The 124,044-nt window shown below is 40.0% G+C and overlaps 4 protein-coding genes across 6 annotated transcripts; 1 reads left to right on the forward strand and 3 right to left on the reverse strand.

The window, feature by feature from the left end:
- Positions 1 to 4,671: 4,671 nt before the first annotated feature.
- On the forward strand, positions 4,672 to 14,829 carry txndc5 (thioredoxin domain containing 5). Its single transcript, XM_037757464.1, has 10 exons — positions 4,672 to 5,040; positions 7,306 to 7,458; positions 7,960 to 8,065; positions 8,166 to 8,262; positions 9,131 to 9,246; positions 10,252 to 10,338; positions 10,683 to 10,841; positions 11,820 to 11,902; positions 12,040 to 12,169; positions 12,668 to 14,829. Exons 1-10 carry the CDS (start codon positions 4,850 to 4,852, stop codon positions 12,788 to 12,790), a joined length of 1,245 nt encoding a protein of 414 aa, XP_037613392.1. The 5' UTR covers positions 4,672 to 4,849; the 3' UTR covers positions 12,791 to 14,829.
- On the reverse strand, positions 14,653 to 67,822 carry bmp6 (bone morphogenetic protein 6). The gene is made up of 7 exons (XM_037757472.1): positions 66,603 to 67,822; positions 35,733 to 35,925; positions 30,738 to 30,886; positions 30,326 to 30,523; positions 19,257 to 19,333; positions 17,675 to 17,785; positions 14,653 to 16,460 (listed from the first exon to the last, which is right to left on the reverse strand). Exons 1-7 carry the CDS (start codon positions 67,039 to 67,041, stop codon positions 16,311 to 16,313), a joined length of 1,317 nt encoding a protein of 438 aa, XP_037613400.1. The 5' UTR covers positions 67,042 to 67,822; the 3' UTR covers positions 14,653 to 16,310.
- A 1,831-nt stretch (positions 67,823 to 69,653) lies between these two features.
- Positions 69,654 to 93,771, reverse strand: zgc:101569 (uncharacterized protein LOC449822 homolog). 2 transcript variants are annotated; one of them, XM_037757485.1, is made up of 8 exons: positions 93,552 to 93,771; positions 91,000 to 91,170; positions 85,281 to 85,378; positions 84,650 to 84,794; positions 73,691 to 73,840; positions 71,966 to 72,081; positions 70,626 to 70,762; positions 69,654 to 70,113 (listed from the first exon to the last, which is right to left on the reverse strand). In XM_037757485.1, the coding sequence occupies exons 1-7, from the start codon at positions 93,664 to 93,666 to the stop codon at positions 70,658 to 70,660; spliced, it is 900 nt and encodes a 299-aa protein (XP_037613413.1). In that variant the 5' UTR covers positions 93,667 to 93,771; the 3' UTR covers positions 69,654 to 70,113; positions 70,626 to 70,657. The 2 variants fall into 2 exon arrangements, with proteins under 2 accessions (XP_037613413.1, XP_037613412.1); XM_037757484.1 differs by having other exon boundaries at positions 69,654 to 70,762.
- A 1,503-nt stretch (positions 93,772 to 95,274) lies between these two features.
- pdcd6 (programmed cell death 6) lies at positions 95,275 to 117,867 on the reverse strand. 2 transcript variants are annotated; one of them, XM_037757499.1, is made up of 6 exons: positions 117,644 to 117,867; positions 111,479 to 111,540; positions 99,235 to 99,279; positions 98,068 to 98,238; positions 96,817 to 96,926; positions 95,275 to 96,171 (listed from the first exon to the last, which is right to left on the reverse strand). In XM_037757499.1, the coding sequence occupies exons 1-6, from the start codon at positions 117,724 to 117,726 to the stop codon at positions 96,073 to 96,075; spliced, it is 570 nt and encodes a 189-aa protein (XP_037613427.1). In that variant the 5' UTR covers positions 117,727 to 117,867; the 3' UTR covers positions 95,275 to 96,072. The 2 variants fall into 2 exon arrangements, with proteins under 2 accessions (XP_037613427.1, XP_037613428.1); XM_037757500.1 differs by having other exon boundaries at positions 98,080 to 98,238; positions 117,644 to 117,863.
- Between the last annotated feature and the right edge of the window lie 6,177 nt (positions 117,868 to 124,044).

Consider the following 124,044-nt stretch of genomic DNA (forward strand, 5'->3'; position numbering starts at 1 on the left):
GGGCTAAATCAGAGAGGGAATATGATCATAGCAGTCATAACAGTTCAGACAAGAAATACCTTTGATGTGAAATGGAAAAAGCTCAAGAAGGCAGCACTCAGTGTGTTCTTTCACACAGCGGCACTTACGGGTGTTGAACTTTTTGAAAGGAATAGATATTTTGAGTGGGGTTATGTGCAATTTATTTCTTGGAAATAGTTCTGACCCCCTTAAAATGGCAAATTGTAATTTTTACACTTTGATTTTCCAACGGATTAAATAAACAAAATAAAACGTGTTAATTAGTGTTTTCCCCTGTCTCCAGTCTTAAAGGTACAGTGTGTAATGGTGTAGTTGCAGATTGCAGCCAAGTGAGTACCCCTCCGCTCACTCAACCCCAAGACTGCGGTAATGTGAGCCGCCGAGCGCAAAACCGTAATAACGCTGTTCGCCTCACCCAGAGGCCGTCCTTACCATAATAACACTACTTTAGGTGCAACAGAGGTCAGACAGTGGCTGGCGGTTCCATGGTTTTGCACTCTGTGGCTCACGTTACCGCAATTTCACAAGCTTGTCGGAGAACTTCTGAGAACTACGGGGGCATTCAGGTAACGTAAAAACACAAAAGGCTCTCAATAAGCCAGTGATTGGTTTGTTCGTTCTGGGCTACTGTAGAAACATGGCGGAGCAACATGGCGGACTCCGTGAAGAGGACCCGCTACCTATGTAGATATGAAGGGCTCATTCAAAGCCAACGAAAACACAATGATTCTTAGTTTCAGTTGATTATATACTAAAGAGAATATTATATTCCATTTCTGATAATTGATCTCCCGAAATGTTACACACTGGTCCTTTAATGCTAAGCTAAGCTAACCAGTTGTTGGCTGCAAGTGAGGTCATGGCCAAAAGGTAAGACATCTCAAGTCCTTCAAAGATAAAGTACGTTTGAGCTTTTACAGCCGAAGGGTTAAAGGTCGCCTCCTGTCAGCCTTGAGGTCAGTGTAGCATCATCTATCTCTGCAAGGGAGTCTCTTACAAGTATATTGCTTCTCCATTGAGTGTTCGTACTCCCTGTGGACAGAATAATCTGTGTGTGTGTGTGTGTGCGTGCGTCTTTAACAGTGGAATTTCAATGGTTGTCAAGGGAACAGCAGGACAATCTCCTGACACAAGTTGGTCTCAAAAGTACCGAAACACACATTCACACAGCGAACTTCATAAACACCTCAGCCTCCTGTAGCATATGCATCTAACTTTAGACACTGACTGTGCATGGTAGGATCATTTTCACCCACTTTTTAGCATAAAAACATTCAAGGCCTGGTTTTATGAAAGAGATGCGACAGTCTGGAATAGTGTTATAGTGCTCTCTGGGCGACACCTCTGTCGGTTTCCATGCTCTAACCTCTTCCTTTCCTCATCCCACTCTTCCTGTTGTCTGGATGAAAGGAAAAAAGGGGGGATGATTAAAGAGAAATACTGTAGTACATATGAAGGCTGTCTCCCTTTGGTTTCATAAAATCATGACTGTGTTAAAAGTGAAATGGAGAGGAGAAGGGAGGACTTGCCAAAGAGCTGTCAATCCATGAAGCCAGCAGGTACTCGCTACTCTGGGAACAGACTCACACGAACACACTCATAGATGGGAATAGATGCATGATTTATATACACTGTCGCCATTACGCGAGGCTACAGCCCCCACGAGAGGCACTATTTACCCAGTGTAATAAATTGGATTAATTATATTTGCCTTAAAATGTTCTCACTCTCAAGCATCGTTTCCATCGTTGAGGAGGCAACTCTGACTCATATCTGACCATCGGTGTAGAAAACCAACAGTCCATCTGTCACCTGAACCAGCGGTGATGTGACACCTGAGCAGAGGTGCCCATATTTTTACAGTTTAAGCAAAACGCTAACTTTGTCTTCACTTCATCCTGAGTCTATTTTCATAATATTTCATCTTTTCATGGATGTTTTAATAGATTTATACCAATAGGTAATCTAAGAGTGGCCAGTTTGTTCTAGAAAGACAGCCTTAGGTGTGAAGGAAACTTCACACTGCCTGCCAAAGCGGAGCAGTCGACCAGAACTTACTGGACCATTTATAATAAACTAATTTGGCTTTTCCTTACTCTACCAGAGGTGAAGAAACTCTCAAATGTCTCTTAAATTATATCCTAATGACATTCACTGAGCCTCCTAGTATGACTCCATTGGCCTTCCTTTAACATTTAAAGTGATATTTCACATTTGAAATTTTGTAAACGTCATATTCATCATCCTAAATATGGCGCTGCACTGTTAACCTTGTGTCTCTCTGTCTATAAAAGGTTCCATATGGTTACCCATAATGTAAATGGGGATGAAGGGATGTGGCACATCTATGTCACCCAAAATTTTGAAACATAATTATGTAGGGGGATGCTGCCTTCACTCAGAATAATGTCAAATTCTGTAAAGTCAATTTTATTTATATAGCCCAAAACCATAAATCACCAGTTTGCCTCAAAGGGCTTTACACTCTGTACAGCATATGACACCCTCTATTGGTAGATCCGGTAGATTTTCAGGTAGATTTATTTTCTTTAACATCACAAAGCAAATATATGATATTCTAGTGGAACCACAATTGATAAGAAGTTCTGTATTGTACTGTTTTCTTTAGACCACACCAATCAAAGTAAAAGTCTGAATTCCTGTGTTGGCATTAATAAGACTACTATAAGTACTATTTTAGCTCAGTTTAGATTTACCTATATATTCATTAGAATGAGCTATACAGACATGCTCCTTCATTGTTATTAAATCATTGACCTCTTAACCTTTCTGGATACTTTCCCAGAGGTGTGAGTGACACTAAATGGGTTACTGCAAATAATAAACACAACACAAAAAACAATAGTATAATAATGATTCTAATTATTATTGTTCATGGAGACATTAAACCTGCAGTAGGCAGAATGTTTTTGGCATCATTGGGCAAAAATTCCATAATAACCTTTCAGCATATTGTAATTCAAGTGTCCTGAGAGAAAACTAGACTTCTGCACCTCCTCATGGCTCTGTTTACAGGCTTTAAAAAATCTAGAGACTTTGGCCAATCACAGGTCATTTCAGAGAGAGAGAGCATTCCTATTGGCTGTTCATTCAACAGAAGCAGCTGTCAATCACTCGCGAACTCCGATCAAATGGTCAAATTAGGCAGCGCTGATCAAATATAAATCAATATTCTGTAACTGTAATGCCTGTGAAATCTTAAAGATGTCATTAGGAGCACTGGAGGACATCGTAGGAAACAGAGGCACATTTTTTCAGATTATTTGTCTCATGCACTACTGTCAAGATATAGTGACTGTTTAATAGAAATAACTTCTTTTAAAGTGACTGTTTGTAACTTCTTACACGTATAAATCACCCGGGTCGGTGTCCCATGCGCGCTTGCGTGTGGCTACGCTGCTCAGAATCAGACTCCAACACAAACTACACGGAAGCACCAAAATCGCAAAGTTATATCTAGTGAAGCCCGTCTTGCAAAACAGTGTTGGCCGTGGTCGGAGGATGCGGGGGAGACCATAGCTTTGGTCTCCAGGGCCGGAGTCTCTGCTGTACTCTGCTCCCCTGCCTGCTTGCCTTCACTCACACGCCGTTCTCGCTATTTCACTCCACTCTTACGTGCATGCGCGCACACTACACCCTGCAGAAGAGTTAGTTTAGCTCTGAGAATATCTAGTAAACGTACAGTGGATGTTTGTGCAGAAATAACTGCTGCAGCTCCTCCAGACCGACAGAGGTTTCCCGTGTCTTGTGAAGTGACGGGGCTCCGCAGCGAGAAACATTATCGTCTCCGACCAAAACTCCGGTGTCTCCCCTGTTCCCTTCGGCCACGGTCGTGAGGCTGAAGCAGGAAAAGCCAACACTAGGATCAGCAGTGATTCATGGAGAGACCTTCGTCTGGTCAGCTAACATTACTGCCAAGCAGGTCAAATATAGAGTGATATTGTGGTTTTAGTTGACGTGTGTCGCCACACTGTTTTGAGCAATGCTCGTTCATGTCTATGTAGAGCGAGCACAAGCGCGAGCAACAGGACGTTGACTTTCGTTGACTTAACGGCCACAGGTGTCGCTGTTAACAAGCATTTCTGATTCTTACAAACAGTTCCCTCTTACTTTTCAGTTCAGACTCATGGATATTTCTGGCACTGAAAGCCACATAGCCTAGGGCTTTAGTTTTATGTAATATCTCAATAATAAGTCAAAGAAGTCCGTACAATTGTGCATACTGTCCCCTAATGAATACAGACACAAAGAATGTGAATCGCAGACATTTGAGAGATGAAACCTCTTGGTAATAACACTGCTTTGTTGCTGTACTGAGCTATTTAGGCCACATGTAGAGAAGGCAGAAAGACACTGCATGCAACTCTGCAACAGTCCCTTTTAATAAATACCTTATGACTATTTCAGTCTATCAGGCAGTAATAAAAACCATGGTACAAATGCATGCATGCATGCATACACCATTGTAGGAATAAAGCACTGTATCTTCTTTAGTTTTAGTGAGATACAGTATTTATATCTCCCCTCCAGTAAAGTCGCTTTTAGGCTTCCATACTTCTTCAAAGAATGGCATGTGTTTGAACCTGTCAGCTTGTGCAAGAGTTGCAAAGCGCTTTCACAAGCTTTCACAGATCTACACAACATCACGTTAGCATGCCCGTCCTGCAGAAACAGGACTCTCCATATACACGTGTCCCATCCACAGTTTGAGTCTGTCAGAGGGGGCGTGTGCACTGTAGAGAGTCGGTCTCTTCCAGCAGCAGCAGGGACACTGAGACACCCACTGAGAGAGAGACAGAGATTCACCATGGCCTCAGCACTGACTTGCACACCCTTCCTTATGTTGTCTTTTATTTATTTCTCGTTACTGTTTGCCAGCGTGTTTTGCGACACTAATACAGAAGAAGAAGATGAGCACGCCAAGCACACGTACACGGTGGAGATGTTCAACGAGGCGGTGCCCACTGCTCCACACTTTGTCATGTTTTACGCCCCATGGTAAGTGTGAGCTAAGAGCTAAGTGTTAGCCAAGAGCTAAGTGTGAGCTAAGAGCTAAGTGTTAGCTAATAGCTAAGTGTTAGCCAAGAGCTAAGTGTTAGCTAATAGCTAGCTCACAAGTTTGTTTTCTCAGACGACGTTGAATAAATGAATTGGCAATAACCTTTGTCTTTTTTTACATCTCTCAAATACACCAAAAAAATAGTAAAAAAGGTTTATGGAGAGATGTATTAGAGCTAACCGGCAAGTTAGCAAACAAGCTAGTTAGCATTCATGCTAGTTAGCATTAATGCTAGTTGGCTGCCTAGCAACGTTCGTTTAAACGACCGGCGGGGTTAGCTTAGCATGCTAGTTAGCTTAGCATGCTAGTTAGCTTAGCTGCTAACTAGCATAGCCAGCAAACAGTTATCCAACTGCACTTTTAGTGGAGCACTTTTCACAGGGGCCTTATAATGCTAGTACTTCACTAGCCGGTGACATTTAGTTTGCAAACTTTCTATTGAATGTTGAACTTTAATGTGAACACAGTTTGTGGTGTTATGCTGATGCTATTTGTGCAGAAACAGTCAGTCACAGTTCATGGTTGTAGTTGGGGTTGCTGTGCTGACGTGGCAGGCACTGATTGACTGATGCTGCATGTCAGAAGATAAGATCAGATGTTCAACTTTTCCCTTTGTTATGTCACTGCTAAAGTGTCCATTGTCTCCCATGGGTGTCCCTAGGATCAAATCTGGTATTTTTTTGACATGGGCTATGTAATATTAGAGTTGCATGCAGTGTCTTCTCCACATTTGGCCTAAATAGCTCAGTACAGCAACAAAGCAGTATTATCACCAAGAGGTTTCATCTCTCAAGTTTCTGCCACTGAGACTTTTCTTAGCTGGATTCACATTATTTGTGTCTGTATTCATTAGGGGACAGTATGCACAATTGTACAGACTACTTTTACTTATTATTATAAGCTGCTATATGATACAACTTTATTGTCAGTTTGCACTGAAATTCATTTTGCATCCATAGGCAGCTCAGTTTGAGAAAAAGTACACATACAATAGACATACTGTTACCATAGACAGACAGACAAGTAAGACCCATCAGACAAAAAACAAAACACAATTATTCATACATAACCCATTACAAAATTACCCTCTGTCCTCTGGATTTACATGTCTTTAACAGCACATTAATTATTATTTAGCAACACGATGGACTGATGGACAAAAGCGTTCTTTAGCCTGATGCGGTTAAATGTAGGGACTCTGAATCTCCTCTTGGAGGGCAGAAGTTGATATTCCCCATTTAAAACAGGAATCAGAAGAGATGCTGTTGGCAAGTCTGAGCATACTCTTGTTGTGAGCTGCTTGAAAGGAGGCTGTCACAGGTTGGCCAATGATCTTCGCGCAGATTTTGATTTGGCTATAAAGTTTAGTTTTAAGTTTTACAGATATACTACTGAGCTATGTGGCTTTCAGTGCCAGAAATAACCAAGAGTCTGAACTGAAAAGTGAGAGGCCTGTTCCCTTAATCTTTTTGATCATTCAGAGGAGAGTACAGTAGTAAGCCACCATCCACATCATGGTATTTCTAAGAATGCAATGCCTCAGATACACCACTATAAACCTTCATATCATCTTCATCAGCCCGTAATGCTTGTAATTCCACATTTCCTTTGTAAGTGTGGTCAGTTCAGATAAGTCGTGTGCAAATGATGGCTTCTAACCAGGATCAATACAGGCCCAATGTGTCCTGCACCATTGGCACTTGCCTGCCTGTGTCAGAGGCTTTCTGGCCTGTCGGTGAGAGAAATTGCTCTGATTGGCTGTTCATCTTTTACGAATCTGTGCACGAGAAGAGAAACAGAAGTGAGGAAAGCAAGCCAACAAGTAAAGTAAAGAGTGCACATACAGAAGGCTCTTCTCATTTTTCATCTTCATCTCATCTGATCAGTCTAATACATAATATATATTTTCATATTTTTGCTTGTATATCCGCCGTCCGTGAATGACGATTACAGACTACTGCGACCTGCTGGTAGGTAGAGTTATTTAATCTCACGCAGACGCAGAATGAACGTGGTAGTTGGCCGTCGGCTGTAGTCTTTGCGTTGTGTTCGAGTGCAACTTTCTGGCCTAGACACAGGTGACGTGAGGCGATGCTACAGTCGGCCTTCACCACCGCTAGTTCTTTGATGTTTGTTTGGTGCGTCTGGCCTTAAGAATACCTCGTGTTAGACACTGACTGTGTTTGTATCACTGTTGTGTCCAGGTGCGGCCATTGCCAGAGGTTACAGCCGGCATGGAATGAACTGGCAGAGAAATACAACAGCATGGACGAGCCCCCAGTGTATGTGGTAAAAGTTGACTGCGTTCCGAACACCAAGTTCTGCTCCAATGACCACGGGGTCAGGGGCTACCCCACGTAAGTATTCATCTCCCGAATTCTTGAATTCATCCATTCATATTAATCCTTTGGCATGTATTAGATCAGCCTAGATATTTTACATTTGTAGATCAACAAACTGAATCAAATCGCTAAATTGAATTGGCTGTTGCATGTAGGATAAAAAACAACTCTCACAACATACAAGTGAACAGTCTTTTTCATGACTGATTAACAGAGAGGTGATATATTGGCCTGCATTTAGTTGAATATTCTGCCCATATCTTAATGACGTCCTCTTAAATCTTGGATGTTGCTGACAGCATGCTGTAGCTGCAAACACAGCAGTCACTGGATAATGATTGATAGAAGTTTTATAACCAAAAATGACAGGTTCCTAGAGCTTGTAAGGGTGAGACTAGTTAGAAGTTGCATACGTCATTGAGTTTTAGTACACTTTTGTTGCGAAGCTTTAGACTTGAACCAAAAGTCGACCATGCCACAATTCATTAAATAAAAAAAGAAATGTGTTATCTCTAGGCTGAAGTTGTTTAGGCCAGACCAGGAGTCAGTTAAGTACGCGGGGCCCAGAGATCTACAGGCTCTGGAGACCTGGATGCTGAAGACAATCCAGGAGGAGCCTTCGGTGAGTTGTGTTCATTCAGTTAACATCTCATGTTTATAAACCCTTACAGTGCAAGAGCGGTGGTGTTCATAGCTGCTTGTTGTTGTTGTGTGTCCTCCAGGAACCAGAGAGTGAACAGGAGCCTCCTAAAGCCCCAGAGCCCAAACAGGGCCTGTATGATCTCACTGCTCTCAACTTTAAGGCCCACATAGCCAAAGGTAAAGATCTAGTTGAACATATGCTATTTAATGCTTAATGAAAGTGCCGTTGTACCACTTAACTCAAGGCAAATTAATAGATAATATCATCTTGTGTATTTATGCAGCTGCATCCTGCCTGAAACAGATAACTCGTTTCTGTTTCGTCTCAAATTTTAAATGTCCTTTCAGTTTTCAACCACACTTAGTAGTGTTTCTGGATCCCTCCTTAGAGAATGGAAACACCTCACTGCCGTGATTGACACAAGTGACATTTCAACACGAGCACCTGTGCCACAATCCACAACGTCAGTCAACTCGAACCAACTGTATAACACTTGTCTGCTGTCACCTCACGTTTCTGGATTTTCAGACACTATAATCGTCTCGTTGAAATTGTGGCTCTTAAGCTCCGCTGAAGTCGAGTGTTTTGGTTTTGAAGAAAAATAAATGATTTCTTGTTTGGAGACGAAAAAAAGGCAGGATATGACGTAGGCATTTTTTTTTTTAAAACAGTGTTTATAGGTCCCACCTTCACATCTTGGCAACAGAGCTCCAATAAACGTTGTGTAATTGGTTGCGTATAACCTCTGTATAAGAGGTGTATATTTTCATTTACAGCAGACTGGGTTGAGTTTGTTGTGGAATCTTTTTACATTGCTCCATCAAATCAAAAATCTGACAACACAAACTTGCTCAGCCTAGTACATAATTGTGCCCTTGTGTTTAATTATGTCCACGTAGAAATTGGTATACACTGCACAGCATTTTACTTTCTACTTATTCTATGTATTATTTTATGTTCTTTTTTCTTTCCATTTGTGTTTAATTTTCTTTTTGGTTATCTGCAGTTTCTTTTTCTAAAATGCCTTTCCCCCTCTTGCTACAGGTGCCCATTTTATTAAGTTCTTTGCCCCATGGTGCGGTCACTGCAAAGCCATCGCCCCAACCTGGGAGCAGCTGGCCACCACCTTTGAGCACTCTGATGACGTCAAGATAGGAAAGGTGGGTCCCTCAGATTGTGTACAGTCTTCTCGGGTTCATGATCCAACTAGTCATACATCATTTTTTTTGTACCCATCCTGCAATATGAGCTGCCTTTGTGACACACCTTTGATAAACTGTTATTGCAGTGCTACATTTGCTCCCATCATTGTTAAGTTAAGTTACTTTACACTACTGGCATGGCATCATTCTGTTACCCGTTTGACAGAACAGGATGCTGGTCACATGAGAAGCTACCCGTTTGCATACTGTGTTATTAAACACACACCTCTTAAGCAAATTTGCAGGGTCAGTGTTTGCATCGATGTTTCATTGTAGTTTAAAGTCCAAAGGCCCGCTGATCACAGCCTCATGAAACTATACAGCCACAAACTAGAGACCTAGGGCATTCAGAGGATGTTCTGAAAACTGTTCAGTAATCCCCTTATTGTCTATATACCTAAAGAAGGCATACATCCATCGCCAAAAAATTTAATTGTTGCAGAAATTCCAAATGTCAAAGATTTTGATACAAATCACAGCATGGCTTTTTCTATGGTGTTTCTCAAGGTCTTTGTGTCTTATTGTGGCATTTTGGAGGGATTTTGGTCATTTTTCTAAATTCTCGAGTGGTAAAAAATAGTTGAATTTAGCACCAAATCTGTGTAACAAATTGCAACAACCCAAGAATTGCTGCAAGAACGTATGAGACATAATAGAGCAAGGGAATGGCCATCATATACTTCTATAATGTTCTAAACCCTTCTACACTCTCATAATTTATTTTAATCAATTAATTCATTTTTATTTCTAGTTTTTGACTAGAACAACGTGACACACAGTGCTGCATCTCAAATTAATCTTCAGGTTTCCAGCTTTCAGATGATGTACACCCCTTCTATGTGACATTAACTGTTGACCTGATATCTCCCCTAAAGACCCCCTGTCCCCCACCTCTAACCCTCTTAAAAAAGGCGGTGGAATGGTAAGAGGTTAATAACACATGTCCATATATTTATGACCTAGGTGGACTGTACACAGCAGTATGAGGCGTGCTCTGAGAATGGCGTTCGGGGATATCCCACACTGCTCTTCTTCTACAATGGACAGAAGGTACGGAAAAAGTTTTTGACTGTTACAGACTTTCCATTCCAAATGATCTCTTCATGCACAGCCTTTTGACACACTCTTTGGCCACAGCCTGCCTGCATCTGACCTGCTGCCACTGCGGCTGTCATGTTCTTTCTCCTCAACACCTTCTAAGATTTACTGCAAACCATAACAACCTCCATGACATTACATCATACTGGGATAATTAAATACATAAATATTAAAAAAACGGGCATGTTAATCACAACAGCCATCATACGATTACATTGGCACCGCTTCAGATCTGAGTTAAACAATGATTGAAACGGTTAAGTAAGGTATTAATTCTAGTGCGTGTCTTTTTGTAGATAGATCAGTACAAAGGAAAAAGAGACCTGGACTCCTTCAAAGACTTTGTGGACAGCCAGCTGAAGGCTGCCCTCGAGCAGGAGCAAGAAGAGAAACCAATTGAGGAAGAAAAAGCAAATGAGATTCCCACTGAAGAGCCAGTCAAAGAGGAGGTTAAGGTGAGTGTGAGCAACAAAAAGAAGAAAAGCCATACAAAATAAATATATGCTACAGGTGTTCATACATTCAGAAACAATCTAAACATATTTTAAAATCAATTATTCAGTTGCTTTAATGTGTTGAAATTATTCTGCTGGCACTTGAAAGGCTTTAGACACCTGACCATACTTATAAAACTGGTCTGACTTTAACACGGTTTTAACAATACTATGTACTAAATGCTGGTATCCAACCAAGCTACTGAAGCGTTACTGGCCATATATTATGCCTTTTTACATAATAACTACTAAAAATTACATTATTTATCAATCCAATAGTATGTTGAAAAAAAGTCATAGTATAGTATGTTGAAAAAATATAAAAGTCATAGTATAGTATGTTGAAAAAATATAAAAGTCATAGTTTTGTATGTCGAAAACAAAAAAAACAACATAGTATAGTATGTTGAAAAATAAGTCATAGAATAGTATGTCGGAAAAAAAGGTCATAGTATAGTATGTAGAAATAGTCATAGTATAGTATGTAGAAAAAATAAAATAAGTCATAGTATAGTATGTCGAAAGAGTCATAGTTTTGTATGTCGAAAACAAAAAAAACATAGTATAGTATGTTGAAAAATAAGTCATAGAATAGTATGTTGGAAAAAAGTCATTGTATAGTACGTCGAAAAAAATATAAGCCATAGTATACTATGTCAAAAAAATAAAATAAGTCTTAGTATAGTATGTCGAAAAAGGTCATAGTATTGTACGTCGAAAAAAATAAAAGTCATAGTATTGTATGTCGAAAAAAATTTAAAAAAGCCATAGTATAGTATGTCGATAAATACCCATAGTATAATATGACAAAAAAAGACAAAGTATATTATATAAAAAATAGAAAATAGTGAATAATAAGTTTTTCAAGCAGAAGGGCTCTTGTTTATGATCATCACAATTCAGCACAGTTTAATATCAGATTTTCTTTCCTCTATGCAGTCCAACGTGTTGGAACTCACAGAGACCAACTTTGACGAGACAGTGGCCAAGGGCTTGACCCTCATCAAATTCTACGCTCCATGGTAAGATCGTCGTTTTACCATTCTTTATCTTTAACGTCCTGTTTGAAGTAACACTGACTCTTAACTTCCGAATGTATAAATATGTCTGAGTCACTTGAAGTGATGTCATTCCTGTGTTATCCTGCTGTCAACTGTAGGTGTGGCCACTGTAAGAACCTCGTTCCAACATGGGAGGATCTCTCCCAGAAGGAGTTTCCCGGCCTCACTGACGTCAAGATAGCCAAAGTGGACTGCACTGTTGAGCGCACGCTCTGCAACAAGTACTCTGTAAGTACTGTAAGACACCATCAAAACAGAGCAATGCAGCACTCTGTATCTCTCACGTTACCCTTCTGTCAGCTTTTTTAATTTCCTCAAGATTAAGTGTTATACAGGATATAATAAATCAAAAAAATTGCAGTTTTATAACAGAGCTATAAAACAATATGACTGCTATGTACTTTAATTAGATGCTACAGACTGTAATCCTAAAGCAGATCTAGCACTGTCATGGGCAACAGTTCAGTTATCTTTCGGAAGAACTGATGATTCACTCTGATAAAATGTGCCCTTTTTTTGTGTTGTGTTAATATATTAAAGATATCTTCTCGTATAAAACGTCACATCTCAAAGTCTGACTGCTTTTCCCACTGTCCGTTGAGTCAGCAACATATCTCAAAATCATGACTGTTTCCATGAAGTTTGGTGGACAGATGGGACATTAAATGGTTTTGAAAGATGACAAAGCACATGAAATAAGCCCCTTGTTCTTCCCTCTTCATTCAGGTTCGAGGTTACCCCACGTTGATCATCTTCAAGGCGGGGGAGCAGGGCGACGAGCATAACGGCGGGCGGGACCTGGAGAGCCTGCACAGCTTCGTGATGAGGCAGGCGAGAGACGAGCTGTAGAAACAGTCAAGTCGGCGCTCAACTGTCCACCACTCTGCTCGTCCACACTGCATATCTGGCCAGTAGGACACCACTCTCTCTCTCCCACAGTAGCCAAACCTCTCTCTATCTTTCTCTCCACTCGGGTTCTCTTCAGACAGGAGTCGGCTAATGACGGACTGTTCTTTCTCCTGTGTTCAAGGACAGAATGATTCAGTAGAGTGTTTGGGATGTGAATGTATTTCTCATTGCTGTCGCCCAGAGAATACCATCGTATTGGTTGGGTCTGTAATTGAAGTTAATATGTTGGACAACCACTTTACAAGCACTGCTCTATCAATCAGAACCAGAATTCCTCGCACAGATAAAAATGTCTTTTATCAAAACTGGTAGCACTGAAGGACACATGTCCCAGTTTCTGCCTGTTCAAAAAAAAATTGTTTCTGATGAACTTCTGAAGCCATTTGACTTTTTTTTAAATGCTTAATTTTATACACGGGATCTGTTGTTAAAATCACAAGCCATTACTGTTACGGTACTGTGAGTCAAAAAAATTTGTAAAGTTTGTGTCACCCACATGTGAAGTCGAGTGTTAAGTTGATGGGTACTTCCTTTCCATGCCAGAGTGACTTAACTCTCAGGGAAAACGCCCCGCAGACTAGGAGAAGTTGTGATGGATGGCGATTGTTATCACAGGTCTGATCATGGCACTGTTTTCTCTTAATGATGAGGATTTTTAGAACAAAGTGAATTAAAAGTCATCATCTCAATTCATTTTCGGACTCCTGTGATCTCAATGAGCCATCCCTCTCTACTCCTCCTAGCATTCAGGGTCTCAGGCCTGGACCATGTTGCCCCCATATCTCCATTACTGACCATCTGTAGACTTCTCGTCATTGCATCCTACAAATGTAGTACAAAAGGTGTGAATGTAAAGTTTTTTTCTGGTATATCTCTCAGGCTAGGCCCAATGTTCAAAGAATTTGGGAACCAGTAGGTGGAGCAGGAGAAGACAGTTGGGTCACTTGGTATTGAGAGTAAAAACATGCAGCAGAAGTTCAGGATCTTTTTGCATGAGAAATTGAGCTCCACTTCAGCTTTTACAATCTTGCTTCTGTGGTTGGACATTTTTTTTGTAATTCTGCTTGTGAGGTTGGAACTGAAACGAACATCCACTGCAGCTCAGGGTCAGGTGGGCTAGCTAGCATCATATCACCTTTCTGACTTATGATTGTGATCTATACTTACCTTCGTGGTTGTACTGGCTGCATCTGAATGGGTCTATAGAATTCACTTTTCCTGCTCCCAAATAATGTTTCTAGATGTCAATTTTCTGACTATGGAAAATCATGCTATGATGCCAGCATCTTAAGGCACCCAAATCTATGGACTGAATAGATGAATTGGTTTAACTCTGCTACATGGATAGTGGGGGTGATCTGGTTGTAAGATATAGCTGCAGTCTCACTAACCAGTAACATGATCTGGAAAAAGAAGCATCCTTTATCGATTGCAACCAAAAATAAACCATAACTTGGCTGGTTTTTAATTTTCTAAACACTGGTGAGATTGTTTAAACTGAAAGTCTGCTGTATCATAACCATCAACCTACAAATCCAACCTGTACAGAAGGTTAATCGGTGTTTGAAGATTCAACAGTCGCAGGCCAAGAAAGTCATCTGTCACAAACCTGGTTCTAAAAGCATTTCTTTTCAGCGCACTTCTCTGTGACTAACTGTGACTTCACCCACCCGTTCAGCAATGCCCATTACACTGCAAATGCTCTTTGACCCATGTTACGTGAAAAGTATGTGCTGCATGATGCAGGGCACCTTTTTATCGTCTTAACCCAGGTACACAAAACAGTAAGAGAGACGCAGCAGTTTTTTGTCAGTAAAAGTTTTTATGGATAGCACATGGTCTAAGGAACTCCAGTGACAGAAGTATTTTTTTCCTTGTGAGTCATGGGTTGTGCACTACCCATGGATTTTGTACAAAAAAAGTGAATAATGGCAAGTTGTAACATGAGATTTCATAATAAAAAGATTTTTCAAAAATAAGTTTGTATTTTCATTTGTCCTTGCATCTGTCTCTGTTAATAAGGTATGTGATTTTTTCTTTTTAATAAAAGGTGCAATAAATAAGCTGAGAATGTACAAGTATTTACAAAAAAAAAACAGTCTAAACATGATCACAAATGTAAACAGCAGCTTACCAGAGGTATATTTTGTAATTTATGATTGGTTAGGCACGTAAGGTATTTTGATTCTTGTTATTAGTTTTTCATTAAAATATGTTCTCTAAAAAAAAAAAAACCTCCATGTCATTCAAAGCTCACAGTAACTTGTTCAATTGGAAAGACGTTGCCACTGGACACAAATCTCGACACAATTTTTACCCTCGGCGTTGAAAAAGCAAAAGGGCTAATTTCAGAAAAGCTGGCACTGGACACCGTTCTGCCGGCTGTTTTTGACTCGCTAAATGTTTTTCCACAATCTCTTGATGGGTTGTCAGGGGTGGAAGCGTTTGTTAACTTTGCGAGTGCAGCAACATGGAAATGGCCATTTGCGGTATGTCGCAGGGATAAGGCTGTATTCTTCGCTTCTTTGGAGAAAAACATCAGTTTAGCCACAACATGCATCATGTTGAACCAGCCTGGTGAATCGCAGCTCAGCGTGAGCCCGGCAAATATTGACACGGAGGGGATATTTGGAGCAGCGCGCTACTAAAATAGCCTGCGGTCACTTTGGTTCAGTCCATATTATATTTTAGGAGGGCAAATATGGCTTAAGAAGAAAATACATTGGGAGAGAGAGGAAGGGAATATGAATCTACTGACTCCAATGTATCATTTAGTATTAGATTGTTTGAGTTAGCTCTGTTAAGGAAACTTGAGTTTGTATTTTCCCATCTCACTCAAACCATTTATACACTTGTCATTTGACCAGGTGATGTCACTGAGTCAACTCTCCAGGGGTCACGCTCTGTTGGAGAAGTTGTTCATTAGTAATTATTCGAGCCCCACTCTGAGAACTGATCCACCGTGTTCATTGTCAGAGAGGAGAAGGGAAAGAAAGCAGCACTCGGACTGGTCCCACAACAGTTCAGTTGCCCTCTCCCTCTCAGCGAGGGAAAAGGTGCAGTAGCCTCTTCGGCGTTCATACACACACTTCCATAAACACATAATATACAAACTGAAACACTCCAACCTCCACACACACACATTCACTCAGTTGCAGACCCATGAAGTGAAGACTCCACAGCTAATAGAGAAGGTGATTGACTACTTGGTGGCTCAACACTGTAGGGTGAAGTTGCCTATAGATGACACCCATAATAGTCCTCTCTTCGTTTGATGAATGGATGGATGTTTTAAATTATCTTTCAGGGTTGGACATTCCTTGCAGGCTGAGGTTATGGGCAGGAAAGCTGGTGTCTAGTTGAGGTCAACATCATCCAGGAGTCACTTGGTGCAGTTGCAGCCCTTTGCCAACCCAACTTTTAATCGCTCATTATTAGCCCCTCGATGTCGGTGTCGGTGTCAGTGGCAGCCGCAGGCCCGTACCACCATGTTCTTGTATTTCTTCAGGATGACGTTGGAGTTGTCGTCGAAGTAGAGCACTGAGATGGCGTGGAGCTTGGTGGGGGCACAGCATGGCTTTGGTACGTTCTCTGGGTTCATCAGGTGCACCTGAAAATCAAATTAAATTCTTTAAGACCCTTTCAGCGCCAATCAAAAATTAAAGTAGTTTTTTAAAAAACAGGTAAGAGAGAGCAGCTATAATGCAACTCAATAGTGTCAAAAGTCATACTATATTATGTAATAAAAAAAAATCATAAGTCATAGTATAGTATGCCATAAAAAGTCCTAAAAATGTCAGTGTTGTATGTCGTAAAAAAGTCAATAAAAGTCATAGTATAGTATGCCATAAAAAGTCATAGTATAATATATCGAAAAAAAAGTCATAAAAAAGTCAGTTTAGTATGTCGAAAAAAAGTCATAGTATAGTATGTCGAAAAAAAGTCATAGTATAGTATGTCGAAAAAAAAGTCATAGTATAGTATGTCGAAAAAAAGTCACCATATAGTATGCCTAAAAAAGTCATAGTATAGTATGTCAAAAAGGAGTCATAATATAGTATGTGGAAAAAAAGGTCACAGTACAGTATATAAAAAATAAAGTTATAGTATAGTATGTCGAAAAAAATATTCAATAAATAAGGCTTAGAATAGTATGCCATTAAAAGTCATAGTATAGTATGCCGAAAAAAAGTCATAGTACAGTATGTCGAAAAAAAGTCGTAGTATAATATGTCGTAAAAAAGTGATAGCATAGTATGTCAAAAAGGAGTCATAAAATAGTATGTGGAAAAAAAGTCATAGATGTCGTATGTCGTAAAAAATCATTAAAAAGTCATAGTATAGTATGTCGGAAAAAAAGTCATCGTATAATATGTCGTAAAAAAGTCATAGTATAGGCATAGTATGTCATAAAAAAAGTCATAGCATAGTATGTCGAAACAAATGTCATAATAGTGTGCCATAAAAAAGTCATGGTATAGTATGCAGAATTGCCACCTCGCGATTGTATGCCTCCACCAACTAGTCAAGTTGCAGTTTACATCTATGTCTGTCCAAAATGTCATCACTTCATCATTTTATCCTCTCAGCCATTTGTGTGAAACTGTCATAATTACCATATGAATTCTTGATTTATGGACAAAAAATGTGATTTGTGAGATCCCAGTGACCCTCTACCTCTGACCACCAAAATCTAATCAGCTCATCCTTGAGTCTAAGTGTACGTTTGTGACAAATTTGAGGAAATGACTTAAATTTAAAACAACTCCTACACTGTGTTTAAAATCTACTGAGCATGGCACACTCCTGTGGGGTTGGCCTTACCAGGGTCTGTACAATGGCGTGGTTGGTGGCGTTCATGTGGGCATTAAGCGGGAAGGAGCACTCTCCATCACAGTAGTTGGCTGCGTAGCCTTCAGGAGCAATGATCCAGTCCTTAGAGAAACACATTACAGTAAACGTTAAAAGCAGCATAGTCAGAGCAGATGAAATCAATCAAATCGAGTCAATAAAACATCCTAACATATCAATGCCTACTGCGTTAGAGAGGTGAGACTATGTCTTTGTTTTGAAACACTAGAAAGGTCAGGTCTGGCTTTATAATTCCACAAAACTAATGTTCTTATTTTGCAGCGTTGCCCTGTAACAGAAGCCCACCTGTTGGTAAATTCTGTGTTAATCTCGTTTTTGAGGACGTCCCTGCTCAAACACTCCTGTCTGTGGAATCGCTCACGGAAGCAATACTTCTCCCCGTCCTTCCTTCCTTCCTCTCTGCGTCTTACTGTTTTTCGCTCCGACAAATTCTCGGCATGTTTTACCTCTTTCTAACTTGTTTTTGTGTTTTTTATCTAGTGTACCTTCCTGTCGGTGTTAATAATCTCTCTGTCTTTCTCTTCTGTGTCTGTCCAGCTCCATTACTGCATGCATGTGTGTGTGTGTGTGTGTGTGTGTGTGTGTGTTGGCAGTCTCCCTCTAGATGTCAGTGCTGTGTTAACAGCTCACAGCTTGTTTGGAAGGATGTACGTAACTCCTGCCCTTCTGTTTCTTCCTTAGTCTGTCTCCTTGTAAACACACACACACATACACACTGTCTTCAGTCTACTCCCACCAAGCTACGTTAACTGACGTCTTCTCTTTTGACCAGCCTTGCTTGGCAGTACTAGTTCCATATCAGCCTGGTGTTTACAATGTGAGTTATAAACAGTAGAATATTAGAAAGCGGAGATTTTAAGTAAGCAACTTTTAAGACACCTGTCTTGAGGTAGCTACTTGATACACCAGCTGGAGGAAAAGTTATTGACACTTATTGTTGGTTAACCGTCTAAAATAACTCAGTCCTGAATCTTAATGACTATTGCACATTGAAGAAGACATAGCCCAAACATCTGCGCATTTTACTCCCTCGTGTTAATCCTGCAAACCTTTTTGTGTGCCTGCAAGATTTGTATTTATGTATCGACAGAGACTTGATTATGCAAGAGATCCACAACCGTCCCTATTATGTGTAGATTTACATCCAATATTGTGTGTTTATGGATCCTCAGTGAACCAAATTCCACATTTAAAAGGTCCAGTGTGTAGGATCTGGCGGTAACTAGCAGTGAGGTGAGGAGAATTGTAACCAAAAAAGAAGCCTCTCCCGTGTGCAAAGCGGGTTGGAGAGCTACGGTGGCCGACGCGAAAATGCGAATGACCCTCTCTAGAGCCATCTGGAGCAGAGCCAGTGCATAGAGTGTGTGTGTGTGTACATGGGAAGTGAGTGGTGAAGCGAGAGAGAGAAAGTGGCGGCAACAGGAGCGAGTAACGTTATCGACTCCAGCCCAATCACTACTACCTTACCTGTTCACCACACGTGTGTATGTATTAAGACGTGTTTGAATGTATTGAATAAGAAAACGTTGTCTACCTGCCAGCCCAGCTCTCTGAAGCTGACGTACAGCTCGTGTCTTCTGCATGCCGTCTTCTGATCGCTGCTGTTGTAATCTGCAACAGAAGAAACAGAAATCATCAGGAAACAGGACCTTGCACACATACTTCATGTATATTTGCCCCAAATAAGAGAGGGCGGTTAGATCCGTTGTGACATTTGTAACATCTATATTATGTTGTTCACGTCTTTCTAGTTGTCCAACATGACTAAATGTGTCCCACTACATGACTGATGGGATGGTAAAACCCAGTCAGCTAAAACCCTTCCCTGGGTAAATGACTCCCAATTAAACCTCATGAAAGTGACTCATGACATTCAGAATCTGAGAGTAGAAGAACAACACAATACGCCTCATGTAATGCACTGGGTGGAGACGCATGCGAGGGCGTAGGCCAGAGCACAGGCACAAATGCTCGGTCACTGCGCTGTACGTGCTTCACATTCATCTGCTGTTTAATTCGTTTGAACGCACGCCTAATTGAATTCATCAGCATTCAAATATTACTTGGCGCGAGCAGCGAGTGGTGACACGGTGACAAGCGTGTTTATGGACTCTCCTGCCCTTGCGGTTCGTTCTTAATTATCTCTGTTCCATTCTGCAGCGGCGAGGCAGACGGCTGCAGACAGTCCCAGCCAGGTATAGGTTTGGTTTTTCACAGTCGAGGAGGTCATTGCTGGCATCGGTCGCCACGCTGAAGTCAAGACGGTGACACTGACTTTCCACTGACGCCCTCTTTCTCTCTCTCGTTCCACTCTCCCTGTCTCGCCTCATTGATTTTATTGTTGTGATTATTTTTTTTCTTCACAGACCTCCCAGAGAAAGACAATGAGAGGGGGAAAATGCAAGCTATGGCGACGGTTAAGAGTCCTGTATTTTCTAAAGAGCTTCATCCAGATGATCCAAGCGGTAGCAGTTGTCACTTCAAATCCCCCCGAACATATAAGCAAACTGAGCTTGGCTTCTTGGTGGCCCTACAATGTCTTAAGCCAGTGGTTCCCAACCTGGGGTCCGGGACACCCTTTGGGAGGTGCCAGGATTTGTTTGCTAGGAGGTTGTCAAAATTAGATTTGCACATGTATAACATATAAAAGATGTATTTTTTGCTGCTTAGTTGGTCACATTCTGTTTAAACCCGGATATTTCTGCACAGTTGCAGATAAAGATTAGGCTAGTATCATTAGTAGTATACTATTTGTAGAATTAGATTCTAGTGGCGGCTGCATAGGATTGTTTCCGACTCCTGTGACACAAACATTTCCAACAACTCCAGAGTGTTGTAAAGTCCAAAAGTAAAAAATTATTGGAAAAAGACTGATGTAGTCATTTCCAAAATCTGCGTTTTTATCTAATGAAATATCCATATTTGTTGGTGTTTAGCTGATGATTTATATTCATTAAAGAAAGTTGATTTAATAAAAAATGTATTTATATTATTCTATTTTATTTAATCCTCATTATAATTAATGACGTCAGGGGGCTCAGCTTTTCTTAGATACAAGCAGGAGGGGCTTCGAGAAAACTAGGTTGGGAATCAGTGCCTTAAGCAACACTTCAGCCTGAAGCCTGCAAGTGATTTTAATTGCAGTTGGTTGTTGGTCTGCACATTCTCACATTGCAAAGTTAATTATAAAACTGTTAACCAACTGTTTTGGCCCGAAAACTTTCTAGTGGTTGCCTATTTTTACAATACTGGTTTCTGACTCCATGTTTAGCCTTGTAGAGTTAGTGCTGGGGATATTTAGGCTGCAATAACTTATTCCATATTCCAAGAAAAAAAAACAATTTACAGCTTTGTGTTTATCTGCAACTGGCTCTCACATTCAAAACGGTCATTTGTTAGTTTTTCAGATTTTCTCATTGCAACGTCAGCCTGTTTGGTGGAGCTACTTATCCTGTCAAGCCATGCAAACATGGCTATTTGCTTCTCATGGGCAATAAATAAGAGAGGATCTGTTTGCCTAAAGAAATGCACTTAACTGCAGTTGTGCAGTTGTGGCATTTACAAGAAACAATTGCCATATGATATATAGGTGAGTGTGCGTGTGTCAGTGTGTGTGTGTGTGTGTGTGTGTGTGTGTGTGTCAGAGAAAAAAGAGAGGGAGTGAGTCAGACTGCAGACGGGGCTTTGTCACTCAGTCACAGCCACTCACCTCACTTACTCACCAACAGCAGCCTTGTTTAGTCAGCTGGAGTTGGAGGGAGACACACACACACACACCTCAATTATGTAAGGGTCATTGATGTTGGGTCCTTACATCTCTGTGTCTATCATTCATTACCACTGGCACTTACTGTTCATACACAAATACACACAGTCACACTCACAAATGACCTGATGTTTATCTGTTTAACAGCCAAATCCACTTAGCCACTCGTTAAAAAACGAAGAGTTGTAATTTAAATTCACCAGCGCTCGCTAGTTGCATTAACATTTCATCATCACATCAAATTTCATTTTTGAACAGACGCACTGACCGCACTGCCCAGACTTTTGACCGTGTGTTTTAGCTGGACTTGCCTCAAGTAAGAAAAAGAGACCGACAGACAGACAGAGAGAGAGGGAGAGAGTGAGAGCAAGTTGGATTTGTCACTTGGATTCATGTCAGCTTGAAATAAATGAGGAGCGAGAGAGAAAGAGAAAAGTGACAGAGAAACGCTGCCTGAGTTCAGTTTCTACCATCTGCACTGAAACTGCAGGTGTCCTAATAACAATAGCTTCTTTTTATTGCAGCAGAACATGAATATGTCATCTGATTAGGCGGGTTAATTCTGTAACAGACAGGAAATGGAAGGTGAGGCTGGTCACAGCGGACGGCGGCGGGGTGAGGTCAAACGGTCATCCGTAACCATCAAACACAGTCAGGTGTTTCCCCAGTTTACGGTTCCTTCCTCTCCAATAGGAAGGGCAGTTTGCTAATGTGGAAATACAGAGTTTATATGCGTGTGTCTGCATTCAGGCACGCATGTTTGGTTCTGCGTGTGTGCAGATGATACACATGGATGCCGGGGGTCACATGTGCTCGTCCTGCCTCCCCTGTGGACTGACTGATCTGCCAGAGTCTTCAACAACACAGAGTGTTCGGATTTAACTAATTTACTATATGGAGACCTTCACAAATGAGGAAACAGGCTGGTCCTAGACCAGCTGCTTTAGTTTTGTACTGATTTTTCCTATAATTAATACAAACTTGTTTTTTGTCCCTTGCATTGTAAGGCACATTTTGCAGTGTGTACAGTGTTTATACACAGGAAACATCCAAGGACAGAGGAAAAGTGCCATTGTAAGCACTAAGCTGATTGGCTAAGTGACTTGGCTGACCTGATGTGAACCTGAGGTGATGTTTATAGAAAGAGGAATTGACACATTACAGTATAATAGGACGTTCACACGGTTAATGTGTAGAGATTTATGAGTGGTATTGGTATATGGATCGCTGGGGCTTTAAAAACTCTGGGCTTGTTAGTTCTATGCCAGTCAACATGTCTCTGTAAATAACTGTATTATACCTGTAGTCAATGCTTCGAAACACTGACATATACGCACTGGCTCAAACTGAACACACGTATATATTATACACACACACACTCAGCCCCTCCTTCATCCAGGTTTAGTTTATGGTGCGTGACATTCAGCTTCGGGTCAAATCACAAGCCCAGGGTGGAGGGGTGAATGAAGCTGCCTGCGCCATAGTCAGACTTCTACACCAGTAGCCATTAATAAAGTTCCTCATGGGGGTTTCTATGGTTGCAAGCAGGGTGGCAAAATCTGATCATCTCACTTGATTTCTTTCTCTAGACTCCAGTCTGCACACAGCTCCTTGTTACTACTGTATCAAAGTAATTACTATTAGTGCAGATTGTGCATGGTTGGATATGGATGGAGATATTGACGTATTATCAGCTGATGTAATTCCTTTAATTTAGTCAAAATCTTCTTAAACTCATTATATTGAACGGGGATGTGGATATCAACACGCATTAAAACAATATCTTGCTTTGCCGTATGCTCTACAACAACATATTCCCTTTTCCTCTCTCTCTCTCACACACACGCGCGCACACACTAATTTTCCTTGCACCTCTTGGCCTTCAAAGCCATCTGCATTTACAGTCTGTGGGGCTCTTTAAGAGGAATAAAGCTGATATTTACTGTGGGCTTTCATTGAGTGTAAAGGCCCAGATTTGTGGTGCCCATAAACCACATCTCCCCTTCCTGCCTGTAAAAAGTTAATGCCACACAGCTACCGCTGAGCACCGGCTCCCATGAGCCTTCCATTCATTTCTTTTTTCCTTTTCCTTGACAGAGAGCAGAGGTGAGAAGGACAACGAGAAAAACTCACTCTACATATTATACTCATTGTACTAATTTGTATACTTCTATTACTAATTAAAAGTCTGTGCCAACTGCACTAGAGGGTATTTGTGAGTAGTCCAGTAGGTTTTAGTTGTATATTGGAGTAGTAGGTCTGCACAAATAATACACAACATAATTCAGTTGAATCTATGACGCTTATTCAGTAATGGAATAGTTTGACATTTTGGGAAATATGCTTACTTGATACCACTCTTGTTTTCGTTAGCTTAGAATGAGCCGTTCATATCTTCATAGGGAGCGGGTCCGCCGTGTGGCTCCGCCATGTTTCTACAGTAGCCCAGAATGAACAAACCAAACACTGGCTCTGGAGAGTGCCTTTTTAGCGTTTTTACGTTACCTGAAGGCCACCGTAGTTCTCCGACACGCTTGTGAAACTGCGGTAACGTGAGCCGCAGAGTGCAAAACCGTGGTAACACCAGCCCCCGTCTGACTTCTAAAGTAGTGTTATTATGGTATGGATGGCCTCTGAGCAAGGCAAATGGCGTTACCGCGGTTTTGCACTCGGCGGCTCACGTTACCACAGTATTGGAAAGGGAGGAGTGAGCGGAGGGGGATTCAGTTGGTTGCAATCTGCAACCACACCGCTATATCCCACAAATCCTACACACTGGTCCTTTAAATCAAAAACCAAATGTAAAAAACAACAGCTAAGCTAACCAGCTGCTGGCTGTAGCTTCATGATTAACAGACAGACATGAGTGGTATCAATCTTATCCAACTCTCGACAAGAAAGTGAATAAGCATATTTTCTAAAATATCAAATATTTCCTTGAAAGCATCGGCAGCACCAAAAGAAGCAAACCATGACCTCTAGTTTCACCATGCTTCATGCACTGGCGTCAGGACCAAATATTTGAATATCAAATGGAAACAGGATTTCCTTTACTGACACAGTGATGTGAATGGAGCCAGTGGCACTGAGCTGTACTCCCATATACTGTAACAGCAGCTTACTTAACACTGTTTAACCTGGAAATGTTTTTTCTGTGAGTACACAAGCATCCATATGACCATGTGACACTAAATCTCTCCACTGAAGCCAACTGACATTGAATTTATTGAGGTGGGGCAGCGGCTGCCGGTTCCCCACCCTGTCTATTCAATAGCAGGGGAAACACTGCTCCTTACTGAGCGTAAGCACTGTAACTCTTAGACTTTCAATACTGGGCTGATATTAACCCCTCACTACACTACCTGCCATTCATTAAGCCCCCAAAACACTTTCCCCCAGCACCTATGTCGGGAGAAAAAGGCTATAAGTTATATTTATCACATGTTGATCCAAAAATACAAGAATTAAATGGTGCCAATTCAGACTTTTTAAGTCAGGGTTGTTTAGTATAGGAAGTGTGTGTGTGCATGTGAACTTAAAAAGTAATTTCCACCCCAGCAGGCCACAATCTCTCGAACCGCCTCGCTGTAATTCTATAGTTTGCTCCGGCAATTTCTCAAATCAAGAGCGAGAAAAGAATGCAGCTTTTACAGTATCAATTACATGAAGTCCCACGGAGGTGGTGGTGGTGACAGAAAACATATATATATATATATATATATATATTATATGGATCCAATGTTTATGATCAAATCTGGGTCGCTAACCCAGAAGAAGGAAGGAGAGAGTCCCGACGGCCTCATTCCTTCCTGAAAGGCGAGAGGCCAAGAACAGCGACATGAAAGGAGAATGTCACTGTTGTCCCTGACGTTTCTCCTCTCTTTCCCCTTCCCGCCCACCAACCACTACTACTGAAGTTTATCTTTCTTCCTGTCTTTCATCACAGAGGTTATTAAACCCTGCGAGGGAGCGCCGCCATTTCTAATTACTCCAACGGTAAACAAAAGGAGGTCAGGGTGGGGAGGGAGGCGAGGAGAATGAAGGAGGTGGAGGGAGGAGAGGAGAGACAGATGAAAAAACACTGCTGGCCCAGTGCCGTGTTATTATAATTCTTTAAGCGATACTGTTAGAGCGGTCAGTCTTTTAGCTGTGCAGCTAATGACTGGCTAGGTCTAATTACAGGCCGCCTGTGCTGTGCCGGGACGTGATATTCCTTCCCCGGATGGTTGTTAACTTCCCCCACAGCCAAAGCCCAACCCGACTCCCATTACCTCCCCGACCTTCTTCGCCCACAAAACCCCAAATTACCTTTAAAGGTGTTGTATTGTTCTTTTGGCAAGATACACAGCAGCATTTTTCCACTGTGCACACCCAGAGGGGGCGGAAGCATCATGCTGTCAAAACTATTCATGCATCCAACGCATAACTCAGAATTTAAGACAATATGTAAACTACAAAGACTAATTTGCTCAATAAATAAGAAAAAAAAGACTTTAGTCTGCCTGGCTTGCAAAGTGTCTGCTTTTGCGACTAAAATGTGAAAAACAAAGATGATTTATTACACATATAATCACACTGTTATTTCAAAACTAATGCTGCAGAAATTTATTTGGCTGAATTTCTCCTATTTTGTCATCTGGAAGACATTTAATATCACACGTTGTATTAAATCCAGCTTGCTAAAATTGTGAAAATGAGGAAATAACAAGGCCCAAGGCCTCACAGGGAGTACAGTAGGGGAAATAAAGTTTCACAGTCAAAAGGTTGTTTTATATCCTTAGCAGACTGAGGAAGGCATTTTAGTGATTTACGACAAAGCAAAGCAGCACAGCCAAATGTATAACATCTAAATGAAAATTGACAACAATAGCTCACAAGGTGTCAGTTATCACAATATAGGTAATATCTCTATAATAATGTATGTATATATCAGGATATAGCATGTTTTCTGGTTATTCAATAAATAAACAGTCTATATGAAATGATAAAGCCTATTTTTGTATACTCCTGTGTGAATTAAATACTTCACAAATGATGTAGTAGTATCATGAGTATTTTCTCATTTTAAGAACTTGAGTGCAAAATGAACATTACTGTTTTAAGTGAAATATAGAGAAAAAATGTATAAATAGGCCTAGCCTATATCCCGTTAGAAACGATATTGAAAAATATATACGATAGACATTTTTATACCTTTTGACGATATATATATATCATTATATTGTCCAGCCCTATACCAAACTGATAGAAAAGATGCAGTAAAATCAGTGCAGTGGTTGACCACAAAGGTCAGGGGGGTGCAATCTGGGCAGAGGAGGGAAGCTATTTTTAGAAAACACACAGAGCAAAGGAACTCATGCTGAAAAAGAGTTTTTAAAAAAGCCTCTATGTGGAAGTTAGTGCACACGAGAGCAATTAAAAACAAACACATTGCTGTTTTCCGGCCTTAGATCTCGTGTTTTTTCGGAAAAAGGGTGAATTATCGGTGAAATGCTCCTTTTAGTTGGAGGCCTGAACTGATGTACTGTAGCGCTGCGCCAAACGCAAACTGGGGGAGGGGACAACGTCCACATTTTGTTTCTCCCCGTGAGCGCTCCACAAGACGGATGCTCTCCCCATCCATCCTGTCCTCCTCCCTGTCTCTGGAGTGAGTGATGCGGTATTGAAACCATATGCCCTCCTGAATTCCTCGCGGATCCTCCCATCCCAGTCCAATCCCAGCAGTCCTCTGCTGGCCACGGACACTCGGCTGTCGCGAGGGGGGCCTCCCCGCTTCCTGTGTAGGATCTAAATATTTACACTCCCCGTCGTCCCGAGTGGCGAGGCGGAGAGGTCTTGATGTTTTGGGTTATGTAAAGTCCAATCCTCCAGGACGCATATTTAACAGTTTGTCCTTGTTAGAGCAGATTTTTGAACAGATTCACTTCAGAGAAAGTATTCTCAACCCATCTCATCATAGTCTGGGACACAAAAGCAGACAGCCAACCTAAGAGACGGTCTATTGACATTTAACTATTTCTTTAAATTGTGAATTTATTGACAAAAATATTCCTTTATATACTGAAAGAGAGCAGAGATGACATCCGTTACAGAAACGCAAATTGTGAGCACATGGTGCGCATCTTAGTCCCTCTGATTCACTAGTGTACCCCGGTATCAGTATCATCTTCAAGACATCTCAACTTAAAGTCTTAGGACATCTTAAGCCAAAGACAGCTGGGTAGAAGAGAGTACAGGTCTGGAGCCAAAACTGAACATGTGGTACACTCCAACTGTCCTGTAGCATAACAAATGATGAGTCTTTGTTCTCTGTTATGTCAGCCTAAGCTTTCATCTAATGCAATTACTGAGACAAAGCCCTGCAGGAATTTAACTTACAACCTGTTGTGTTAACAGCGGCACACTGATACCTACTGAGAAAGTGAAGGAGATGCACTGAACAAACAGGAAATAGAGCCAAAGAACTCTCAGCGAGGGTTTTTCAGAATCGTAACGAGAACAAATCCAACTTGTCCCACAAATACTCCTGTATACCACGCAGATGGTAGAGCCATTAAACGGGGCAGCAGTAGAAGCAAAGGTAAATCGCTTCCCAGGTGCAGTAGCCAGCCAAGTGGGGCCGTTTGCAGCTGTGTGTCAGTGCTCTAATCTGTGTTCTGGCACCGGAGAACCAAAATGTGAGCCGGCTCTGGCCCAGATTTAGCCTTGTTTGTGGGGAGCAGACTTGAGCTGTTTTGGGCTGAGAATCAGCTCCAGTTAGCGGCTAATTTTGGGGAAGTCTCGGCCCCTGGAGTCGGCTCAAGTGGGCTGATTCTCGCACGTCATTTATCACCAAGTCTCACATGAGATCAGCAAGCAGGTGTGCAGAGCTCAGGCTGCTGTTGGGCCAAACAATTTTTGGCTACCTGAAGCTCAGCAGATACACAGCCCTATGAGATATTTAAATACAGCAATACTATATGCTATGTAGGCTGTGCTACAGCATGTAAACATTACTGTACACATTTTGACATATCTTTCTATTTGTGGAGTTTCAGTTTACCTGGGTTTCAGGCTGACAAAGATCCATGGTAGACTATACAAGTCAAGTATTTTCTGACTTATTAAAGTGATTAAAGTTATATAATTTTATGATCTAGGGCTGCAAGTGACGATTATTTTCATTGTCGATTAATCTGTTGATTATTTTTTTGATTAATCGATTAGTTGTTTGGTCTATAAAATGTCAGAAAATGGTGAAATATGACGATCAGTGTTTCCCAAAGCCCAAGATGACGTCTCGTTTTGTCCACAACTCAAAGATATTCAGTTTACTGTCATAGAGGAGTAAAGAAACCAGAAAATATTCACATTTAAGAAGCTGGAATCAGACAATTTTGACTTTTTTTTTCCTTAAAAAAATGCTCAAATTGATAATCAAAATAGTTGGTGATTAAATTAATAGTTGACAACTAATCCAATAATTGATAATTCGTTGCAGCTCTATTTTGATCCTTCAAGCGAATATGCACCTCACAATTTATGTCCAATGGCAATGTTCAGTGCCAGTGCAGGAAGCAGCGTGCTAACCAAGTGTCTTAGTCACCAAACCTTAACCACACTTTAACCATAGTTTATTTGCCACAACCATAACCTTTCCATTACCTTAACCATACAGTAGCTGCCATGCGCAGATCTTGTAGAAAGCAATAATTTTCAAAAATGTAGAGCAGAAGAAAAGTTGAAATATATTAACTCTTAGGTAGATCATCATAAATATATTGAGGTGGTTGCCTGATGGAGACATTTTATTTACAGCTGTATTCGGGGCTCTCAAGTCAAAGCTTTGAGCCATGAAGGCTTAATATTAACATAATGCTCATCTGTCAAATTAGCCGAGGATCAGACCGATATTAACGGCAGGCTCCCTGAGCGCTAGCTTTATGTACTGCATTAGTCACACAATGAAGCCTCACAGGAGCAGCTTAGCTTCGAGCGCTGTAAAGTCTGGCCAGAATTACACGGCAGGTGAAAGGTGGGCGGATTAGGGTTTGATTTAATTTGAAAAGTTTGCAGAGTTCATAACATCAGGCTTATACCTGCTCATTACATCATACTGCTGGGTTGGAAGAGAAGCGGGGACGACTAATGAGGAGGTTCAGAGGATGAGGTCACCTGTCAACATGGATTCGCGTCTGCGTCCTAAATCACTGAATATTCACTAGTCCACTATTTTGTGTTTCTTGCCATTTCGCTGTGTTGTCCAAAATCTTGCAAGAACTCAAATTACTCCACAGTGCAACTCAGAAAGTCTCAAAAATCTTCTCTTCTTATCACGTATATGATTTTTCTTTCAGTTTGACCACCCACATATTTCATACTCTAACCTCTGCTCAAGTCTTTATAGCTAAAACATCTAGCCAATCCCTCCATACAACTCTCTGGCTCAACCTGTCTGGAGAGGAGCCACAGAAATCCCCTTCATAAATAAAACATTGTATATTGCTCTGAAAAACACTACATTCTCTGCTCTATATGCAGGTTTCAGGATACACTTCACTACCCTTCATCCACACTGAGAAACTACAGTAAAAACAGACTTTGGACATCATCCATGGGCTAGGATTCTCATCTGATGGGGGCTGATTAGAGAGAGATCCGGATGAAGTCAGGTCCAATTTATCAAGTGTCTCGAAGAGGAACACTTCAAACAAAATGCTACACATCAACAGGTTAAGAACATCAGTTACGGATGTAGTAGAGGTCGAGGTCAGTTTTGTGTCTGATTGTGTTCACGGTTGTATTGTTTGATGAGGTCAGTTAAGGTTCAGTGTTTGTGCAGCAGACGTCAGACTGACCTGCTGGGCCGAGCCCTCTGGATCCCTCCTGTGGTTGTGTGGATCGGTTGCGGTTCTGCTGGCGACGTTTTCCGCCAGTGGAGCGGGCCGTGCGGATGTGCACTTCGCTGACTTTGAAGAACGCCACCATGAAAGGCTGCTTCTCCAGCGCGCCGTCACGTCCTACGAGCCCTGCCTCCTTGGAGCTGATGCTCTGTCCTGTTTCAGAAGACACAGTGCTTAAAAACTACACAAGGCAAGATTTACCGTAATTTGCATAAGTTTCCTAAATTACATTCTGTTGTCAGTTACGGTTATTTTGTCGAACACAGGAAGAGACTTATTTTAAAAGTTTCTTTCAACCACGGATTTATGTTGTAAGATTGTGTGCGTTAAAAGTAAAACAAAACGTATATGCGATGTAATCTCTTACCGCTGCTGGTCTCCACGCTGACCTGCAGGCCCAGATTGTGCACCGGGCTCATCACCCACAGGTTGCTGGTGGCAGTGATGTCAAACTCCAGCCAGCCTTCCTCAGCCGCCCACAGCCTGCGAGACTCCAGCAGGAACAGGTCTGCCTCTCTGGGAGAACATGAGGGATGACACAAATGAAAAATGAATGCTTAGATCATAGATAATAATAGAAATATGTTTTATGACTCGACTGTGTCAGGGGTGGTGAGTGAATCTGATTAGGGAAATTAAGTAAACTTGTTTTGAATTTTACAAGGACTTTCATCTAATGAAATAAAACAGGATAGGTAGGAAAGAAATAAGCCGATGGTATCAAGCCTAGCACCTTAGCACTAACTGGAAAAGATGTAGTCACACCAGTCATAAATGTAGATGTAGTCATAAAAAAAAAAAAAAAAAATTATAAAACGGTCAGTATATCCTGACAGAAAATCTTAAAAACAAAAAAAAAAAAAGAAGATGTTTCTCTGTGTTCCTAATTGGCCATTTGCAAGATTTCACAGCACAAAATGAGAAAGTTTGCTCCGGTCGATGGGCGATGCTTGGTTTTGGCTCGACTGTTTTCAACATGGCGGCCAGGTCACAAACTTTCTCATTGCGTTGTTACTTAGTTTGCCCGTTTGATCTGAGTTCAAACGAGTTTCCCGAGCAGTGATTGACAGCTGCTGTAGAGACTGCTCGGCTCCAGCTCGACTCTGATTGGTTGTTTTGGTTTGGGCACGGTGAAATCTTACAAATGCTATTAGGAGCAGTAAGAACATGATTTTTTTTTTTTCACAGACTGTCTCGTGCACTACTGTAAGGATATAGTGACCGTTTTATAAAAATAACTTTTTATCATATTTTCTCAAAGTTCCCAACTGCAGCTTTAATGTTCAGAACAGCCAAGCTACTTGATACACATGTTGGCTTTTTGCTGATACATTTTTAAAGTCTTTCAAGTTTTTCAGACCTAAACTGTTTCTTTATTCAGTCGCAGGTAAAAAATAGTTAAATATCTGGCAACGCAGTAAACATGTTTAGTTAACTGGTAATTCCAAAAGATATAAGGAGAGTCCACGGAACAAAAGAGAGGCAGACTAATTTGAAAAACGACTGTAAGTACACAACCTACATGGAGAGAGAAAAAGAGAAATGAAGAGTTGCTGCACATGAAAACACACTGTCAAAAAAAGACTGCAGGAAAACATTTAAAAGGTTTCTTGTGTGCTTGACTCTAATAATTACGCTCTGTATAGTTAGTACATTGTATTTTATTGCTAGAGTCAATCGATACAGAGGTATTATACTGCAGCACAGAGGACTTTATCTATCTCTTTAAGAAACGGAGGGAAACACAGGAGCTGTTGGTTTGTATCAGGGTAACCGTATCATAACAAAATGACAGGAAGATGAATAGCTGTACTTAACAGAAAACGCTGGGATACACTCTATTATACTCCACTGTAGGTTTGACCACACAGTCTACCTCTCTCAGGGACAGGAAAAAAGGCCGGTATTAAATCTTCGGTATCAGGCTACAGGTATGTTTATATCATTTACAATATTTTGTGTGAACGAAATCAGGCTACAAAAACGGAAGAACGTGTCAAGCAGGGGGAAGAAAAAAACAACCCACGTAATACGACTGTGGACGAAATTAATGAAAAGAGAGCACAGGAGTTGTAAAGAAAAAGACAGAGTGTGAGTGATAAGAGGGCCTGTCCTCCCACCGTCCCATTACAGTAGTAATAACACAGCGTCGGGTCTGTCGGACCCTCCTCCAGAGCCGACATCAAAGCCTCGCAATCATCCAGGTGTTCAGAGAATGCCCCTGCAGTCATGCATCAGCAGCCCTTCTTTATTGGTCGTTAATGAGAGTGTTTCTGACAGTTTCCGTATGAGCCCTATATTCCCCTTTTTCCCCTCACACACACTCCACCCCACTGCTAAGTTCACACGTTTGTCACAGCGTGGGCCAGTGTACCGATGTTTCCGCCTCGTCGTCACAGCCGCTGTCGGGTTGACGAAAGGCGGCGGGGGTCCATCAGAGAGTCGCCTGCGGGGCGAAGGCTACTGAGAGCCTACTGTAAAACTTCTTATTGACTGACTGCTTAAATGAACTGGAATAATAAGGTCAAAGGCGACAGTTGTGTTTTTTACTACAATAAATCTCCTTTATAAGTCTTGTCAGTGAACGCTGTTAAAAATGTAATGCAAGGTGGGAGAGTGTTGCTCACAGCTGGCCTGGTTACTTCATGTGCTTTCATCTTTTAAACTGCTGAAAGGGCACATTTGTAAAATTGTAAAAGCAATATGTAAGTCATTTTCAGTATAAGAAGGAGAGTATAACTCTGGATCTACATGCCAGTATAGCTAAGCAACATTTTAATAATTAAAATAAAGGCGATATTACTGAATTGAAATACTTGTATATGGGGGAAAAAGGAATGAAATCATCTACAGTATAATAGCTGGTAAAATGGCCCTGAATTGGTTCGGGTCAGTGAAAAACAGCCTTCGCAGCAACCTGCCCTTTCTCAATACGATGTCACATTTCTGGCATTGTAATCTCACACATTCCTCGCCTGCTGTTAGCGAAACCGCTCCAATCAAATGAAAAGTACAAAGGGTGTCAGGCTAATTAAGCGCTCTATCATTACGGCTTAGAGTCAAAACAGGAGTCAGGTTTTTACGGGAAGGAGGGGCTCGGGAAAGTTAATAGGCTCCCCACTGATTGGGCGATTACGAAGGTGCGGTTTTTGCAAAAGGCAGAAAATGAGGAAAAACAACAACAAAGACTCAACAGCATATAAACCGTCAAACCTCAGACGTCACAGTCAGCACTGACAGTTACGACTTTAACGTAGAACATAGACGTTGACTGATTTCATTAGTCGATGCTCGTTGCACCTTGAATTCACTTCTACAAAAAGCACAAACACAGCGGGAGCAGATTTCCTCCACCTGATAGCACACCATCCAGGCTGTAATTTTCTTCAAGGTAAAAAAAACCTACAATAATACAGAAATCGGAGATATAAGGGCCCTTTAATCTCCAAATATCTCCAAAAATAAAAGGCTTTACCTCCAGGCTGGAGAGCACAAACCACCCATTGTAGGGATAAAGGAATGCAGCAAATAAGTAGCTCTTGATACCCATAGAAACCTTTTGACGGACAGAAAAATATACTTTGCCAACATCTATAGCTACTTTTTCAATCCGCGGACGTCAGCGTGGATCAGCTTTAGCTTAGGACTGTAGTCGGAGAACATTGGGTGTTAGAGACCCCACCTCAAGGTGTTTTGTTTCTTGATGATATTCAACCCAAAATAATATATTAATTAAGGATAATAGCTCTCCATACACCAAGCTTTAAAAGGAGAAAGATACTTTGATGTGTATTCATTGAGAAACAAAATATACTGGGCGATATATAAAAATGTATATCAGGAATTCTCTTCATGTTCTCGCTGGGCGGGCTTGATAAAACACAAATATCATTCAGAAATCTTACTGGATGTTTATCTGCCCCTGCAGACGTAATGTAAATGTTTGGCATGTATTAGCTGCGCTCATTTGGGGGACGGGAGGATTTTGAAGCTGTGCTATTTCTGTAAGACGTGGTTTTGCTCGATTTTACAATCTAAACATGGTGAGGGCCCAGAGTCTGTGCAACACACAGGGAGAATGATAGAGAGATAGAGAGAAACACACAGGGAGAGGAAACTGTTTTTTTTACAATCAATCTTGACCTTTTTGTATCCAGAAAAAGTCAACTGAGCAGGCTTGCTGTTTTCAGTAACACCCTATCTTGTTGACTTGTTGATTTCCAGTACAACCACAGTGCAACCCCACTGCAAACCTACCAGACCCAGCCGTGGTTGGATTAATGCACACGCATGTTGCATGACCAAGCACTTTTCAAATCCATAGCCTAAATCCTAACGGGATATAGGCTATCTTAGATTTCATTCAATATGCCATGGCTTTGTAAGATACTAAATATGTACAACTGTGTACATTTAGGACAATAAGAGTATGAATATGGTACAGAAAACTATGTTGTATACAATTTATGTAAGAAACAGAATCTTTACGTGCGCAGTCGCTGTTGAAACTGGACAACGAAGACGAAGAAGAAGAAGATGAAGACAAAGAAGACAAAGACAAAGAAGAAGGCAAAGAAGAAGACGATGGACAAGACAAAGAAGACGAAGAAAAAGAAGACAAAGAAGAAGACGAAGAAGAAGAAAAAGAGGAAAAAGAAGACAAAGAAGAAAAAGATGAAGAAGATGAAGACGAATAAGACAAAGAAGAAGACGAAGAAGACAAAGAAGAAAACAAATAAGAAGATGAAGGAGAAGACAAAGAAAAAGAAGACAAAGACAAAGAAGAAAAAGGAAAAGATGATGAAAAAAAGAAAAAGATGAAGAAGACGAAGACGAAGACGAAGACGAAGACGAAGACGAAGACAAAGAAGACAAAGAAGACAAAGACGATGAACAAGAAGCCGATTTGTTCAATGCGCCTTCTCACTGATATAGAATGTATGAGTTTTAATTTATTATATTTAAATTAGCCAGTTACTTTCAGAAAGCCCGGGCAATGAGAGGAAAGCCCTTTATCAGGATGAACTTTAAGCTTTCTGGTGAGAAATGTATTTTACATTTTGCATAATATATGTTGTTACATGAAAGTATATAGGAACATGTCATGCTGTAACTGATGATTTTGTATGTGTGTCACTGGAAGACGTCTTTTTTTAATGTCTTGTTAGGCTTGACATGACAATGGAACTAAAAACTAACTAACTACAACACATGTAGAATCGTTCACATAGTTCAACCGTAAAAAGGAAAACTATTTTGGGGAAAGTATTGAGGGAATTGAGAGTCTGCAGGGATTCAAACCATTTATCTTGCTGTCACAAGTGTATCACTATGTGTGTGTGTGTGTGTGTGTGTGTGTTACCTGTCAGGGTGCTCCTTGACCACCTGGTAGACTTTGAGTAGGAGGGTGTCATTGCGGAAGGCGCGGCTCACACACTCCTTGTAGAGGCGAAACTCTGCCGCGGTGACGGCCTCGCCCTCTGGGATCTGTGAGAGGTTGAACTTAAACTCCTTGTGGTGACGCCGCTGCGAAGAGAGCTCCCTGTCGTACTCCACTGTGGGACAGAAACACACACACACACACATAGGATCAGAACATTATGCACAAAGATAAAGAGATAATGCAGAGTGACAAGCGGAACAAAAACATTACTCTCTCTGCATAAAGTTAAATACTGGTATGCAAGTTTTCTGCTCCTGTTCTTCAGAAGAAATCCCAGTTTTAGTAGATTCAATGAACCTACATGATCTTCCTATGGTCAGCATTGTCTTTTGTCTCAAATTTATCATGCATTTTCTACAAATAGGATCAAATTGCATATATACAAACAGGGTTTCAGTGTTAATATACAGTAGTGAGTGATAAGCGGATATCTTTTTCACAGACTCTGCGCTGAGGTCGACCATAGAAGCCTTTAAAACGATCACATGTGATCGTTAAACTTAAGGTCTAATAGGTTTCGTGGCTTCCAAGTTTCCCTAAATAAACCCCTGTTATCATCAGTCCGAAGCGGCGGCGGCGAACTTAGAGACGCACCGCGACCACTTCTGACGGCGTGAAATGACAAAAACCAACAAATGTGCTCCCTCCTATGCTTTTAAGTGCAATATGCGCCATAATGATAATGTGCTCTCCGGGGATTCGGTTCCTGTCTCAGCTGGAGGTTTTTTTTTCTCCCACAGCAAAGAGGCTGCAGAGTCAGTTTGTCGACGGACGCACAGAGTGAGAAGAGGGAAATGAATAAAGAGGGGGGCGTGTCGAGTCCAATTAGAAGGTCGTGTACAGAAATACCCAGCCAGACATGAACAGTAAATGCTAAGCCTCAAATATGTGCTATATTCTGCAAAACACACACAAAAAACTAGTGACATAATTGCACGAGTACCCAAAACACTTTCTTACTATTCTTGCTCATACTGATTTAAATACTTTGTCATATACTACACACACACACACACAAACACACTCCATCATACTCCACTCCACTCTAATTTCCACTCAGTGAAACGAGGTTCAACTGGCTGCGGTTTCGCCACCACAGGCTGTAAGTGCAGACTCACTGGGAACCAGAACTGGATGTATAGCTACCATCGAAGTTTTTTCACCTGCAGTGGGACCAAGCATAGATGTCCAACATCATGCATTTGCCTCCATCTGTCCTACTACTACTACTACTACTACTACTATTACTACTACTACTACTACTATTACTACTACTACTACTACTACTATTACTACTACTACTACTACTACTATTACTACGACGACTACTACTACTACTACTATTACTACGACGACTACTACTACTACTACTACTACTACTACTATTACTACTACTACTACTACTACTATTACTACGACGACTACTACTACTACTACTACTACTACTACTACTACTACTACTACTACTATTACTACTACTACTATTACTACTATTACTACTACTACTACTACTACTATTACTACTACTACTACTACTACTATTACTACGACGACTACTACTACTACTACTATTACTACGACGACTACTACTACTACTACTACTACTACTACTACTACTATTACTACTACTACTACTACTACTACTACTATTACTACGACGACTACTACTACTACTACTACTACTACTACTACTATTACTACTACTACTACTACTACTACTACAACTACTACTACTACTACTACTATTACTACGACGACTACTACTAATACTACTACTACTACTACTATGACGACTACTACTACTACTACTACTAAAAGTGCTACTGCTCCAGTCTGCAGGATTTTAGTTAAAGGAATAGTTTGACATTTTGGGAATTTAAATGAGAAGATTGATACCACTGTCGTTTATAAAGCTACAGCCAGTTAGCTGAGCGTTGGCCTAAAGAAACGGGGATACAGCTAGCCTTGAAGTTTTTAGACATTAACGGCAAGTTGACCATAAAAAAAACAACAAACAAGCAATTTTTGCCATGTTTTTAGGATCAAAATGTTCTATAAATCAGGCTATGAATGATATATGAACAAACCCCTCTGTAAAAACCTTCAGAAAATAGATAGGAATGAAACTGGGAAGTTTGGTGAATGTAAGTGCTACTGAAGTGGAGATTTCTGGCTCACAGTATGAGAAAAAATCTTTTTTGAGAAGACGGCCTTTAAAGACATTTATAGTAAAATTCCATACATTTTGACACTACAACTGAATATGGTAAAAAAATATATTTAACTACTAGATATCACCATGAAACTTCCTCGGTTGATTACTTACATTGAGAAAATATTTTTTTGTATTACAAGTTTTCTGAAAATTTATGTTTAAAAATGCAAATGAGGCATTATCTAATGTTAACTTTTGGTGAATTTAGGAAAAATCTACAAACGCAAATAGACAAAACGTAGTAAAATAAACACCTAAATGTGTATTTAAGATGTTTTCTTTCCAGTAGTCTGAAAGAAGACATGTTATGGAAGCAAAATAGCCCAAAATTGACCAGTGCATGAAAAGTTATGTGTCTCGCCTTTAGTAGAAGTAGAAGCAATAGGTGGAAAATGTCCAAAATGATTACTTTAAAAGCGAGAGCTAATCTGAAGATATGTTCTGACTTAATAGATGACAGCAGGCTGTTCACTAGAAACATCATGGAGTCTTCCTCCGTCCTACTTTAACCCAACACATGGCTTCATAATTAGTATGCGTCCGTCAGTTTCAGACATATTTAAGACTGTACATATCTGAGGTAGTCAAAAAAGTAAAGAGGATGTGTATAAAGCAAATATCTTTACTTTATTTAAACAGATATTTAATTTTATGTTGAAGATTAATTTGGATACTTTTATAGTCCAAAGCTTTGGTAAGAAGAATTTGGTTTTGTACCAGAGCCAGGCTTGTTAAAACTTTCTGGTAATTTTATGATGTGGGGACCCGCCCAAAATGGACCAATGACACATTTTGTTCCCCGAGTCATAGCCGAAGAGAAAATTGTGTTGATGTGAGAACACTGGAACCAATCAGACTCTCCCAAAAGTGCCAGCCCCACCTTGTACCCACACCCAGGAAGGTCAAAGCTCCCCTCATCCCCAGACATTTCCAAGTTACATAAACGCTGAACATAAGTATGAAACTGAGCAGAAAAAGGCAGGGAGGGAAGGCTTGTCTTTCTAGCTTCATTGCATTTCTGAGGGAAAATCAGTAAAGTCCAATCCTGAAGCGTATTGCTGTGACTTGGTCAAAACAAATTACAATAATTGAAGCCTCTTGGTTTACGTCTGAGCCGGTTCTGCCCCTCTGTAGTTCAAACACTTTCCACTGAAGCAAAAGAAAATCACCTATAGAGAATGAGATGTTATTCACATCAGCGTTGCTGTGACTTCTAGCAGATGTGACAGTGACCATTTCATCATTGTATACTCCACAAGCTGCCCACCCACACCACACCACACACACACACACACACACACACACACACACACACACAGATGTCGCAGTAACTGTGTGTGATAACGGGTCTGGTCTTGTGTGTTGAAGGGTAGATAGATCAGCTAAGCTTGTGTGTCTGTGTGTGGAGGCTTTAAGCAAGAGGTCATGGTACTCTAAATGACTTTACAACACTCCCTTCAACAGCCATGGGCTCAAAGACCAGCAGCTTGAAATTTCATATTCCCCGTTGAAGAAACTACTGACTTTTTGGCATGAAAACTCTCAGATAAACTGACCGTAGGTGGTGAGAAGGTCAGGAGGAGTTTCACATGTATCAAAAATATTTAATACATCTGCTGCAATGCACTATATGTTAGAGGTGCTAAATATCAGGCACCTGGCTGTATTGGCAATCTAAGCATCATAAATCTTTATCAGAATTTAATATTTGTTAGGGGGAGTCTAATGAAAAGATGCTCTTCGTTGCATTATGGGAAACGTGGGATGTTTTGTATCTTGACCGTAGACTGTGTATAAAAATGGACGACATGACCGCTTCCCAAAAGTGAAGCCAAAACATCTCAATCTCCCCCTGGTGGCTGGCTGCAGTATAGGCCATAAATCCCTCCCCCCTCCATGTTAGCGGATGGGCCAAACTAAAAAGTCAAAGTACACGTCAAATAAATTTTACACAAAGATGGTTTCTGTCATTTTATATAGTTCTTAACACACTGATGTATGTTCAAGTGTTCATTTTTCTGATATGTTTGCTATTAATTAGTTATTTGATGCTAAAAAAAAGGGGGTGAGACGTCATGATTGACAGCTGCTCTGAGTGAAGTAGTTGCGGAGTCGTATAGGCCTGGGAATTGTACAATAGAGGAGACATGACTTAACTTTCCATAACCGTCCATAGAACATGTCAATTTGATCATAAATGTAGATATAAAGATACCAAACAGCTATAGTGGTGCTAACGTAGCAGCTAGGTGGCTCACACGAGTAAGCTGTTGCTGTGCTCGGCTTGTGTTCGGCTCGGGCAAGTGTGTGGGCGGGACCTCTATACCGCCCCCGTATCCGGGATACTTTGGCTTCACTTTTGTACAGTGGGAAGAACTAGAGATGCATTGCTCATCTATATATACAGTCTATGATCATGACCCTTACTAGGGACTAAAAGTGTATATCTCGGTCTCTGTTACTTTTTATTTTTGACAATTCATTTTTTAATCTGTCACTCACAAGTCCCCTCCACTTTGTAGAAGAGCAAATACTAAAAGTGCCCTATTAATATTAGATTTATATGAATATTCAAGTTTTATTATAAGATTTTATTCATAATAACTGTTTGATATGAAGTGAACGCAGCATTAGTACGCTCCTCTGACATCTTAACGTTACACATACACTGTGAGTAATCCAGTACAGCCTTGGTCGTCCAGTAAGCAGCTCCTGAGAAGCAGCAAGGGTGTTAACAACCTGGTCCTAGAATTCAATTGGCAACTTCTTATAGGAGAGGGGGGGGTCGTTTTTGAGCAGATGAAGACAAACTATTAAAACTATGAAATATGAAGACAGACACAGTCTCACATTATCGCACACTTTATCACTGCAGTCCTCTCTGCGAGGCGACCTGGGAGCCTCGGCGTTTACGGCTAAGTAGCATTCCAGCTGCTTCTCCACCTTCTCAGCCTGAAATTCGATTGAAATCCACCGAGGGTTCACATCTAAAATCAAAGGGAAGTCTTCACGCGACGTGTACAGGGAGCGTAACCTCTGTGCTAATCTACCATGACGTGAGCTTTGAGACAGGAACACACAGAAGGGAAAAGGGATTTTGATCTGGATGATTCAGAGAGGAATTTATTCAGAGTGATTCTAAAGATGGGGAAAGAGTGATTACGTTGGTGATTCGGTGCAAACGGTGCTCGATGGAAAGCGTAGTGTTTATGTGTCGTGTGTGAATATTAATCTGGAGGTGTAATTTATGGCTTTATTTTATTACCACACTCCCATCAATGGTCACCAGTTCATGAGAAAGTGCACACAAAGAGAAAAAATACTAAGTTTACTTGAACACACACGGAGGCAGCCAACGTTAATCACAAAACATGACAATAGCGGGGGATTTCTCGATGATTCACCTAAATATTGTGGGTGATTTAATCTGCTACGAGAAACAGAAAGACACAAGAGACCGAAAGAGAAAGAAAAGGGAGAGAGTGAGGAGAAGAGAATAAATGATGACTGCTTGAATAGTGATATAGGTAGAGAAAGACAGAACGCATTAATGAAAAGAAAGATGGTAGACAGAGAAAGACAGTGAGATTAAGAGAAACAGGAAGAGGAGGAAATGATAAAAGGGAGGGAAATGGATTAAGGATTTTTTTGGAGGGAAGAAAGTCTTTTGCTACGTCTCAAATTGGATAACCTGAATGGAAATGCGTGTCAATAAAAAATGTTTATGACCATTAAAATAACACAGGAGAAGATAAAAGAATGTGGGAGAAGTGGATAAGATGACAAGACCAGACGAAGAAAGACAAAGTCAGTTGTCACAGAGAGGAAGAGAGAGGAAGAGACCAAAGAGACAAAAACAGAGGGAAGGGAAATGGACAGAAAGGATAAAAGATGGAGACAGTTAGTGACAGAAAGAGAGTGAGACGGACGATTGGCAGATTCACTTGGACGCTTTGATTCTCATTTCCACCTGCGCAACATCTGGCGCTGCCGTCCTGTCCCTGCTGCTGTAGGTACTATGGCAACCCACACACACACACACACACACACACACACACACACACACACACATTGAGCCTGGGAATCTTTTGCCATCACATGTATTCATATGGTCCTTATATTCACAGCCTGGACATGCTGAGTAGTTATTAGTAGCCTATATATATGTCCTAAATCATGGTATAAAAACTGCTTTATAATCTTGTTTTGTAAATATGACTTCAGTACTTACTGACTTATACACGTCTGAACATTATAAACATGTCAGTATTTGTCAGAAAACAGTCTAAAAGTGTCTAATAGTCCATGTCACATCAATGATCATTTTCTCAATTGAATTGATATCGAATTAAATACTATATATTCCAAATAATATATAATTTTACAGTAACGGTTTAAAATTTCAAATCAACCGCCTATGAATCTCCTGTACAAACCCGCTTTGGGAAGAACTGAAATCACACAGACTGGAACTGGAGATGTATGCCCCTTTAAGAAAGCAAAGGAAAGGAAAAGGTGCTGAAAGAAAGACAAGTGAGTGAAACTTTGAGCCAGAAGTCTATCTGTGCAGGGAAAGGGGGGGCGGCTGAGCAGACAAATACGAAATAGGAAGAGACGAAAATCAATCTGACAGTGATAACCACAACCTCTGGAAGTAGAAATAAAGGAGAGCAACTGCTGGAAACATGTCAAAACAAAGTGAAAGTTTGTGAGGATGCAATCCCCAAATTTGGTAGGTATGATGGAAAAGTACAAGAAAAATGAAGAGCGCAGAGAGTGGGATGAAATCTATAAGTAGAAGACGGAAGGAAGACAGACAGATTTAAAAGATAAACAGGAAATAAACTAGTTTAGCGGGGGGGAGAATAGCAGTGTTCTTCGATGCGAAGCAGGAAAAAAAGCCAGACTGCGCAGGAGAGGCCCTGGGGTGGTTGACAGGGCGACTTGTCTGTGGTCAGTGGTCAGCGAGTTTGCTCACACTCCTAATGGTGTCCAGCCAATCCCTCGGAGGGACAGCTGGCGAACAGCCGCTTGCATCAAATCCCTCCTGCTTTCTCTCACTCGTCCCACAAGCTCAGGGCAAAACAACCAACAACCACCTTCTCTCACCAAAATACACTTTCGCCCGTCAGCAACACTCAGTCGGTAAAATTAACTAAAGGGAAAGTTACGGATGGTTTTCCCAAAGGTTATCTCAATAAACAGGTATCTGTACAGGAGTGCAGAATCTGTAGGCAGTGGGACAAGAGTTTGGTATCGGAAGCGTTTTACGTTTGTAGTCGGTTCGTTTGTAGTTCGAGTAGTACTGACCAATCTTATTTGAGTGGGCTTTGGTTGCATGCAGGTAAACAGTCCGTGTGTAGAGTAAAAGAGAGGGAACGCATTGGTCGAAATGCAATCTCGGAACCAATTAGCTATCGTCTGACGATGATTTAACTTTTTATTAGCTAAAAAATAAACTGTTAACTTAGTATTAACAGGGTACTTGTGAGACAATCTGATTGTAAACTCCATTCTTGCATCTCAAGTCGCTAATCAGACTGTAAATATCCGTTACATCGGAACCTCAGAAATATTGTCCGTTGCCCCCAGAGACTAAATCGTCATCAGACAAATAGCCGATGGGTTCCGAGATCTCAAAAGTAATTATGTTGACAGATATCTATCCATTTTAAAGAGGGGATTATCGAAAGCTTTCAGCCTCAAAGCTAAATGAGTAATTAACTTTTCCACTGTGGCACTGCGGCTTGTGCAAGGAACCACCAGAATAGGCATGTGACATGTTTTTGTCTACACTCTTCTAGAGTATCTTCTGAAGCTTAATGCTAAAGTACTTTACAGCGCTACAGTTGTAGACTTTCCTGTAGTATCCAGTGCTGCAATGTAGATTAGAGAAAGCAGAGCACCTGTGACCCAGATAATACAGAGTCAGGGAGTTCTTATTAGATCTGTCAGTAAGACTTTGCTAGGTACCAGTTTGATGACAGACAGAGACATTTGGTTCATACTGCCAATTTAAACAGGGTTTTTTTTTCATTATCTTACAGTTGCAGACAAACAAAACACATGCAAATCTCTCCACCTCAGACAGTAGCATGCTGAACCAGTTCTATGGTAGTTTGTGCCACAAAATATTCAAGCAAGACTGTGTGCAACTTTTTGTTGAAGAGCTGCCACTGGAGCCACAAGAGAATTTTACATTTACTGAGATTCAGAGAACAACTCTACTGGAGCATTGGAGCGTTAAATACCTTGCATAGGAAGGACAGCTTAGAGGGAATTGTTCCATGAGTTGAAAAAGCGTCTTGCAAAGTCCTCAATCTTTTTCAACCCAGAAAAGAACGTAGATATTGGGTGACTCTACAAAACCCAGGATTACGTTTAATGCCAACATTTCTAAAACTCTCGCTTTCAACAATCTCATGGCAATTGCGGTATGGTTAAGGTCAGGGAAAGATCGTGGTTACGCTTAATAAAAACTTAATGGCGGATGTGCTACACGCCCATCCACCACCATAACCTCAACACCATTATTTTTTCATGCGATGGTACTGAAGATTAGCATTAAATGTAAATAATAACGATGGATGGAATTCCTAGGAGACTGGACTGACTTTTCAAGCCGAGATTAAAACCTGAAAGCCGCACACTCATCAATCTTTGTTCCTCCCAGCTCTATCCCACAATGCACCACACAACCCAGGGTTTACTCTTCCTCCCAACAGGAAAGAGTGGATGTTGACATTTACTTTGTGAGGCAGGTTCAGTTTAAGTATGATTTAAAAGACATCTCCTTGCTCTGGCTTACTGTCCTTGTAGCAGGCAATGTTTGGTTTTTAGGCTTTCCACTCAGTGTCTCTTGGAAGAAATAGGATGATTGCAGTCGGAACCGCTGACCTTGTTGAACTAACATGAGAACAAGAAGCCAGTGTAGCAGAAAAACAAGCAGGGTTTTCTCTTCAGTACAGCAAAGACTCCAGTATCTCCTCAATAACCGAGCTTTGTGGGGGTTTTATGCATAGAGCATGCCAAAACTAGATCCCGAAGACCCTCGTAAAAATCTTTCAACATTCTAATTAAATCTGTAAATTACTATTTCCTCTGACCCATAATGCATCGTGCTGAACGAGAGGCTATGAAGAGGGAGTCAGAATCAGTGAATGAGGGAAAGAATATAAAAGCAGACACTTTCACAAACACCCTTCAATTAAATTTTCGCACACCAAGAACCTGTCAACATTGTTGAAGACTTTGCGGATGGCTAAACCAATAAAAAATGTTCTGGATGTCCAAGGCATGAGAAGAATCCATCTGTGTTTATGTAATTACAGCCCATAACCTGTCTGGTTTTTCTCTCCGACTTGATGGTTTCTGATGATAGGTCAGATATGGTCTTGTCTTCCATTTATCGTTAATTCCTCCAAAGTCCCATCTAATTAAAGGTTTGGCCCGTCACATTGACTTTCACGGGGAGCTTTTGCCGTTGATACAATCACAACTCTTCGGCGATCGCCACTATTCCATTAAAAAGAAAAAAATACTCATTAAGTGGAAATCTTTATGCTGTAAACACCAGTCTTTTCTAAAGGGGCTCAAGCCAGATTTTATGCCGCAAACTCTTTAACCTTTGGCATCGCTGCAGTGTGGAAAGATAAAACACAGAAACAGCTGTTGAGTTTTGCAAAGCAGGTGAATACTGGCAGCTTACAATACACACACACACACACCGCAGTGGTGTGAGCTGCCTGTGTTGCCACTATGCTTGGCTGCCACCAGGAGCTGTTTCCACCTTCTGCTGAGTGTTTTGGCTCTTTGTAGTCAGGCAGCTGGCAGGGCAGCTCCTGGGGTCGAGGTACAGACCACGGGGGCTGGGAGTCCGCTGGGAGTCATCATTAACTTTGAGCAAGGGTACGTGTGTTTGGTTGCGTCTTTGGAGACTCATCCTGTGCTCTGATCTTCTCCCCTGACCCACCATCAAAGCCGACACACTGAGCGCCACAGGGACCAGCCAAGGGCCACTGGCAAGAGCGAGAGTTTATGTCCGATACATGTAGGCGCACAAACACCTCTAGACGTTTCATAAAAGGATTTGCAGGGTGGTTAAATGCATAATGGGCACTGACATATGCAGGTACAGATGTAAATGTCCAAGCGAAGACCGAGAAAAACAACAACTGCTTTACAGGATCCAACACGCGTGAGAAAGGGAGGACGGAGGGGCTTACAGTCACATTCCCACACACACACTTTGTGATGCACACACAGTCCCAGAGGTCAGTGGTGTGAGAACTCAGGGCCAGGCAGGAGCATCAGTCCATAGCGAGGATATGAGGCAGTGAGATCAGCCCCTTTGCAGACTGTCAAGCCTCATTAGCAAACACAGAACAGCAGCTGACAGCTTTAGTCTCAGTGTCCAGCAGAAATCAGTAAAGTGATCATAGCACTAATCACTAATTACTGTTATGCGTTCCTGAGAGACAGCCAAGAAATGTGTTTCATGCTCAGCAGGCCAGGTGAATATAATTTCAAGTTTAAGTAACAATTTGTGTCAATTTTATATGAATAAATGTAATTTTTGCCACAAAAACTGTGATTCAACCCACAGCCGGTTCATGAAAGCTTTACAAAATAGCATGTATGGGGGTTTCTTTCCTGGGATCAATTCATCTAGTGCACAGGAAGTGATGCCTTCAATGTTTCAAGCAGGTTTGTTTGAAATAAACAAGAAGAGCCTGGTTCAGTAGTTAACATGAGCAAAACTTTCAGCATCATCATCAAATCAGGGGATCTCTGGGAAACGCAGAGGAGACACATGACAGAAAAAGTTTTGAGCTGGTTGAATGTGGCTTTTTTTTGTGACCCCTTCATACTGGTTATTTGCCGAATTGTAAACATAATGTCAGTGACCTACTAAAGCGAAACACAGCAATAAATCGACTTGTGTAGTGACTTTTGCGGTGTTAATGTAGCCTCATAGGCTGCACACGAACGTCTCTTTAAGTTGAATCGGAGCTTCAATATAATTTAGATACAAAAAGTTACGTTCTCATCATTGCACAACGTCCATTTCTGGACATGGCAACAGACATTAGCACCTAATTACAATCCTATTTAGATTCAATTGCTCAACTGATGTATTTTCTTTCATTTTACTTTCGTGCAAAGCATTGATAGTACTGTCAATTTCCTCCTGAAATCCACCAGGTGTCCCACTTTGAAGCATCTAAACACTGTAATTATGATTTGACAGCTAGATCACAGGAGTTTTTCAATGATTATGCAAGGCAATTTCATTTGCACTGTCAAGAGTACAAGCAGGCAGCTATGCATTCAAGTCTGTAAAACACTGTCTAAGCGCAAATAGCGCAAATAGCAGAAACTAATATAGAACTTCCTGAGAGTTTGACACTTTAAAAGGTGCTAAATGCGAGATTGGGAGCATTTCAAATGCCTCCACACAACTCTCAACATGGCGAAGGCTGTGCCGGCGGCTCGTAGCTAACAATGGCAAAAGTGCTGACAGAGATTACAACGTTAACCTTGGGGGGAACCAGAGGGTGGGTGCTACGCTTCTGCGATGATGCCGTCAGTCGGGGCGGCGTTATCAGCAGCGTCTGTGAGCTAGCCAGTGGGGCACGCTTACATGCATTAAAAGCATGCGTGGCCAGCCGGCTATGTCAACAAAGCAGGAAGAAGCTCTGATTACAACACATACAGAGGGAGAGCGACTCCATACTCTGCTCAGGTAGACATTACTCCATTATATCTTTAAATAACAAATAGTAGTATGCTGCTATGTTAATGCTCTGGATATCGAATAGAGAACCCTTTAACCTGAATTTTCTCCTCTTTCACACACACAGACACGCACACATGCATCAATGGCCTAGATATCCAGCCTTGCTCTTCTTCCATTACCTCCCACAGGTTACAGTACACAATGACCTCACTGGACCGGCATCCCCAGGAACAAAGGCCCCATTTGAACCATGTAATCACATTTTTCTACAGCCATCATCCTCCATATAATCCTTGAAAAACCATTTGGGTTTTTCTAAAGACCCATCCAAAACCATGACACACACTGTCCCAGGACACACACAAATACACAAACTCGCACACATCTCAGAGAGGAAGAGAATCTGATTTTTTGTTCCCACCACCAGCGAGCTCTATCACCACCGTGCCGCATTCCATACAAGATGATAAAATGAAGTCTGGACACACATCTATCTTTTGTCGTTTTGAGATTTTTTAGCTAGTGCGCAATGTGTGTGGGTTTGTGTGTGTGTGTGTTTGACCCTGAGGGTAGGCGGATAATTTGCTGTAATTGCTCCTCTGCTGGGGCTTTGCTAACAGATAGATATCCAAGGTATGGCTGTTGGACTGTGTAGTATCAGTTTTTTTCCATCAACAGACTGACAGCTGAGTGCTAGCAGTCATCAGCTCTCTGTTGAGTCTCCAGTTGGTCTCCAGGTAGCTGGATGTGTCATACCTGTGTGTCAATAGGAGATTTCATTCCAGCTCTTCAAGCACCATTACTTAGGATTAAGATGTGGACCCACTAACTCAGCTGCGGAGGGCATTTAAACAACAATGGCATGTGAATGTTTGTGTTTTCTGTTTTTGTTATGCCCCTTTTCCACTGCAACAATGTACCGTACCATAAGGTAACATAAGGTAACGGTAACATAAAATAAGATATAACGTAACATAAGGGCAGGTGAGGTAAGATAAGGTTAGATAAGGTAAGGTAACGTAAGGCTAGGTCATGTAGTGTAAGAGAAGTAGTACAAGGAAAATATTACAAAAGCTTAAGATTATACAAACATCAAGGCCCACAATAAGCACAGCAAGCAAACCACAAAGAAAAAACTACATGATTAAACACTGTTTAGGCCTCATCTTGTATTTCCGAAGCATCCTAGTTTGTAAAAAAAACAATGGAAATGCAAAAAGTACGAAATGCCAAAACCTCAAAAATGTGTAAAAGTTGAGGATATGATTGTTGCTTGCAAATTGCGGATACATTTTAAAGTCCTGCAGGGCTCTTGCATAATAATGCTTGGGTCGCATAGATAGCATGTGTTACGTGTTTTCATTAGTAAAACATGTTAAAATCGAATGTTGCAATTGCATTTTAAAAATTTGGCGAGACCCAACTTTGGAGATAGTGACCAGGGACCTCACAAGATTAACAAGACAGATGTGTGTGTGTAAAGGAGGAGCCTTGTGAGTGCATGTACATACAGTATGCAACCTTTACACCCAAGTCTATAATCAATCTTTATGCAGCATTTGTGTCTGTTTGAACACTTATAAGTCTAAATGGCCACAGAGTAACACTCACTGACATTAATGGCCAGTTGTGATTTCCCCAAAAGCCCCCGTAATAACAAGTGTTCGTTTCATTGGACACAAGTTCGAGCCAATGAGCTGTCAACAAAAGACGGCGCAACATCTTTTTCACATTCATAAAGGAAATTCCATGAAATCGGAAAAGAAACGAGCTGGAAAATAAACAACGCAGATTTTCTTTTTCCACTTTATGGGATGTTAATAAAAATGTAATTCTACAGTAGAGCAGCTGTCACAACAGCCTCTGGTCAGACTAATGGTGGCCTACACTTTGCTTCAACTGAGATCGGCGGTCTTCACACGGGACTTGGGTCTTGTGGACGGAAGAGCCGGTTGACTTTTCAGATCCTCAGTAGAGGAAAGAGCACGGCACAAATCCAAGTTGGTGAAAAGGCACACAATTACTGTGAGAGGAGTAAATGTAATTAGTTATTTCTAGTCTTTACAATCCTTCAGCGTCAGACAAAAATAAGGATACAGTCGTGCCATTGTGGTCACAGAATGATAGGTGCACTTTAAATTTGAAAATTAGAAAATTGAATGGTGCTTGTAGGGCTCTTTTGGATAAAAAGCACAAGTTGGAGTTTGGTGCATGAGTCAATTTTGTTTCTTCTCCAACATCTTGTTCTCTTCGGGGGCTGATTTGGCAGAACTACTACTGGCTGTTTCATTTAGACACGAACATGAAAATAAACGCAACCAAACACCGCTCTCATAAACAAAACCGGCGACACCAAAACACTTCACGGTCTAACGTATGTGACTAACAACAACAATCCCAAACCAGAATCATTAATCTTGCAATACGCTGCGCACTAAAAGATGCATTGTTTAGAGTTGGTCAGATTGTCAGGATTTGCTGTGCTTTGGTTGCTATAGTATACAGGGGGAAAACATTTAGGTGGCCAGAAAAGGGGGGTTCATCTGGGTCTACGATTCTCTGCAAAAAAAATTGAAGTTGCTGCAAATCCATCAGCGATTTTTTAAGATAAAGTGATTTTAACCGTTGCTATGTCGCAAAAAATGGAATCCCCAAATGTAGGATAACAGGTGGACCCCATAATAGTTTTCTAAGATGCCATTAAGTCAGTATTTATTGGGGAAATCAGTGACCATGGCACACAGGGGGTCTGATCGTTTGTAAAAAGAAACCTCTGATCTTGTTCCTTCTTCCTGCGATATTCTCCGTCCTTGATGTTCGGCTCCATTTCCTCTGAGATTTATATGACTGATGATGGCTACTAACTGCTTTCCTCTTGGGTCGTGACCACAGACCCTCTCAGAAACGGCTCCCTCGGCTGCTTTAGACATTCGCCACCATTCAGCGCTAAGTGAATATTCCGTAAACAGAGATGTACTCCCATGGTTTTTGATGGGAGTCCATTTTGAGCGAAACAAAACATTTCTGTGGGTTTGAGATTTTTTCACCAGGCCTCACTTTATTTATGGCGTGTCAATACGGGGGATGATGGTCGTCAAGAATCCCCATTTATTGGCCTGTCAGGCTTTGTGGGAAACCATCTGAAGACTAATCACACAGGCATGTCTCTATGTAGTCTTAGTGGGTATACTATGTAGCCAATTTTCAGGTTGCTTCATCGCTAGTTGTTGCTTGTATGCATGCGCCTTTATTTGTCTGATGGCTCATATTTTTGTGTGTCTTATATGTGCCTATATGAACGTGCAGCAGTGCAGGCAGTAAAGAGGCCTGCTATAGTGATCTGTGGTTAGTGTCTGCTTTTGGGCAGCAGGTGTGCATGTGTGTGTGTCTGAGCTCGGCCGGTCTGCTCCCAGATTTAGAGGAGGAAGCCGGTGTCAGGGCCAGGAGATGGATCTCTCCTGAGGGATCCGATAAATAAGGAAAAAATATCTTTGAAAAAGGAAAACGCAGCTGTTTCCAAAGGAGAAGTCAAAATATTGGTGGCTTTGCATTCCACAGCCGCAAAGGTAGAAGGCCAGCTCACTCTGTGATGCTGATGGTACTCTATTTTCCCTCCCTCTCACTATGAACTCCTCCTTTTCACTTCCTTTTCTGCACATCTTCCCGCTATATCTCCCTATCCTCACCTCTCTGTGTGCCTTTCTTTCCCCCTATGCACTCTCTGTCATGAAGACAGCCGAGCCACAGTGCGATTCCCTTTGGAAAGTCTGCGGTGACCAGAGCGCATTTCAGCGGCTTAAAGGCAGAGCATATGATCCACTGATAAATCAGTCTGGTCCGGCTTCAAGCTCCCCCCTGGGCTGACTTACATGTAAGACCTACTGCTTGTTTTACACACAGGCACAGCTCCAAAAACAGCGACGGTAACCAGATACCTGGATATTTAAAAAGCAGGTGTGCCTTGAGGAAAATCAGGAGAAAAATAATCAATGTTTCTAATAATACATCCGTCCACGATATCAACACAATATTGCTAGCGAGATGAAAGTGTAGAGAACTTTGGCTTTCTTCGTGTTATTTGAGTTTTCGGTGAAAGCCGAAAATCCGAACTACCTTTCAAAACGTGTTATTTCAGTATGGGGGGCTCCAGTACAATGCAGTACATTAAACACAGGGTCAGTACAGTGTGTTTTTAAAGCATACTGTAAAAAAACACATTTAAAAATAGATGGGAAAAGTTATAGTCATGGTAAAAACCACATTCATTAAAAACGGAAATTAGAGTGTTAATCTACTTGATTATGTTTTGCTACTTCGGTATGATGATTTTTTTTTATTTTGGGGTGTCATTACAGATTGAATCCTATTCAGGGGTTTTGCATCTTGTTTTAATATAATCATGTGTCTGAATCAAACGGTGTAGAACAGTGATTGATGACCGTGTTTGTATAAGGCAAGGATTTGCTTGTTATTTTTTTCATAGTTTTCTTATTCTATTCCTAGAAGGTGTACATCGGAGTTGTAATTTTTGAATTTTAGAATATTAAGCTAACTAATCATAATGGATAAGTACTTTTTCTATTCGATTTGATTTTAAGTTTGACATTTTATGTATAGAATACGCTATTTTATTCATTTGTAGGTAATTGTGTACTGTTACTTTAAAAGATTAAATTAATTAAAGTTGTTTGTGTTTTTCCAACTCTACAACGAACGTCGAGTGGATTCTTGGAAGACTACATCAACTGGACATGTGTAGGCTATGACTATCAGCTAGCTTGCTTTTCCTGCAGGAACAATGTTAGAGGATAACTCTGGTTTTTAATTCTGATCCAGACAATCAGACAGACCTGTTTGATCGTGTGACCACTCGCAGAAACCGATTTGGGGAGTACAATGTTATTACTACAGACAAGAAATTATGGCCAAAACTACGAAAATAAGACCCGACTAGTAATAAACCGGCATTATCTTTTAACATAATTCTGACAAGTTGAAGTACTATCCAGAATCACACACACAATAATAATGTAAAGAATCAGGACTTTTGATACCTTGATAGACAAAAACAACAACCTGAATAGCTCAGATCTACAGTAAATGTGATCACACGATTCTGGGACCGAGAAATATCAATCTGTCCGCTACAAAGGCCTGAGACATTCTGGACAACTGTCTAAAATATAACACGAAAAGAGGGAGAAGTTATTAAAAAAGAATCATTGAAAAAAAGGCACTGACAGTGAGACACATACAGTAGATGCACATAGCTAAAAATGTTAGACTTCCTTTAGGAAAAGGATTCATACAGGAGTCAGTCAGTCAGTCAGTCAGTCAGTCAGTCAGTCAGTCAGTCATTCAGATAAGGTATCCAGGAGGTGTGGAAAGTGTCCGTTCAGAAGGAAGGACTGGGCAGAGTTTCCCTTGCACATCCTTAGTGATAAGATCCTTTTATCCAGAAAGCCTCACGGCACTGGGAGTGGATACATTTTTGTTATGGGCGGCCTCATTGAGGGTCAAACACCTAACCTCTTGACATATTACTGTACTGTTGTACCCACTGAGATACGGATAAAAAAACATATTTCTTCATCTTACGTCTTGAGACAATGGAACTGCAAATACAGAAAATAAAGATAAAGGAGAAAGCTCTCTCCTCCTTGTACTTTCTTCTGTCACCCTGTTTTGCTTTCTCTGATGCCACCTGTGGCTCGTGGCCTTAACTCCCTCTCTATCTTCTACCACTTCTTGCAAAAAGAATGCACTGAATTAGAAAAGCGGAATGGAATCATATTAATTTGTAAGTCGAAAAAAGAAAGTAAAAAAAATAGTGATAAAAAGTGATGAAACTGCATTTGTTTGCTAGACCACGGCATCTTTTATATGATTTAAAATGCTTATTATTCACTGATAAAAACACAGCATACACATGTCTTGCCACTCTTCCTCCTCGGTGTTCTTTTTCTCATCTCTCTCTTCCACCCTGCCTCCCTCCAGTCTCCGACTGTTTTCCTGTCAGTATCGTGTTTGGAAAGTCAGCCTGCGGGTCAGCCTAGGGCTCGTAAATTTGTCAGCGGCAGCGCGGTTGAAAGGGAGGCTACTTGCTCGGGAGGGTCAGGAGCATCTGCGCTCACATGGGGCCTTTTTCTCACTGTGGACCCACGTTTGTTGTTTCAGGCACGTCCTCTTTAGAGAGACGGCCAGCCTGGGAACATGTGAGGCGCCGAGGGGTGCAGCTTTCTCCGTGACACCAGTATTTGATGAAGACTTCTTGTATTACGAGGTGGGAGTTCTTGTTGTCTGACAAGTACATTCAAATATGCTCCCAATTATCAGTGAAGATACACACAAGCCAAGTCACATACATCTGTATTTGTAAGGACATACATACATTCTCTAACCCTTGACCCTGACCTTTGAGGAAAACTCCACCCTAACACACTTATCACTGTCAAATGAACAGCTAGTGTTGATCTACCTTAAGTTTCTGGCTCCAACATGTTTTATGGTGGTGTTTTTTTCTAATTTGTCATAATGACTGGCCTAAGAATATTTATTTCCAGCACAGGTGCAGTAGACTTTGATATTTGCTGACTGTTAAAGGTGCAGTTAGTAAGATTTTGCAGCATCCAGAAGTGAGGTTGCAGATTGCAACCAACTGAAACTTCCAAGCGCCAAGCATGTAGGAGAGCTATGGTGGCTGACGCGAAAACACGAATGGCCCTATCTAGAGCCAGTGTTTTGTTTGTCCGTTCTGGCTACTGTAGAAACATGGCGGCCGGCTCCGTATGTAGATATAAACGGCTCATTCTAAAGTAACAAATACACAACGATACATTAAAGAAAACATGTTAATATTATATTCCATTGCTGCAATAGATCCCCCAAAATGCAACACACAGTTCCTTTAAAATACAAAAAAAAACACACTGGACCAGAATGCAGTGCAGCCACAAGACATCTCACATTTGACACTCACAGAAAATACTCTTGCTCTCATTTCTTAACCAACATGGACGCATGCGACTCAATACAACGGGTTCACATCTGTGCAGAATGTTGTCGCAAGGCATTTTGGAAAATGGAGGAAATCACTACAAAAGACAAAAACAAGTTGGTTATGGGGACGTGGGTTCATCACCAAAAGTAAATTACAAGAGTTCAACACAAGATAACTCCTGGAAGGTACAGATCATCACTAATGAATGATAAGACACAGCAACATTTTCCTCTAAACATAACTATTACATGTCCAACATTAACCATAAAGCCATGTCCTGATGCTTATAGCAATGGATCAACAAACCGGGGCAATGCCAGACATTTCATTAAAAACTGAATATGTCAACCTCATGGTGGCGCTAGAGCAAAAGTCAGGTGATCACCAAAGTCTGTAGGGTTCATCCTTCAGGAACCATGAATGTCTGTATAAAATTCCATGGCAATCCATCCGATAGTTGTTGAGATATTTCAGTCTGAACCAAAGTGTTAGACAGACCGACTGATATGCCGCTAGCATGGCTAAAAAAGGATTTCCACCATATTTCTACTTGTTCGGACTATAAAACATGTTCACAAAGACACTTGTGTACTCATAAATGTGCATATGCGGCTTCCAGAACAAACACACACTCACACCCTCCTTCCTCTGCTCCGTCAAGGTCACCAAAGGCTTTAAATCACCTTTCATCTATCCCAGAGTTTCTCACCCCTCAAGCATCCTCTGGGTGTGCCTTTTTTTTTTTCCTTTCTTCCCTCCTTTCTCCCTCTTCCTCAGCTTTTTTATTTACTAGAGATAAATCCCTGCGGGCTTCCTGGTGGTTTTGCAGAAGAATGTGACAGCAGGAATGTTTACCATGACATTTACGCCGTTCCTGTCGGCCGTGGTCACCTCCATTATCAGAACGAGCCTCTCCGGCACAGCAAACGACGGGGTCATTATGATAATGGATGAAGTTTACTGGGCCGACTCGCAGTTCAGCAGGTTCACAACCTTTTTTAACACCGGGATGGACGAGAAATTCCAAAGACTAACTAGTGTTTACTAAAAAAGCTTATGTCCTGTACTGTGTAATGTAACGTCAAATGTATCGTCATACAGATTTAAACAACGTCAATGAACGAGTCCTTCGATGGATAGAATTTTATTTAAAAAGGTGTAGTGTGGATCTGACGGCATCCAGCAGTAAGGTTGCAGATTGCAAATAACTGAAAATTCAGTGTGCCGAGCGTGTAGGAGAAATACGGTGGCCGACGCAAACATGCAAATGGCCCTATCTAGAGCTAGTGATTGGTTTGTCTGTTCTGGGCTACTGTAGAAACATGGCGGCCGGCTCTGTGAAGAGGTCATTCTAAGCTAACGAAAACACAATGATTCGTATTTTCAGGTGATTGTACACTAAAGACAACATACTTAATGTTATATTCCATTTCATCCAATAGATCCCCCTAAATGCTACACACTGCTCCTTTAAGTAAAATACAAAATAGCCGCAGAATATTCCTCCTAACTCCTCAAATAACACAAGTGTGGACAAGAAGAAAGTACCTAGAAGCCAGAGAAAAAAAATGATTGGAAAAGGAATGTTTTTGAGGAATTATAGTACGGTAAAGCAGTGGTTCCCAAACTTTTTCAAACCAGCAGGGCAACCTTTCATAAAGATTTTATTTTCATGGCACACATGTTTCCATCACTTGCTCTAACAGGTGCTATTTCTAACTGCTGTGAAGCTGGAAAACTGTGAGCTACTATGTCATTAATCCCTCAAATTCACAGCTATGCCTCATTCATATCATCTCTTAAAACAGAAGACGAATCGCAGGTTCACGCAGATGTGTGTGGCGATTCGCATGAAAACAGCTACGTATTGATGCAATTTGCACTAATTCAATGCTACCTATGGTATCCACATGTTCCTCTATCTTCTTCTTACAGTCACTCCAAACCTCATCACATCCATCTAAACTCAAACACAAGACTGCAGGTGTTTTTAAACTTTCAACAGAATGAGTTTTGTAGCTTTGGTTACACAGAGAACTTGGGGAAAATGCAGGAATGAAAAACAAAAAGACACATTTGTTTGCATCTTTGCTTCTCGGTTTCCTCCTTTGTCTCTCTCGTCCACATATACAAACTTTGTATATACAAACACAGCCTCGCACAAGCAAACACACACTAATTCCAGGTTAATGATCTCCTCTGCGTGGCCTCCTCATAGACAGTTAAACACAAGACAAAGGCTGACAGCTTTATGTTCGCTTTTAGCAGGAAAAGAGCGATGCAGGAGTAAACACATACACTCTCTCTCTCTCTCTTTGTCTCTTCTTGTTTCAAGCACATAACCACACATTTGGATGCATATGTAGTGATACAAGCATTTACAACAATCACTAAACAGACTACAACTGCAAATTTGCAAAAGGCTTTCTGAGCATAACACCAAGAACACTGACAAATCGTGATTTATCAACTTTGTGCCAGACAATATATTGAAATGGTGCCTTTTCATGCTAGTATTTATTTTTCTTTTGGGGCTGGAAAAGCCTTTAAAATTGCATTTGGACCACCAGACTCTCCAGTGAATCCAACGCTACAATCAATTTGTTTAATACACAGCCAATAGCGTAATATATCATGCGCTGTCTGTTTACATGAGCTCCTGTAGGAGGCCATCATATCAACCTGTTTCTGATCAGCTGCTTCTTGTTGCACAGCACGTGTTCAAGATTCCTGCTGAGGTTTACAGCAATAATTTGACAAAGACAGCTAGAAAAAAAAGAGATGTGTAAAGACAGACAGATGCTGGGAAAACAGCAGATGTGCGAGAAGACAGCGAAGCTCTGCCCCGTCCTGCTTGAAGCACGGCAGAACAAACAGAGCAAATTCCTCCATGCCTGCACCCAGAGGTGATAAATGGGAGCAGCGGGGCCCTAATCAGATGTTCCGCCAGGGTTATCTGTACCGTTCGATAGATCGTTACCAGCCTGCGAGTGTGCCGCACTTCACCTCCTTATCTCGTCACACTCCTCCATCCCCACTCCGCTATCGCTCCGAAACTGGAATGTCCGATGAAGACACGAGACTGGACGGGGAGAACAAACAAGGCAAGAAGAAGAAGTGTAATCTCTGTACTTAAGCCCCAATCTCTGCTGCCATCTCGTCAAGACGGAGAGTTATGGCGTGAGAGGGAGAGATATCATCGGGGTGGGTGGGCGCGGGGGTGGAAGACTGATGTGTAGCAGGGTGTTAAGAGCAGGGTGTGTGACAGAGATGACTTCAAGTGTAAATGGAATGCTGTCTTATAAATGGTTATCTGCTGACCTTAGGGTCGACCAAACCGTGTGTCAGTGTGTACATCTCCATCTATGTATACACCCTCAGCAAAAAGGTTAGCTACGTCAATTCCTCCCCCTACTGAGAACAATACTGTCAGGAGTCATGCACCGTGAGGACAATAGAGTTGTTCTGTAACACCTCGACTTGTATGACGGACATAAAGCTGGACTGGAAAAGACATAATCAGGTTAACCGGACATGTTTCCCCCATCAACCCTGTTTTTTTCTCGAGGCATCTGTGTGTTTTGCCAAAGAGCTTGACAACCAATACAATCCAAACATGAGAAAAAGGAAGCACTTTAAAACACTGTAACTCAATAAGCTGAATTATTTGTATATCTTGGGCCGTTCTTGAACATCACTGCGAGTTCAAGTGAAACTTGTAGCGGCAGTGAAATATCTGATACTGTAAACAGATGAAAACAAACAGAGGTTTGTAGTTTGTTAATGTAACTTTTCTCACCATTGCAGGGAAGGTTTCAAACTGCCAAGTTTATATCTCGGAAAAGATCCTTTATTCCGCTTCGGCATATCTTGAATTCCTCGCTTAACTTCTGGCTAATATTGTTTACGGTGTGCTGAGAGTTTGAGGTGAAAATGACGGGTGGTCCACTGTTCTGGTCTGTTCTGGTCTCTGAGGCTTTGCAGGAAGTGTTTCAAGACGGTTTAGTGAACATTTTCCAAAGCTCCCTTCTGCATCAAACAACTGACTCTTTGATCGAAGCCAACTAATTATTTGATCATGCTGGGGCTTTGGGACACGTTTCGCAGCAAAGGAAGTGGCTTACCTGGGCTAAGGCGCTGAGAAATGCAGCCAGGCATCATAAGACAAGGAAAACAGCCGCTTAATAAGGGCATTTCATTTCAGAATAAGCCCAGGGCCGTCTGGACCCGGCTAATCTCCTGAAAACCCACTTCTTAAAGCTTTCTGGCTTGTTTGCCTTTAAAGTGCGGGAGGTAGGCGAGTAGAACGCTTGGCTGTTGACTTAGGTAAGAGGTGTAGTGACAGCTCCACTATAGCCATGCAGTGGGGTGTGCAAAGACAGAAAGGAGAGGAAGAAAAAGGAGAGCAGTCATGATGACAGACAAGTGCACGAAAGCATAAAATAATCTGGAATAGCCTTAAAATGGGCCGCAATAACTTCACACGTAGACACTTTATGTGTCTTGGGTGGATTGGATAGCTATCTGATATCAAAAAGCATTTGAGATGGATTCAAATCTGATTGACGGTCTGTGAGGATAGTGTCCCCTATGATGACAACAACTGAAGTGAAACTGAAATTAGCTACCATTCTCTCTGTCACATATTATGATTGTTAATAAGCGTTTCTGATCCCTGATCAGTTCAACCACTGAATAATCTATAGGAGTATGAGATAACAGTGTGAGAGGCTGTTAAGTAGTATAGACTGTATATAAGAAATGGATGTAGTCACCGTGACGTCACCCATTGGTTTGTGGACTGCCGTTTTGAAGCCTAAAATCCAACATTTTGGCCGTCACCATGTTGTTTTTTTGTAACCAGAAGTGACACGAGTGGGTGGAGCTAAGTACAACCAAACAGTGAATAAGACATTTATAGGCGACCAAAATGTTACAGTTAACTTTCATGAACTGAAAACACACTGAGAAAGGGTAAAAATTCTGAGACCGAAAACACGGACAACTCCCAGACTGGACAATGCTGTGGTAGCCACCTGTCAATCACAAGGCAGCCACACCCTAAAGCATCCCCTGCTTTATCGTCTATTTTTCTCTAAATGGGACCATAATTTACTAAATGAACATCATGCTGTATTGAAGAAGACAAGAAACTTGCGATTGAGACCATAAACTCATGTTTACAATGTTAACTGAGGTAATAAATCAAGTGAGAAGTTTCATTTTATCATAGACTTCTATACAATCGGACTTCTTTTTCCAACCAGATGAGTCGCCCCTTGCTGGCCACTAGAAAGAATGCAAGTTGGAGGCACTTCCGCAATGGATTCACTTTTCAGACCCCAGAGTTTCCCACTAACAAGCTCGTAGTCAATCCAGACAATTTATAATCTTTGTTAAAAGTACTGCATATATATAAGTGAAACTGCGAAGGCTTTCAGCCGTTGCCAAACAGCTTCAGGTGCATTAAAACCATCTTCTGGATTGGAGTTGCCGACCCTGATTATAGCATGTAGCCAGGGAAAACCAAGACAAATGCAGTCAGTGATCTGGCTGACAGAGACACATAATACCGTAAGTATAACAGAAGTTTATTAAAAAATCATCTAAATGTTATCCAACAATGAGACATTTGAAATGATAAATGAAGCCTTAGAACAGAAAACAGAAGGACAAGCTCACCTATTAACCATGAAAGGGTATTTAAAACTGTAGGAAAAGTACAACAAGATTGACTTAAAAATGAATGAATGGGTTTTCTTGGAGTATTATGGGACCTTCCCTCTGGTAAGACCCAGCAGACAAACAGAAAAGGATGGGCGAACAAACAAGCAATGGCTGCGCTCTGAGCCAAGCCAAGCTCAGAGAGACCTCTGCACCTGTCTGGCTGGCTGGCTGGCTGGCTGGCTGGCATGGAAGAGCAACGGCAAATGCAAACTCATCACAGTTAAATGCAGATGACACAGGAACAACATTTGGAGTTCCTGTTCTGTGACCCGTGAAACCAAAGCCATTTCTGTGCATCCTTGACTCACCATAACCACGAGGTAACAGCTTGACCAAAAAAGCCAAACCTGATAGGAATAGCAATTTTCCCCTTGCTGGTTATTATAGCCCTCACGGGGGCGGCAGATATTTGTTCAGCAATGCGTCACCTCTCATTAATCGAGTGAGCATTGTATTTGTTTTCCACTGAGATGCACCTTACCAATATTGGTCAGTGTCTCCCCACTCACTCCACAATATATTACCTTGTGAGAGATTTATAGAAGGTCTGTGACCAGAGACCAGCATCTGACGGAGGGTAGGTCATCCTTTTTCCACTAAATATGTCTCAACTGGAGTTCTCCTAAAATATAAATATGAAAAAAGATGCATTTGTACTTAAAACTACACACAGAGTCTTCTCAGAGGGACTTTTTAGCACTTCCTGCACATATACTACTAATCATTTCTTGAAAGCTAGGGTCAGTAATCTTGAGAAACTAGCAAGAGTACACTAGATTTTAAAATGTATCCAACCGAAAACCCAGCCCAGTGTTGAGAACTCTTTCCCAATGAAAGTAGCTAGCAGCACTAGCTCCAAAAGTCCCTAAATCTACAGAGAAAGGCGGCAAGTCAGCAACACTGACAGCCCGTTGCTTCAGGCCTCCAAAGCCTCTCCCCCAAAGTTATCATGATGAACGTAAACAACAAGCATGGCTATTGTCAGAACCCACAGCTGTCAAGATAGCAGCTTGTGGATGAGTACACGGGCAGAGTGCGATCAGGCAGGCAGGTAGACAGGTAGCCCGTCCAATCATTTCATTCAGGCCGAATGAAATGAGTGGACGGGCTTATTACAGTCCTGCGACAGCCACAGATCCTGGATTTTTTTCTTTTTTTTGTCAAAGCATTTGCTTTATTGATTGCTGTCGGGATGTAATGAGAATTTCAACAAATATAACAAAGTATTTTTGAAGAACACTACCGACCACTTTTAAGTTAGGGCTGTCAAAGTTAACAAGATAATAACGTGTTAACGCAAATTCGTTTTTAAAGATAGAGTGAAAATACTGGCATCATATGAAACTAGAAAACCTAACGAATCCATTGATGGAATCCAACCATGTCATACTAGCTTGTCGGGAAGGAGGCTAAAATAACGCTCCAAATTTACGCTAAGTTTAGGCGAAGAAAAACTGTCTCGGCCATTGTCAAAGGGGTCCCTTGACCTCTGACCTCAAGATATGTGAATGAAAATGGGTTCTATGGGTACCCACGAATCTCCCCTTTAGAGATATGCCCACTTTATGATAATCACATGCAGTTTGGGGCAAATCATAGTCAAGTCAGCACACTGACACACTGACAGCTGTTGTTGCCTGTTGGGTTTGAGTTTGCCATATTATGATTTGAGCATATTTTTTATGCTAAATGCAGAACCTGTGAGGGTTTCTGGACAATATTTGTCATTGTTTTGTGTTGTTAATTGATTTCCAATAATAAATATATACATGTATTTGCATAAAGCAAGCATATTTGCCCACTCCCATGTTGATAAGAGTATTAAATACTTGACAAATCTCCCTTTAAAGGTACATTTTGAACAGATAAAAAATGTGTGATTAATCATGATTAAATATTTTAATCGATTGACAGCCCTACTTTAAGTACATTTGTGTGTCTCTTTAATGTAAGATTATCAGATTCCTCACTTCATCTTCAAAGTCAGTGTGCCTGCTGTTAAAGCCACAAAGAAAAAATCTGTTAAAATCTGCATTCAACAAGTGTGTACAAGCCCGAAACTCTAGTTAAAGGGGTCCTGTGGAGTGTTCTTGTGAACAAACAAAAAGGTATGTATACATCCAGTGTTACTCACCAAAACGCACTGTGTGCATTACCTTTGTCATAAAACAGCTAATTCTCAAGTATGCTGGTGCATTGCTGCATATCTTGTCAAATTATCGCCACCTGTAGATCAGTGGAATAGAGTGAAACTCTTGACAGGAATGTATATGGTGTCACTTGTGTCACGCACACATGCATGAGATAAACAAAACAGGGACTCATTCATAGAAAAACAGCTCCACAGTGCTACTAGAGGTCTTTAACATTACCCGAGGACCCTGCTGTGCATTAGGACATGTTCGGAGCTGCAGCGTATGTCACACAGCATGAGTCATTCAGCACACAGTGTCACTTCACTAGACCTCAGTGGAAAGCAGGACGTCCGCAAGGCAAACAGTGGTGCACGTGCTTTCCTAGGAATGAAGATGAAAAAGGAGCTGGAAAATATGCTTCTCGTCCCACAATTTTGAAGTTTTCCACCACTTGCTCCGCTCTTTTTTTTTTTCTTAATGGGTCATTCTGAACAAGTGATGAAAGCTAAGGAGAATGGATGACTGAACAAGAAGTCTACATGAATCACGCAGGGGAGGGGGGGACATATGGTTCGCAGAGAGCACTTGAGACTGGATGTAACGCAGGGGCTCTTAAATCTACCCAAAGCCCAAGAGAATACCCTCAGAAAATGAGCTCTCTATCTGTGCTACTGCCACAGCTGGCTGTGAAAGACATCAGTTCACGCCGAAGCTTAAATCACTGTCAGTGTTTTATTTGCTATGGGTCAGTTTAAAGTCGGAGATTCTTACATCTACACCCGGGGAGGATTTGCTGACGTAAAAAAAGGCGACTCCGGTTTTAAATCAGATCGTCGGTGTAAACGGAGCCGCCGCATTCTTCTTTGATTTGGCTTCACAAACACAGATTACGCAGGGAAAGTGCCTATTCAATGAATAAAATCTGCTTTAGGCTCCATCTGTTAATCCTGCCCCATATTTTTCTAATTGTTTCAGACAGATTGTTTGGCTTCTTCGCTTTTCTTCCTTTCATTTATCTTCATTCTAATTTGTAGTTTCGCTTTGGCCACACATGATATCCAGATTTTTCAGCTGGTTTTGAAACAAGGAGGGGGACCACCCAGGAGTATTTCGGGGGCTCTCTTTCTGCCGTAGCTTTTCTGAGTTGCTCCAATCGAGGCAAGAGACACATTAAAAACTAATCGGATGGCGATGACACACGGTAGTCGTGCGAGGCCTTATTTGCAAAGCAGATGGAAAGCCTTGGCCTGTCCAACATTAATTACAATCACATTCGGGGAGGAAGCCGTCCCTCCTCCAGGGCGGTTAGGACTCTGTGTACGGCTGGAGGAGATGGCAACCTAATCCCCCGGTCACCGCAGAAATCTGAGGGAATCGTCAAAAGATGCACAGGACGCGATTAATCAAAGTGGAGAGCCAGATGTGCAACAAACGCAGTATAAACCCAAACTGACACAGCACAGGAATACCAAAAACCACAGACACACAAACACCACGCCGCCACCGTCACACCCCCACACAGAAGCCAACAGAGGGGGCTTCGACATTCGAGACCAAAGCGACGGCCTCCTTCTGTCGGAATATCTGGTTTTCATCACTACATGTTGCAACACCAATACTCACAGGACCAATAAGTAGAGGAACATTTTGCTTCTTCTAACTCCAAACCCAATTCTCTCCTTCATGTGTGGCACTAAATGGTTTAGAAAGGTGAGGGATGAAATAGTTGAAGCACTTCCTGTTTCAAGACCAAAAAAACATGAGAGTGCATTCTTCAGCAGTGATACATTCTCACTGTTCTCATAGCCGGATCATGACAATGCCGCCTGGTTCCCAAGAAGAATGACAATCAATCTGGATTTAAGCCTCCTTGTCCAGCAGCGTCTGACTCTGGCAGCGCCTCTGTTTATCTTCAAGGGGTTTTGTTTAGAGTCTCTCCAGTAAACACTGGAGCTGCTAATGGAAGGAAGGCCTTTGGGCTTTTATGTTTCCAAACTCGTTATGATTAAAGTGTCCCTCTTTATCGTCACTGGAGCTAATTAAAGACAAAATCCGCTTGGGTAACACAAACAATGCGACGCAATTTACGCACAGAAAAACGCAACTCGCTGCGCTGGAGGTCAACGGCAGGAATAGCCTTTTATATACAAATACCAGCGGTGGTGGTGGTTGATGGTTTTGCTGAGGATACTGGGTCTATTTTTTTTCCCGCAGAGACATAAATCATGGAGTAGATTGCACACAGAAAAGACTGACCACAGAATTTCGGTCCTATAAATGAGCCGCGGAGGGCCAATCTGCCCGGAGGGAGGACGTGTAACAATAAATTAACTCCGAAACAATACAAACATCAGGTTTTTTTTCTAACTCACAGAGGAGTTGAGGGAGTGTGTGGGTCTCTGTGCGGTTCACACAGTGAGCTATGATCCATTAAAGGTCCCGTATTATGCTCATTTTCAGGTTCATAATTGTATTTTGTGTTTTTACTAGAACATGTTTACATGCTGTAATGTTCAAAAAACCCTTTATATTCCTCATACTGTCAGCCTGAATATGCCTGTATTTACACGCTCCGTTTTAGCGCATTTTGACGAAATTGCAACAGAATCGCGTTGCTAGGCAACAGCTTGGGTCCATGTGTACTTCCTGTCAGCTGATGACATTCACATACACTGCAACCAGGAATAAACTGGGACACATTTAGAATGTTTATGTTTAAAACTGCATAAAGGGTCTAAATATTGTATATTTGTGACATCACAAATGGACAGAAATCCTGACAGCTTGTTTCAAATGCAGAGTTTCTGAATACGGGCTGTGTGTATTTCCCTGTGGATTGAGTGTCTCGATACTTTCACAGTATTTATATAGCACTTAAGCCTGCTTTATGATAAAAAAAACTTTTTTATTATATGGGACCTTTAATAAACGTTAGTCTGTTGCGCTAGTGTACTGTGTTTAGAAGAAAATGTGGGTCAACTACGAGCTCCAGGTGTCCAATGTGGAAAAAAAGTATTATAAGATAAGCAGGAGCCTAATCCATGCATCATTTTAAAAATCATATCTCCATAAATTTACAACATGTTATAAGATTCTTCAGAGCAAACCCTCCACTTCAACCTTGCTTGTGCAAAAACACCTGTTCACCCTTAAATCAATCTCGCCAAGTGAGATTTTCTGCAATTAAAAAACAATCTCACAGGAACGCAATGGGCCAAGCAGACACTGAACAAACACTAAATCTGAATGTGAATACATTTATCTGTGCAATATATCCTTGATGCAATATACACCTCAAGTGCAACTTTGTTTACATTTTATTTATTTATTACATCTACCCTACCTATTTTTTATTAATTTATAGTGTATTTTAATATATTCTTTATATTGTGTAGACTATAGATAATATCTCTAGTGTTGATATGTATATTTACTGACTGTTCGTGTGCATTGCCTGGATAACCTGCTGCTATAACACAGCAATTTCTTGAAAATTACAACAAAAACACTAAAAACAATATTTTGAAAAATTTTAATATAAGGAGAGAACAGAGCTTACCTTTGTTTATATGTATTTATTACATCTACCCTACCTATTTTACAACTGCAATTACCTCTGTTTACATTACATCTATTTTTTTATATTTTATACTTCTAGTGTAACACTTCTGTTTATATTTATTTATTACATCTACTTTACCTGTTTTATTTACTTTATAACTGTGTGTGTGTTTTACCTGTTATATGTTTTATCTGACTCGTTTAGTCTTGTCAAGTATTTGTTTTAAAGCACTGACCAGAAGTGGCAACTGTGAATCTCGTTGTATTTAATGCAATGACAATAAAGCTTTCCATTCTATTCCCTTCTATTCCATTCCATTCCATTCTATTCTATTCTATTCCATTCTATTCTGTTCTATTCAATTACGCACAAAAAACATCACTGATAAAAAATAAATTTCAAGTAACTCACCTAGATTGACGAAGCTCATCACCATATCTGCATCATTCAGAAAGGCAGTTTCTTGATAAGTGGCCAGAGGAGGAGGACTCTGGGTGGTGCTCATGGACTGATGATGATACCGGTCCAGGATGCCCTCCACCTGGCTCTTCTCCTCGCTGGAGATGGTGTTGTATAAGTCCAACATGAAAAGCGGAGCGGAGTTGTACTTTCCGTGTGACTGCAACAGATGCGGTCTGGGTCTGTGCGGCAGCCCCAAGATGGACAGGATCTCCTTCTGCATCTCTCTCTTCTCGTGCGTCCGCAGCCGCCGCTGGATGAAGCCTGCCGGGTGGTGCTGGTGCGCCTCGTTGTTGTGTCCATCCAGTGAGAAGTTACTCCGCGCGGACAGGAACGTGCAGGAATAAGCGCTCCACCACAATCCGACCAGGGCGAGCCAGCAGCTGGTCATGGTGTTGTTGTCCAGCGGTGCTCTCCAAGAGTCACCAAGTGTCTCCAAATGGGGAAAAAAAAACAAAAAACGTATGCGTAATGGTAACCAAAGTCCGGGTTATGTGTCGCAAGATCAGAAGCGAGAAAAGACTCTTGAATCAAGCCATTTGAAAGACTTCCTAAAAAGAAAACAAAATAGTTTGCTTGCTTCTGCTTTCATTTCTGAAGCTGCTGTGCTGCTGCTGCTGCTGCTTCAGGATAAAGAAGTGCACCATGAGAAAAAACTTTATTCTGAGCAGCTCCCGAGAAGAAAAGTCGCTTCAAAAGAAGACACCGTTTGATACAAAGTCCACCAATAAAAGAGGAAGAAGAAGAAGTCCTCTGAAAGAAGCCATTTCACTTTTTTTGCTCTACAAAAATACACGATTTCCAACTTTTACGCACTGACAAAAAAACAAGTTGAAGTGGTCACCTACTCCTCCAGGCTGTGTGTGAGAGTCTAACAGGAATCAGCAGGTTGCAGTCCCATAATATGTGCTCGTGCACGTGCGTCCGTGTGTGTGTGTGTGTTGTTAAACCGCCCACTCCGTCCGTGCGCACTTTATCCAGAGAGAGGTGGAGCTCTCTCCGTGGCTACAAGGACAAACTCTTAACATCATATTTCCATATTTTGTTCGCATGCATGCAGAATAACAACCTGTCTATTCTAATAAAAACTTTGCATTAGTAATGCTCATAATGTTTCCTGTTGCATACTTTTTTACAGTCTGTGTGACATAATGACTCCATCATAGGTTATATATATGTTCCCAAAATGTAAGGGGTTACACACTTCTGTTTCATAAGGCTTGGATATAGTTGCAGCTTTCTTGGAACAATTTACTACTTTTGGAGAATAAGATTTTCATATCTGCTAAAATGAAGCATCCTCATATATCCAGAGTCAAGGTGTGTGTGTGTCGACTCAGCTGAAGCAGAAATAAATTGTTGCCCAGTTGAGGCACGACCCCTGACGATGGAGTTGGAAACAGCAAGCAATTACGCACAGCAACCTACAGAGGAGAAGTGATGCAATCTCCTTTAAACACTATAGAAATAAACAGGTCTTAAGTATTCTTATTAATTGTACAACATTTTAAATCTAAACCAGCTGAAAACCTGGGACTGCACCTGTTGTTAAATATGGTATATTACAGGTGTAAAATATTTTTTAAATAGTACTAGCTAGAGAACAGGTGACATCTCTACATGAAAAGGACTTTTTAATCCTTATTTCCCTCTCTCTCCTATCATCCCTTCCACCCTAACCTGTGTTGTGTCTTCGTGGCCCCTTCAGACAGTGATGGTCCTGGTGATAAGGTCCAAAGGTGTCCATATCTCTCTGTGTGTGTCTGCTACTGCTGCTGCTGCTGCTGCCAGAGCCTATATCTTATCTGCATGTGAAGAGTGAGAACCAGCATCAAAGCTACTGCATACCACCACCAAACACACGCATACACATACACATACACGTACTGCTGGGTAGCTTTCAGACTAAATACAACACCTCACTATCATATACAGCTAAAAGAAAATATCAAATTATTACTTAACATAGGTCCTTCTACAGTATATTAATGATCTAGGCTGGTGGTTTTGCATTGTATTGCCCATTTATTAAATCTTATGTGGGCTTTTATTTAATATTACTTGCAACCATTTCGTATAGGCCATACCATACCAGAGGAGATATAAAGATCCTGTCTGTAAAATAATGTGCAAAGACTTGTTTGAGACAGCATTATGCGTGTCCCCGTGTGCCCATGTGTGTGTTAGTGAGAGGCAACACAGACAGATCAAACTCTAAAATAACAGAACCAGGACTGAGGACGCCCTACTGGGCTCACAGAGAAACCAGTGCTCTCAAGGACGTCATTTATCAGATTTGTTCGTTTTTCTTGGACTCAAAATTCCCATTTGCTTAAATGAGAGCTTATTTCCTGATTTATAACACAGATTCAGTGGTTAAGCTGAAACAAAAAATAGAAAATTCATTGGCAATAATACAGTGAATGGTGAGTTTCCTCAAGATGCCTTTTTTGGCTCTGGCATCAGTGCCAGAGACGGAGGAAAAAGTCATTTTGCGGATAAAAACTATGAAAGGAAATAGGGGATTTTTACCGCCTCATATGAGTCAGCTCATGGTGACAAACAGCATGTTTTAAACAATTCATGGTGCATTAACTTTGGGCATGCGTCATATTAAACAAACACAAACCGGCACAAAAGCATCCACAGCTTCTTCTTCTTTCTCTGGTGCTCTCCAGTGCTATCATAACATAACATCCTGTGATAAAGGCACTTCAATTCTTCTGTGTCCTTAACATTTTGCTTGACATTAAGCAACTGTGTGTGTGTATGTGTGTGTGCATCCCCGGAGGCAGAGCAGGTGATATGTGTGTGTGTGTATGTGTGTGTGTGTGTTGGGTGAATTGGAAGTCGAGGGAGGAGGAGGAAACATTAAACAGAGGTTCTGTGTCCTGTCATCACACTGTCTAGACAGGACACCTCCTAGACCTAATGAGGTCTTTGTATGTCTGCAACTATCTCTTTTGCTCTCAAACACACACACACACACATTACCATACATCGTTTTAGTTCTTCACACTACCTGCATCACATTTTTATTAAGGAGCATCTAAAAAGGTCACGAAAGAGTTCACACAAACTTGCAGACGAAGTGAATCTTGTATGTTGTGTGTGATGCACACGCGTCAATCCGACACGCAAAATTAAGGGGAGGCGTGCTCCAAAACCATAGGAATGCTTACACCTGGCACAGATCTGACAAAGAAGTGCTGAATCTTCAGCACTAATTACAGTATATTGCTATGGATACTGGGTCACACGCACATGCACACAAACACACGTCTTATCCCAGTAATCAAGTGTTGTTTTTTTTCAAAGGAACAATGGCGAGCTGCTGCAGGTTTTGTGCTTTTGATGCCTTTTTCAGTCTTTTGTGTTGGATTCGTTTTGTGGTCACAGCCTTCCTATAGTTCTGCATCGCCCAGCACATAAAGATATCTCAGTGGCTCTCCTTGATGATTTGCTTTGAAAAAAATAAAAGGTACAAGACCATTTCTTTAAACATGTATATTTATAATTCACTGGTTTAATCAGCTTGGGTATTTCTACATGAAATGTGGAGCTTACAGACTGACAGTTGTACGTTAATTGCAAATTGTGGATTTAAAATATACCTTAGACTAACATTACCTTTGTGTCTTATCTTTCTGCTATTTTAGATGTCATTTCTCCAAAAACTATGCTTATTGCTCACACAAAAACCTAAATAATAATAATAAAACACCCAAAAATAACAGGGTGAATAAAGGGAACATTCTCACTTAGTTCACTTTTATTTCAAACAACTACTAGTCACTATATCTGAAATTTAGGAAGAGATGCTTAGACGGTTGGCTAGGTAATGAGCTGGCTTTATCTTAATGCAAAATCAACCAGATGCATCAAACGTCGTCTAAAAGAGACCACAAATTGAAAACAACGTGTCTTGAAAGCAGTGGACCTCCAGCATTAAAGCAGCTAGATGTGTTAGATCACCTGAAATGCACGCGGCCTCCGCAAACTAAATCCTAGAATTGTCCTCCTCTTCCTGTTCCAGTAGTGAACCTGGTTGCCCCGGAGACAGCCTCTGATTGGATGACAGGAATCCCGTGGTCAATCTCGTACTGCATGGCCTGGACAGAGGAAGACAGATTAAACCAATTAAAAAAAACATCTTTGTATATCAGAAGGTTTTTAACTTAATGAACTCAACCTGGTGGCAACTTCAGAGGGCAAATGTCATCGATTGTTTGATGGTCATTATTTAAAATATGAGAAAAAGCAAGAAATATTAACATTGAAAAAGTGAACAAACAAGAGTCTAAAAGACTTTCTAGTGTGTAAGAACTTTGTAGTAAGTAAACCATCGTTGAGAAAAAATCAAACTGGAAAAAATAGTTTGGGTGCCAACACGGTATGTGACAAAGCGATATACAAACAAATTATTTTATTTTTGTTTGTATCCACGATTTGTTCTTATTTTGTTAGTACCCACTGATTTATGGGATTTAACAATGTTTTCTTATGTTTGCTCTTCTTAAGAAAAAGAAGCACACTTTTGAAATTTGAGGGACATAAGACGCATGAATTTCATATAAATCAAATTTAGATTATCATATGTTTTAGAGGAATTATAATGATTGGATGATTATATAAATACTATTGGTCCATTGATCCCAACGAAGACTATAAAAATCCTTGGATGATATTGCGTGGCTTACATACTGCTCTTCCATGCTTTTTGAGTTTCCTGTAAACACCAGTACTGATGTTCTAGAAAATCACATTTACATTGTTTAAGTTTATTTAACAGTACTAATAACAGTAGTACTATGCTTATGCCATCCACCCCCTCCGCGTGCCTTGAAATTATGGCTCCTTCAGATGCGTTCTGTGGTCCATCTATCAATCCATCTATGTTCTTCTTCTCCTTCCAGTCTTTTTTTTTGGTGGTATCTCTCCAATTCTTGGGCATGTGCCAGAGTATTTGCACACAGAACAACACCTGCCCTTATCTAGTGTTTAGGGGGCGTTTAGGGCCACACGAGTGGGATTCATCATTCCGCACACCTGGATAAGAGCAGATTTGGATGGTTGAGAACATCTGGTGCATCTGGAGTTGACTTTTTTTTCCTCTCTTTTTTTTGAATGTTGCTGCATGAGGCCCATATAGCATAAATTACAAATGATCTCTCATACATAAAATGTGTTACGGACGTTAAATCACCAAAAAAAACACTGAAGAATTTCAGTCAGTACATCAGTGAAATAATGTACCTGTACTTTGATATTGCATGAACTGTATGAAGCTGACACATTAGTTTAAAATTCACTACCTGTGTGAAGGAGGGAGCGTCGTAGCAGCTGTACACGGCTGAGGAGCGGTCGGCCCGCAGACACTGCTGAGGGAAGGAGCTGATCTGCTCGGCTAACTGCAGGGCTGCCTGTAAAGCTGTGGTTGCAACGTGAAGTCAGTCCAACACAGTGACACAAATACAGAACGCACACAGAAGATTATATGCATACACTAGGAAATGTGGCTGCTTGTAACATAGGAACTGCGTAAAGGTTACTATGTCAATAACCCTTTCTCTTATTACAAAAAACAAAATCATCAGGTCTGTTTCTCTGGGTGAGGAAGCAGAGTGCTCACAAAGCACTACACCATATCTAGATCAGTCCTACGGGAAAAAACTACGCCTCACGATGCTCCACTTTGATGCCCTGTGTATATGTATGTGTTGGTGAGCCGCTACTTCTTCGCTTCCCTCTGATGTTAAACCCGCACTAAGTGATCATCCCTCAGAGAGGCCAATTAGGCCGAGGCTTGACTGTGGGAAGAGGAACTTCCTAAAAGAATTAAGCTAATCTTCTTCCAACGTCTGAGGAGAGAGGGCAGGGAACCAGAGATTCGCACATGGAAAGGCTTTTTCTGGGATTTTAAGGATACGGGAGCGTTCATGCATTACAGGAAATGACGTATTGAAATGTGTGCATGACTTTATCCTCAGACTGCTGCTTGAATGAGTGAGGAGAGGGTAGTGCTAATGGGGAGTTATGGCTTCAGCACGTTGTTGAAAGAAAACAGATTCTACAAGACAGTTTCTTAAAAATTATGTTTCCTGAATGAAGATGGGTCACAGGCCTGTTTCTCTGTAGTGTCTGTCTACATGACCGGTCTTCACAATGAATAACGATTTCTACTTCTGCCACACAGACGGAGGACTTTCAGCCTCCACCGTATCTGGTCTTCACATCTCTACCATTTGTCTTCAATTGTCCTATAATACTAACTACAATGCACTGTAAACACACCTTGTATGTTGCACTAGACTGAATTTCCAGTTTACCTCTCACTTGTCACCATGTTTTGTGTTGTGAGTAGAAACATCTGGCTATATTTCACTACTACAAAATGAATCCACACGAGCACTGCAATGTCAGCTACAGAGCGGGTCCATTATTTAAAAAAAACATTTTTAATCATTCTGTAGCCTCCCAGTGGTGTTCCTTATGTATTCAAATCCCAACATTCAAATTTTGATGCAAATTTTCCCAAGCCCTTCTCAAAACTTTATCCCATGTGACCTGATGTAGGTTTCTGCATGATGACGCTGCTACATGTACAGTATATAAACATCCTTATAGTCAGTGTATTAACGTTGCATACAGTAACTTAAACTAACTAACTAACTAACTAACAAACTAACGAAGCAATCGATGCAGCGGTAGACCAGCAACCCCCGTGTTCTGCAAGGTAAAAACAGTCATTTTAGCTGACGTTGGTAACCTACGTCACTGCTTTTTGCAACGGCTGAGTGGGCGTTTCCATTTGAGAAAAACGGAACAGATAGCAGCTGTACCCGCCCTTTAAGTTTTAGACTGATGACAATGCAATTTTGAAATGATGTAATAATCAATAAATTTAGATCAGGAAATATCTCAAAGATACATGTTGCGATGGACACATTTTGGTCGGTATTCATAATGTATTGTTGGGATACTCAGCCCTATCCATTGCGCAGCACTGATAAACACACAATCGACACTAACTCCAATACCTTGGCCATCAGGAACAACTCTGTTAGCCAGTCCGTAGGCAAGAGCCTCCTGCGCTCCGATAGGTCGTCCAGTCAGAATCAGGTCGAGGGCTCGTGACAGACCGATGAGACGCGGGAGCCGCACTGTGCCTCCATCAATCAGGGGAACTCCTGAAAGAAGAGGAGATGTTGTTCAGTATAAAGTATGTCTTCAGTACATGTTGTATCACAGTCACATAAGTTGGCACAAATATACTGCAGAGTATCCAGAAATATTCCATGCTACATCTAAAAATGCATTTATACTAAAAGACTTTTACTGGGCACTAAAAAAATCAGGTGATTCATCTAATATTCAATTAGTCAGTCAGTATTAGACTTTGATCAAGAAAAAAATGCAAAATATTTTCTTTTTCGAACTTCAATGCGAGCATTGACTGTATTTTTCTGTTTTACATTATTGTAAATTGAATATCTCTGGACTTTGGAAAAAACAAGCAATTATAAGATGTCTCCTTGGGCTCTAAGAAATTTTGATGGACAGTTTACTGGATTCTGCAACATATTGTCTGATTGATAAATCTAAAAGAAAATTGACAGACTGATTGATAATGAAAATAATTATTAGTTTAAACATTTAGAAATTCCCGTGCCAGTGAAAAATATATCCAGAATGTAGATGTCGGGGTTTTCTAAAAAAAACAAAGTTTTGAAACAATTTTACTCCTCAACTGTAACTCTGCTTTCTGTCTGTCTTTCAGTCAGTACGTGAAAACTCAAACTCCTCCTTACTCTCAGTCTCACTGGACACATTTGCATTATTACTGGGTATACCGGAGAGAAAGAGGAACAGGAGGGAGAAACAAGAGCAGTGAGAGAGAGAGTACACTGCAAGGTACAGTAAGCTTCTGGCATCTGTCCTAATTTCTAAAGAGCACCAGCTGGAACTGGCGTACTTTCTACCGTTCAGCGCTCCCAAGTTCCACGCCACAATCCCGACTCCCCTAATTCCTCCAAGTCGCTGATTCTATTTGACCGCCCCTTATTGAGAGCACATGTGTCGGACATGTTTTCATAACCCCAAATCATCATGCTAGCTTTCAGGTTTTGTTTTTTAACTCCCCCCCCCCTGGCTCATTCTGTAGGGAGTCGTGGAAATACTGTGATTCTATTCATACTCTGCGAGCTACTCTCTCGCTCCATGTCGTTCAAATAAATTAAATTGGAATACATGGAATACCGGTGTTAATACACGTGCGACCAATCCAGAGGCCTGGTTCTGGGTTCAGACAGTCAGCACATGTGGCGTTCTGACAGAAAGAGGACTGTGATTAGGTGGGGGGGTGAAGGGGGTGTTGCACTGTCTGCAAAATGCTAGATTTTACTCAATTTTTCAGTCATCCCCCATTATAGGAGTATATCCGACTGATACGTAAATTACAGAGCGTACGGCTGAGCGCCCTGAGCCGATGAAATGCAACATAAATGACGGCTGAATTCCTTTCGCTGCGATTGAATTATAAGAATAGCACAGATCCTTGCAATGCAGGTGTCAAGGTCTTTTCAATATTGACTGAGACAACAACTGCGAGTGTTTCAGCTGGTTTTGCTCCGTGGAGCTTTGTCTTGCACCACATGTAACTACACACACAAGGGCATTCCTTTACAAGCATGACTGTACAGCACACACACACACACACACACACACACACACACACACACACACACACACACACACACACCATCCTTTAGTCCAGTGGTTCCTAACATATATTGTCTGCTGTACACCCACCTCATTTATCCATTGCTTTTTCAACCATTTTTGCAATACTTTTAGCTAGCTAAGTATTTTTACTTTTTATCCGTTACTTTTTCCATTTCCATTTCATTTAATAAAATGTATTTTTAGCTTACTATTATAAAAATTTAGCCAGTATCCATCAACTTAAACCATTTAGCCATCTATTTCAAACACTTATCCATTACTTTATTCAACCATTTTTGCCGTACTTAGATATTAAACCTATTTTAACTTTGTATTCATTACTTTTAGCTATTCACTTAAATCAGTTACCGATTATTTTCAGCTTACTATATTTTGACAATTTAGCCAATATCCATTACTCTAAGCTTATTATTTAAACCATTTAGCCATTACTTTTAGCCAACTATTTCAACTATGTATCCATTAATTGTATCCATCTATTTCAACCACTTATCAATTACTTTTAGATAAGTAACCATTTTTGCAGCACTTAGATCAGCTTTTTCACATTTATTCATTACTTTTAGCCATTTTGACTGTTTATCAATTACTTTTAGCTATCTATTTCAAAATGTATTATATTTTGACAATTTAGCCAGTATCCATTACTCTAAACTAATATTTTAAACCATTTAACCATTACTTTTATCCATCTATTTCAACCACTTATCCATTACTTTTAGATAATTCAACCATTTTTGCAGTACTTAGAAAAACACGTTCACAATTCATCCATTACTTTTAGCTTTTTCACCATTTATTCATTACTTTTAACCATTTCAACTGTTTATCCATTACTTTTTGCTATCTATTTAAAAATGTATCCATTACTTTTACCTATTTCAACCACTTAACAATACTAGCTAACTATTTTAACTTGTATCCGTTACTTTTAAGCTTTACATTTAAATAATTTATCGATTTTTAGCTTACTATTTCAACAATTTAGCCAGTATCCATTACTCTAAGCTAATTACTTTAACCATCAAGCCATTACCTTTAGCCATCTATTTCACCCATTTCACCATTACTCTTTAGACTTCTCAATCAAATCATAATTTCCATTTTTTTCAAATGTGTTTAGCTACTCTACAGTCTTTCCCTGTACCCACTAACTGCAGAATCATTGCTCTAGTCCTCAGCAACAGATGGCTGATTAGTGCAAAGCGCTTGTCTATGTCGCGTCCAACACTGTCACCCTTGATTAGAGCAAAAGACAGAAAGAGGAAGTGAAAGGAATGAGGGAGAGAGACGGGAGGCTGGCTAGAAAACAGTGAGAGGAAGACGGAGCCTGACTCTAAGAAGAATAGATAAAGAGCCAGGTTGACCTCCAGTCAGTCTGTCTGTGGTGCTGCTGTTGGCACCATCGCTATCAGCAACCGGAAGGATCTCCCTCCTTATCCACAGCACTCGTCTCCAGCACCTCCAGCCCTCACCCTCCTCTCTCTGTCTGATAGTCCCGTCTCTGATGTGTCCTGTTTGCGGGAATTTACACAGACCTGCGCTTTGTCCCACATGAATGGGAGCTGATAGGTTGGAAGCGACTCATTGAAGTAGTTTTAACTCAAAAGGCATGTTTGGCTTGAAAGAGGATGGCTGAGATGGAGAGCGGTGGCTTCTGAAGTTTTCACAGAGAGAAAAACGTTTGGCAGTGACCCTGATACGAGATAATCAGTTAGCGTCCGCAAAACAAAAGTGTGGATATGTCATCGTTGTTCTTCAGTAATGAGCTAAACATTTGGAAAGGAGACGTCTGCCGTCTTGTTCGAAGCAGATAAGCCCATTGTCAAGAATGAAGGCTTGTTATTAACATGAGTCAGCAAAGCCTATTGTTTTAATAACTCGATATAAGAGATGGTTCTCTTCCTGCATCATAGGGCCATCACAGCTTATCGGACTGACGTGTAGGAGAAGTGTGACGGAAAGAAGGAGCCTTGTATTTTATCTACAGAGTTAGATATGATGTGTTGGCCTCTGATAGCAGCACAGCGAATCATATTTGAGTCATCACAAACAGTTTCAGTAAGAAACTTAAGTATTTTGCTATAATATAGTATCCTCAGTGAGCATTCATTTGCTAAAAAAGACCATTTAAAAGTATTTCATTACATTTTCAGAGATTCTTTCAGTCACATTTAGTAACGATACAATGTTCTTAACTGTTAACTCCTAACTACTAAAAGGACAGTTAACTGCAATGCACACTGACTTTTTAAAAATCTGAACTATTTTTTTATAAAAAAATATAACAATGTTAGCAGTGGTTCCTTTAACTGTGCTAAAAATGGTAACAGAAAGATAAAAAAATGAACATTTAAAAAGAGGTTATGCTGCTTTATAGTTTTAACTGCAACAACAAATGCTGCAGATCCTGTCTGTTTGCATCTGTATGTACATATTTGGGTACATTATACTTAACCATTGTTGTCTTAAAAAGGTGCCAAATGCAAGATCTCAACATGGCGAAGGCTGAGCAGGCGGCTCACAGCTAACAGCGCTAACGAGACAGAGCGACTTCATTCTCTGCTCAGGTAGACATTACTCCTCTATATCTTTCATAGCAAATAGCACCTATAAAATCCCAAGCATCTATTCAGCATGTAAAATCAAACCAGGCAGCAGTTATTGAAGAGAGAGAAGTAGATTAAAGTCCCTTCGTCAGCTATTATTCACTCTGCTGAATCCCTACCGGCTGAAAGACTGCTACTCTTAAACTGACCTCTGAACTCCTTGTGGCCTTGGGAAGCCAGAACAGAAAAGTCAGATTTTCTCTACATGATATTTTGCTGATAAGTCCGACAATATGAGGAGATCACAACCCACGTGACATCACATCCAACATCTACAGCTACTAATAACCTTGAAAACAGAGTGTGAAACACGACACACTGAGGTGTTCTGGTTTGCTGCTGGTGCTGCTGGCATCCTCGCCACATCAAAGTAAAACCCACTACAATGGCCTCCCATGAGGGTAATGCGATTAAGTTTGATGTGGATTAACGATTTCCGGACAACTCCAGACTAAAATGGACAGAGAGAGAGAGAAAAGAGCAGACCTTCAATCGGAGGCTCACTTTGAAATGCTCACTAGGAATGAAGGAGAATAGCTGCATTGGGCTGGGTCAAACACGAAGTGCCACACAGTTAACTTTGATTTCATGTGTTTAGCCCACTGAGTTAATACCAGGGCTGTGTATTCTTTAGTTTGCAGAGCGCCGCTATACAAGACCACCAAGGCTGCAAACAGGGTCTTAAACCATGAAAATAGCAGAGGACATGTAACACCTCATAAGACAGAACTAAATCACATGAAAGGAACTTAATCTGCCCCAAAATGTGAAGTAAAAAGTTTCAAATTAGTCCAGACATGAGGATCTTTAGATTAATATGAAGCTATTTGTAACTGTCCAAAACGATGCCCATACCTCGCCATCAATTTATCAAAAAAAGGTTGACTGATTTCCGTCTCTGCACATTCGTCTATTCATTCTTAATGGAAAAGACTGCCGGTTTTGAAGTGATATGATGTAATCACTGGACCATGTCACTCAGTTTCAAACTGACTGAGCGGGTGTTTGAATTGGCCGATGTTATGTCAGCTTTGGATGGAGGTTTGACTTCAATTCAACATGTGGCTTCTTCTTATTTGGCACTCTTCGTCTGTCCCTCGTCCCAGGACTTAAAATTGTGAAGAAGAGGCAGGAGACGCGGACTGATGACTGATTTTATGTGTTTGAGGGGTCTCCATTTGGCGGTCTCTACTTCAAACAGGGAAGTACTATCCTAACAATCCTGGACATCCTCCATGCTTGCCTGATTTAGCCTCACCGTTTAAAGAAAAATCCTTGAATGAAGTATTACTGAACTATTTTAAGTTTCCTTTTCCGGTGCCAACTTCTTTTTTTTTTTTGCTTTGTAATGTTCCTCTGGGTTAAGGAACCAAAATAACATCAGGGAATTAGGTAAGCACGGTGGTTTTTCCTTCAGGTCTCTCAAAATCCAACGAGCAGCAGACACTAATACCAGACTCCTGTGACGCAACCATCTCCTCCTTCTCATTTCCTCCTCGGCGAGGCAGAGGGGCCCCAGACAGGAAGCCACAGGTTCGGCAGCCAATCACGTGCCAGAAAGCTGTCAGATCCTTATGGTTGCCATTGGCCCACATCAGAGCGGCGCAGTGAGCCTCTGAGGGTTTTCTTGACTCCAAAGCCACCAGGGATTCCCTCCGGCTGCTGCCATCTGTGCCCGACCCCAAAACGGTTACAGAATTCAACCATTAAAAGGAAATAATCTGTAAGAAACAGGATCTTTAAATAAACTCTGCGTCCCACAGAGCGGCACTACTTTTGATGTAAATAGGGAGGGAAGTTCGGTTTTCAATTGTTTAATGTTGGGAAAACGCACTCGTTTTCCACTGTGAAGTCTATTTTTTCTAAACTTAAGGTCTTATGAGAAATATATCATTGTGGAATGCAGCCCAATTAAATCTTGTTAACGTTCCCTCACCCACAGCAGGATTTAAACTACACTAACTACAGGCTTGAAAAGGTGAAGATGCCGGTGGTGCAGCATACAACTACGCATAGTATGGGTATAAAAATGCTGAAAACCAGCAGTCAAAGTAATAACCACTCTCGCTAAATGCACATTTGAAAAACCGCAGTGGTTTTCAACTAAGCTGGGGGAAACGACTCAAATGTGTTGACAAACAAGCCTGGAGATATGTGGCAATCAAGAGGCGGGGAATTAATTACTGGGAGGAAATGTGCAACTTAATGTGTCGAAACCGCAGTAATGCTCATTTCTGCCTCCCAAACATACTTTTGAGCTGATGGAAGAGGTTTGAGTGCAGGCATTAGATTGATTTCATCCCTAATGGGACACGCAGAGCTCAGGCTGAGATTCTTCTGTTGAAAGATGTTTGTCAGTTTGTATCCAGAGATGCACCGATAATCCATCGTTAAAATTATAACCCTTGTATTATACGTCTTCTCCTGTGTCCGTCTCTCCTGATCTGTACTTCTCTTCATCTTCAATCCTAGTGTTTTTCTACTTCTCCTCTCTTTTTGTTTCTGGCAGACAGCAAAGATGTTGCTTGAATTTGAATGTTAACAGCAGGTAACATACAATAATAATAATAATAATAATACATTTTATTTGGTGGCGCCTTTCTGGACACCCAAGGACACCTTACAAGAATTAATTAAAACAGACAGATAAAACAATATAAAAACAACAGGACATGACAGAGACATATTTGTACAGACACATACAGCATTAATAGTGGAGCATGCTCATTTTGCTAGGTGAGATATGTATTTTAAAGTGGAAGTGAAACAGTCAACCAAGTTAAGCTAAATGGATTTCCACTATAATGACCAATTATATAACAAACATGACAAATGTCAGCATTTAAAAGAAAAAAAAAGCAGTTTTGTCCTGCCCTTCGTCTCCTCAGTCTCCGTCTTTCACGGTCTCTACCGTTGTATCTGTGTAACTCAGCCGAGCCAACCAACCTCATGAAGTCATAGGCAAGAGAACTGCAACATAGCGGCGCTCTCGCCACTAAAGCTGCACGAAAGATTAAAGATTAAATGCTGACATTTGTCATGTTTGTTATATAACAGTTCATTAGAGTGGAAATCCATTTAGTAAACCAGCTTAACATGGTTGACTGTTTCACTTTCACTTTAATTATTGGTAAAATAGAGACTCTAAGAGACTCTGATTGCACAATCAATGACAGGCAAAGGACATATGCAATTAGATATATGAAAAACTTAGATTTGAAAGTGGTAATAAATATTGTCACAGATGAAACTATATCCGAGCTAGGCATAAGGGAAAAAAATGAGAGGAGGTAGTTTTTTTTTAGTTTTTTTATTTTGCTTTTCGAGAATAAAGTCGAACTGTTGAGAATAAGATAGAAATGTCAAGAATAAAGTTGAAATTTCAAGAATAAGGTCAAACTTTAAGTATTAGTGCCAGACGTCTCGAAATACAGAATAAAAAAAAAAAAATCTTCCTGCTTTTTCCCCCTATGCCTGTTCCTAATACTCTTCCGTAAGTTCCAGTACTGTTACCAAAAGGATCATTTTTTTCGACTCCCTACTTTGAGAAATATGTTTTTCTTCAAGGTATGGTAAAACGGCTCTAAAACTGAGAAGTGACATTACAGAGAGACAGGAGCGTGGCCTGGCACTGAAGACTAGCCACCAGACAGTCTGGGAGGACGGACAGTCAGACAGACAGAAAGACAAGGGGCACTGCCAGGATGCTCTCCTGTAAATTACAGGCCTGAGATGATAAGCCCTGCATGTTTACACTCTAAATCTAGTACTGCCAGTAAATTATAGTACAACAGTTGTATTTATAAACACCATGCTTGTATTTTAAACCCTCTAGTAGCACGGCTGAAGCAATGACAGCTACACGAGAGATGCTGCAACGGTCCGACACGAGCTACTTTTACATAGTAAAGCCAACCACGACTTGCTGGGATCAGGATTAGCTTAAAGTGTTTACAGCAGAAGTTCCAAAGTACTACTTGTCCTTTTAAAACTATAGCCGAGTCAGCGGGCAAAACCATGCCAGTGAGCTGCGAGACGCCAAAAAAGGAAAATGTTGTTTATGAGGAAATTGTGTGACATAAATAATATGTAAGCCCTGTTTGGCCCCGCAGTGGAAACCTGGCAGAGGGTTGCTTCCTCTGCTACTTATCAAGACTGCCCAGCAGACTCTGGCCGTGATGCCAAAAGGTCACGGTCACTGGTGTTATCGCACTACGACTCCGTCCTCGCACACAAACAAGAGGAGGCTGGGGTGATAACAGAGGACAGAGTAACAAAGTTGAAAAATAGAAACACAGCGTTGACTTCCTGGCATTAAAAGACGGATGATGTATGCGCGGATACAAAGAAAAAACACAAGGATACTTTCATGGACAGATATAATTAGATGAGCAAATACACAAAGGTGGAAGGAGCAGCAAAACAGAGACTACGGGGGGAGAGAGGTGTTGATGGTAGAAGTAAAACTATTCCTATTACTACTGCCAGTAGTGATAGGATTGTATTAGCTATATTAACAGTAGCAGCAAGGTTAAAATACAAAGAGTATACCCACTAGTACAGGGGTCTGCCACCTGCGGCTCCGGGGCCACATGCGGCTCTTTAGCCCCTCTCCAGTGGCTCCCTGTGGATTTTTAATAACATTTGTGGAAATGAATAACTGTTTTTTTGTTTACATTTTCAATTTCATTTGTCATTGTTGTAGGTCTATGGTACGACGGAGTATTAGGGCCATATTGAGGAAAAAAAAGAAATCCAAGATTTTGAGAATAAAGTCATAATATTACGAGAATAAAGTCATAATATTATAAAGTAGTATATTTACGTGTTATTTTCTTTTTGTCTCGTAAAGTTCTGACTTTATTCTCGTAATATTACGATTTTTTTCTCATAAAGTTATGATTTTATTCTCATAATATTGCAACTTTTTTCTCGTAAAGTTATGACTTTATTCTCGTAATATTACGACTTTTATTCTCGTAAAGTTATGACTTTATTCTCGTATTATTACAACTTTTATTCACGTAAAGTTATGACTTTATTCTCGTAATAGAACAACTATTTTTCTTGTAATATTAGGACTTTATTCTCAAAATCTCAGATTTGTTTCCCTCAATGTGGCCCTAATACTCTGTCGTACATTTGCACTTTGGCCCTCACTGCATTAGACTTATATATCACAATGTTCAAATGTTTTGCGGCTCCAGACAGATTATTATAATTTTTTTTTGCCTAACATGGCTCTTTTGATAGTAAAGGTGGCTGACCCCTGCACTAGTATCACTAGAAGACAATCAAAAATAAGTATTCAAAGTAGCTTGAGCTAGTAGCAGCAGCATGAATCCTGACAGATGAGTCAAGTAGTAGTAGCTGAGCTTATTCTAGTAACAGGTAGTGGTAGCAGTTGTAGTGGGAGTAGTCGAGGTAATACCACAACAAGTAGAGAGAAGTATTACAAGTATTTATAGGAGCTCAGCAAGTGCTAAGAGGTAGAACTGCTACTACAACTACTAGTGACAGTTGCAGGGGTAAAAGATACATCAAGCGGCCGCAGTAGTTGAGGTAACTCTCATAGTTTTGAACTAGTCGTGGTGTTATTAGTTGTTGTTGTATCAATACTATCAGTAATAGCATTAGAGAAACTTTAAAGCAACAGTGTGTAACATTTCAGGGATCTATTAGGAAAAATGGAATATAAAATTCATTAGTGTCTAATCACCTGAAACTAACAATTATTGAGCCCTTCATATCTACATGGGGAGCGAGTCCTCTTCACCGAGTCCACCATGTTGCTCCGCCATGTTTCTACAGTAGCCCAGAACGGACAGGCCAAACACTGGCTCAACTGAGAGCCTTTCGTGTTACCTGAAGGCCACCGTAGTTCTCCGACACACTTGGGAAACTGCGGTAACGTGAGCCACAGAGTGCAAATCTGTGGTACCGCCACGCGCCGTCTGACTTCCGTTGCTTCTAAAGTAATGTTGTTACTAATAGAATGGCGAAACGGCGTTACTACGGTTTTACACCCGGCAGCTCACGTTACTGCAGTCTTGGAAATGAAGGAGTGAGCGGAGGGGTACTCGGTTGGTTGCCATCTGTAATCACACCACTAGATGCCACTAAATCCTATACACTGTCCCTTTAAGGAGTACTATTAGCTGAAATAAAAGCTGAAGCAGTAGTTGTACAAAGAATAGTAGCACTACCAGCTGGAGAAGAGCCTGTCACCGGACCAGCAGGATAAACCTGGGTAGAGAACGTGAACGAGCAGTGTTTGCACCTCCTTCATTACCACCACTGTGTTGCCCTTAAGCAAGGCCTTAACCCCCCCCCCAGCCCCCCCCAACAGATCCAGTGTAGCTGCTCAGTGGCCAACAGATCAGACTGTGCTTCTATTGGGGCAGCTTCCAGGTGTGGATGTGTGTAACTGTGTCAGTAGGGAGTTTCTAAAAAAGGATGGTATTCATCGATGCACTCCGCAAAACTACCTTGAATGAAGGTTTAAAAAATAAAAAAAGGCACTGGTATCATTTTTAAACAAGTAGTAATACTGTCCTTCCACCGCCACTACTAGTAGAAGAACAGTACAGCATAGTACAGTAGTAACTGTAGTAGCAAGTGAAGACAATGAGGTGTCAGACGTACCAAACCGGCGACAGAACACCCCCATGACGGCGCTCTCCTCCACCACTCTCAGATCTGCCAGCAGAGCCAGCTCCAGCCCTCCGGCCACAGCGTAGCCGCTGACTGCTGCTATCAGCGGCTTCGACAGCGCCAAACGGGACGGACCCTGGAGGAAACAACCAGATTAGTACATCAAAACGCACACACACACACACACACACACACACACACACACACACACACACACACTCATACTGTATACATGCAAAGCTGTAGGACAGTAAAAACAACACAGAAGAATTGTTAACACAAATGAAGCACTGTGTGTTATTCTGTAATACAGTGGTATAATATTCTGCACAGGAGGTCCACTCAATCCAGAAACATGTGCAATCCAAACTGATTTTAAAGAGGCTGCAGTTCTAGTAGCTTACAGTGCATCATTTATGCAATAATCCTTATTCTTTGTCAAGGACTTTCTGCAACATGCACAACACACGCAGCTGCATTTCCCCTTATTCAACATCATTCCCTAAACTCAAATCTTCACCACTACCTGTTTTTGTGGAAAACTTTAGCCCTCCATTAAGATCATAAGGAAATATAGATATAACCATCACTAGCGCACACACACAGCCCAAACAGCGCTCACCATCGGACCGGGACCCTTGGTGACATCTTGCTCCAATTTGAGGGAGGCTGTGTGATTGGCCAGCTCTTTCAGATCATAACCAGCGCAGAAATTCCCTCCTGGAGGAGACCACAAAATTACAAAGTATGGCAGCTGGAAAGTCAGAGAGGAAGGGAAAATGATGAGGATGAAAAAAACAACAAGTTGAGCTGGAGTCCGAGGGCTGCAATTTGGATAGCAAGCTTTGCTTTTGGGCTGGCTGGCACACAAATGCTTCTCTTCCCTAAAGAGCCCAAATCCAATGCATAGTCACAAATCATGCATGTGCTCACACACACATATGCAGCTACACAATATCCTCATTAATGGAAGACTAACATACTCCAACCACAGCCCCTTCCGTTGGTTTCATGTGGTAATTACAACATTACCCAAGAGGCCTACAAACACTATGTCACAGGCTCAGGCAGAGACTCATAAAAATCCTCCTCTCTCCGTAATGTAACAGTAATGAAAATGATTATAACGAACACATGTGCCAGCAACACCCATCAACTGGGAGCTTTGATTACAGCTGTGGGTCAGCGCAGGGCAATTATAGAAAAACAGTGCGTCATGCTGTTTATGTGACAGAACTCCCTAAACCCCTTTGTCCTTGTAGGGAAAAAAAGAGCAAAAGCTATGGAGCGCTGGTCCATTCATGGAGGATCTTAAAGCATTATTTAGACTCTTAAGGAGGTTTGTTAGTGAACTGAGGGACCAAGCAGACTGAGCTATGTGAGCAATGATGGGGACGCTAAATTGAAGCCTTGTGGGTTCAGAGTTTTTGAGCTTTTAAGGGACATTTCACCAACATTGTGAAAGAAAATACATTTCTTCATGCTGAAAAAACTGTTTTCACAGGAACTGTCTTCTGTAGAAAGTATATGATAAGACCAATAGTATGTGGACTGTGTTTAGGGCTGCAACTAATGATTTGTTTAATTGCCGATTAATCTGTTGATTATTTTCTCGATCAATCGATTAGTTGTTTGGTCTATAAAATGTCAGAAAAAAGGTGAAAAATGTTGATCAGTGTTTCCCAAAGCCCAAGATGACGTCCTCAAATGTCTTGTTTTGTCCACAATTCAAAAGACAGTCAGCTTACTGTCATAGAGAAGTAAAGAAACTAACAGAAAATATTCACATTTAAGAAGCTGGAATCAGAAAATTTTAACTTTTTTTTCAAAAAAAAATAAATTCTCATATTTGACAACTAATCGATTCATTATTGCAGCTGTAGTTGTGTTCGCCCTTACTTGTACAGTAATCTAAGATGTGGTGGCCGATTAACATAGTAGTAAAGCAGACAAAAAAATATGATGTGCTACACAAAATTATATGAGCCTTTCGTCTAAATTTTGTGTTTTTTTTCTCCTGAATTACTGGAAATGTTACCACTTCAAGCCTCTAAAAAGCTTTCATATTAAGAAAGGAAATCAAATCTGTCTTTCGTTAACCTGGTCAAAAATGACATTCTGAACCACTAATGAAGAGTCACAAATAGACAGTGCTTCATTTTAAAGGGATACAATCCATAACATTGGGAATCACTGTTTTAAACAAGTTGAAAAAGTTACAAATGTTCTAACATGATAATAGGCCTTTTTCACCACAGACATTTTGACATATCACGGTAGGAATAACACAGTTGTAAATAATGAAATTAATGATGGCTGAATTCCATTTAGCTGCTGCAGTTTATGGGTCCTGGTATTGAGCATTCTGGCTCTCAGTCACACCATCATGGCTTTACTGGGACACTTGAATACAACGGAGCTTTATAAGTAAGTTACACCTGTACTTTTCCTACTATGACAAGTCAAAATATCCGCTGTGAAAAAGACCTGAGCCCCGTGCACAAAGCCAGCTAAGCAGTGGTTCTACCAGTTTGGTGTAGGAAAACTCAAATCAGATCCTTTACGGAAGTAAAAGTACTAATAGAAAACATTAAGTAAAAGTGTGTAAGTATACATCAGGAAAATCTACTTAAAGTATTAAAAGTAAAAGTACTCTGTGACTTTTATACTATCATATATTATCATTAGATTATTATTATTATTATTATTATTATTATATCATTATATGTTTATTATTCATGCTTTAATGTAAAAGCAGGATTACACTGTAGTAGTTGGTTGAGGTGGAGCTTTTGAACTATTTTTTATCGGACTGCAACTAATGATTATTTTCATTGTGGATTAATCTGCTGATTATTTTCTCCATTAATTCATTGATTGTTTGGTTTGTAAAAATTACAGTAGTGAGAAATGCCGTCACAATTTCTCAGAGCCTAAAGTGACACCTTCTTAATGTTTGATTTGTCCATTCAGCGGTACAAAATTCAAAATTATTAAGAATAAATTGACTTAAACGATTATCAAAACAGTTGCCAATTCATTTTCTGTCAATAAACTAATCGACAAATCATTTCAGCTATACTTGTATATACTGTTGGGTAAAGTAGTTTAATTTATAAGAAAACATTTTAGAAGAGCTTAAAAAACTTAATTTGCAAAGTAACTATAAACTAAAGCTGTCAAATAATTGTAGTAAAGTAAAAAAAAGTACCATATTTCCCTCTAAAATGTGGTGAAGCAGAAGTAGAAAGTGCCATGAAAAGAAAAGACTCGGTAAAGTACAGGTACCTCTGATTTGTACTTAAGAACAGTACTTTAGTAATTGTATTTAGTTACATTCCACCACAGAGACCTGACCTCAACACTATTCAACACCTCTGTGATAAACTGGGAACATTAACTGTTGTCTCTTTCAAAAGAGATTTGCGTGGATTCCTCAAGTCTCTGACAAATAAAAACTACATGTATGTTGTTTTTTGTAACTTGAAAGTTAGAAAACACAAATTGTAGCACTGTACAATGTGTTTTTATGGTGACTAGTGAGGCTTTACAGATTCAGTTCAGCGGAACGTGTGCCTGTAGTGACTCAGCTAGGTTGACATCTAGATCGTACATGACCACAAACGCCCACAAAAATCCGAATCCCAAACACTCCAAATATGTGCCAGCATATTCAAAAAACCTGCAGAAAGCAATTACTCTTAACTTCACAAGTTAAAAAAATAAAAATGTCGACACAGAGAGTGATCATGTTGGCGCTAATTTGAACAAAATGGATTCCTTATGTTTTTCCAGAAACACTAATACAGCCAAACTCAAAACCTCCCTGCTTGTCATCTCATAACAGACAGACCGCTAATCACCTCTGAAGGTCAGTCTTCTTGTTATAATACAGGACAACCTGCTGACAGCAATGTGTGGCGGTACGATTAAAAGCACATTACAGACATTATTGGAATCACAGAAGAGCCACTTTTTGCTGGGATGACCTACTGTGCCGCTCATTGCTAACCCATTTAACACGAGCTAATTACTCTCTAACACACACACACACTGTTTTCTGTTCACAGCTGAGACTAGTAGCACTCTGCAGCCGTCGTCTGGAGAGACTCCAACCTCTCAAGTACCAAACAAAGTATATACTTGTGTCTCTTGAGGCCAACGGTGCACTTCATACAGCGGACAGGTTGATCCAGGTTGAAGACATTATTTCCACTGAGGGAAGGAGTTCATTCAGTGTGTGTGATGATTATTTTCAGAGGTATTAGTGCCGTGTCATGATTCTGGCTTTGGGCGGCTGACACAGAGCAGGCCACCTCACAGGTGTGTTTTTTCTGCGTGTGCACCGGTCTGGTCACCTCGGCATTTTCGGCTAGATCTAAGGACTCCGAGGAGAAAAAGCTGCACAGGAAGAATGTGATGGAGAGAAGGTAGTAAGACAGAGGAGAGGTGGGAGAGAAGGACTGAGAGGTTTCAATGACTATCCCATGACTTTCCTTTCTGGTTTTGCAAGTATTTTTGAGCCCATACAACTTAATAATTAAGGGCTATTAATGAGTCTGGTTTCCTTAACTTGTAAAAACCAGGAAGATGGGAAGTTGTAAAATACTTTCAGGCAAAAAAGGTGCCTACAAATTTTCTAATTTGCAAAGACAATGCATCTAATTTCCAGATTGAATGAAGCTTCTTGTCACTGCAGTGTTGCCAAGCAACTAGTGGAGACTCCAGGAGGTTACTGCTTCTGGTCAGGAAATAGTCTGGCACATTATACTCTGTAAAACCACAACGTGTTTTTTAGGGGTGGGGGAAAAATTGATACAGCATAATATCTATATTAGATATTTTGCGTGGCAATATTGTATATCGATAAACGGACGTCAAGTATCGATCTTTTATTATAGAAACTATTAACCTCTTAACAATCTGTCGGCCGCAACTCGTCTTTCAGAGGTTGTAGCGGGAATCGATTGGCAACCATGTTATGTTAGCATGTCAGGAAGAATGCTAAATAATGCTCCAAAGTTATGCTATTTTGGTGAGGAAAAACTGCCATTTTCAAAGGGGTCCCTTGACCTCTGACCTCAAGATATATGAATGAAAACTCTGAGATGAACAGAGATAAAGGCAGATGTTGACAAACTGCATAATTTGCAGTTGAAAAAAAAATAATAAATCGCAATATATGTTATTGCAATACTCAGCATATTGCAAAATGTTTAAAATCGCAATAAGACTATCGTGCATTAAGTATTGTGAAAATATCGTATTGTAAAGCCTCTGGTGATTCACACACCTAGTGTTGTTACACTTTGGTTTTTGTACAGATTAAGCAAACGAGATATAATAATTTGTGAGGTTTAGAGGGGGTGGTAGGTGATATTTTGGTACCTTTTGCACAACTTGGATAGTGGTTTCCAGCTGTTTCTGGTCTTTGGGGTAAACTAAGCTAACCGGCTGCTGGCAGTAGTTTCAAATTTAGTGTAGAGACAGAAGAATGATAACAATCTTCTTGTCTATCTCTCCACATGAAAACAAATATATATAACATATTTCCCAAAAAAATATTTCTTTCAGGTGTAAAGCTCTCAGAATTTCATGATATTCCCAAAAATTACATGACCAGTTGTTAAGCTGAAATGTAAAAAAAAATGAGGTGCAGATAAATAAAGGAAGAGGAAACACAGAACCTAGATCAGGGGTCAGCAACCTTTAATATCAAAATAGCCATTTTAGGCAAAGAAAAATTAAAAAAAATCTGTCTGGAGCCGCAAAACTACAATCTGAGATTTCCAGAATAAAGTCATAATATTACAAGAAAAAAGTCGTAACATTACGAGAACAACGTCATAACTTTATGAGAAAAAAAGTCCGAAAATTATGAGAATAAAATCATAACTACGAGAATAAAGTCATACCTTTATGAGAAAAAAAGTCGTAATATTACGAGAATAAAGTCAAAACTTTACAAAAAAAAAGTCGTAATATTACGAGAATAAAGTCATAACTTTACAAAAGAAAAGTCGTAATATTACGTGAATAAAGTCAAAACTTTGCGAGAAAAAAAGAAAATAACACGTAAAATTACTAATTTATAATATTATGACTTTGGAGAGGGCCTAAAGAGCCGCATGTGGCTCCAGAGCTGCAGGTTGATGACCCCTGACCTAGAGGAACATGACTGATGCTGAGGATGCCTGGTTGGCCTGTAACTACAGACAATAAGATTCAAACTAGACTCAAACTCTGTTGTATGTCTGTAAATATCTGCCTGAGTGAAGTAACTCTGAGCCAGGCAACAGCATATTTTCACGCATCCATTCTGTCTCTTACAATCCTCTTACCTTTCCCATGCAGGACAGCCACATTTAAGTCTGGGTCACTGTCGAAGGCTTCCAGCTCTTCCAGCAGACGCCTCGCTGTCTCCTGGTTCACCGCATTACGCACCTCGGGCCGGTTTATCGCCACGGTAACCACGGACCCCCTGCGCTCCGCGACCACAGTCTGTCCCACAGCTAATGACAGAGAATGATAAAGATGCACAGACAGAAACCAATATGGACCACAACACTTAGAAAGAGACACTGAGTTTAACCTCCACGGTAGGAGGGATGGAGATGGAATGTAAATCGTTTTCATGTGGACAGACTTGATAACAGAAACGGTGACAGACAGTGAAACAATGAAAGAGGTGGTCTGGATTGAGGCGTTGAGGGGCCTTGGCCTCTCGCTCTGTCTCAACTGTGTGTTTATAAGTGTGTGTGAGTGTGCCATTGTGGCTTGAGGTTGCAGCAGGTAGTTGACCCGACATTGTTTAGGGTCATCCTGGGGAATCCAGCTGTCAACCGCAGCCAGAGGCAACTGCATCCAAGAGAGAACAGCAAGGAAAACAAAGCTACCGAGCGCTCACACAGGCCATTCTAAGGAGAAGGGACTGCTAAACAAAACCCAGTGAAGTGGGAAAAAAAGGCAATTTGTCTCAGGCAGCCCTCTCTACTCTGCTAGACCTCAAACAAATTATCACACAGTGCAGTGTGTGCAAGGGAGAGGAACCACGTTTTAACTACCTGTGTGTGTGTTTTCCATTTTACTAACTCACAGTAACACTTTAGGGCAATGCAGATTAAACAGTAGCATCATATCTTAGTGGTATAACTGTTTCTGAGAGGAGATTTCTAGTAGTTCATAGGAATTCATAGTAGCCATTTCATATAGTGAGACCCTTTTTTGAAATTTGACCTCACTGTATAAAATGACCTTTGGTGACCTCTAGGATAATCACAGCCTCATGAAACTTTTCAGCCACAAATTAGATATGTAGAGCATTCAGAGGATGGATGGCTTTCCTAGGTAGATTGACAATAAGGGGGTTTCTGAGCAGTTTACACAACAAAAGTGCTCGCCATCCAATTGCCGAAAAACGCAATTCTTGCAGAAATCTCCAAATGTTAAGTTTTTGATATAGATGGCTTTTTCTATGGTGTTCCTCAAGGTCTTGGTGTCTTAATGTGGTATTTTGGAGGAATTATTGATCATTTTAATCAATTCAAGTGGTTAAAAAAAGGTAAAATTTAGCACCAAATCTGTGTAACAAATGGTTTCAACCAAAAAATTGCTGCAACAACTTATGAGACATAAGTGAGCATGGGGATGGCCATCATATTTTTCTACACTTTCACAATTTATTTTAACCAATTAATTAATTCATGTTTATTTCAGATTTATGACTAGAACAACTTGACACACAGTGTTGAGCTGTATCTCAAATTAATCTTCAGGTTCCCAGCTTTCAGATGATGTACACCCCTTCTATGTGACATTAACTGTTGACCTGATATCTCCCCCTAAAGACCACCCTGAAAAAAAGACAAAAACGGGTCTTTGGTGGGTCTCTTAGGGTTAAAGCAAATACTTAGACAATTAAGAATAGCACTGACATGATAAGTCAATTAAAATTTGTCATCAACTGTGTTGATAATTGAGTAAAGTCATTAATTAAGAGAGAAGGACAAGAACTTTCTGGTTTCATTTGATCAAACATGAGAAAGTTCTGATTTTTGTCTATTTATTAGAGTAAATTAATCAATTATGATAATCATCATTGGAATAGCTGCCCTCTTTACATCCGTCAATCCTCTATCAAATCCTCATTCAAATACCAATACCAAGAATACATTACTTAAGCAGCTGATCGATAGCCCAGAGTTGGTCATGTATGTTTTTTCTTTTGTTCCTTTTCCCTGATGATGGGCTTTGAGGTCTAAATGGTTGCGGAAGATTGTGTATGAATGTGAAATTTATATATGTTTGGAAAATGTGAATGTTATTAGTGTAACACAAGTATGATGTTGTATATATAGTATGTATGTGATAAATGTAATGTACTTCATTTCAGTCCCCAGGAAGACCAGCTGGTGCAGTTGGTATCAGCTAATGGGGATCCTTTTTAAATAAAAAATAAATAAATCCTAAAGTGAAAATAATTGGAGCAACCTTAGGAAAACAACATGGCTTTTTTTCATAAGTCGTTTTAACATGTCAAAGCAGGAAAACTACACTAAAACAATAATGATGGCTGCATCTCATTCAGGTTTACCACTTTCAGGGCCTTGGTGCTGTTCATGGTGGCTCACTGAGGTAACTTAATGGGCCCTCATTTAAGGTTATTAATTAAACTCGTGCTTGTTCTGTTATGACCCATCAACATGTATTTGTGGATTTAGTGTAGTGTATTGACTCTAAGTGATGATGTCTTGCTTGAAGACCTACAGTCTTTGCATTGATTAACATTGAGTGTGATGCAGTTACAGGTGTTTAATGTCTGTACTGACAGTATGGAGGCCCTCTGCTGCCTCCTACAGTCAGTATTAAGTTACTGCATGTCTCCACCACATACCTGTTCCTGTGTCTTCACCTCCTGCTGCAGAGCTGTAAGACTGTCCACGTGTTTTACTGTGATGATAGCTAGTCCTTAATACTGGTGTCAACGTCCGAACATGTTTTAGCATCATTATATCCTCTACTCTTTGCTCTTTATGCAGTATGACAGCAAATGTCAGCTAACTTCCAACACAATTTTGATTTGAAGGCGTACCACTTTAATACGCCCCCATAGAAACAAGCAACATGCACACAAAGGTTCCGGGAGTCGTGTTGGTGCATTGCGGTGGTAAAAACGACTAAGGTGCAGCAGATGGAGACATTGAGCCACTTTCAACTGTTTCCTCTGCAATGCAACATCACTATATTCACTTTTTTAATGAAATGAATTCCTTCACCATAAGTTTAAAGACAGCACAAATCAAAATGTTCCAGGTTATAATCATGTGTCCCATGTGTTTGTTGTTACTTTATCTTTTGTTACATGAGATATTTGGGTTGTAAAAGTCTTTTTTTATATCAAAATCTCTTTTCTCTTCCTACTTTCATAGACGAAGTTACTGGAGTTACCCTGCACTATATTCATTTTTAACAGTCTCTTCTGCACTATATTCACTTTTTTTAATAGTCGTGTATCACAGCTGTTACCCTGCACTATATTCAGTTTTAACAGATTTCTTCATCTCCTTGTATTTTTATATTTGGTATATTTTTTTGTACTTTGTACTTTGTACTACTAACTTTTTTACTGCCTTTTTACTAACAAGTTTTGCACTATGGAACTGTGATGCTGGAAACTTGAATTTCCCTCGGTATCAATACAGTTACTATCTATCTATCTATCTATCTATCTATTTTTATACCTCCTTCTATTTAAATGGTTCATATTTCGTTACACTTTGTTTAGCTCTTTTTTTACTGTGTTAGCTGATGCATCTTGTTTTTTGCACTATCCCCTTTGCTGCTGTAAACTGCAAATTTCCCCACTGCGGGACTAGTAAAGGAATATATTATCGTATCTTATCTTATCTTATCTTATACTGCCTGGTAGTTTTATTTAATGCAGAATATTTTATAAACTGATCATATTTTTTTGTATGTAGCTGTGATGTGGTGAATGTAGTGGATGTGTATGAGTGGGCTACAAGTACAATAAACTGTATTACTGTGAGTATGAAGTAGCATAAAATGGAAATACTCAAGAAAATGACAAGTAACAGAGTTACTATCAGAGTTAGAGCATCTTTGTGGTCCTTCAGAACTGTATGTAGACTTTTTACTAACATGATTTGCACTATGAAACTGTGAAGCTGGAAACTTGAATTTCCCTCGGGATCAATAAAGTTACAATCTATCTATCTATCTATCTATACAGTAGCTCTATGACTGAATGAAAGCAAACATCTGATTTTCTTTCTTTTTTTAATAAAAGATTTCTCTTTTATGTTCTTTTTACACATTTTAAGGCATCATGCACAAAAAATAAGCTGTACTAAAAGGCGTTATGCTTACCTTCCTACCAGAAAAATTATATGTTCTGCTGTTATAATAATAATAATAAAATTATGTGTTCTAAAATAAATAAAATAAAATTATATATTATATATAATATTAATATAATATATAATAATATAATATATATATATATATATTATATATAAAAATATAAATAAAATGATATGTTCTGCAATGCAACACACAGTAGCTCTATGAATGAATGAAAGCAAAACACCCACATCTGATTTTCTTTCTTTTTTTAATAAAAGATTTCTCTTTTGTGTTCTTTTTACACATTTTAAGGCATCATGCACAAAAAATAAGCCGTACTAAAAGGCGTTATGCTTACCTTCCTACCAGAAAAATTATATGTTCTAACATTTTGATTTCGCAGTTAAAAATAAGTTTGTACAAATATGGCATGTAAGCTGGCATGTCAGTGAATCTCGAAGCAGAACACCACCTGCTTTCACCGTTATTGTAAACATGGCTTGGAGCAAAATAGGGCTGAGGAGAAGACGAGAGAGAGAAAGGGAAAGCATGCTTCAACGTGGGGCTAAATTTCCCTGAAAAGCATGCAATGCATCTTAAATCATATTTACAATGCATCATTTTCACTCTCAACAGAGTTATTTTTTTTTTTTTTTTTTTAAATTGTATCAATTAAAGTTAAGACGTTAAAAAGTTTTGTCGACAATAACAGACAGACTGACAGACAGAAAGACATGATTTGTCCACAATATTCCCTAACCCCGGCACAGACGTAATTCAGATTTGTCATAACACAAACACTACAAGATTTTTTTAATACATGAAGCATAATAGTTGTACCTCCAGACAATAATCTGGAGAGTATTACAACCTCAAAAAAACTGAAGCATTGTATTTGTTTTATAAATTTGTGTGAAACAGCCCAACTGGGGCTAATAATTAGGGTTAAAAATAATCTTGTAGTGTCCACCATGGCAGACGTCTGGGAGGTGCCGGTAGCTTTGGCACAGTTGTGTCCAGTTGTGCTCTTTTGTGATGATCCGTGTGCGTTATACTATATTGAAGACCATGGATAGATACTGTTCATATGAAACCTGGATCCAGCCATCCTGGTCTGTATCGTACCGCCTGAACACGTCAGTCAACCTCTGTGGAAAGAGAGGAAAAATAGTGAATTTAACTTCTCATTCTTATCTCAAAGTCTCCAATGCAAAATAGATATACATTCATTCATATAGGTTAGGTGTCGTATTGAAACATCATTTACTACCATAGCTAACAGACGTTCAACACTGGGTGACTGAATAGTATCAGTGCTTGAATTCTTTATTCTTTTGGAGATGTGGATATATCAAAACAAGGTCATTCATTCAAATCTAGGTCGGAAAAATGTGCCAAACAAAGTGAATGGTTAACAACACTAAAGTGAGACCTTGAGCGAGGCAATTCAAAAGCTACTGTTGTATTACTATCCTCGTATACCTGAAGAGCTCCTTCAGCTTCTCTATTAGTGAAAAGGTTATAGTTACGCTTGACAGCTTCCATTACAATTGTATGCGTGTGAAATTACTGAAACGAAACATAAAGGCTGGAGTGGAAGTTCAATCTAAAAACGGAGGACTGTAATGCATTTCTTAAATATGCATAATTAAAATTCCCCCTTTGAATCTTATGAATGCAAGAGTAGCCTCGTTGTGATGCAAGGGGTAAAACCAAAGGACGTCCTATTCTCCTATTCTGTGGAGAAATCATGTTTTATACAGTTTATTTTTGATTTGGTGTGAATCTGTTACCTGTAGTACAATACAGCACTGGATGAAGTCATCGAAGGCAACTTGTCCCTTCCTCTGACGGTCAAACTTCTCTATCAGCGTGCAGTAGAATTGATCTGATAGACGATAGCCTGCACACAACAGCAAACAGGACATTAACAATGTGCTGGTCATAGATTTGAACATCTTGTTTACTCCCCATTACGGACACCTAAAAGTAAGGCTGGGCAATATGGCCAAAATCTTCTATCACAATATAGGTCATTTTATATCTCGAGAACGATATATATCACGATATAGGTTATATACGTTTTGATGATATATAACGTCATATTGCCCAGCCCTACCTAAAAGCCTTTAGGGATTTTGCTGTTGACACTTTTGGACAGTATAAACACTTCAGAATCACAAAGGCAAACAGAAATCATGTAAAGAAGTCAAACATAGACTGAACATTTGTATTTATTGTATTTGCTAAGTTACATTTCTGTGGAAACATTTGTCTGAAACATGAATGTCTTCTAAAAAGATTTTGGATTTGTCCCCTATTGTTTGTTCTGCATTGTAAATGGCAGGCTAGAACTGCATGTCTGTATTTAGACGAGTATTTACTACATGAGCAAAATTAGCAAACAATTCCTATAAAAAGGATCTATTATGCTTATTTTCAGGTGCATACTTGTGTTTTGGGTTTTCAATTTAAAAAAAGGTTTACATGCTTTAATGTTCAAAACGCTCTGTTTTAGCTCCACCCTTCCCAAAGAGCCCAGTCTGCTCTGATTGGTCAGCTGGCCCACTCTGTTGTGATTGGTCAACCAAACCAAACTCTTCGGACGTCACTCCAGCTCCGCTCTAACTAGCTTTGTGTGAGGACGTGCCAAACTAGCCGCTAGGCAGGTATTATGCAAATTTGGTACTTGGTGACATCACCACATTGCGGAAGTAAAGGCGGGACTTCAAGCAAGGTGTTTCAGGCAGTTCAGGAGAAGTGTTTCTGTGGGGAAGAGTAACTCCCTTTGGCATGGACTTTGGGCTTTATAACTTTGCAGACCTTTTACATGCACAAACAACTATATAATGCACTAATAGAAAGGGAAAAAGCATAATAGGTCCTCTTTAATGAACAATTTCCAATGGCATGCTGGTCTATCCAAACATACACAGAGCTACTGAAAAGACAAAATCTGACCTTTTGACCCAGAGAAAGGACATTCCTAGAGACTGCTACTGAGCCCTCCACCACATTCAGCAAATGTAAATACACCAGCATACTTTGCTGCTCACCGAATCCAGTCAGCGCCTGCTTGAGCTCGTTCTTATCGATGAAGCCGGAGTTGTCCCGGTCATAGTTCCTGAAGATGTTCTGCCAGTCTGTGATGTACTTCCACACGCCGGCGAACTCGTTGAAGTTCACCCCGCCTTTGTTTTCCCTGTCGAACATGGCTGAAGGAGAAGAGGAGGAGGAGGTCAGGAATAAGGTATACTGTAAAATACATTATTCATTCTATATATACTGTATGCACACAACTACATCAGCATGCAGTCAGCAAAAATGGTACCACGCATAGTTTTAAAGGGCTGTCAGAGGGCAGAGAAGTGTAAACTGTGGTTCTCACACTTGACTAACTTCTGCCTCATAAAACTACGTTATAACAGAGAAAGAAAACTGCTCCATCACCCCCACCAATACTCCACTCCTCACCCTCATGCGGTTCAATCCAATTACCTCCCAACAAAGGGAGTGTTATCACAGGATATGCTTCTTGCTGGGGGACTATTAAACAATGGATTTACTGAGTATGGAACAGTAGGAAGGGGAGGCGATGGAATTATAGGGATTTACTCCACGAGTCACACAACAAAAAAGGGAACAAAGTACATTTGAGACGTGGGGAAAGATATTTTTTAACATATTTTTGTCTAAAATGAAAGCAATAGCGTAAAATGTGCCAGGGTTTTTTTAAAGTTAAAAAATAAAACGGCCACATTATTTCAGACTCCAAAGGAAATATAAATAATTGTTTATTTGTGTTGAAGTACAGTCTGACCTGCAATAGTTCAGTTAAAAAGCAGCCAACCTAGTCCTTAATTAAACTGCAGAGTTTAAAGTTTTAACCTCGACTGTATATTACAACAACTGCTTTAAGAGTGCAAACAAATCAATATTTGGAGTCCGAGGCAATCGGCAGCTGCCTTTTGGAACGAACTCTCCCATTTCTTGCTGATGCTCTCATCTCCTCCTCCTGTTATTGATGGCTGCAGGTTTCCACTACAGCAGCAAATTGCTGAAGCCAAAGATAAGTTTGTGTTCTGCCCTCGGATTGCTCACACCGTAATGAATTTATCCGGTTGTCATGGGGATGGAGGCAAATAAACAGCTTGCAGAACAACAAGCGGATTGTGTAAAAGGTGGCCACGTCACCGCCAGCAGCTACTTACATATGATGGAGCGCACCGTCACTGGGTTGAAAGGAGTCCATGTGCCTGTGAGAGAGAAGAATACCAGTTAAAAACATACCAGACCAGTGAGACTAGTGGACTGTTTTAGTATCTATTGTAAGGACAACAAAACTAAAAACATTTATAATTTAAAACGATCTGTGAAGAGGTAAAAGTTATAACGGAGAAGATTATTTCAAAACAAATCTTACTGGACCCTAAGCTTTTTCTGTTGGGCTTATATCCAGAGAAACACAATTATAGTCAAAATGAGCGAGCGTTTATAGACCTCAGCTTACTTTACGCAAAACAAAATATATTGCACTGCTATGGAAAGATATCCACAGACCAAACACTACTCAATGGATATGGCAGATGTTATCGAGCCTTCCATTAGAAAGGATAACTTACATATTGAAGGCCACAGCATTTATTTGAAAATATATGGAGATGAAGGATTTAGATTTAATAGATGATCAAGTGAATTACTAATTTCTGAGGGCAATGCAGTTTCCAACCCTGTCGAATTTTTCTTCTAAATACTTGTTATAGTTTATAAAGTTATCCGTTGCAATTAATATACTGAATTTTGTATAGATTACCATTTGTTATGTTATTTTTCCTCCTTGGTTTAGTGTCAATGCAGCAATTGTATATTGTGTTTTATATTATATCAATGTAAAGGTTGTATTTCATGCTGTTCAAATTTTAAATAAAAATATAGTGGGGAAAAAACATTCATAATAACTTTGCTTTTCTAGCAGTTAAAGACACAGGAGATAATATGGAAAAAAATGTGGATAATACAGCTACACAGGAGGCAATTATGAGGGAATGAAAGCTCATTTAGGAAGTTTTCAGTAGAGATTTGTAAGATAACACACAGACTGCCAAGTACAGAAGCTGAGAGCAGCTGCGGTTGCTAATGACATTGTCTAAAAAAAATAATAAACTGTTTTCTTGGCTCAATTATGACGAGGAAAGCATGAGAGACAAAGAGACATTTGAGTGCGATCAAGAAAGATCAATCCTTTGGTCTTCAGTTTAGGAGCAGAAAATAAAATCTCATCAGTATGGCCGGGCGATAATTCAATATGATCATTTATCGTCTTTCAAAGGAATCGTATCGTGATGAAATCATATATCATGATATCGTGATACACAGTTACGTCATCTAAAACGATAATAACAAGCAGATACTAACTCAAATTTCTCAGACTGAGTATCATTTTAAGATTGTGGTTTTGTTTTTACACCACACTTCACATTACCACCCAGTTCAAATGTGATTAACAAACAGTGTATATATGGAAATATTTATTTATTTTTCTCTATAATTTAACTTTGTTCATTTTGCATTAAAGTTGTCACGTATTTAATTCACACAGGATTATACAAAAAAAAAGCATTACCATGTGGTTATAGACTATTTATTTGTGAATTATCAGAAAACATGCTATATCGTGATGTATATCGTTATCGCGTTATGAAAATACCGATATCGTGATAGAAGATTTTGGCCATATCGCCCAGACCTACTCATTAGACGACTTCAGGATCAGGTGCTACTGATAACACTGATAACATTCAGCCACTAGATGTCACATTCTCCCTCCCCCGTTCCATTGCATTCACTTCACAACAAATGGTTGCCAGGCACTTATCGTCAATGTCAGCTATTTATCCTTTTTTTCCACACTAACTGACGATCCAGAGATACCACATGATACCATCATCGTTTTACTATTGGCTCACAAGCCTTGTTAGAGGTGGGAACCAAACTATCTTTCACAGAGATAAACAAAACATTGATTTTAGACCCGCATTATTTTAAAAAATGATTAATTCACCAAAAAAAAAACTTTTAGGAATGGCCATACTTTTATCGGCACCTTTCTAAAAGTTCTGTGGATATTTTATTTATTTTTCTATTTCAATTGTCGACATAAAAATGTTATCAATAAGAACTTTAATACCTTTCATAAATCATTTCTGATATCCAATGAAAGCCAGTGCAAGATTGCCTAAATTTGGAATATATGATCCATCTTCTATCTATAGTACAGTCTGATGTAATATCTTAGCTTCCCCTCCACTTCCCCCTGTTGTATTGGTGACATTTTGTCAGTGAAACTATCTGGGTGTAGACAGATGATGGACATTGGTCATGTTCAGTTCCCACAGGAGCCACCCACACTAGTAATTCACTCACAGGAGAGGAGGATAAAATCATTCAGCATATGGTCAAATCAGAGGAAGGAATCAGAAATAAAAAGTAAGTTGAAGTTGTTAAAAAGTGACTATAAAGCAGTTGAGTTTTATTACGTTTTATGGCCTTTTTTACCCTCAAACACACAAAATGGTTATTTCTCATCTTTGGGACCAACTCTTCTTGTGTGGATATACCTGTCATTTATAGGACAGGAAAAAAGACTGACTGGGCTTTAGCTCAGCAGGGTGTTTATACTTTATAGCCCTCTTCACACTCTCAACTCTCAAGACGCTGAGATTTATCGGGTCATCTAAATCCTTGCTGACTCGCCACCTCACTTTATTACGGAGAGGCTCGACAGTTCAGGAACCAGAAAGGAAGAGAAATGAGTGTGTGAGGATGCGGGGGAGAGACCAGATGAGAGAAGAAGTCCAAACATAAAAGAGAAGAAAGAAAGATAACCAGATGAGCAAAGGCAACAAAAGAAAAGAGACATGAGGAGATGAGAAGCGCCACAGAACGTTTTGCAGTTTAGTTTTTGTTGCAGTAACCTGAACTCTCTAGCCTACTTCTGCTGACCTAGGATTCCCTGCAACTCTATCTGCAGACCCTAAAACAGCATCTGCAGTATTTTAGCCTTTTTCACACTGTGTTGCTTCTGACTGCTTGTTTTTGATTTAGCTATGCCAGCAGTAAGCAGGTTTGCAGTGTGAGCCATAAGAGCTTAGATAAAACTCTTTGAAATTTGAAACACCTCATTTAAATAAAAAGCTGGCAAGCTAAACTGAATATATAAGTTTTATTGTTGATTTGTTTTCACACAGACTTAACCTTTAAAAAAAGGTCCATAAAAGTGTTTTCTGGGATGCCAAATACATACTCAAGATTTTGCTTCAGTGTTCAAAGAAGACACTGGACATTTAATTCCTTTTCCTCGGTTTGTTTTATTGATGTTGAGGCTGTCTGGGACTGTTCTGGGACCAGGCCTGAGGCTCTTACTGGAGCTGGGGTTCGGGCCAGAATCTATATTCTTATACTATCTATTGGAGTGCTGATCTCAAAACAACAAACATAAAGTATCATAAGCGCATTGATGCCAGACCAATTTGTAGAACCAGAGTAACTGCTGTGTTTATTTGCTGCAGTGCAGTCTGATGAAAACCTTGTGTCTCCCACAAGTTGTTTTTTTTATCAATAAATCAAAACCATTTTCTGACAAACTGATAACAGTTTAGAAAATATACAGTAGCTAACTGTGAATGTTACGTGTCTTTTCTCAATGAGGTTAATGTGACATCTGATCACACCAGGATGCATTAACAGGCAGGTCTGTAAAAGCAGGTTTATTGGCATAAATAAAGCCTGGCAGGCACTTCAACCAGTGCTGCATTCAGGAGCCCAGATCCCCCTCCGTCCCAGCAGCAGCCATAACAGAGCTAATGAGGAGTACAACAATCCACTTGTTTGGTCTGCCCTCTCCACACTGAAGGGCACCTAACGTGGTTTCTGCCAGAATTTCTAAAAGGGCAGAAAAAAACTCTTTCTTGTGTAATTATTTAGCCACTCTACTGGTATTCCTCTTGGGATGTCAGTCAGTTGGTTGGTTCATCACTCTGATGCAGACTGAAATGTCTCAACCGTTTGATGGATTGCCATGAAATTTTGTACAGACATTCGTGTTTCCCAAAGAATGAATCCCACTGCCTTTGACTTTGCCTCTAGCGCAATAATGAGGTTGACATTTTTTGTTTTTGGCTGGACCGCAGCAGGCCAGCCCTACAAATGCAAAAGTCTGCCACTGAGTGATGAAGTTACACGATTGGTCGGCCGAGTGTTGGAGTTTCCTCAGTGGCCGCTCAATCGCTCTTTCAAAATGAAATGACTGGGAACACTCCTTTATGCAAATGAGCCCGTCCAGCGCGACGCATACGGCTCACGAAACTTGGACCAAGCTGTCAAACTAGGTGATCTACTTCTAAAATTAAGCAAGATTCAGCAGTTGCATAGCCTATTTCTTGCTTGTAGTGGTTTTGGTGGATTGTTTAGACGGAATGGAGCAGCGCGTCCCCTAGTGTCCTCGCCGGACCTGGTGGACATGTATTGCTGGATTTAACATTATAGACATGACCACTGACTATTTGTACAATTGAGCCACAAATTCACAGACTGACCATACATGGGTCAGCAATATACTGTACTCAGTTTTAGAGTCTTGTTTTAGTGTAAATGTTTCGACAGCTATTGAAAGATGGATTGCAATCAAATTTGCTACACACGTCCATGACCCCATCGTTGAAATCATTTTGTTGATCCCATGACTTTATCTAGCGCCATCATCAGGGCAAATCTTTTAATTTGTCTGGTATACTCACGACCATATAACTGCAAAACGAATGACATTCTCATCAGTCACTCATCGATTAATCTGTCGATTATTTTCTAGATTTATCGATTAACCATTTGGTCTATGAAACGTCGTAATTAAATAGTTAAAAATGTCCATCCCAGTTACTCAAATTCCAAGGTGATGTCTTGATTTGTCAGTCCAAAATCCAAAGAGTTTAATATGATATAAAACAGAGAAAAGCATGAAATCTCCATATTTGAGAGGCTGAAAACATTTCCTGACAATTTTGCATGAAAAATTACTTTTTTAACATTTAATCAAAATAGTTGGCGATTATTTTTCTGTTGATCATCAAATCGTTGCGGCTCTATTCAGTTGTCAACTATTAAATTAATCACCAACTATTTTGATAAATCAATTACTCGGTTTTTTAAAGAAAAAAAAGTCTAAATTCTCTGATTCCAGCTTCTTAAATGTGAATATTTTCTAGTTTCTTTACTCCTCTATGACAGTAAACTGAATATCTTTGAGTTGTGGACAAAACAAGACATTTGAGGACGTCATCTTGGGCTTTGGGAAACACTGATCGACATTTTTCACCATTTTCTGACATTTTATAGACCAAAAAACTAATCAAATAAATCAACAGATTAATCCACAATGAAAATAATCATTAGTTGCAGCCCTACATGTTAACTGATGTTTTTGTACTGCTATTGCTTGTTACTTAGCGGATGTATACACAGATACAGACATATGTGCAATAAGCTAATATCAGCCAATATATATGCCTGGTTGATTTATCAGTCTAGCTCTAATGTGCTGAGATCTGACCATGGCCAAAATGTTAAATTTCAAATGAAATCTGCAAGATGACCAAAGACAGAGACATCAGACATCCTTTTGTAACGTCTGAATAAGTGTTGCTCCACCATTTCGAGCTATCAGGAAATAAATGACCAAAGGCAGAGAAAAGGAGAACAAGCTGTGACCTTTCCAGTCACATTGATTCTGCTACACACACACTTTTCACACCAGTAGCTAGCTGTGAGGTCACCGATGTATGCCAGACGGACTGCGGCTGCTCAGTGTGAGGTGGTCATATTGGTTGAGATGTTTGTGTGTGTGTCCGTGTGTGCGTCTGATGGCAAACTGGGACAATACACCCTCTGTCCAGTCCACACACTGGGCTCTCTCACTGCTGGTGGTGAGATGGAGAGAGAGAGAAGTGAGGAGGAGGGGAGAGAGAAGGCGAGGAGAGAGAGAGGTGGTGGAAAAACCGGGTGAACTAACCGCAGTGTGTACACATACATTTAACGGCTGTGTTGGAGCTCAGTGAGACACTTGTACATATGCGCTTGATATACGCGAGCACACATGGACATGAACTTTTACACACAAACATCACATTTTCTGCTATTTTTCTTAAAGTAGTTTCAGACTTGAACCAACACACACGAGAAAAAATCTGTTTTCACAAGATAATGGTTTGAGATGTAAAAGGAAAATAAATACAGTTAAGGCAGGATAACCAGGGGGATAAACATCATCACTACAACCATTTTCAGAATCAGCTAGGGCTGGGCAATATGGCCAAAACTCTTTCATATTTCATATCTAATTAATAAATAATACAATAAATAAATCTATGAAATAATCACATGGTAAAGTTTATATACCTAACATCTATTTGTAAATAGGGATGAAAGAAAATATTGACACACTTGAGTATAACGATTATGTGTTTTGTGATACTGTATCGATTCTCAAAAATGCTGTATCAATTTTTAATTAATAGTTTACATGCAAAGATTCTTGGCAGACAGGGGCTCAGATTGCATAAAAAGTAGTGCTATGATGTTGGACGTTACAGGGACTGTGATAAATGCACTGTTCTGATTGCATAAAAGAATTAAACTTTTTTACTCCGATTTTATGCACATAGTGGTGTGTTCTTTATACTATGACAGTAAGGATGTGACGGTGAGGAAATTTTGTGTTTGGCCTCTCCGGTCCAGCTTTCGCTGTGAGGTCACAGGTTTCCACCCAGCGCCGTGCACACCGGCTGTGACCGCTCCGTCCTCCTCGCAGCGATTACCCCATTAACATTATGGTTCCCTTATAGCGTTGGGTTTAAATCTGAAATACTGCCAAATAGGTGCTTTTTCTTTTTGCTTACACACCAAATCCTCCGCCATCTCTCGGTCTCTGTCAACTCTCTCTCGTCCCATGTGTGAAATCTGACTCCTGCTATTCTGAGCTGAGACTCCGTATGGAGCAGACACTTTCACTTCAGTTTGTAGCTTCCGTCGTCCGACTTTGTATTGATAATATGCCGCTGATACGCCAAAATGAACTAAATGGGTTTTATTTCTGTTAAAAAAAAAAGCACAACGACGTAATGTAATCGGTGTGTGCCCAACCACCGTGTAACACCAGTAACACGACAACCGCCGCAAGCCTATGTGACAGTTTTCCTACAATTACATTTTTAAAAATTGTATTATATCGCCTTGCTTACAGTACTGCAACATATTCAATAGTAACCTCTGTATCATGATATGTAGCGTATCGCCAGTTCCTTGCCAATACACAGCTCTATTTGTAAAGAGACATTTCTACAACCTCAAAGCATGACAGACCATTCAAAAATATAGGGTAGTCCTCTCAGCACTGGACTAAATCAAGCTTTTGTTGCAGGCAATTCCATACATTTGAATGGTAAAAACACCAGGACTGAGTCAACTCAGCGGTCATGTGTCATAACCCATGATAAATAGTCACTAGCCAATGGGTCAGTCAGCAAGTCATTCTCAGTTTCTGTTTGTTTTTGTGGTTTATGCAGTCATGATGTGTGAGACACAGACCAGCAGGCTGGACAGGAGGAATTTAGTCACTCATAAATAGCAACGATGCCGACTATTCAGCTATAACAGACATGGCTAAGCAGGTCTGAAAATTTATAACGGGGAAAAATAATTGAAAAAGCTCAACAATGATAAATGCTCACTGCTGCCATCATCTAACTCAACTCCACAGAGTTTCACAAAATGCTACAAATGTAGAAGTGTAGAGGTAAGAGATGTTGAACGAGCTCCCTGAGTCCCGCCATTCAGCCAACTCTGCAATCTGCACAGCAAGCCCCCTTGCTCTCTCAATCGTATCAGCAATTTCAGCGCCTATTACTGCTCCTACACACTTAAATAAATAACTCAAGGAGGAGTGTAAATCTGTGCGCGTTGCGGGAGTGTGGGGGAGCATGACGGCAAGTTGGTATGATGTCGACTCACTGCTGAGCGAAGGGACGCCAAAAAATTATATATTTATAGCAAATGGCACGGCTACAAGGCATTGAGAAGCACATACACTTGAGCGGCACAAAGCCAATGAGTGTCTCATCAGGGATGATATTGTCACACCCAGGACTGATGGAGGGATGGAGAGAGGGAAGAGAGGAGGGAGGGTGAATAGAGAGAAAGAGTAAAGAAGTAAAGGAGCATGGGTGAGAGAAGAAGAGAGGTTAGAGCGAGAGAGATTGAACAGACAGAGGACACAGCAGGCAATGAGTCGGTGCCATATCCTCCTGAGGAATGAAGGGAGGTGAAATGAGAGGAGAGGAGAGGAGAGGACAGAGAGAGAGAGAGAGAGAGAGAGAGAGAGAGAGAGAGGTGCTGCATCCAGTCTCGTGTAGTCATGTTGTTAGTTTCTAATCAACCCAAGCAACAGAATTATCCTCCAGAGACAATGTCATGCTCATAATGCAGCTTGTAACACTAGAAAAAAGTGACATCATCTTCACAGTCTCAGCCTCACAAGCATCAAAACACTTGATAAAGATTAGAGGAACTGTTAAAATGCAGGATGGAAACATGGAAAAGGGAGGCTGACAGATTTCAGAAGTGCAAAAAAAGACAGGTACTGAAGGCAGAGCACTGAGAGGTGAGATAAGAATAAGAGCGAGTATGTGGTGCAGAAACAGCAGCAGTGTAAACAGCAGCAGCAGCAAAGCCCCAACAACCCCTGCCTCGCTACCCGGCCTCCTGGGCCATACATCGCTCTGCTCCCCTGAGGGAGGAGGAGGGGGGAAAAGAAGAGGTAGATGATAACGACAGAGGTCAAGAGGGAAAACAGCAGCGCGGCAGACAAAGCTCGGTTGATGGCGTGATGTAAATAAAGGCAGTATTTGCAGGGTCAGTAGAGCCACGACAGACAGAAAGTGGCAGCTTTAGCGAGCGAACTGCAGGACAGGATGCGGTGCAGTGTGTGTTCAGCTCCACTGGCTCTGTTTCATATCACAGTGAGCCTAATGAACTGGCGGAGACTGGACCGGGAAACCTGCAGTTCACTGCACGCACACACACAGCAAGGTGCACGTATACACTGAAAAAAACACACACACATACACGCAAAGTCTGTAAAAACAAAAAGGCTATTTTACTGACCTTTGGCGTAAATGCAGACAACATGAACAACGCGCATACTTAAGATAAACACACGTGTTCATGCATGCATGCACAACCTCACACACTAATCAGTATGCTGAGCCAGAGCCACTGCGCAGCCTGATAACAGCTTCCTCCACTGCTGCTGCTGGCTTCAACACTTCGTTTTTTTTTTCTCCTCTGAAGTGCCCAGAAAAAAAATGGGTTTCTGAGGAGAATAATCTGTTCAAAAAGTCTTTGAAAAGCTGCCTGAGCATCTCAGCCACAAACTTGACGGGGAACACATTATATTTTAATGAGAAGACAAACATCAACCTGCGCTACAGTTTCTACTGGGCTCCGTCTCATTAATCATTACCAGATTTCAACCCAGCTGTCTCTTTGTGAAGAAGGTCAAGAGGCGGGATGCTGATGCATGAAAACAGATATTTTACCAGCCTGTTACTCTTCTCAGTCCACGGCGCAAGAGTGTAAAACTGACTTCACTTGCCAGGATTTGAGCAGAGAAGATGACCTGTATCATTTATTCAACACTGCTCCCCAAACAGCCTCGCAGAATCATAAGTATACTTTTTTTTCGTTTACAAGGCCCCGGTGGGAACTGAACCTTTAATCCTGTTTGAATCGTGCTCCTCCTGAGCTTCAAGAGTGAATGCACTTCCATCACTTGCAGCTGTAATTCTCATGTCCTGTCCCTGGGTGCTTTTTAATGCTGATTATTTCCTCTCAGTCTTCAATCTTTCTCTGATGAACTCCCAGTCTGCAGCACAGAAAACACTCCTCGCTGGATTACAAGATTTCTTTTTTAAATTGACTGTTCACTATTCCCCGTCCCCTTAGTTACTGTTGCTACACCTGTCAAACTTTCAATTCTCTCACAGTATGCAGTACGCAGTATACAATGGCCCTGTTCAGACCTGGTATTAACATGCGTCCTGGGGGATCGGATCACAAGTGGACAGCTCTAAGTACAGGTGTGAACGCACTCAAGACACATTGAGGACGCACTGAGATCTGATCGCTCAGACCACATTCAGAAGAGGTCTGGGCCACATACGACCACATTCTCTTAGCAGCGTGTACGCAAATGCGTCCTGGCCACATTAAGCACCACCTACGTCCTCGATGTAAACGGAAGTACGTAGGCTACTCATTTGCGCACCGATGGCGTCTTTTTAAACGACAACAAGCAAACAACAAGAGAAGAGAAGAAGAAGAGAAAGAGAGAAGAACGACAAAAGAACAACAATAACACGCAAAATGGATTCTCGCAGCTGAAGTACACAAGAGACACGCTGTATGATTTCCATTTGGGCCGCCGAAGAGTCAGTACAACGGAAACTGGATGATTCATATCGCAACTGGGCAATTTATGAGGAGATTTCGGAGAAGATGGGAGGCGAACGGTTATAGTCGAGCTTGGCAGCAATGCCAATGTAAAATCAAACACCTGAAGAATGCTTTCAGGAAGGCCAAGTCCGGTAGGGAAAGGATAAAGACACTGGTCTAAAGTAGAGATTTCCGAGCCAGCCAATCGTGGCATATTTCATTATCGGCTAAAATGAAGCAGATCAAAATCCAACCCCTTTTTTTAATGAACTCTACTTTGTCCTTCTCAGCCTGCTAGTGTTGAATCGCTGCTCTCCTTTACCACAGTGGTACGTGCAACAATATGCAAGTGAAAATTAAGAGTGTGTGAATGTAAAAAAATATTTCGGTGTGCCACTGACTGACTCAAAATACATAATGCAAATTACAAAGATTTGCATGGCTCCGACGGTATTCAAAACCTTGTAAGTGGAAAGTTTCTGAAAGCTCTGAGTTGTGACGTGTTTGTTGACGTTTTCAGAAGTTTGTTTTTCTGTGCATAATAAGTTAATATATTGTAATTTTAGCCGTATATTGTTTTTCTGTGTAATTTTATATGTCTGAGGAAAAAGTTGGTATTCCCAAACAGCCTCATCTTTGTCCTCCGTAATGATGCCTTTGCATTTACTGCATTATATTACCCACCTGCTAGCTTGCTAAATTGTTAGCCTCTGTGGCTTCTAGACGCCGACAGAAATGTTAATATTAGCGTTGCTTAGCAGCGGTGTTCTCACGACTTAGCCTCTTGAATGCCAAGCATATTGTGTATACGACTTCCCATGTTGTAAACACAAGCTCACGCGTTTTATTTGAAGACACCAAAAAAACGGCGGCCCCTGAAAGGATAGCGTAGCTGCAACAGCATCAGTTCTATCAGAACTGGAGAGTATTTCTTCATTGACAGAAGAGCAAAGAACGGCTCTAAAGGCTTTTCTCGATGAAAAAGATGTTTTCACTCTTCTCCCGACCGGCTTCTGCAAGAGTTTGATTGACAGATGGTTCATCCAATCACCTGCCAAGTATTTTTTTGAAAGTGCCTGCCCTTTTCCGATGACGGCTACTCAGATGGTTCAAACCATCTGGCGCGTCAGTTTAACGCTACTTATCATGAGCAAAGAACACCGAGTCAGAAGTCTCCTTGCTAGTTGATCGCGACCTGTCAATTTCAGGAGTCACATTCTCCCAATTAATCATTTATTAATATCATATCAATAATTTAAAAGGTGGAGTATGCGATTCTAATCCAATACACTTTTTTGTCAAATTCAGCAATAACTTTTCAGAGTCCGCGAGCTGTCCGTTCTGTGTGAGCGCTGAAAAACAAATCCAGTGTTCATACACAGTAAATGGGAAACAAACAAAGTGGCTCAGTATCGGCAAACTGACAATTTCATATAATATATTACATGCAGACAACACTATTTGGACTACTGTGGACTGTGACAAGACTTTCAACACCAGCTGTTAGAGCGTTGAGTCGGCTGTCATCACAGGGACACTGAGACATACTGAAGTGTTTTCTTTGAAGCTGCACTGATAAACTTTCCGCCTGCTTCTCTGTTGTCCTGGGACAAAAATAAAACTCCTTTTCATTTTTAGTCGGTTCACCTGCCACGCCGGGATAAAAATAAAATCATAATCCATTTTCTGCTTAGGCTTTGGCAGTTGCTTAAATCAAAAGAGTGGCAGAAAGTAATGGCGTGTAGCGAGAAGACGGGAGGGATCTAAAAGAGGCAGAGAGGGAGTAATAAAAATGAGAAGAAGACAGAGGGAAGGAGAATGAGAGATTGAAGCACAAATGGTCAGGAATAATGAGATAATAAGAAAGGAAACAAAAAAGGGAGTGGCAGAGCAGTTAGACATAGTGGAACATACCATTCGATAAGGCCTGCTGAAGCTCTGAGTCTGATATCACTCCACTCCGGTCCTTGTCAACCCTGGGGACAAAAACACAGATTAGACACCGCTTGCATTAACCACTTCACACACCCGCCCACTCCGACACACAATGGGAGCGGACATTAACACTCGCCAGCTGAAACTTTATCCTCCCGAGCGTGTGTCAGTATTTCAACAGTCCACAGAGGATGAATGGAGGTCTATGATCGGGACACACAAGGCAGCTTGTACGCTAGTAGCTCCCCTGAGACCAGTCAGACAAGCTCTGAGTGTGTGTGAAAGTGTGTGTGTGTGTTGATCCTGAGACAGCGAAAAGTGAAACTGAATGTTGGCAACTGTAGAAGTATTACAGTGCTATCAGCATACAGCATCAGCTTGCAGGACTCTCTCAGTGTAATGCAATGTAACAGCATAATGCTTTAGATAAGAGTTCTCCAAGGGAAGCTGTAACATCACATATGAAAGAGCTTACAGGGGCGTGTGCTAGCTTAGTGGTTAAAAACCATATAACCACTATGTCCCAGTTCGATTCTGGCCAGGGAGCTTTGTTACATGTCATAACCTCCCCCCTCTCTCTCAGCATTTCATGTCCGTATGTCTACTACTGTAAGATAAAATGCCTTAAAAAACGTCTTCCAGTTTCCAAAAGCTCAAAATGAGGAATAATTCACTAGAATTTAGCATGATGATAAAATAAACTTTAATACGATAACACGATTATCGTGGCCAAAACAATTCACGATAACAATATTATTGCAATATCTAAAGAAAATTTCAAAATATTATTATTAATAATAATAATAATAATGCTATCAGTCAAATTCATCTTTAACTTTGTTTATTGACTTTTTTGGGGGCAAATGAATGACACAAAAATTACGATGAATCACATAATGAATTGGCAGTTTAATCAATAATATGGCTGCAACATAAGATTATTTTCAGTATTGATTATTGCGTAATTTTTGCTTTTTTCAAATAATTGATGTCAGAAAATGGTGAAAACCCATTGCAAGTTGCCAGAATCCAATGTCATGTCTTCAAATTGCATTTTCTGTCAGTCAAAAACCCAAAGATATTCAGTTTATAATTATATAAAACAGAGAAAACACTGAAAAAAATCACATTGGAGAGGCTAGAACCAGAGAATGTGTGGTATTTATGCTTGGTAAATTAATTAAATGATTAATCGATTATTGCAGTCTTCCTAGGGTCATTGATGTGATAATGAATCTTAAGGGAAGAGTTTATTTTTTTTTTAGTATTTAAAGGTAGAACTGAAGAAGAGCTAAAGTGCACAACTATTCTAGGAGGTAACGGAAAGGACGGCAAAGCCACACTTAGGTGTCTAAAGGTAGGTCATAGGAAGATATGAATAGGCTGTCAAGTCATTCTGGAAAAATACTGAGTCACTAGCTTTGTCTTGGCTCCATCTTCTATAAAGGATCATTGAACACCTTGTATTAATAGATTGAATAAAAGCCAATAAAGTTGTGTGCCATGAAATGTTTTTATACTTTTAATAACTTCTAGGAGTTCTGTTTTTCTTCTTGTGTTTGATCAGAGTCAAAGTAGAGCTTAGAAGAACTTTCTGGCTATGTCATCATCCCTTGACCAACATCCGGCAGTTATAGGTCATGGAGAAAAAAATGTGGAATTCACAACAAAGATATCTGAAAGCTGTAACAGCCATAAACCCATTAACAGGCTGGACTCTGACACAAATAACAGGTTTTGAAACACAGCTTAGTCAGACGTCCAGTGACTCAGTTGTTCCTGAGCAGACTGCCCGACCCAACCTGTCGACGTAACACACAAGCTGAATACCAGCAGAGGAGAAGAGGGAGGAGGGGAGACGGGGAACCCCCCACTGAAAAAAAACCCCAGGCCCGGCCCAGTGCTGACTTTGTGGGCTGGGTTTCCGCTCCCAGCTGTGACGCTTTATGTGCGGTTACATCTCCATGTCTGCAGCCTTCATGGCTGTCTGTACGGCGATCAGCTCTAAGTCTGCTGCGTCTACTCCTTGCTTTAGCTTCTCCCCCTCCTAAATAAAGAAAAACAAATATAAGGAGACCTGCCTGCTCTCCTTGGGGAGAAAAACAGCTCCCAGCATGCCTCCATAAATGAGGGCTTTGTCACAGTGAAAGTGAGGAGTGGTTGGGGTGGTGCAGGCAGCAGGGGTACCCAACCTTTCCCAAACACTGATAGATTAACTCAAAGAAGTATGTGTGTACAGAATAAGCCCTCCCTCTTCCACTGTCAGCCCCAGGTGAAGTTACCTCGCCTGACTTTTACGTAAAGCGAGCAGAAAAAGTGGAAAAACATCATTAGAGCTTGCCTGCAGCGCAGACAGTTAACCATCTGGCGTGTCCATCTTCACGCTGTCAAATACAGAACTTTGTCGGTAAAACAGCAAGACGACACGACGTAAAACACCACAGTTTGGTGACTCTGCTCACACTTTCCCATGTTTCACTGTTTCCTATTGAGCAATCAGGTTGGAATATGGCTCGCGGAACAAAGCTCGCCCTACTTTCCACATAAACGATGTCATTGTGGCTCCCATAACGGGGAGAAAAAACTTCCAAATTAAGGCTGCATTCATAAAACCTTCCAAAGAGATCCTGCTCTCCAGCAGTCAGTTTCCATTTCTAAGTTTTTGGATCTATGGTGTAAGTTGTGGATCAAATCGCGGGGTCTGTTTCAGGTTATACAGACCACATGTTTCTGTGATCACATAAACTTTTACTGTATGTAAAAAGAATTGTCTGTGAAAATTATAGCTGTTTAAAATACATTTTTTTGGGATTCGAAGCTTCGGTGAGAAACATTCGAAGGTATTCGATGCTTGGCGATGCGGCGCAGCATGCTGACATACTCTTAATGTCTCCATCTCACCTGTTTCAGGGCCGCTGCCACACTACTGTACACACACGCACTTCTACACACAACAAACAGTGATATTAATCTGAGAAAAACTAATAAAAATTAATGTTGAATATGAATAATGAATTATGTTGTGGAATTATTCCTTTTTTCAAGAGCTATTTTGGGATTTACATTTTATCATTATATATAGATATATAATGATAAAATATAAATCCCAAAATAGCTATAATATATATATATATATATATATAAAAAATGAAGCATTCAAATACTGATTTGAAGGTCTATTACCATGGCAACGGTCGAAGATTCGAAGCTTCAAAGCTTCAAAGCATTCGGGTCGGCCCTCTCACTCACTCCTGTTCATTTATTCTAACCACATTCCTTCATACAAATTCTAATTTGTTACTAACGAGTTTGAATATGTTGTCAGATTTCTAAGTAGCGGACAGTCAGTGAGCATGTTGTCGTGCTTGCATAGCAACGCATCTGTATTGTTGCTCTAAATCCAACTCAAAGCCTGAAGGGTTGGGTGGACACATTTTTGACATACCAACGTCACTCATTAGAAAGCAGGCAAGAAAGGAGTGAATGACTTCCACATGATTCACTCAGCGTCAAGTGGTGGAATTAGGGCTGTCAATCGATTAAAATAAATCAATCGTGTCGTGACTGTCTATGATTATTCGCGATTAATCGCACATTTTTATATCTGCTCATAATGTACCTTAAAAGGGAGATTTGTCAAGTATTTAATACTCTTAACAACATGGGAGTGGGCAAATATGCTTGCTTTATGCAAATGTATGTATATATTTATTATTGGAAAACAATTAACAACACAAAACAATGACAGATATTGTCCAGAAACCCTCACAGGTACTGAATTTAGCATAAAAAATATGCTCAAATCATTACATGGCAAACTCAAGTCCAACAGGCAACAACAGCTGTCAGTGTGTCAGCGTGCTGACTTGACTATGACTTGCCCAAAACGGCATGTGATTATCATAAAGTGGGCATGTCTGTAAAGGGGAGACTCGTGGGTACCCATAGAACCCATTTTCATTCACATATCTTGAGGTCAGAGGTCAAGGGACCCCTTTGAAAATGGCCATAACAGTTTTTCCTTGCCAAAATTTAGCGCAAGTTTGGAGCGTTATTTAGCCTCCTTCCCGACAAGCTAGTATGACATGGTTGGTCACTCACTTGTGTTAATGCGTTAAAGAAATTAGTGACGTTAAAACAAATTTGCATTCATGCGTTATTATCGCATTAACTTTGACAGCCCTACGTGGAATATATTTTTTTAAAATGTCCAGTCTACCTTCACCATTCACTGTGCAAAACACCTTGAGAATGAATGACTCCATTTCTTCCCCTGTTATTACACATTCATGATCAGACAGGATGAAGAGTGTTACAAAGTGTGACTTAATCTGAATGGATACACAAAGACAATGCAACAGTGGGACGGTGAGTCATGAATAGGTAATTGTGTGAGTGTGTGTGTCAAAGATTGAAAGGCCTCCCGCGTCAACTATGCTCTATTGACTTTGACCACATGACTGAGGGAAATCCAGCACGGCTCTGCCAGATATACAGTATATACCAGGAGGCAGCCAGCAGATGAGGCAGCACAATGCTCATGTGACTGTGTGTGTGTTCATGAAAGTCATATTGCTGTGGTAATGTGACGTCACGTTATGTGTCATGATAGTCATGAGAAGTGCTGTTTACATGACTGAATGAATGTGTGAGAAAAAAAAAAGGAAGGCAGATACACATGAGACAAAGATGTGTATACATCAACCTGATTTCTAAGTGGTTTCGCGCCACACATTAATAATTCGTTAACGGTGCTCCAAGCCTTGCAATGCGTGCAGCATCTCAATGTTGTGAGAAAGTAAAACAGCTGCAAAAAAAAAAAAATCCCTCTGCAGTATTACATAACTCTATAGCTTACTATTACCAGGGGCCATAGCATATCAAAGTATTCCCCTCTCCCTCTGCCTACTACTGTGACCTTCTTCGCTGCATGCTGACACACTTTTTGACGCTGCTGAAATAGATGACTATGAGTGGTTTGAAAACCGCCACTGTCTGACACACACTGTAACATCAGCTCAATAACAAATAACACAGCCTATGGTTATTATGGGGCGGCAGTAGCTCAGTCCATAGAGACTTGGCTTGGGAACCGGAGTACTGAGTGTGAAGTGGTAGCTGGAGAGATGCCAGTTTGCCTCTTGGGCACTGTTGAGGTGCCCTTGAGCAAGGCAGCAAACCCCCAACCCCTCGCTCTGACACCTCTCCATTAATGCATGTATATAGGTCCTGTTTGTGCATTTGTGTGTGTGTATTTCGGGCCTGTGTGTACCATGTACTATGTAAAATAACAGAGTGAAAAAATGTAATTCCACCTCCGGGATCAATATTTTTCTATTTTTGTTTATAGCTTATATTGAATATTGTTTATTGGTGGAATTTCAATTTTTTTATTCTAACGTTTTTATCTATTCTTTTGTTATTATACTGTTTAACTTGCACCAACAAAACCAAAGCAAGTTCCTAGTGTATATCTCTTACACCTGGCAATAAACACGATTCTGATTCTGATAAAGTGCCTTTCTTCCTCTTCTTCTTCTTATGTTGGACAGGGCTTTCATTCACAATGTATTCATGTCAGCCTCCCATAAATAGACTCACACACTGCGTCATATAGACTCACAACTGTCTGAATTTAGTAGGAAAGCCCATCTTGTTGTGTGAGAGGGTTTTTCCATTGCTTTGAGTTTGGTGCAGAGACAGAGGCAGCTGAAATATTCATTCATGAATTATATTCATTCATATATCTCTTATATCTTTAAAATGGGTAAAATTGTTGCTGGAGAACAAAAAAAACCTTCAAGGACTCCTGGAGGTCCTTGGACCCCAGTTTTGTTGACCCCCCCTAATAATAATAATGCTGTGAGACACTGACACAAGCTGAATAGCTATAGGCTGTGTGTGTGTGTGGAGTATTTTCCAGGAAGCTCCACAACTGAAAGGCAACAAAAGCACTATCATGACTCTCTCTGCTCTCACACATGAATACTTATACTAGTTATAGTAAAAGACACGAGCTGTGAATGAAACATTAACGTGTCACCCTCCACCCTGCTAGCCCCACTCTCTTCCTCTCCAACGACAGCAGCAGACTGCGGAGGAGCGGAGTGAGAGACGAAGACAAGCCGCCTCTCAGACACTCACCTCTGGAAGATATTCCACAGGAAGCTCTGGTCCGGAGGCGCGTTGATTTGCGGAGCTCCTCGGTACGGACTGTGATACGCCATTTTAAAGGGAGTGCTCTGTTCAAAGTAAAGCAAAGCAGACTGTGTGTTTCCTCCTCCTGCTGCTGCTGTAGTTTCTTTCTCTGAGCAGCTTCAATCAGACTCCGACACCACCGAGCGACGCTGCCTCCTCCTCCTCCTCGCGCACAGAGGCGTGGCCAATCACTCACCACTACCCATCATGACGTCACATGTTCCTCTCATTAACATGAGTAAAAATAGAAAATCATAATTTAAAGGCTACCAAAACTAAGGTTAAAATAAATATCTAACATCTACCCAAAAGTATGCTCATTTTAAAATAATTAACAAAATATATCCATGAAATTAATTCCCTCACCATAAGTTTAAAGATGAATTTTCCAAGTTATAATCATGTGTCCCTGTGTTCATTGTTACTTTATCTTTTGTTACATTAGATATTGGTCAATGGTCATTCGATTTTAAATGACCACATGAATTTCCCCTTGTGGGATAATAAAGTTGACCTTTGACCTTTGATAAATATTTGTATGTTTTATAGGAAGAGAAAAGAGAGATTTTGATACGAAAGACTTTTACAACCCAAATATCTCATGTAACAAAAGATAAAGTAACATTGAACACAGGGACACATGACTATAACTTGGAAAATTGTTTTTTTTTTTATTGTGCTGTCTTTAAACTTATGGTGAGGGAATTCATTTCATGGATATATATTTTTTAAATTATTTTAAAATGTGCATACTTTTTTGGGGGGAAGCGGACATGTTAGATATTTATTTTAACGTTAGTTTTCAGTCAGTGTATCTTTTGGACATTCGATTTTCCTTTCACAAACGGATATTAAAAAACAAAAAATGAGTGGTTATTTGATTTTTGTTTTAAAATACAGAAATTAATATTGAAATACAAGGCGTTTTTCTTTATTGGGGTCAAAAAGAGATGAACCAAACTTAAAAAAAACAGGTTGATTTTAAAAAACAGAAATAAAATCACAAAAACGCCCCATTTTTCATATTCTGCTCCTCGCGCACAGAGGCGTGGCCAATCACTCACCACTACCCATCATGACGTCACATGTTCCTCTCATTAACATGAGTAAAAATAGAAAATCATAATTTAAAGGCTACCAAAACTAATGTTAAAATAAATATCTAACATCTACCCAAAAGTATGCTCATTTTAAAATAATTAACAAAATATATCCATGAAATTAATTCCCTCACCATAAGTTTAAAGATGAATTTTCCAAGTTATAATCATGTGTCCCTGTGTTCATTGTTACTTTATCTTTTGTTACATTAGATATTGGTCAATGGTCATTCGATTTTAAATGACCACATGAATTTCCCCTTGTGGGATAATAAAGTTGACCTTTGACCTCTGACCTTTGATAAATATTTGTATGTTTTATAGGAAGAGAAAAGAGAGATTTTGATACGAAAGACTTTTACAACCCAAATATCTCATGTAACAAAAGATAAAGTAACAATGAACACAGGGACACATGACTATAACTTGGAAAATAGTTTTCTTTTTTATTGTGCTGTCTTTAAACTTATGGTGAGGGAATTCATTTCATGGATATATATTTTTTAAATTATTTTAAAATGTGCACACTTTTTTGGGGGGAAGCGGACATGTTAGATATTTATTTTTAACGTTAGTTTTCGGTCAGTGTATCTTTTGGACATTCGATTTTCCTTTCACAAACGGATATTAAAAAACAAAAAATGAGTGGTTATTTGATTTTCGTTTTAAAATACAGAAATTAATATTGAAATACAAGGCGTTTTTCTTTATTGGGGTCAAAAAGAGATGAACCAAACTTAAAAAAAACAGGTTGATTTTAAAAAACAGAAATAAAATCACAAAAACGCCCCATTTTTCATATTCTGCTCCTCGCGCACAGAGGTGTGGCCAATCACTCACCACTACCCATCATGACGTCACATGTTCCTCTCATTAACATGAGTAAAAATAGAAAATCATAATTTAAAGGCTACCAAAACTAAGGTTAAAATAAATATCTAACATCTACCCAAAAGTATGCTCATTTTAAAATAATTAACAAAATATATCCATGAAATTAATTCCCTCACCATAAGTTTAAAGATGAATTTTCCAAGTTATAATCATGTGTCCCCTTGTGTTCATTGTTACTTTATCTTTTGTTACATTAGATATTGGTCAATGGTCATTCGATTTTAAATGACCACATGAATTTCCCCTTGTGGGATAATAAAGTTGACCTTTGACCTTTGACCTTTGATAAATATTTGTATGTTTTATAGGAAGAGAAAAGAGAGATTTTGATATGAAAAAAATATATCTCATGTAACAAAAGATAAAGTAACAATGAACACAGGGACACATGACTATAACTTGGAAAATTGTTTTTTTTTTTATTGTGCTGTCTTTAAACTTATGGTGAGGGAATTCATTTCATGGATATATATTTTTTAAATTATTTTAAAATGTGCATACTTTTTTGGGGGGAAGCGGACATGTTAGATATTTATTTTTAACGTTAGTTTTTGGTCAGTGTATCTTTTGGACATTCGATTTTCCTTTCACAAACGGATATTAAAAAACAAAAAATGAGTGGTTATTTGATTTTCGTTTTAAAATACAGAAATTAATATTGAAATACAAGGCGTTTTTCTTTATTGGGGTCAAAAAGAGATGAACCAAATTTAAAAAAAACAGGTTGATTTTAAAAAACAGAAATAAAATCACAAAAACGCCCCATTTTTCATATTCTGCTCCTCGCGCACAGAGGTGTGGCCAATCACTCACCACTACCCATCATGACGTCACATGTTCCTCTCATTAACATGAGTAAAAATAGAAAATCATAATTTAAAGGCTACCAAAACTAAGGTTAAAATAAATATCTAACATCTACCCAAAAGTATGCTCATTTTAAAATAATTAACAAAATATATCCATGAAATTAATTCCCTCACCATAAGTTTAAAGATGAATTTTCCAAGTTATAATCATGTGTCCCCTTGTGTTCATTGTTACTTTATCTTTTGTTACATTAGATATTGGTCAATGGTCATTCGATTTTAAATGACCACATGAATTTCCCCTTGTGGGATAATAAAGTTGACCTTTGACCTTTGACCTTTGATAAATATTTGTATGTTTTATAGGAAGAGAAAAGAGAGATTTTGATATGAAAAAAATATATCTCATGTAACAAAAGATAAAGTAACAATGAACACAGGGACACATGACTATAACTTGGAAAATTGTTTTTTTTTTTATTGTGCTGTCTTTAAACTTATGGTGAGGGAATTCATTTCATGGATATATATTTTTTAAATTATTTTAAAATGTGCATACTTTTTTGGGGGGAAGCGGACATGTTAGATATTTATTTTTAACGTTAGTTTTTGGTCAGTGTATCTTTTGGACATTCGATTTTCCTTTCACAAACGGATATTAAAAAACAAAAAATGAGTGGTTATTTGATTTTCGTTTTAAAATACAGAAATTAATATTGAAATACAAGGCGTTTTTCTTTATTGGGGTCAAAAAGAGATGAACCAAATTTAAAAAAAACAGGTTGATTTTAAAAAACAGAAATAAAATCACAAAAACGCCCCATTTTTCATATTCTGCTCCTCGCGCACAGAGGTGTGGCCAATCACTCACCACTACCCATCATGACGTCACATGTTCCTCTCATTAACATGAGTAAAAATAGAAAATCATAATTTAAAGGCTACCAAAACTAAGGTTAAAATAAATATCTAACATCTACCCAAAAGTATGCTCATTTTAAAATAATTAACAAAATATATCCATGAAATTAATTCCCTCACCATAAGTTTAAAGATGAATTTTCCAAGTTATAATCATGTGTCCCCTTGTGTTCATTGTTACTTTATCTTTTGTTACATTAGATATTGGTCAATGGTCATTCGATTTTAAATGACCACATGAATTTCCCCTTGTGGGATAATAAAGTTGACCTTTGACCTTTGATAAATATTTGTATGTTTTATAGGAAGAGAAAAGAGAGATTTTGATACGAAAGACTTTTACAACCCAAATATCTCATGTAACAAAAGATAAAGTAACATTGAACACAGGGACACATGACTATAACTTGGAAAATTGTTTTTTTTTTTATTGTGCTGTCTTTAAACTTATGGTGAGGGAATTCATTTCATGGATATATATTTTTTAAATTATTTTAAAATGTGCATACTTTTTTGGGGGGAAGCGGACATGTTAGATATTTATTTTTAACGTTAGTTTTCGGTCAGTGTATCTTTTGGACATTCGATTTTCCTTTCACAAACGGATATTAAAAAACAAAAAATGAGTGGTTATTTGATTTTTGTTTTAAAATACAGAAATTAATATTGAAATACAAGGCGTTTTTCTTTATTGGGGTCAAAAAGAGATGAACCAAACTTAAAAAAAACAGGTTGATTTTAAAAAACAGAAATAAAATCACAAAAACGCCCCATTTTTCATATTCTGCTCCTCGCGCACAGAGGCGTGGCCAATCACTCACCACTACCCATCATGACGTCACATGTTCCTCTCATTAACATGAGTAAAAATAGAAAATCATAATTTAAAGGCTACCAAAACTAATGTTAAGATAAATATCTAACATCTACCCAAAAGTATGCTCATTTTAAAATAATTAACAAAATATATCCATGAAATTAATTCCCTCACCATAAGTTTAAAGATGAATTTTCCAAGTTATAATCATGTGTCCCTGTGTTCATTGTTACTTTATCTTTTGTTACATTAGATATTGGTCAATGGTCATTCGATTTTAAATGACCACATGAATTTCCCCTTGTGGGATAATAAAGTTGACCTTTGACCTTTGACCTTTGATAAATATTTGTATGTTTTATAGAAAGAGAAAAGAGAGATTTTGATATGAAAAAAATATATCTCATGTAACAAAAGATAAAGTAACATTGAACACAGGGACACATGACTATAACTTGGAAAATTGTTTTTTTTTTTATTGTGCTGTCTTTTAACTTATGGTGAGGGAATTCATTTCATGGATATATATTTTTTAAATTATTTTAAAATGTGCATACTTTTTTGGGGGGAAGCGGACATGTTAGATATTTATTTTTAACGTTAGTTTTCGGTCAGTGTATCTTTTGGACATTCGATTTTCCTTTCACAAACGGATATTAAAAAACAAAAAATGAGTGGTTATTTGATTTTCGTTTTAAAATACAGAAATTAATATTGAAATACAAGGCGTTTTTCTTTATTGGGGTCAAAAAGGGATGAACTAAACTTAAAAAAAACAGGTTGATTTTAAAAAACAAAAAATAAAATCACAAAAACGCCCCATTTTTCATATTCTGCTCCTCGCGCACAGAGGTGTGGCCAATCACTCACCACTACCCATCATGACGTCACATGTTCCTCTCATTTCCATGTTTATAAATAGAAACTAATAATTTAAAAGCTACCAAAACTAATGTTAAGATAAATATCTAACATGTCCGCTTCCCCCCCAAAAAAAGTATGCAAATAATTAATAAAATATATCCATGAAATGAATTCCCTCACCATAAGTTTAAAGACAGCACAATAAAAAACTAATTTTCCAAGTTATAATCATGTGTCCCTGTGTTCATTGTTACTTTATCTTTTGTTACATGAGATATTTGGGTTGTATATGTATTTCATATCAAAATCTATCTTTTCTCTTCCTATAAAACATACAAATATTTATGATGACTCATCTTGAACTTGAATGTAATATTTGCACTAGTTGTAAAGCTGATTTGTAGTGGTTGAAGAAGTATAGCAATCAAAACTCAACTTGTAGGCCTACTAACAGTGTCAAAATTAAAATTTGTCACTAAGCAGAATATCCCCTGTAAAATCTATATTATAAAATAATGATAAAGTATGCGCATTTTAAAATAATTAACAAAATGTATCCATGAAATGAATTCCCTCACCATAAGTTTAAAGACACCACAATAAAAATTTTCCAAGTTATAAACATGTGCCCTGTGTTCGTTGTTACTTTATCTTTTGTTACATTAGATATTTGGGTTGTAAAAGGGTCAGTGTATCTTTTGGTCATTCGATTTTCAGTCTCCGCCACCCTGATATTCACCTTACCTACTGCCTCCTCCTCCTCGTGCACAGGGGTGTGGCCAATCAGTCACCACTACCCATAAGAAGGAGGGTGACATCACATGTTCCTCTCATTCCCATGAGTAAAAATAGAAACTAATAATTTAAAGGCTACCAAAACTAATGTTAAGATAAATATCTAACATGTCTGCTTCCCCCCCAAAGTATGCACATTTTTAAATA

Source organism: Sebastes umbrosus, chromosome 21 (assembly GCF_015220745.1).
Source record: "Sebastes umbrosus isolate fSebUmb1 chromosome 21, fSebUmb1.pri, whole genome shotgun sequence".
NCBI lineage: Eukaryota > Metazoa > Chordata > Actinopteri > Perciformes > Sebastidae > Sebastes > Sebastes umbrosus.

What these genes read in the sequence shown, in the direction of transcription:
- txndc5 (XM_037757464.1), top strand. Translation starts at nt 4,850, where the DNA reads ATGGCCTCAGCACTGACTTGCACACCCTTCCTTATGTTGTCTTTTATT. An exon ending in GTCATGTTTTACGCCCCATG is followed by an intron (nt 5,041 to 7,305) that starts GTAAGTGTGAGC and finishes TGTTGTGTCCAG; the next exon opens with GTGCGGCCATTGCCAGAGGT. An exon ending in CAGTCAAAGAGGAGGTTAAG is followed by an intron (nt 10,842 to 11,819) that starts GTGAGTGTGAGC and finishes TCCTCTATGCAG; the next exon opens with TCCAACGTGTTGGAACTCAC.
- bmp6 (XM_037757472.1), bottom strand. Translation starts at nt 67,041, where the DNA reads ATGACCAGCTGCTGGCTCGCCCTGGTCGGATTGTGGTGGAGCGCTTAT. An exon ending in CAGCGTGGAGACCAGCAGCG is followed by an intron (nt 30,524 to 30,737) that starts GTAAGAGATTAC and finishes CTTCTGAAACAG; the next exon opens with GACAGAGCATCAGCTCCAAG. An exon ending in ACGCCATTGTACAGACCCTG is followed by an intron (nt 16,461 to 17,674) that starts GTAAGGCCAACC and finishes TTTGATTTTCAG; the next exon opens with GTGCACCTGATGAACCCAGA.
- zgc:101569 (XM_037757485.1), bottom strand. Translation starts at nt 93,666, where the DNA reads ATGATGCTAAAACATGTTCGGACGTTGACACCAGTATTAAGGACTAGC. An exon ending in AGGTGAAGACACAGGAACAG is followed by an intron (nt 91,171 to 93,551) that starts GTATGTGGTGGA and finishes CTCTGTCATTAG; the next exon opens with CTGTGGGACAGACTGTGGTC. An exon ending in AGTTGTTCCTGATGGCCAAG is followed by an intron (nt 72,082 to 73,690) that starts GTATTGGAGTTA and finishes TTGCAACCACAG; the next exon opens with CTTTACAGGCAGCCCTGCAG.
- pdcd6 (XM_037757499.1), bottom strand. Translation starts at nt 117,726, where the DNA reads ATGGCGTATCACAGTCCGTACCGAGGAGCTCCGCAAATCAACGCGCCT. An exon ending in GACGGTGCGCTCCATCATAT is followed by an intron (nt 98,239 to 99,234) that starts GTAAGTAGCTGC and finishes CTTCTCCTTCAG; the next exon opens with CCATGTTCGACAGGGAAAAC. An exon ending in TGGATTCGGTGAGCAGCAAA is followed by an intron (nt 96,927 to 98,067) that starts GTATGCTGGTGT and finishes TGTTGTGTGCAG; the next exon opens with GCTATCGTCTATCAGATCAA.